This window comes from Mauremys mutica, chromosome 11, assembly GCF_020497125.1.
Source record: "Mauremys mutica isolate MM-2020 ecotype Southern chromosome 11, ASM2049712v1, whole genome shotgun sequence".
NCBI lineage: Eukaryota > Metazoa > Chordata > Testudines > Geoemydidae > Mauremys > Mauremys mutica.
Window position 1 is genome coordinate 25,171,589 of NC_059082.1, and position 144,179 is coordinate 25,315,767.

The 144,179-nt window shown below is 41.9% G+C and overlaps 1 protein-coding gene across 1 annotated transcript; it reads right to left on the bottom strand.

Moving 5' to 3' along the window:
* Positions 1-1,408: 1,408 nt before the first annotated feature.
* Positions 1,409-108,149, bottom strand: RFX7 (regulatory factor X7). Its single transcript, XM_044979079.1, has 9 exons — positions 107,697-108,149; positions 54,683-54,716; positions 42,869-42,951; positions 39,738-39,860; positions 25,698-25,814; positions 22,311-22,395; positions 21,359-21,566; positions 10,726-11,021; positions 1,409-8,645 (listed from the first exon to the last, which is right to left on the bottom strand). The coding sequence occupies exons 1-9, from the start codon at positions 107,852-107,854 to the stop codon at positions 5,334-5,336; spliced, it is 4,416 nt and encodes a 1,471-aa protein (XP_044835014.1). The 5' UTR covers positions 107,855-108,149; the 3' UTR covers positions 1,409-5,333.
* Between the last annotated feature and the right edge of the window lie 36,030 nt (positions 108,150-144,179).

Below are 144,179 nucleotides of genomic sequence, written 5' to 3' on the forward strand. Positions count from 1 at the left end.
CCCCAGGAAAACTTCCTACTAATCCAAGTTAGAGGTTAACTTATGCCCCAAAAGTTGTTGGTTTATAGCCTTTCCAAAGCTATTGTTTAATGTTTATACTGAACATTCTTATTATTCATATACATGTGAAACTCCTTTTTGAAGCCTGCTAAGTTCTTGGCTTCAATACTATGTGGCAATGAGTTACACAGTCTGTGAAATAATGTTTCCTTTTATTAATTTTGAATCCTCCCCCCTTCAATTTCATTTGAAGTCCCCTTGTTCTTGCACTATGAGAAAGGGTGAACAGGAGATTCCCCTTCTACCTTCTCTACACCATTCCTTATTTCGATTACTGTTATGGCTCTTCTTATTCATCTCCAAAGGTCCCAGTCTTTTTCGGTCTCTCCATGTTTTTCTATCACTTCTGTTTTATCTTTTCTGAGACAGAGTGACCAGACCTGGACATTATTCCAGATGAGTGCAAACCACTGATTTCTAGAATGGAACTATAATTCCCAGTATTAGTCTCCATCCCATTCCTTGTACATCCTAATATTTTATTTGCATTTTTTACTGTTGTGGTACATCGAGAAGAGATCTTCAATGAGCTGTTCACAATGATGCCAAGGTCTTTTTCCATAGGCACATCACCTTGCATTTGTTAACATTGAATTTCATCTTTCTTTGTGTTGCCCATTCACCCATTTTATTCAAGTCCCTGACATTTCTCACAATCTTAAAGCAAAATGATCTAGATTTGTCCTCTTCAGATTTTACCATCTCACTGCTTGCCTCCTTCATCACAGCATTAATACAGTGAACTACATTGGTCCCAGTATATAATCTAATTGAACTCCACTGTTAACTTTCTGACATGATGAAAACTGATCATATATTCCTGCTCTTTGTTTTCTGGTTTAGCAAGTTTCCAGTCCATGACAGTACTTTATCTCTCACACCTTGACTACTTAGTTTCTTTAGTAACCTCTTTGGAATTTTGTCAACGGCCTTTTAAAGTCTAACTGAATTGCTGTCCTTTATTCACTGTTTTACTGACATGTTCAGATTAAGGCTTACCTAATCTTTAATTCCCTGGATCGCCTCAGTGTCTTTTAAAAATACAGCAACATTTACTGCCTGCCATTCCTCACATTCAAGAGAACTCATAGTTCAAATTAAGGTCCCAATCCTGCAAGATTTAGGCACATGCTTAATTTTAAGCACATGAGCTAGTCTCATTGATCTCACTGGGACAATTCATGTGTTAAAAGGTAAGACTGTAAACTATAAATCTTTGCAGAATCAGGGCTTTAAGATGTGACTGGATATTTTAGTGACCTGCTTTATACAAATCAGAAAGGTCCTTATTTTGTCAACATCAATGTACATTCCCAAATGATTGCTAAGAAAACACTCAACAAGACAGTTTAATATAAAATGTTTTTATTGTTTTTGAAAACATTTAAAAAACAATTTTGAGCACTTTCAATAAAAAAAAATAACTGAAATGCTACTGCAATATTCAACTACTGTAGTTTCAGCAGTACAATAGACAACAAAACACTGGGGGCGGGGAATCGGATTTCCTGCACTAAATGAAAACGTAGAACAGGGATATTTCTTTCCTTATGGTGCAGTAAAGAAAGCACAGTATAGTACAAGACTATTATATGAACCTCGGATGCACTGCACAAGAAATGCTTTCCTTCTTTTCAGGTCAGAAGTCAGTGCTTATTGCAGTTATTTGCAAATTCTTTACTTCATGAATTCTTATCATGATAAAATGGTACAAAAATGTTTTTCAACACCAGAACAATAAAAAATAATCCAAGAAAGGAACATATTCAACAATAACTAAGCTAAATTAGTAAACATAAAAAAGTAAATTACTTGTGAATAACTATGCTTGCCTGGTTAACACGGAACCAGTTTCAATACAGCAAAAGAATAAAAAAAATAAAGTGGTTACAGGAATATACCTAGTACTGTACAAGATAAGTCAATAACACTCATGCACGTCTTGTGATCATGTATTAACATGGTGAAGCAAACTAAACTTAATTTCTTCCTGCTGTAATATTCTCACGTAAGAGAATAAGAAATAGAAATATCTCATTGAGATCAATGCACATTGCTACATAAGACAACTTCATCTGTCATTTTTATGACATTTTGCCTTTTAATAATGAAACATTAAAAAGTTTTTATCTGTGGGCCGTATTGGTTGCATTTATCCTAAGGAACGTGCCTGCCACAGGTTCAACAGAAATTTAGTGCAATAATATGAACCCCAGAAAGTTTGCTGGACTAACCAACCAAATTTAAAGTGTTTGCTGCAATACTGTACATGGGCTACAAATTCACTAGTCTTTATACTTTAGCAAAATATGCTATCAAAATAATTTCATTATTTTCTCATGTTAGTAGGAAGCCAGTAATGTAAACAAGGGGTCAGAACTGTCTCAAATTATTATTTTTGGAGTATCTGACACAGACAGGCTTCCATTAGTTAGAATCACAGAGTTTTCCTTTGGGTATTGCATACTTTGGTGTGCAGTAGTGCTCTGTCTCAATGTACAGTAAAGAAGTAACTAGCACTAAGAACAGGGATCTAACAGATTATTAATTTTAACAGCAAACACACAAACACCAATAAACTAATACATACCAATGTACAAAGCTGTGAGCTAGCCTAGCACCATTTGTTGACGTGAAAATGTTTTACCCTTATGCCTGGTAATTTAATGAATCCTTATTGAATTAAACACACATTTGCCTTAAATCCACTGATTAAATAGTATTCCTATTTGCCTGCTAATTAAGTGAAAGGAAAACTTTCTGCTAGGCCCCCATGTAGCATTTGATTTAAAAGTGTTTTTTAACACATTTAAAAAATCTTCGGTGATGGCTGCATAATTTTGAAAAAGTCAGTTTTTAAATTTACTTTAGCTTTGCTGAAAAATGTTCTTAAAACACAAAAATTTGGAGGGGACTAGTTGTATTGAGCTATTGTGCAGTGCTAGCAGCACAGAGGCAAGGGAAGAACGCCATGCACATACATAGAACACCATAATACCAGTGCAGATGCTCCCCCATGTATATGCCTTCCTTTGTCATCCCCCCATGTTAGGCCTGCTGGAAGTGCAGGGTTAACATATGCACAGTGGTGCTGGCACTTGATACAGGATCAGATCTGCGAGGCACTGAGCATCTCAAAATACATCAGTTCAAGATCCACCGTGGGCAACTTCTTTTAAAAAGAGAAATGGCTCTAATGTGTATTTATTGGTAGAAATCAACAGAACATGGAAATAATCAAACCCAAAGCTTACCATATAATAATACCTCCCCCACAATCTGGAAAAAATTTGCAAGTGTCTCTTAAGAAAACAGAAGGAGTCTGTCTGAGGTGGGGCATGGAGTCTGTCTGAGGTGGGGCATGAACTCTCTCTATGGTCTGCTGCCTGTGGAATCAGGTGCTGCAGCATGGCACCACTGTTTGTCCTTCATCAGAAGAGCTCATGTGCTGGGGGCTGCCTTAGTTCGGTGCTTTTATCCCAGGGACCAGGAGAAGCAAGGATGTACTAGCATCTGGAGTGCTAGTGCAGAAGCACCATGAAAATGAATGCTGTGAAAATCAAATACTGAAGATTTCAGATCATTAGCAGAAATGCCACAAATTACCAAAATACATTTCAAGAACCAAGAAATTACCAAAATACATTTAAAGAGCTGAAAATCTGGTCCTCTCTTCCTCGTTTGCCAAATCTAGATGGCAGCATTCTGCCTCTCCAACATGAGCTGATGACCTCACAAACCGCTAATGTGACACTCTGCTTTAAGTTCTACTGATGTCATCAGTCCATAGGAGAAATACTAAACCCCTTACAAAGCTACAGGAACAATACTACAAAGTGATTTGCCTGCCTCGCATTTCAGTGACACTCCACATGGGAGTCAGTTTGCCTGTGCAGATCCCCTTTGTAGCATTAGGGCTTCGGCTGGTTAAGTACCTTTCTCTGTTCATCATTAGAGATTTTTACAATACTTGAATTCTTCTTTTACTTTTAATGACAAGGGTTAAAGTTTTCTAAAGCTCTTAAATAACTTAGGAGTCTAAATCTTATTGACTGTCAATGAGATTTAGGATCCTTAGTACCTAAGACAGTTTTGAAAATGGGACATAAGCACTTTGAAAATTTTACCCAAGGACTTCATGTGTCTTGCTGCATGTTTGTAAAGTGCCTGTTAACATTATGGCTCTATAGAAGTTATTTTTAATAGTTATCAGCCAACATCAGAACATTTTTATCATCTTCTTTCTTTTCAGGAGGCACAGAAAGGGGCAGCCTACTGGAAAATACAGAGGAAAAACACCTTCCTCTACCCCCCATTAGGTTAGAACAGATGGGTTTAATAACAAATCTTAAACACAGTAATACTTTAATAAGCTCATGCAGCCATTCTACTGAAAAAAGAAAAATGTCATGTCACCTTCTCTAATTCTGATAAATAATAAAACAGTAACTATCATTTTTTAATATACATATGTCTACTTTTATTAAGCCTCAGTGCTCAGAATCTTTTATCATGCATTTTTACCTCATATTAAAACCCAACATTTAAAGTGAAAACTAAAATAACATTAAGGTGAGGTCATGGATTTCTATGGCTAAAAACACTAAATATATATATTTAAAATAAATTTTTAGTGCATTTTTCTCTTTCCTTGATCGTTCCCATTATTTTCTCCTATCTTAGCCCTTCATCATAGATGTAAATGGTGCCACAGACATTTCTCATGGTTCACCACAGTACTGCAGCTCTGGGTAATGCTCAATGACAACACCACTTGTATGCCCTTCATCAAGCTGTAACCCCTCTCTCTCATCAACTGCCTACTTGTCTACAAGTCCCACACATTTCTGACTTGAATAACACAGGCCAATATCAAACATCTCCTCAGAAGTAGCAGGCAATACAAAGTACTGAATCTCTAGTAACAAGTAAGTTGTATTTAAAACCCTCCAAACACCTCTACTGAAGTTGTGAATGCTGGTTTTCAATCACTTTGTATATATATTTTTGCTACAATAAGAAACGCTATTAAGTGGGAACCCTATAAAATTTAAATTCTAATACTGGCTCTTCAATAGCCTTCAGAAATTTATTTAAAATTGAAAAGACTGCCTATTCCCAGCTGAAGAATAAGTGACTTGTACAGCAAACTTTTTTTAAAAATGCCACAATTCTTAGCAAGTGTTTCTGCTGCAGGAGGCACTTCCATTAAGACAAATACAATACGTCTGTCTTTCAGATACAGTGTGCTACATACATATTATTAAACAAATTTAACCCAACATTTCAACAGCAGGATGATCCTTACTCTCCATCCACTCAAAACCTGATGTAGTCATTGAGTTAATGGATTCATTGCAGATTTGTTGAAACAAGGGGTCATTCTTTAATTCCTCCAGTGTAGCATCGTCGTCTTGTCCCTGCTGACGACCTGGATCAAACAGTAGATTTGTATCTAAAGTATTCAGATCATTAATGCTGCCTGAGAGGTCGGAAGACAACCTGATGTCGCTGGAAAAGACAGATGCAACGTTATTGAGATCTGACACCACCTGATTCACCAGCTGCTGGTTGGTTTGCAGATTGTCCTCCCCTAAAAAGTCTTTTACAGTGCTGCTGAAATCTAATTGCTGTTCTCCAATTTCTGATTGTGCTTGGTTATCTCCAGAAGAAAAACTGATCTGATCGGTGCTGCTGTTTTTTGTGAGGTAACTTGGTGTTTGGAATTCATAAACTGAAGTGCTGGAATTGATTATATTTTGCGGGTTGGCACTAGGAAAAGTGGTGGATGTTTCTAAAATCTGAGTGAGATTCATCCTCGCTGTGTAATTTGAAGGCATGTTGTTCATTCCCAAACCTCTCACTGCATCATCGCCATCAGAATCAAGTTTGCTTAACAACACATTTGTTATTTTTTTAGTGTTTGTTTGTTTCTGAAGAGAAGGGAAGGCCGTCTGCATCATGACAGTCAAAGGGACTGACTGACTCCTTTGAGCTATATTATTGGCACTAGTGTCAGCATGAATATTTGTGAACACATTGTGAACTTCAGGTGTCACTGGACTTCCGAAAGGGGTCAAGTTAGAGCGTGGTATATTAGAAACTGGATAGACAGTGCTTCCACTAAGATTACGTTGGCGATGGACAGCAGGGCTTACACTCCGGCATCTAAAACTGTTATTGATAGAGGAACTTGTTCCTTTGTTGTCAAGAGGAGCAGGAACAGCAAAGCCTTCCTGCTTGTTGGTGCTATTTACAGAGGCTCCCTGATGTGATACAGGTGACACAGGAGTCACACGACCAAAGTGAGTATCATGGTGCCGGGACTGAGACTGATATGACTGGCCAGGAACTGCAAAAGCATGAGGTTTCCTGAAGCGGTCTTCCACTAGCTCCTGATAGCTTGGAAGAATGCCATGATTTGAAACTGATGAATTAGTGACTCCACTGTACCCGTTATTCATCCACTCAAGTTTGGTTTTATCAGGGTGAGTAGCCATAGGTCGCTGCATTGGTTTCACAGGGCTACTCGAAACAATGCTGGCATCATGGTATGCCATACTGGAGCTTATTGGAGTAAATGCAAAAGGATTTCTGCATTCCACAGGACTAGGAGGGACACTGCTGCTGCAGTTTGAATGTGGTGTGCCAATGGGTGTATGCCGGCTACTTCCCAGAGCACTGTCTACAGGAGTAGTCTGAGCCAGTCGTGAGCACGGGCTCTCTCGTGACACACTCTGAGATCCAGCAATCATTTCTGACGTGGGTGTTGGGGTCGGAGTCGGGGTAGGTGTGGGAGTTGGGGTAGGTGTGGGAGTGTGAATTGGAGTGCCATTGTTGTGGATTGAATGGTAGAAGTGCGTATTGCTTGGATGAGATGACATAGGAGCTCCTTGAGCTGCTGTCTGATTCTGCAGTGCCATTCCCAGACAGCTACCATAAGGATGAGAACTGTTCATTGACATTTGCTCCTCCATGAGCACCAGTTCCTCCACAATGCTGTCCTGTGTAAGGTCATCATCAAATGAAAAGAAGTTTTCGTTTGACTGAGGGACTGTATGTTCGAATTCTTTTAGCTCAGACTGCAGAGGTAACGGTAACTGATTTGAGGACTGTGCTTGTATTTGACCCAAAGCTGATTCTTGGATCTGGCTCTGTAACTGCTGGCTGAATGTATCCTGTTGTATTCCTTCACAGTGCACTGGCTCCCATATAGATTCCTGTAAATCATTAGAGTCAGACTGTCCTGCAATAGTCATAACACTGATATCTTGCTGCTGTTCAGAGTTCACAGATGTAAAGTCAGAGGTTTTAGTGATATGCTGCCATGCATTTGGATTAAAGCTGCCATCAGATTTTGAATCATTTTCTAAGATAAACAAATTTCCTTCCAATTTTACTTTTATATCTGGAGATGAGGCTGTGAGCTGCTGTCCCAAAGCGGAATCACTGGTATTTATAACATTGGAATTCAATGGACAGTTTGTCACTAAGTGTGTTGAAGCTGTAGAATTTACTTTTATAGTGACCTTGCTAGGAACTTGAGCAAATGCTGCAGTACTGTCATTTCTAGCTAATGATACAAGCTTCTGAACCTTCTTAACACTGCTTCCTTTTTGACCTTCCATGCTACCTGCTGAAAGCTGCTCCACAAGTGGTTTCTTCACAGGTGGTACCTGGGACTCCTGAAGCGTAGAAGGCAGTCGCTTCCTTGGACTTTTAGTGCATGTTTTATCTTTAATAGTAGAATCACCACTAGGAGGTGAACTGATGCTGGTGTTGGAGAAGTTCTGAGTGGCCACTGAGAGAGTAAGAGTGCTTTGATTATTGCCTGCTGAAGAAACTGGTATGATTTCTTTAGGTCGGGCTTTATATTTGGTCCTTGCTCCTTCAGCTCTCTGATCACAGCCCTTAACTGTTTTCACTTCACTGATGCTCTCAGTTGAAGCTTTCAAGGTTGTACCCTCAAAATGATTCCTCTGAGCAGCAGGCAGGCCCGGTGCTCCTTTTATAGCTTTAGAAACATCAGAATTCTCTTGGCACTGTATTGGGTTCTCATCCAGTACTGCTTCTGGTTCCATTTTGATCTCAACTGCAGGTGTAGCTACAACACTGCTTGTCTTGGATCCTGGAGACTGAAGTGAAACAACAGACCCATTTTTAATCTGAGGAACAGTCCTCGATTCTTCCACTGCTCCTGTACTGCTGTTCAATGAAGTAGTGTGTTTGACGGGTACACTACTGCTGCTAGGGGCAAGAGATATTGCTGTCATTTTTACCACGTTTAAGGAATTTACATGTGGAGCTGGCACAACCGTCTTGATTGGGCTACTGGTGAAAAGCACCGTAGTAGGCGAGCGGATGGTGAGAGCACTGGTGTTTGCTGGCTTAGGTAAGATCTGTGGGTAACGATGCCGGGCGGAACGGTCACCAACTGGACTGGCTGGAACATTCTGAGGAGTCTTTGGTGACTGCTTGACTGACTGCATGTGCTGAGTGACCACCTGAACATTGAGCGGAAGAACCTTGCCATCAGAGGAGCCTATGGGACTTGGAGATGTCACCAGCTGTCTGGTCCTCGGTACCTGCATGTGGAGAAAAAGGACACACAATTTAAACAAAAGTATGCATGCCCTACATAATCTAATGGATAAAGTTAGATTAATGGGCAGTCAGAATGCCACATCCTAAGGATTAAAAGGATGCTGCACTGTTATTTATATATAAAACTGCAAACCGGCACCCATCCTACACTCTAGTTGCTCTTCCAGAATACCAACACTCACATCACCACCATCATGGACAATCCCAAAGAGATATAGCCTCCTTGCAGCCTGTCACAGTAAATACTCAAAACATACAGTAAAGCTGCTCTTCCACCTCAATGGTCAACTGCCCCACAATTTACACATCAGATTACAAGAGGAGGTATAATGACAAAGCAACAAGGCCTCACTATCCCTAGCCCACCTCTTCTCCGAGTTCCTGGGGAAAGGATGAAAGACAATACAGTTGAGTACTAAGGCCAGCAAAAAATCAGAACAGAACAAATTAATCCGTGTTGCCTAACCCAAAGGGACCCTGGTCCATGACTAGGGCTCCTAGGCACTACGGTAATACAAATAATAATCCAGAGAACTAAAATCTGCACCAGATACTTGGGGCTTGATTCTTGTAAAATTGAGGCCCTATTTTAAATGCACTTTTGCAGAATGAAGGGGCATTCATTGAAATGTCCAGGTCCCTTCCAGCCCTACATTTCTATGATTCAGATGCAGGGCCTTGGAGTGTTGATTGAAGATAGACAGAGAGGGGAAGAGATCTTCAAACGTTAATTTTTAAACTTCCACCAGTGAATAAAACACAAATCAAACATTATTCGGGCAGAAACTGACTTAGCTATCAAAATATACAATAAAGACAAAAGTCAGGTTTTGTTCAGCTGAAACGAACAAGTCTGTACTAAAGCATAGATATTCAAATAAAGGTTAACCTGATACCAGTACAAAGCCCTCTGGACTAATGAAGACACATTTACATACCATATGAAGGGCTTAAGCAATGCATAGGGCTTTGTGCAATCTTCAGAACTCAGGTAAATTTTGCCCTAAAGGTATAATGATTCCCATTTAAAACCCAAATTATTCCTCGTTTAAGTGCCACTGTCACCGACTTACACCCAGGATGAACGTGGCCCATGCTGTGTAAGTGTCTGTAGCGGGGTGGTTACCACGCTGCTGCCCTGAAGGGCTTAAAACAGCCCTGGGAGAGGGCTGTGGCAAGGAAAGCAGCTAATAGGCTGATTGGGGAAGCAGCCGCACCTGGGCTATGCCCCAATCAGGCCACAGCAGGTCCTATATAAGAGGCTGGGAGCCAAGAGCTCAGCAGTCTCTCTCTAGCTGTAGAGGGAGATGGACCTGGCTGCAGGGACCCGAGCACAGTACCTGAGTGGAGCAGGGCTGGGGAAAGACAGAGCCGCTGGGGAGCTCCAGCCTGGAAAGCCCCAGGCTGTGGTCTAGCAGAAGGCCAATGGGTACTGGGGGTTACAGAGGACAGCCCAGTGGTAGGCAAAGGCAGCAGGTCCAAACCCAACCATGCCGGTGATGAGTAGGTTGATACTGCAGTCTGCCCCAGGGCATGGGGGCTAGACCATGACTGGCAGTAGCCTTACACTGAGGTGAGGTGGGGATAGTGGGTGGGGGCTTTCCGGGGAGGGGAGACCCTGAGTGAAAGGGGTTACTGCCAGGGGGCAGCACCCCAGATAACGGGGCACCGAGTCTGGGAGGGACATGGGGGCCAAGCGGCAGCAGGACACCAGCCTGCAGAGGGCGCTCTGGAGGCTGGATGAGCTAATTCCCAGAGACAACCAGCAGGAGGTGCCGCAGGGGTGAGTCCCACATGGCAACAGTGTCATTCTACTACATCCACATCAATCAGACAACATTATTACATTTATGGCTTTGTCACTTATTTGGAATAACAGAAAAAGTCTCTGGAACAGGAAAAGAAGGGTCACAGCATCTCTCTCTCAACATTCATATAGCAACAGGAAGCCATTAGTCTGTGATAACTTTCTATTTGCTTAAATATTTCCAGAATAAATATAAAATAGAGAAAAACAGTTTTATAAGGTTGTCTGGGTTGAAAACTGTTGGCGCACATTACCGGTATGGGGCTGGGTACAGCTGCCACTACGATACCAATAGGTTGAGGAGACAAGATTGCAGGACTTCCATTAGAAATACTTGTTACTCCATTGGCTGTAGCTCCTTCTGTTTTCTTTGCTGGAGACTCTCCTGGCAAAGGAGACTGCAGTTTCTGTTCCTGTTGCTTCTTCTGGATCTTACGCTGTAGCTGCTGCTTGGCATCAACTGGTGATGGGAGAGTTTTCACTTGAGGCTGAAAAGAATTACTTTCAGCCGTGGGTATAAAAGCAGAGGGTTGAGGGACCCCTTTTATTCCTGAAAGCGAAAAGAACAAAAGTGACTTATGCCATGTATGTTGTGTGATATTTCTAAACCTATATACATGGCAACATGTGCGAATGTGTGTGTGCATACACATACACAATGAAAACATTCATGAGGGGTTTTGTACTTGGAATAGTTATTCCTGATTACATTTATTTCTAATACTGATGATAAAACCCCTTGGTGCTGGGCAAGCTGGATATGCTTATGCTGTTGCTCAAGTATTTTGCATCAGCATTTTGTATCCGGAAATCCCAATTTGCAGTATCCAAGTTAACACAATACTGACAGTGTGTCCTTCATATAATTGTCAGTAGATGGCAGTGAAAATATTTTTAAGCATCTTCAATCTGTTTTTTGTTAATGTTTATAGCACTTTTAAAAATTACACAAACCAAAACACAAGGTCGTGCCATGGACAATAAGTGCTGAACAGATTATACAGCATTTAAATCCCCTTGGACAGTCTGGGGAGAGTCCAGCAGTATACAGTGTCAAATACCAGTGTGGAAGTGATATTAGCATGTAATAGGTAATGCTAGAAGTGCTTAATAATGCTACTAGTGTATGGAAGGGTGGAAGACACAACACGGAGAAGGTGAAAAACTGAAAAGACAATTGAATGCAGAAGGGGAGATGGAGATACAGAAGACCGAGAAAAGTACTCTCTGGAAACAATGTCCCTGATGTCAGAGACGATGTCAGAGACAAACAGCAAAGCCTCCAGGCAACTGTTTTTACCTGTGTAGTCAGGACTAATCCACATTTTAACCTGTAACCAAATCATGTTACAACACTGATCTTCAGACAGTTTAGTAACAGTTCCAGGACTAGCATGTTCTTAAAATGATGCCTGTGTAAATGGGTTCTAACACTGTTTCCTTTCCACATCACAGGTGTTTAAAAGCTGTACATGAGAAAACTCTTAATTATGGTTCTCTAGATACATCATTTTAGGCCAAATGGTCTGCAATATACAGCATGTGCTCAGAAGGTGCATCCTAGACATCTCACTTTGGAGCAGCAGTCACTAGGTTTGAATAACACTAGGAATGCTGCAGCATGTTACAGCCTTGACATCTCAATTCCTTTTTCACTTAAGAACTGAATTGTCCACATCTTGAGTGACCTGGGCTGAATACTGAAGGGGAAAAACAACTATGGGAATGCATGCAATTGTGCTCTTTCTCCAATCTGCACTATGGACAAACTGTTCTCTGCAAAAAAAAAAAAAGCAAAGGTAGTTTGGTTCCGAAAAGGGAGGAGGAAGAGGTTTGGTGCCCCGACCATGGATAGTGAGGTGTGTGGAGCTATCAGCTTCTAAGGACAGCACAGAGGGAGAGAGCTTCTGGAGTATCCTCATGAACCCTTGCAAGAATGATCCACTCACTCCCTTGGACTACCATCTCATCTAGAAGGGATGGAAAGAAGTTTCCTTGGCTGAAGTACTGGGTGAAGGGTCATTTATGATTTTCTTGTGGTGACACAGCTGCTGAAGCTAAGAGCACATATCTGAGGGGCAGTATGAAGGGGGTGGAGATTTTCACTGCCATGTACCAGTCCTGGAGATGGGCAAGAAACTGATAAGGGCCATCAGGAATAGGAAACTTTAGTTATGAGCTAGGAACTCTAATTATGAACTCCAGATGCCAGTGACTGAAAAGGGGGATGAGCCAGAATTTTGCAGGGGAGGGGAGATTAATCTGTGATCTTCCCCGTTTTATTTATTTAAACAAATGATCATCGTAGTCAACCACCCTTTTTACATTCCGAAGGCTCTCTCTGTAGCCAAGAGGGCTACCTGGGTAGCATGCACAAGTTTACACTGATACTTAATAGAACTATTGAGAACTTCTTAGGCCAGATGTTTTGAGACACAAACACACAGTGAGAGCAAGTTTTGATGTACAAGAAATCATAATTTCCCCCTTATAGCTCAAGAACAGCATTTTGTACTTCAGCAATTTACTTCAAACCTTCCATATCAAACAAGTATTCTCTAATCGCCTGTTAATAATAATGGGAAGTTTAAGACTAAAGGGAGTCTGTGAAAATGATGAAGGAATATGAGATTTTTTTTACACAAATAATTACACATGTTATTAAGCACTGGAACTCACGGCTACAAGATATCGGAGACAAAAAACTCAGTAAGATTCATAAAGGGACTGGACATTTATATGGATAACAAGAATATCTAGAGCTATAATAGTTAGTGCTACTATAAATTTTGGAAGAAATAGTAAACCTCATGCTTCATGCCTTAAGCCAGTCTCGATCTATTAAGGAGTAGGAAGTTTCTTGCACCTTTGTCTAAACCACTGGGTTTTGGCCACTCTCGGAGATAGGATAATGGACTAGATGTATCAAGGGACTATTTCAGTATGGCAATTCCTATGTTTCTACATGTAAATTGTCTTTTAACCTTAACAATGGAGTATTTATTGTAGCTCCTTAATCATAAATGAAAAGCTAAATAAGATAACATGCTTGGGAAAGTTGCACAATGTCACATACTTGCACCAGCAGACGCCCATCCACCTCGCCGCACAAGCTCTATTTTTAGTATGGTTGATGCTGACACCTGCTGACCTACTTGTGTTACCTGAACCAGAGCAAACATTTCAGGACAGTTTGCACCTGACATGCATCAAGATTGCCCCCGAGAACATCAGTTGTTGAAAGAAAATTAAATAAGAGCTGAGATAAATTCACCTAACAGAAAATTCACACTAAATCGATTTATATGCATTTCTGAAATGTTGTCACTGTGCTATACAGCCCTGCTCCAACAAAGTATGTAAGCACATGCCTGAATTTAAGCATATGAATAGTCCCCTTGATTTTAATGTCATTGATCATATGCTTCAAGTTCTGCATGCTCTCAAGTCAGGGTGGATTTGATTTAAATCAAATTTATTTAAATCACTAGTCAGGAAGACTTGATTTAATCATGGATTTCTACATAAAAGTGCATTCTTGTTGGTTGTTATAACCTTAATACACATTCTTCACGACTCAGAGATAGATGTAGGTTTCATTTTAGAAGGTGTACACTGTACATTTTTAAAGTGATTTATTTTGAAAACTTTTCAGATTAGTTTTACAGCTATATCAGAAAATGAATGATTGTTTGGTTATTTCATTTACCAAAGATAATTGAAGCAGATATTTATGAAGTCATTGGGAGGTGAACTATCTCCAATTCAACAGGTTAATCATTAATATTTGGAGGATTTTCTTGCCATGCTGTGTTAGGAGGAGCACATCACCAGACAGACATATAAATTGTTTTATTTAACTAAAACAACAACGTTATGTATTCTGGATTTTTTTTCTTCAACAGCAAACATATAATATTTTAACCAAAAAAGCATATGAATTTTTGAATTTAGTTAAACATTCAAGTTTTTTTAAAATCAGGTTTGTTTTTGTTAAAATTGTTTTTAACTAAAATAGTTAAATGAAATATTAAAAAAAAAATTAAATCGACATGTCAGCCAGGTAAACATGAGAAACTTAAAATACTGGCTTCTGCAGCTAACTCAGTCGTCTTCACCTTCATTTTCCTCTTTGTTCATAATCTGGAAAAGGAAAAAACAAGCTTTCCTGCCTTTTCAGGTCCCAAACGATTTCTCAATTTGGAATGAATTAGTCCCAAGGAAGAAAATATTCTTTCTACACCAGTAGAAGAAGCTACTGCTGTTAAAAGTGAGATGATCACTTCAACAGTCTCTGAATCCAAGTGCTTAAGTGACTTCCACCACCAGTTCAATGGTGTGATTTTCTTTAAAACATCATCAGCAAACATGTATTTCTTGAATGGTTCACACTTAGCTTTGAAGTTTATTATAGTTGGCATTATGGAGGGATGATTGCTGGATGTCCATGTCATAGCCAACTCCTCTTCTTCAGCAGTTAAGGTTTGACCCTGGTACCTGGTAGTATTGAGAATATTTGCAAGAAAATGAGCTGGAGATAGTGCTTGTCCCATTTGTTTTTTTAATGCTTGTCATTTAACTCTGTCACTGCATATTTTCTCTTTTTAAGATCTCACTCAGTTCCTTACAAATTTCAACAGCATCAGCAATAAAACAGCTATTTCCCTGTATTTTGTTCAAGGCTACAAAAAATAGGCTTCAGGGTACATGAACATGTGTTCAACATTTCTCTTAAGCCCAATGCTGAGAACTTTGGCTGTGACAGTGCCATCTATTTTTTCACAATTTTGTTCACAAACTGTCATCAGATTAGGCCAGTTCTTGATGTAGTGCTCAAAACAGTCCACTACTGAGTACCATATCGTGTCTTGTGGGAGAGTTAGCTTGGTTTCTCCCACTTTTTCCAGCTGCTGCAAAGTGCTTGATAGGGAAGTATTTTGCAATTTCAACAACATTAGTTTTTATTTCTGGAACACTGAAGTCTTTGGCTAGGAGGTGCATTAAATGAGCACTGCAACCGTATGTTATTAGCTTGGGACTCTCTTCTAAATAATTTCTTCTCATTGGATACATTTGCAGTATTGTCTGTGACCAAGCTGCATACTAGACATTTGATATTTTTTTTCAGTTTGTTATCGCTTTTACTGCTACGTCTTGTAAGTATTCTGTTGTGTGTGCATTTCCTGATGCACCAATTGTTTCTGTAAGGAAGACATTCCCTTCTTCTGTTGTCACACAAGCACATACAACAGGATCATTGTGGACATTGCTCCACCCATCAAGACTCAAATTGACAATTTCACCCTCTAGACTTTTTGCACACTGCTCAAGTTCTCTGTCATACTCTTTATCCAACAATTTGCCTGCAACATCTGCTCTGTTGAGTGGACTGTATCCTGGTCTTAATGATTGAGCTATGTTAATGAAGTGTAGGTTCTCAATCATACGGAAAGGAGAGTTTGTTGCATAAACAAACCAGGCAATGTTTTCATCAATTACCTCTTTTTGTAATCTGCTGGTTCTTATCACAAATTTATCTATGGCTGCTTCTGGATGATGGAGATTTTTATTCTTCTTGCTACAGGTGATAGCCACAGTATATGTGACATACATGATGTGACTGAAACACTATCATTGGCAGATAACTCTGAAACTATAGAAAATGATGGTGATCTCAAAGGTGGATAGTCTTCAGAATCCTGTATGTTGAGGATGGAGTCTCCTAAACAAAATAAATCAATGCAGTTATTTCATTATTATTACCATACTGCTCGTTTAGTATTACTCATTGAATTCACTGACACTCTATAATACTTTAAAGGTGAAATTGTAAAAGGAAGATCTGCTTATTTCAGCTATTTATTTTTATCACAACTGCATCTAAAATGATAGTACCATAGAGTAACAACTATATTTTTTACTCAAACATGAGAATTCAAGAATAGTCCAGAAGGAAGACAGGCAGTCTTTAAGAAAGAAGTATGAAATAAAAAAAGTTACCAACCTGAAGATCCTGCATGTTCAGACATGTTCCTTTCATCATCTTCAATGCAGCTTCCTCCTGAGAAGGAACACTTCTCATGATGTTGATTTATTCGGGCAACTAGGCCTTGCATTTCTTTGTTGCACTGTTTGCATTTTTCATACATGCCTGTCTTACCCACAGGTAAAGGAACTTCATTAAAATATTCCAAGACTGGGTCTCTTTTACGGCCTGCTGCCATTATAGGTTTTCCCTTCTAGTGAGAGAATGGTATGGTAGATCTCAAATCAATGAAGGCTACACTCAGAAAGACCTCAAGACTTCTGGAATATGATGCTCAACCGGTTTCACTTTTGTTTCTACTGCCTGTCCCTCCTTTCTCATATTTATCTCCATACTTCTTCTCCTTGTCTAGATCTATTCCGTCACCAACAATCTTCTATTCATTGAACTTTTTGAAACTTTGCACTTTTAGAGAGAGGTAAGGGATTGACTCTGTGTACAGAAATTTGCAGAGGGACAATAGGGTTGAGGTCTGTTATTTCTCATTTCTATATATTATTTATTTAAAAACATTTTTGCTGTTAACAAGCATGTTATCTCTGGAGACACAAATCCACAGTTTGAGAACTGCAAAACTAAGCATCTCTGATGGTATCTTCTAGACTAAGCACTGAGTCCCATTGGGTAGATAGATTAATTTAAATAACCTATACAAAAGACCCTGGAACCCCATAAGATTGGGTCCCTAATCCATGAACTATTGGAACTAATTTACAAAACTTTTTTTAAACATTACATGAATATATTGTCTCATACTATAGAATTAGAATTTATAATCCCTATTCCATGATGAGATATCTTTGAGCTATAATGTATCTTAATTAAAACTATCTTTAGATAGGTTTTTTTCCCCTCAAAATCAGATTTAAATAAAAAAATCTGATTTTTTATTGATTTTTATCCACCCTATCACAAGTGCTTTGAGAGCCCATCTGAGGCCAGTCTGGAAGGGACAGTCATTTCACCCTCCAAGTGCTGATACGCAGCAGGGTGCACTTTCAATCAAACTGATTTAAAGCACTGATTTTAATCCTAATTTAAATCAGCAACCAGGAAACCTTTACTGGTTGTAATCTTGTTTTGCATTTGTACTTTTTAGTTATTTTCCTAAAGAATGGTTGATTTCCCTTGGTTGGTATAACCATTAAAACATTGATTTGCAACCAAATATAGCCTTTACATTAAATTTGCACATACACATTTATTTAAGAAATCATATGCCTCAACATACATTTATTCAGACTCTTTTTACTTTTTTTGGTTAGAAAATGGTGAATAAAGTATTTCTTATTTACTAGATAACTTTATACTCAGAATTGGTTTCAAACTGCATTTGGATTGAAGCGGGAATTCAATTAAAAATGTACAAACCAGCATTTTAAAATGGTTTTTATTAGTTAAATTATACTACCTTAAGTGCTGGATACATCAGAAAACAAATTAAGTTGATCAAAACATGTTTTGCATTTAAAACTAACTCTTTATTAAACAAAGGAAATATTAACTGTGTAGTTAGTGAATTGATGGGTTGTTTCTGGTCACCGTGGGTCAGATTTTCACAAGTATTTAGGTACCTAAACAGGGGTAGGCAACCTATGGCACGGGTGCCGAAGGTGGCACGCAAGCGGGGCTCTGCATTTTAATTTAATTTTAAATGAAGCTTCTTAAACATTTTAAAAGCCTTATTTACTTTACATACAACAATAGTTTAGTTATATATTATAGACTTATAGAAAGAGACCTTCTAAAAATGTTAAAATGTATTACTGGCATGTGAAACCTTAAATTAGAGTGTATAAATGAAGACTCGGCACACCACTTCTGAAAGGTTGCTGACCCCTGTGCCTAAAGATACAGATGGTGTCTATGGCCTAAATATCTTTGAAAATCTAGCCCCATTTCTTTCAAGTTTTTAGAATTAGTAGATCTCATCCTGGTTTTTATTCATAATCTGAAAGAGGAACACAACTTTTTCAACTCCCAATTGATTTCTCAAATTTGAATGAACTAGACTTAATGAAAAAAATATTCTCTGTGCACCTACTACTTAAATGAAATGAAAAGTAATTAAGATAAAAGCTTTTTGCACAACAGAAACTGAAAATACTTACATTTGGAAAAATGTAAGTATCGTGCTCCACTGTAAGATTGAAAATAACACAGATACTTAATGCAATGCATGACATTGTGACCTATTTATAAAGCTTGTGTTGATCTTCTGTATACGATTATAAAAAGCAACACCCTTTAATTCATTTGAAGAAGGTTCACTGATGCCTCTTTTTATTTATTTAAATTATTTGAATATATAAATAAATATATTATTTAGGCCTTAACACAGATTATCATGATTTCAAATGCAACTTTTAACATTTTACATTTTAAAGGGAAAATGTATTTAGTTTAAAATTGAAAAATCCTTATTATTTTAGTAACAATTAATGTAGCCAAATATTCCTCACTTCATCTCTTTTCTCTACTGTTCAGATGATTGTGAAATCTGTATCCTTATATTCATCCTTTTTACAAGACTACGATGAATTTTGTACAAAGTATGCCTGTGAGGTATCATTTGAAATCTCACAATCTACTGAACATTATTGTCCTGGTAAAGTATTTTGCATGTAAAGTTAATACTGTATAATACATGTTCCAAGTCTAGGGAAACCGCTTCAAACCAGTTCTCCAGAGACAAAAGGCTAGCCAGGTGTCAGCATAATCAAATGGACTATCACCTGGTTAAGCAGCCATTCTGTGGCAAGTAGAAGGCTGCGAGTGAAAAATTTACATATTGGCAAAGAAACAGCTGGAAGTTCCCGTCCCACAGACTCACTGTCACCTGAACCCCAGCAGAAGATAATTCTCTTCATTGAGAATTGTTACAAAAAAAGGGGAGCAAACTCCTCAGATTCTCTCTCCTCCCTTTCTCTCTGCCTACAACATCCACAATGCCTGAAAGACAAGGAAAGGAGCATTGGATTGGGGGAGGGTTCCTGGCTGAAACACATCCACCCAGTAAGAGCGCAAAATCATGTGGTGAGAGAAATTTTACTTTGAATTAACTTTATCTATTAGTTGCATTTTACCTCTTATTTTCTTGTAACCAAATTCTGACTTTTATGCCTCATTACTTGTAAACACTTAAAATCTATCTTTCTGTAGTTAATTAATTTGTTTTATTATTTTATCTAAGCCAGTATGTTTGGATTGAAATATTTGGGGAATAATGTTGCCAGGTGCCCAGTTTTTGACTGGAAAATCCAGTTAGAAAGGGGGCCTGGCAGTGTCTGGTCAGATGTACTGATTGGACACTAAAAATCCAGTTATTGCGGACGGGTAGGAGGAGGGGGGAGGGATGCGCAGGTCATCAACCCATGCTAGCCACTGCTCAGCTGGGGCCACCTCCTACCGGCATCTCGTGGGAAGGCAGGCAGACCCCATATCAGGCTGCAGCTCCAGAACAGAGGGAGTCCAGCTCAGGGGGGCAGGGATGGAGGTGAAGAGGATCCAGCTACAAAGAAGGGGGAGGGTGAAGAGCAGTGAGCGATGGGGGGCAGGGCCTCAAGTGAAGAGGCAGAGCAAGGGTGGGGCCTTGGAGGAAGAGGTGAAGCAGGTGGTGGGGCTGGGCGGGGGGGTCCAGTTGTCAGCAATTAGAAAGTTGGCAACCCTATTGGGAAACTCTCTTTGAGATAACAAGATTTGTGCCTATCATTGTCTATTAATAAAATGATGGATTTTTTGAGCTTGCATTGTTAAGGAGGGTCCTGGGCAATACAAGATGCACATTTCTGGGGACAAGTCTGGGACTGGGAAGTTGCTGGTGTTGCTCTGCAATATAATTCAGGAGTGGCTGGCTACAGCACTCAGAGGATATGAGCAATTTACATGCTGGAGGCTGCGTGTGGGCAAACCAGAAGCGGTTGCTCTAACAGTGAAGCAGTGTAAAAGGCACCCCAGGTTGAAGAATTGAGGGTACACATTTGTCCATCACTCCAGATTGTACCATGTGTAATGTCACAATTAACATTAATGTAGCCAAATATTCCTCCCTTCACATCCTTTCTCTGTTGTTCAGATGCTGGATTCTGGAGTAGTAGTTCTTTTGGAGCAGCAATCAGGGTTCCACAGTCCCCACGGAATAATCCCAGTGAATGTAAACCATAGTTTATGTAAAGGCTTCTCTCTTTTCCCAGGTAGTCAACTGCTCCAACCAGATGTGACAATATTTTACTCGACATCCCCATTCTCTTTCCTTACAACTAACAAACATAAAAATCCCAACTGCAGCAAAAATAGTCATATTAACTTTCCCCTCTTATAGCACTGGTGAAAGGAGCCAGTTTAACAGCCGGGGAAACTAAAATCACAGAATAGGCACAATATAGGCAATGGCAATTCAAGCTTCCCTTTTCCAGCCCTCCAAGTCCACTGCAGGGCTTTGCAACTTCAAACCCTAGGCCTCCATGCTCAGCCAGCCAAAACGGGAACCAACCAAGTCAGCAATTTAGACTCCGATTCAGTCAAAGCACTTTAATATTTGTTTAAATCCATCCCTATTCTGGACATGCATAAGGTACGGGAGCTTTCTGGAACCAGGATGTTAGTGATGTGGATGCTTACTCATTAGGGGGGACTCACACTACTAACTCATTTCACCTAATGGTCATCAGACTAACATATCTTTCAGCCACTCCTCAACTGGGCCACACTCCAACAGGTGACATCCAACAGATCTTCCTATTTAAATTTAAAAAGTCATCATTACACAAAATGCATTAACTTTCTTCTGAAATAAGAGATCACCCATCCCAGAGGTTCAGATATAAGAGTTAACCCATTACCTGCTGGCGCCCCTGCCATTACTGTTAAAGCTGCCATTGATTTGGTGCCGATGTAGTGACTTTTGACAAGGAAACGAGCTAAATCCAAGACTGAATCAAATGGCTGGCTTAGGACTTTCTGGGCCCATTCGCACACAAGTCGACAGGCGGCCGACACAACTTCCTCATCAGCACTTTGTAGCTGCCCTGATGGATCTGACCCATCCAACTAATGCAAAGAAAAAGCAAAGCTTAGTTATTAAAAAGCAATGACAACCCTAGAGCAAATGATACAGAAATGGAACTCATTTACTTAATTAAAAAAAAATCTATACATTCTACATCTATATCAGCATTATCCAAGATGAAACACATCAATATTTTCCTACCGCTTGTGCACACGCAGGGACATTATGTTACTTTACTATTGCAGTTCTGGAAGAATATTGCATGAGTAATTCTGGTACTTTCACTACCCACAATCCAATGCTCCTTGCATGAAAAGCCAAACTAAAATTAGCAAAGCATTTTTAGTGTTTTTCTACTTTTCTTCTGAGCCTACCGATTTAGCATGCCACCTGTTATCTGGAAGATGCTTGCGTCACTGTGACTCCTGCTCCCTTTCTAACAGTGATCTTTTGGGTTTTTTTATAGTGAAGGCAAAAATACACAGAGAATTATGAATTTAACAAATAATAATTTGTAGGTGGTGACACTGTGAAGAGCTGCTAAATTAGATCATCGTTTTTATTAATAGCATTCCAATTGTTACTTAAGTTTAAAGCAAATCCAACTAGGCTTGTTTTGGGATATGAGAGTTTTGTAAAAAAAAACAAACTATAATTTTTTTACAAACTTCACAGCTCTTTAGTTGCATACTTCTTATGAAATGTTTTTTGTTTCAATAATGTTACATATTAAAAGAAAATATGGTTAAAGTTAGTTTGCACAAATACATATGTAGATACTGTACCCCATCTCCAGTTTTATGGAAGCCAAGGTTGGGCAGTGTTGGCATATGCACAAAAGCTTTCTTCCTCAGTCCACTGTAGCAATATGTGATCATAAATTAAGGTCTAAATATTCTCTGCTCCTTGGTTTGTAACAAAATGGCACACGTTTTCAAACACTCTTCTACTTTCCTAATATGGATTTTATAAGCAAAAGCAAAATGCAGGCTCCACACTTGTTGGCATTACATTAAAAAATCTTTTACATTAAGCCAGGAATCTAAACAGTGTAAATTATGGATCCCAGTCCTACACTGTCATCTGCATGGGTACAGTCCTGTACCCCCATGGAGCCCACTGTGGTTCCATGTGAGCACAGCAGTCTGCCTAAATGCTGTAATTTGCAGGCCCTCGGTATGTTTCATGGATTTAAAGGCCAAAGGGGATCATTAGATCATGTAGTTTGACCCCTTGCATCACAGAGGCCAAAGAATTTCAACCAGTTATCCCTGTACTGAGCCCAAGTACTTGTGTTTGGGTACCCAGTAAGGCATCCAATATGAATCTGAAGACCTCAAGAGATGGAGAATTCACCACTTCCCTGGGTAAGTGGTCCCAATGGTTAATCACCCTCCTTGTTAAAAATGTGTGTCTTGTTTCTAATTCGAATTTGCCTGGTTTTAACTTCCAGACATTGGTTCTTTTTATGCCTCTCTCTGGTAGATTAACAACTCTTTATAAGATAAGGCCATATTTTAATCATCCTGAGTTGATAAGAGAATGATTTGTCTTATTCATAATTTTCCGATTACCTATTACATGAAGCACTGATTCTCTAAACTAGAAGGCATATATAGTTAACTGCTACCAACTAAGCACTGAAGTCTCTCCTTTAACAGATTCACAGATTCCAAGGCCAGAAGGGTCCACTGTGGTAATCTAGTCCAGTGTTTTTCAAAGTTCGGGTCATGACCCGGCATGTAAGGAATTGGGTTGTCTTGCTCAGCACCCAGGGATCCTAGTGGCTCTGGTCAGCAGTGCCAACTGGGATGTTAAAAGTCTCATTGGCGGTGCTGCCCAGCTAAGGCAGGCTAGTGCCTACTTGTTCCAACACCGTGCTGTGCCCCGGGAGCAGCCAGCAACGGGTCTGGCTTCTAGGAAGGGGGGCCAGTGGAGCTGCTTGTGCACCGCCGCCTAGGAGCTGGACCCACTGCTGGCTGCTTCCGGGGTGCAGCCTGGTACGCGATGCCAGGACAGGCGGGAAGCCTGCCTCTGCACCATGGCTGTGCCGCTGACCAGGAGCTGCCAGAGGTAAGTCTGCACTCCAACCCCCTGCCTTGAGACCCCCCGCACCCGAAACCCCTTCCTGCACCCCAAACCCCTCATCTCTGACCCCACCCCTGAGCCTGTACCCCCAACCCAGAGTCCCAACCCCCTCCCACACCTCAAAGCACCCTCCCACATCCTGAACCCCTCATTCCTAACCCCACCCCGCAGTCCTCACCCCCACATCCCAACCCTCTGCCCCAGCCCTGAGACTCTCCCATACCCCAAACTCCTCATCCCCAGCTCTGTTGGGCCACGGGAATCAACAATTTTCTTCAACTGGGTCCCCAGGAAAAAAGTTTAAAAACCACTGATCTAGTCTGACCTGCTGTATAGCACAGGCCCTCAAAATTTTTCAAAATAATTGCTAGAGCAGATCTTGTAGAAAAACATCCAATCTTGATTTTAAAATTGTCAGCAATGGAGAATCCACCATGACCCTTGGTAAATTGTTCCAATTGTTAATTACTCTCACCATTAAAAATTTAAATGCACGTTCCATGAATGTTTGGGGGCTGCGCAGAATTGTTCTACAGGCAGAGCTGGTCCTTGGGCATGCAATGCATGCCTTTCATAGATAGACAATATGCCAGTGCCATCCAGTGTTTCAAGTCATACAGACCTTAAGAGGACAAGAGTCAATCTGTGGTTACAGAAAACTGTAGATCACCAGTGAGGAATGTGAAACGCCATACCCTCCAGAGATCAATCTCCCATGTGACTCAACATTTATGAGGCCTTCTCATGATCTCATTTCTAAAGACATGGGCATGCAAATTATAGTTACATATCTGTTGCCCCATGGAGTCTGAATGCTCAATCTTAGATGTGGAAGAATGATTGGCTGACTTTGCCAGCTGGATGCATCAGAGCCACCCCCTCTTTATTTGAGGTGATTAGCACATCTTTCATCATATGTAAAGATACATAATACACAGACTGATCCTCAGCTTTAGGAAGACAAAATTCTTCCTGACAGATACAAGTTGACTGCCTTCATGTCTCCGCTTGCTGAGTGGACTTGTTCAGAGGTAATGTGCAAGATTAAATAACTTGATGTAGTTTTCAACCAGTTTTTCCAGGAACACCGTACCTTGTTAAAGATGGAATAGAGGTGTTTCTGTTACACAATCTATAAATGCTGCTCCCTTACTTATGTCAGACCAACACATGTCCTCATGGCCTTTAGGTTTAATACTGCAATTCCCTCCTGGCAGGGCTTTTTCATAGCTTGCTCATCATGATAATGCAGCACAATGTTTCCTCACTGGCTTGAGCAAACTTTTTCATATTATCCTTGATCTGAGTTCTTCACACTGCCTGCCTGTTAAGTGATGGGGTGACATAAGGTTGGGCCTATTGGCTTTTTTAATGACTTTAACTGTGCATAGCCCTGTCTATAGTAGAGATACCTATTTGTGCTCTGACATCATCCTTTCAGGTATCCCAAGTTACATCTGAGGTCACCAGTTAATTGTGTTATTGCTTTCGTAGATTCTTGCATGCGGAACTCCTTCCTCACTGACATCAAGTTCATTCCTCTCTGCTTTTAAACAACAATTAACCTTCCTCTCCCCCTCAAAAAAAAAAGTGCTATGTAGCCTGAGCATTTCTGTGGGGTGAGGGGTGGCAATTTTAAACAATTTAATATTGCTTAAGAGGCATCAATGGTTTCATCTTAATTTCTTACATTATTGATTTGCACTGGTACAGGACAAGGAAGTTAAGATCATAATTCTCCTTAATTGTGTTATTATGGCATAAAAGGTATTGCATGGATCTAATGCAAGTTGTTTTATCTAAGACCCATCTTTTTATTTTTCAAGGTAAATAACTACAGGAACAACTAAACATTTAGAATCAGATGAACTCAAACAGATACAAAATTTCTGAAGACTTTTCTTACATCTTAACAACAGAAGATTAACAAATTTCCAAGTATTCTACAAAGCACTTTGGGGAAATTGTTTTCATTTCTTGATTTAATTTTACTTCTAAATTTAGCTGATAGTTGAGCTACAACAACAGATGTTCTTCAAGCAAGCGCAGAAGAGATTACTGAAAAGTATTCTAGCAAAGGATATTTTGATTTGCCTCTTGTGCCCAGACGGCGGGCCTTCATATTTGGAAAGACATTTTTCATGATCTTTCCAAAGTCAGCAGCACTTAATGGATGGTAGCCAAGATTGTCACAATAGCTCCTGAAAGAGAGGGAAAGAAAATGTGAATGAAACTGGTATTAATGCAAAAGGCCATCCTACACATTAGACTTCCATCAAAGGCTTCAAAACAAAAAACCCTCAGACCCATCCATATTTAGAACCACATTTAACATTAATGAATCAATCCACAATGAACTGAATACATTAAAAATGCATAAACAGAGCTATTAATACAGTCGTTTCTGCCTTGTACTCTTTCAGGTTCAAAGGCAAGTCATGAGGAGATTTAATACAGAGTGACATTATTTGGAGAATGGTTAAGATTTGCTATACAATTTGGTTATTATTTCATCATGTTTCATTACATGTATTTCAGACATGGTTTGGATAAAAGAAGAAATCTGACTGGCCAATACATGGGTTAAAATTGCTTGGGTGTAACAAGGTGTGAGGCCACGTATGAATAGTCGAAAAACAGAATTAGAGATTTTGCCAATATGTCAAGAGCGTGGAAGACCCTGCATGTGAACACCTCAAAAAGGTTAGAACTTAATTTAATAAACTCATCTGGGATATTAGCACTAATGGGGAATAGCTAATGAGCCACAGAGCCTGTAGGAGTTTGTCTTCACACAAACTTGCCCTGGTTTAATTAAGCCAGTTTAGTTAAAACTGGTGCAAATCCCTGTGTGGACACATTTCTATATGTTTAAAACTGGTTAAATGGGTTTGGCAGGCCCCTGTTAATCCAGGGCTGGTCTACATAGAGTTTTTGTACTGTTACAATTATTGGTTTAGAAAAAGATAAACAGTGCAATCTCATAATGTGGCCTAGTTATACTGGTTCAAAGATACTTATATCTGTATAGAATATTCCTGTACATTTAGGAAAATAAGCTATATTGATCTAGGCAGGGTTGTATCTTTTCCCCATTCCTCCAATACACAGAAAACAGCAGAAGGAATTTTGCTCTAACATCCATACCTCTCCCCACAAAAATGTGACCCTGAACAAGAACAAGAATGGATCATTTTAATCCAAAATGTGAATTTTCTGGAAAATAAGAAGCATGTTAAAGCAGGGAATAATGGAAGCTATTTTGGAACCATATCCACATAGTAAGTTCTTAAATGATAATGCAGAAATCTGTATGTACTTACAGCACCTTTTCACAAACCACAGTGCCTGGTATTCTAACTAAACAGCACAAAACACATGAACGCTAGCAAAATTCAGCTTTTATGAATCTAACAAAAAGCTTTCTAATTGAAAATAAACAGAGAAAGCACAATGATTCTATAGATTAGAGAAACTAATTTACAGATGCTACAGCACTCCAGAAACTGGAGTTTCATTCCCAGTACCACCTGCTACAGCAAGAATAGTAATGGCACTAATTAGCAGTGATTTTCTGTATATCAATATACCAGTCAAAGGCTCCCTCCTGAAATCATGACTAATGTGGATGGTTGTAGAGGTGTTGGGATACAAGCAAAGCATATTTTCACTGTCAATATAACAGGGTGGCCTGCTCCTTTAAGGCCCAGGAGACCTGGGCCACTCAGATCTGTTGAATTTATGAGACCCAACTGGGAAGGGTGAGCCCTATAAAGGGCTGAGAGAGCTCAGTTGAGAAGGAGTGACAATAGGGAGATGGGAAAGGAGACAGGCCTCTGGGAGCTGCAGCACAGAGTGGGTCGAGGAACTGTTTTTGTGTTTGTTATTTTGTCTAAGTTAGAAGTTTGGAGAACAAAATGGTGCCTGTAAAAAGTTTTTCCTGGACTAGGGAGACAAGCCAGCACCTTACACATGGGGGAGAATGCAGGCAGGTGATCAGTCCATAGAACTGAGAGGATTTTAAAGCACCCCTATGATAGTCAAGGTCCCACATATTATTGAACAAATATCTGCTATTTGTGTTTTTCATCATTATCATTATGAGATCAGAGCATATACAGGGCTGTAGATAATGACCTCCATTTCCATGAGTGGAGGGTATCCAGATCCAGTAATCTGCCCTGGGAGATACAAAGGGAGAAAGGAGCACCAACAGCATTAGCCCCCAGTGAGCGCCTCTGCAGCTGCTGTCACAATCACAGCATGACTTAACCCAAGCCATACAGACATGAGGAGGCAGCCAGCAGAGAAGCTTAGAGGATTCAGTCATCCATCTGGAAGCCTCTGCCACCACATGACTGAGGCGTCCCTCACCAGAGGATCTCCATTTCCCCTTCTACACTCCCCCAAAGTGATGGGATGATTGCAGTAAAATTCAGAGAGGTCAGCCTTGCAGGATTTGCTGGCCCCTTTAGTAGGTTTCTCTTGGGATAAGACCATCTCATGCTTTTTGCTTTATTTAGGTGAAAGAGAATGGTGGAAACATAAAAGACCAGGGTGCTGGGAGTCCAAGAAAATTCTTGTGACTACTCAAAAGCCTGGTCTACACTACAAAGTTAGGCTGACATACGTCACCTTCTGACAACTTATTTGTGCATGTGTCTACACTCAAATTTGTCTCCTGCCAGCTTAAGCAGTGACACAGTAACACCACCTTCCCAAATAGCATTGAAGCATGCTCGACATACTCTAGGGCAAATGTAGATGCTGCCTGACCTATGTTGATCCTAACCGTCACCCAGCAGCTGTCCCACAATGCTTGACGCTGACCGCTCTGGTCACAATTGTGACTTCCACTGTCCAGGGTCACAAAGACTGGAAGCCACCCTCCCCCTTCTATACACTTGCATATTTTTGAAATGGCTTTTCCTGATTGCCCAGCTTGGAGCTCTTCTGTGTTGTGGTCAAAAGCTCAATCAATCATGCTGCCTATGCACTCTAGATGTGCTCCTGCCTGGAGTAGTGTCAGCCGACTGGGACAAAGGCAGTCTACCCTAGTGGTCAGAGTGGGTGACAGGCCTAGTGGTCGGAGCGGGCATCTGTAGTTTGGAACCAAAGTCAAGGGTCAAATGGGAAGGCAGGAAATGGATACCAGAACCAAGGATCAAGCCAGAGTCTGGAGCCAGAGCCTTCCAACTGGAAGAGGAACTGGAGGAAGCAGGGGAGCAGACAAAGGGGGGAGGGTTCCAGGCTGGGGCAGGACAGAGGCAAGGCTGGGTACCAGGCAGGAGCTGCAGGAACAAGGTAACGAAGGAGCAGAGAGATTGGTTGGCAGGAGTGTGGAGAAGCCAGCGAGTTGCTGCTAGTGCTGGCTAAGAACCAGCCTGCTGACCTCTGTAGCCAAGCAGATGATGTGGCTAAGTGGGCAGCCTGCTACAGACCATCCGTACTTATGAGGCTGCCTGGAGACCCTCCCCAGCCAGCCAGCATGCTGTGTGCGCAGCAGTAGCTGGCTGAGAGAGAGCCTGGCTGGGGAGGGGTGGCAGCCCGCTCCCTGCCCAGGCACAGCTTCTGGGGACAGGAGCTGACTCTGAGCATGCTGGAGGGGATGAGGGCTCAGGCTCACTTGGCCGCTGTCCCCAGAAACTGAGACTGGGTTGGGGGGCAGCCTGCTGCTGCCGCAGCCAGGCACTCTCCCAGTCAGCCAGGACACTGCGCTGCACTGGGCAGCGTCCCAGAGCGTGGCTGGAAGAGGCTCTGGCCCTGTCCCTTCCTCTCCCAGCTCAGGCCGGCTGCAGGGGGGCTACAGCGGGGAGGAGAGAGGCACTTGACCTTCCCTCAGCCCGAGCACAGAAGAGCCCAATCCTGGGGGAAGGAACCTCAGGACAGCATGTGCATGTGTTCTACCTTAGAGTGTTTAAATGTGAAGCTAGTGCCTGGCTCAACCTCATAGAATCATAGAACTGGAAGGGACCTCGAGAGGTCATCTAGTCCAGTCCCCTGCACTCAAGGCAAGACTAAGTATTATCTAGACCATCCCTGACAGGCGTTTGTCCAACCTGCTCTTAAAAATCCCCAATGATGGAGATTCCACAACCTCCCTAGGCAATTTATTCCAGTGCTTAACCACTCTGATATGAAGTTTTTCATATTGTCCAACCTAAACTGCTCTTGCTGCAATTTAAGCCCTTTTCCAGTCTTCTGGAATGTCTCCTGTCCTCAGTTAGCAGGACACAGATACCAACTTTTCACTGTTTTACTCATACGAAAAGAGGTAGAGTTATTATCTGCTCTTCATTCCCCTGTAATACTAGGCAATGGGAAAGTGGGGGCATGCAGAGAAGTTTGTTTATGTATACAGGGATGTCCTTGTATCCTCCTGAGAGATTTGGATGTAATTTCCATGGAGATATCTGAAATCCTCTCCTGAAGGTTTCTAGGGGTGGCTTCCTTATTTCTTCCTTCACAGTCGGACACTTTCCCACACCACTCCGTGCAGAGCTGGCCTTAGGGAAAATGGCATTCTGAGTCCAGATGCACGGGGGTTGGGCAAACGGGGGGACAGCTCCTCTTACAGTGACACCCCTGCGTGGTTGGGGAGCAATGGCAGCAGGAAGCTGGGGGTGGGGAAGGGAGGGTGCAGAACTTCCTGCAGCCAGAGGAGGTTCCTGGAGATGGGTCTTATCTGCCCACAGGAGCAGCCCATGCAGAGGAAGAGGAAGTCCCATCCCTCCCCAGCCGGGCCAGGATTAACAGCCGGAGCCCGTCACACAGTAGGAGTCCCCAGTTGGGGTGCCCCCAGCTCTGGCCCTCCCCGGCTCTGGGCCCTGTGCTCGGGGATTAAAGGGGCCTTGGGCTGGCTGTGTGTGTGTTTTGGGGGGGGTAGGGGGTAGGAGGGAAGGGTTGACCATGGCATCCCTCTGACCACAGCACCTTGGGCGGTCATGTATGTCGTCCACCCCTAAGGTGGCTCTGACTCCATGAAGACTTCAGCAGGCAGCATTGCAATAAACAGGCTAGCAGCATAGGGGTCTGGGCAGCTTTGGGATGCCAGCATCTGTGTTCCTCTGGGCCTTTGTGATCCTCAGTCTTTGAGAGATGTCAGCTAAAACCACCACTGCCTGTGAAAAATAGTGCCAGTATTCAGTGACATTGTCCTGTTATTCATACCATGGAAACAGGGGCCGGCATTTCATTGTTGCTTGCAACCAAACAATTCCTTCCTAATTCCTGCCCCTTCTTACCCACGGTGAGCCATACTCACCACGGGTGCAGCTAGAGAGCAGTGCTGTGCAGAGGCATGCCAAAGCTGAAGCATCAATAATATCTTATTTAAATCTCTTATGGGAATAAGGGAAGAGTGTGCAGAAACTTATCTTTTGCTTTCCATTGTGACTGTAAACACAACGTTATGTCTGTCTGTTTTATCAGTAGCTGCTGCCGTTGAGGCCTTGAGGGGTGCCCCCTCCATGCCCGAACCTGATGATGAGGAGAAAGTAGAGGACAAGGGAGTGCATGTTCATCGAGATCCTGCAAGCCAGTGTTGCATCAGGCTGTGAGCAGAAGGCCTGGAGAAGGAAAGAGTGAACAGAAGGCAGGCCCAGGAGTCCCAGGAGGAAAAGGAGAGGGAGGTGCACCAGGACAGAATAGGGCTTCTCAGACAGCAAACACAAATGCTGCAGACAGGGGCAGCAGGTTTGTATAATTTTTGGTGGTGCTCAGAATGGGTCTAAGTCCCCCACCCCCCAGACCCCATCTTGTAAACCGATATACATTTTTTAAAATAATGTAAAAATGGACTGGAAACAGTAAACGTTTAACAGTTTCCCTTTATTGCACAATATCACTATCGTAAGACTTTTTTTTAACTAAGAATATCAACTTTATTAATACTCTTTTGAATACAGAAACAACCAAGCACTCTTGGGTCAATAGCCCTCAAAAGCAAATACTTTCTAAAATTAAAACAGATATAGCTCTTTCTTTTACGATGTTCTTCAGGAGGCAGCAAACACTTTTAGTCATTGTTTGATTCTTGAAATGAGGTCATCCAGGAGACTTGCAATGTCTTGCAATTCAGAGGTAGAGTTTTTAGGAACGTGCAGAAATGCTAAGTGATTTAGACATTCTTGGCCCACTGTCGTTTGCAAATAATTTTTCAGTCGGCACACACAACTGAATGATCGCTCAGTGGTGCAGGTTGTAGTCAGAATTGTGTAGAATAATTTCAGGAGAATTGTAACTTCTGACAACATGTCACTCAAGCCTTCGTTTTGTTTTAAAAATTGCTTCACTTTGCTCACCGAACTAAGCTGGCAATTTCTCGATCTGCAAATATCACTCAACATTTCTAAATGAAAAGAGAGCTCCTCCATGGAAGGGATAGCTCAGTGGTTTGAGCATTGGCCTGCTAAATCCAAGGTTGTGAGTTTAATCCTTGAGGGGGCCATTTAGGGATCTGGGGCAAAAATGTGTCTGGGGATTGGTCCTGCTTTGAGCAGAGGGTCGGACTAGATGACCCCCTGAGGTCCCTTCCAACCTTATGAATTAATGGGGTGGGGAGGGATAGCTTAGTGGTTTGAGCATTGGCCTGCTAAACCCAGGGTTGTGAGTTCAATCCTTGAGGGGGGCCACTTAGGGATCTGCGGCAAAAATCAGCACTTGGTTCTGCTAGTGAAAGCAGGAGGCTGGACTCAATGACCTTTCAGGGTCCCGTCTAGTTCTATGAGATAGGTATATCTCCATATATTTATGGAAAGGTCCATTTCAAGCCATTTGCTGCATCAGTTATAATCTTCTCCACTTTTACTGCAAATGTAAAGCTTTCTGTTGAAAACCTCTGTTCAATAGCAACTTTGCAAGCATCAATGATCCCAACATATATTTGATGAAAATACTCTTTGGGGTCACTGAAGGTGAAGCTATGTGCTTTGAGTAGCACTAGGCATTGTGCAGTATATATGTTATCAAGTATTAAAGATGAATTTATTTCCAAAAAACAAAAAAAATGATTGTGTACCAAAAACAATGCCAAACATTACAGTACTATTAAAAAACAATAAATCTAAAAAAATAAATTAACAGAATAGACTGGTAGCAATCTGTGGTTGCAAGCTTCCACAGTGCAATCACCATTCATTTGTCAACGGTCAGTACAGCTCTCACTCTAGTGCCCCTGCACGGGAGGGGCATGAGTTTGGAACACAAATCCTGGAATGTGGCCTCTCTCTCTCCTCTGAAAGTTCTTCAGCCTCCCCAACCTGCATTACGATGCGATCCCACCAGTCAGTGCTTGTTTCTTGGGCCCAGGCGGCATTCCATCATCTACAGTTGCTCCATGAATGTCATCAACAAATCTGAATTGTTTTTCACTATGTCCCTCAAAGAAATAGTCATGTCCAGTGTTGTTGAGGTACCTCCTGCAGATCTGCAAATACCAGAGGATTGTTGTCTTGTGTTTGCAGCGTTCATGACAATACTGCCTAACTGTGCGGGCTCCATGCTTCTGTGTCAGGGCTGGGAAGTGGGTGGCCTGGCCTAGGAGTTAGATGCAAACAGAGTCCAGGAGCCAATTACAAGGAATCAGCCTAGACTGGAACACCAGGAGATCAGAATCAAGAGACAAACCAGAGGGCAGAGATCAAGAGTCAGTCTGAGTCAGGTTCGGGTGATGGAACTGGAGGGCAGGAACCAGGAGGTAGTTACCAAGAGTCTGGCTGAGTCAGGACACCAGGATGTCAGGATCAGAAGGCAGGAATAGGTAAACAACCAGACCTGTGGTCCATGTCAAGTGAAGCCCAGTTGTAGGAATAACTTCCTGTTTCCTCCCCTGGCTTACATAGGGGCTGAGGCCCAATCAGGAATCTTGGAGCTTTCCCAATCAAGAGCATAAGGATTGGACTTGTGCCCCAGTTGGGCTTCATGATCCCCAGTCCTAGCTGCTGCTTTGGAGCTGCTGGGTGGAAGATTGGAATGTGGTGACTCCCAAGACCCAGGTTCATGACCTGTAGGTCTTGACATTCTGACAGAGATGCTACAGCAAAAAGTGGGATTTAAAAAAAAAAAAAAAGACAGACAAAAATTATGGGATTGGTATGGAATTATAGGATGGAGAAAGTTGCATGATGGAAACTTGACCTTTTGCTCCCAGCACCCCCTTGCACGACTCACATGTGCCCCACGATGTATTCAAAAATTCCCCAAAAAACACTGCACCAGAGGGTGGAGCATGGCACAGTGGGATACCTAACCATGGTGCACCACACTGTGCATCAACAAAAGCTCTCCTTGTGAGTACACGAAGTGCTGACACAAGCAGCCAAGCTTGCATGCGCACGAGCAATATACTAATTGTGATAGCTTTACACTGACATCTTGCATCAACCAAAGTTTGTAGTGTAGACATAGCCTCAGGAGCACCTTTACCTTCTGCTGCAAATTGTCTCTGAACGGATCTTTGCCAGTTTCACCTATCCATTTTCAGATGTCACCAGCCTCCACTGGATTGTGACTTGACTCTAGGGGCTCTCAAAAGGTATGGTAATACAGCTAGCTGATGCCAGTTGTATTCTGGCTTTCAGCTGCAGTACAAAGCATCATCTCCGTAGCATACATCTGGGTGTACTCTACAGTTTCTTTGATGTAGTTAGTGAGAACTGAGAGAGTGAATGTTGAAAATCTTTGTTTGAAGTTGAATGGTACAAGTAAAACCCACTTAAAGTAGCAAGCACAGGGCTTGGGACCTTATCGCTTACTTCTTTTCAAATGAAAATGTTCACTCTAAGGGGAAAAAGAAAAGAAAAATATGCAACCACCAAGAATAGCAGGTCTGTTTCTAACAAGGACTTAGCAGCAGCCACAAATCTACACAGCTGCCTGGGGTTCCCTGGGTCGAGGCTGGAAGCTCCTGCAAGCTTGTGACCTTTTTGAGCGACTACTATTTTATCATGTAATTTAAATTTACAGACAGACCATTCCATGGCATTTGCAACCCCTCCTCCAAGCTCAGCCTGGAAAAGCCTCACATGGTCTCTGTGGTCTCACGCTGACTCAGCGCCATGCACCAAATGCCTTTTCTTAATGGCTCCCCTCTCTGCTTGTTGCCCTCTTGGCATGTTGGTGGGCTTTGATATGCCCAGCTTTTGTGCTTGCATGGAGGACAGGTTGAGTGAAAGCAGACGGGGGTGGGGGTGTCCAAATCAGAAATGGTAAAGATACTGGAGTCTTGAGTACTTTCAAAGGGCCTCCCTGTACTATCCACAGTAAGGTTGACTCAGGGTTTAGCTCCACACTGCCTTAATCGACACCAACAGGGGTGTAAATTCTAACACGCACCATCTGGACCCTGCTGGAGCACACTAAAAGCTCCCTGGTGTGCATTAATGCAGTACTATTTGAAACGGGACTACATGAACACACACTAGAGAACTTTTAGTGCATGCCAGCAGAGTCCATATAGGCCAGTTAGTGTGGGACATTAAGAACCCATTAGAATTTACACCCCATCTGATACAGACTAAGGCACCATGTTGACAAGCCCTCAGAATAAAGCACTTTTTCTGTGAGACCTACAATCTAAATATGCACTTGAGACATAAAATTTAAATTACTTGGAACATAAAATAAATTAATGAAATAAAGGCCAATAAAGACACAAGACTTTACAGAAACATTCCCTGTAAAGGTATGTCCAATTGGTTTCAGTTTTAGGGGACTGCACTATATATTCTTTTGAACTATTTTTTTATTTCCGTAAAGAAAAGTACATGCCTCCTTGTAGCACGGTACAATGGGGCAGTGGCTCTGCCTCGGTTTCCCTCTCGCTCTTCCACTGCTCTACCCAGACTCCAACACCTTCTGGGTTGAGGCAATTTAGCCCTCCAGCTAGGTCATGTAATAGTTCCACCCCTTCCAGGGTACCCAAAGTCCAAAATAAACAGTAAGAAATGTAAAATCTTCCCTTCCCTCAGGGAGGACCCATATGCAACAATCTACTCCAGTTCCTGGCCCAGCCAACCTTCTCTCTCCTAGTGAGAGCTCAAGATTCGCTCTCCTTCCCAAACAGGCATTTCTCTCTTTTTAGCTCCTCTCCCAGCCTGACACCTGCTTAAGTGTCATGGGATGGGGTTGACTGGGCCCCCAGCAGCCCCATAACACCCATCACAGAAAGTATGAGCCAATACTATAGTGTGTATGAAACAAAGAAAATGTGTAACACTTAACACAATTCCCAATCTGCATCAATCTAGCTGAGTTTTCAGCACTCAATCTCTTCTATTCTAGTTCCTGAGTCTTCCTTTTCTAACTCATTGCTTGAGATCTTTAACATTTACAAACACACCATCTAGAGAGCAAGTGGTTGCTCTCTACAGACAGTGAAGTAGTGATTAATAATTTACAGGAAGAAGATGGGAACTAAAGAACTTCTGATCAAAATTTACTAACTATCAGAAACTTAAATGAACAACTAGCTCCATTATCTCAAATATTTGAATGATCTGATACACTTATCTCAGATCATCACAGTGGCAGCAAGACTGCAGCAACAGAAGTCTTACAGCAGAGCCCAGACAGAGCTAGAAATCAGTGCAGCAACATGTACCATCTTTAATTTTCTTCTTGAAAGATTTTCTCATCAGTTGAAGCCATGTAGCCATGACTGCCCATTAAGCCCTTACTCAGGCAGATGGGAGTCTTGCCTGAGTAACGGTTGCAGGATCGTACTCTATGCACTAAATTCGTCTAGGATCTACACTGGTTTCTGATGGCATAGGCCCAGGTAGAAAATCCTTACTGCTGGGAAGAAGTTGCATCAACAAAACTCCTCTTTGCTGGATGGGTGTGTCAAACAGAATGATGAGGGGACTTGATAAGGGGATGCATTTATTTAATAAATATTTATTTAATAAATGCATCCCCAGTGCATACCATGCAGTCCCCAGCACATTTTAAAGCTGCATCTCCCTGACGTAAACCTGAAGGGAGGCTCATAGAGAAAACATCACCTGCCCTCCCTCCCTGGTGCTAAAGCCTTCTAGGGCACAGGGGGCCTTGCTTATGATGGTTGGTGCAAACTGCATCTCCTAATGCCAGTGAGAGTGGATCTGTCCCTGTGAACCACCTCATATCAGGAATTAAACTGCAAGTTCTTAACCTTCCTGGGCTGCTACTATTTTATTTTGTAATTTAATTTTCATTTATTTTACCACTTTAAGGGCAAGATGAGTGTAGTCACTTCTATCTAATCACAAAATACAAATCTCTTCCTAGACATCCAACTTATAAAACCATAAAGAGAAGTAAATGCGTATAGAAAGGAAGAATTAGTATACAGATAAAAGTGCATTGAAACTTGAAGAGGGAGGTAACACAAGTAAAATTTGTCGATGCTGGATTTGGGTAGATTCTGTGTTGCTGCCTTTAACATTTCAAACGCTTGGAATCCAAACTATATTGTAATAAAACAGGATAAAACCACCACATCATAGTTGAAGCAGAAATTCAGTATTTCTTTAAAACTACAAAGAAGAATTTCTGACTGATATTTACAGCAGGAATTTAAGTGTTAGGTTTATGGTGCAACTCCTCAAAAGTCTCATTAGCCTCTGATGGACGTATGACCCCTCCATATTTTATAATATTAATGCATTTTCTTATCTGTGTGTATAAAGTGCTCATTGTGAACTCCAAACAACATCTGTCTTCACAGGTGGAGGATGAAAATAACAATTCATGAGTGACAGACAAAAGTAGGTTTTGAGATGTCTTAATCCCCCCCCAAGAAGGGAGACATGTCTTATCAGAACTAATGCTACTATTTATATGCCATTTCCCACCACCTCCTACCCTGCGTCTATTCTCCTTTTGATGCACGAGGGTAACTAAAAAATATTCATGGAAGCTAAATGTTTTTAAAAGAGAACAGATGCTTTAAAAGGAGAACAGATTACAAATATTTGATATTTTCCCAGATATTTCCTCACCATCCTTATTTTGTGAGGGGAAAAAAACAATACACAAAGGCTTGATGTAGCTACACAGAAAATCTGTTCAAGTTTCACACTACACAATCTGTAGATGATTATTTTTCTGGGCATCTGTAGCTTGGCACAGCATGGAAGCCAAGCAGATTTGTTGCTGAACCAGGCTATAAATTATTTAATAAGAAATATATTTAAGAATAACGCTTACATTTTTTTCTTGTGCAGCAGCTGCTGTTGCCTTTGTTGCTGTGTGTATATGTAACTGACTGCTCTGTGATTGGTTAATTCAACATACTTGCACTATTGGTTATGTTTCTAGCCTACGTCACAACTTGAGTTGATGGTGAGATTTCAGAACTAGGTGTGTGCATGTTCAGCAACTCCAGGCAAGCTAATACCACCACATTTCAACTCAGTTGGAGCAAGTGACTCTGCCAGACAGCATTAATTAAGGTGATGTATATACACACTGCAGAGGAAATCTAGTCATAGCACTGTGCATTGTCTGTGAGCTAAGTACTAAGCACCTTGCAGTTTACTGTAATCATTTGGAAGCTGAAACTGTTAATACCACACCATAATTCTTTATTCAAATTCATCTTCAAGAAATTGGGCCATGTTTTTTTGAACTGATTAATTTTTGGATTTTGGTTTTAAATGCATTCAGAGCCAACTCTTGTCTGACTGCTCCCTTCCTCCAATCCTCATCTCTTTCCTAGCTATATGGTTTCTTTGAGATCTAACTGAACACAAACATGTGTTGGCTTGGTTACCAATTCTATAACCATTATGATATACTGCAACGTCTCGGAAACAGGCTTACTGCATGAGGGCTCATTCTCTGTGACAGACACAATATTTCGTGTATTATTCCAGAGGGGATCATTTAGTGGACTAAATCTTAGTTTTGAAATATCTACAACTACTTGTTCAAACCCCAGTAAGGTCGATTCAGCCCTTCATCCTCCTGATGCAGATAAAGTGACTTTCATGTAGTTGACTTTGTGTGATGTGGTCTTTTGGTTGACCAGTCTTACTCAATGTATTGTCTGGGCTTTAAGATCTCTTAGCACTTTGAAGTTATGGTTTACTCCCATCTGCTTGACCAAAACTCTCCCATTTGCCCTGCTGTGCAATGTGTTGGGCACTGGTTAGTTGCCACCATCTTGCATGTAAGAAATCACTGCCTTTCAGTGGTGATGTATGTACACAGTTTGCAAAAAGTCATTTGGGCCTTTTTTGCATGAAAGGGACAATATAAATTTACTGCAAGATATTATTAGTGTTCTGTGCACAAATCCTCTTTTTCTATCATAATATAAATAATATTCATTTAAGTCCTTATGTTTTAAAAAAAATTTTAACTTTAGATTTATTTAATCTGGAGTTTAAAATTATGATCTTACTTTCAATAGTGCAAATAGTGAATACAGTAGCAGTTGCATCACTGTAGTTAGTGCATCCTCAGACATTATGTTAATGCACAGGAGCTGGTCTTATATGCATTTATTACCAGGAATATGAACTAAGGCACTGAGACATACAAGACAGACATATATGTGTCAATGGAATAATGTCTGACTCGCCCATTCTCTGAGTTAAGTAAACTCTGGTCACTAATTTTGACATTAATTAAACGCATTTTTAGGTCCCAAACCTGTAACTGGCTCCACCTGAACACAGGAGTAGAGTCTCAGGAAGCAGGGCTTTTCTGTGTATACTGTACTCTAATTTCAGCAAGTTTAATATCCAGATTATTAGTTATGTTTCATTTTATAAAAACATTAACAACTTCCTTCCTCAAAGTCTGAAACTGCAGGAAAAAAGATTTCACTTCTTTATTGTGCTGCACAGATGGTGAAATCCTCGGCCTACAAAAGTCAATGGCAAAACTCCCACTGACTTCAGTAGGCCCAGGATTTCATCCACAATTCCTCTCATTTAAACCTCATTGTCAACATAAACAATGTCAGATTTTAAGTTCTAACCCCCACCATATTTAACTATACTTTAGTCAAGGCAGTTCAAGCCTCTGCTTATAAAGTAAGCGATTGTAGCATCTGGTTAAATATCTGTACTGTGTACACTACTCTTTATGCATTGCTACAACTAGATGTATGGATTCAATTCAGCAGCACTCACTTATACTCATCATAAACCTCCTGTTTGGGAAGGGACGTCTCTGGGTGCTCCTCCAAGGTATTCCGAATCCAAGAAAATGCGTGCATTTGCTGCGCACGGCTTGATGACATCGAGATCTGATCGCTAAGTGAAAACAGAAATAGTTCTGATTAAGACAATGTACTCTATAGCTCCTCTTCAATTAGCAGAGCTAAGTGCTCAAATGGGCTGAAAAGATTCACTTGGAAAGAAATCATGGACAAACAGGAGTTTTTGTGCAGGCATCCCGTAAGCGCAATTCTTAAAATTTACTCCATGATGTCTCATCTATGAGCTGTTTTTGCTGAATAACAGTAGGCATAAACAAAACCAGAACTTTGATCATTCCTCACAAAGCCATTCATACAACATCTATTCATGTATGCATCCACAGGACCCCAGTTTCAATATAGAGTAGGGGAGGTGGGAGGCAGAAAGGGCCACTTCAGACAGGTTCAAGTACCATACCTCCTATGTTGTCCCAGCCATTGCACCTCTCCTCCACTATATGTACAATGTCTCCCTGATATCCTAACAGGGCATGAAGGGTTTCTTGTTGGGCTGGTCTTCCCAATGCACCCCCATTTTATATGAGCATAAGGAGCTTTCATGCCCCTTACTATTGTATAAATCAGGGTCAGGATATGACACATAATGAAAACAACATTAAAGAAAGGACAATTTACTGCATTCCTGAAACAGGTTTCTGAGAGTCCAGTGTAGTGGGGAAACTGATGGGAAAGCTGTATGCAAGGTAACCCGTCAGTCAAGCAGAATGGAACCACGGAGTATAAAGAACTGTAGCACCTTCTGGATCTCTAATGTGGTTCCCCTAATTGATGCGTTAGACTTTGTACCGTCTGCACTGGGGACACACAGAATGAAGAACTTCATGTAGCCCATCGTATTTAAAAGGTTCTGGTCATCCCTCCTATCTCCCAAACGCATTTTACAGTTTGCCTCAAACTTCCCAGAAATGTCTGTCCTGGCATAAGTTCCTGCTTAGACACCTTTCATGTGGATTGATTGTTTTGGTGACGTTAAAAGTGGATCACAGTAAGGCCTATAATGGAAGGCAAGATTCTTCCTTAAATTACGGAGACAATGGAGTCTCTTCATAATTAAAAAAACATGAGTACTCAAAATATGGGAAATTTCAATCAGCTCTAATAAAAAAACACTTGTTCTGGATATTGGTATGAGGGGGAAACGATTAATCATTACAAGTGTGAGATATGGAGCAGAGGTGAAAGTAAGCCGGTACGGCCCGGTACGGAGGTCCTGTAAGAAAAGGAGACTGGCTGAGGGAGGGAGAAGCCTGCCCCCTGCATAAGAATAGTTTAAACTCAGCTGTTCCCTGAGTGGTTCAGCCCTTGGGGTTAGGAGTGGTTTCTGGCATCCTTGTTAATTTCACTCACAGTAGCTGGGGGGAGTGGGGAGGGTGTGTTTGACCATGGCAGGGGCAGTCCTTGTTTGCCCCCGGGATGAGGGGATCTTGTCTCCAATACTAATATACACAACAAATACAAGCATTTGGCTGCACAGCTTAAATCCAGAGCTAATAAAAGCAGGTGGAAGGGGAAAACTCACTGTCACATTGGTTTCTCGTCTCCTCCCTCCCCCTCCTCCAGCCAGGCTGCAGACAAGGCTCTGCATTCCTCCCCTCCCCACTTCCCCCACAGCAGGGGTTCTCCTCTAGGCTCTAGCTTGCAGTAAGGACACTGGCTGAGATGCCTGCTGCTGCTGCCTGCATAAGAACAGTTTAAACTCAGCTGTTCCCTGCGCAGTTCAATCCCCAGGGTTAGGAGCCATTTCTGGCATCCTTGTTAATTTCACTCCCAGTTGTTGTTGGGGGAGGGTGGGACGGTGTGAGAGACCATGGCAGGGGCAGTTCTTTTCTGCCCCCCGGGATGAGGGAATCTCGTATACACAAAAAACACAATTAAAATCAGGAACCATTTCCAAGTTCAAATCTATCCCATTCCCTCCCCAGCAGAGGATCATGGTTGTGATGTCCAAACTACTTGCAGATCCTCTTTGAAATGTTACTGAACCGTGCAGGGAACAGCTGAGTTTAAACTGTTCTTATGCAGGAGGCAGGCTTCTCCCTCCCTCAGCCAGTCTCCTTGCTCCCTGCTGAAAGCTAGAGGGTAGCCCCTGCAGCTGCTGCTCAGCGCCAGGCAGGGAGAAAGCACGGAGCCTAGTGTCTGCAGCCTGGCTGGAGGAGGAGGGAAGACACGGAGAAAAATGTGACAGTGAGTGTTCACTTTTTCAGGCTTATTCCAGTAGTAAAGTTTTATTACAGACAGTACTGGTAGTAGTAATAGTAGCTTTATTTTCTCTATCTATGTCATGCAATGGGAGGGATCCATGAAGTACATAGGAGAGGTGGGTTGCTTGCGATTGGACCATATGGGTAAGAAATGTAAATTACTTTCACCCCTGCCCAAATCCCAGGGCTCCCAGCCGCCTCTGCAGCTGGTAGCTCCGGGGGTGATTTAAAGGGCCCAGCTCCTAGCTTCAGCTGAATCCCCTAGCCCTTTAAATCCTGATTTAAAAGCCCCAGGATTTAAAGGCCACACCTCTTCCCATAGAGGCCACACCTCTTCTGGTTGAGGCCCCTCCCCCTCCGCAGGACTCTGGAGTACCGGCAAGTCCTTTAAGTTACTTCCGCCCCTGATATGGAGTGATTTCAGAGATGGCAAGGACCTAAATGAACAAATACTGTCAGACCTACCATGAAGTAATAATCATTCTTTCCTATAGTAATATTTTAAGTGCTATATTATACCTCCATTATATAAAAATTGAGGCAACATTCAGACTTGGTCAATAATCAGACTCCCAACCAAAAGCACTTCCTCATAAATATCCTACCATGCAAAGCTTATATTGTCAGATTTGTTATTATGCATCACGGGTTCCCAAAGTTCAGATTTACTGAAGAACTAGTTCTCTGAAAATATTAAAGACACTTTTCCTAAAAAAAATAAAATAAAAAATAAAGAAATGTTACTGTTTCCAGAAACAGTAGATAAATGTGTGTTTGATGGGGAAAAAAAATCTCATGGGAACTATACCAATATTAATATTAAACACCCACACCCACACACCTTTTCTCTCCATTGCTGGGACCCGAAGGCAGTTGAAGGTAGAGGTAGAGTTTCTCTAGGTCTGTAAACTTCTCAACTTCTTGCTAGAAAACAAGGTTTTTTAAAAAAGCAAATGGTAAATGAACAGCATGATGGGTTGTAAAAAAACCCAAACACACATTTTCAAAATGACCCCAAATAAAACAACACGCAACATTTGGCGATGTGAAAGCATTAGACTGCAAGCTCTTTGGGATAGGGACCACCCTTTTGTTCTGTGTTTGTACACCAAGATCCTGGTCCATAACTTGGACACCTAGAGACATTACGGTCAGGCAAATAATAATAAATATTAATTATGATCACCACTTGAAACAAAAGTGAACATTGGAATATTTGCCCTTTTTAACTGTAAAGGAAAAAGTTAATCTTGATAACCAGAAACAGTTTTCCCAGCCAAAAAACACTGTAATGAAAAGGTGTTTAAATTGAAACCTTTCATTATGATTTCCTAGTCTTGGAGGGCCACATTCAACACCCTAAGACCAAAGCATCAGATAATGGCTCTTCTGTAATAAAGCACGATTGTTGGACTGACCATACAACTGCATCAGTAGTCAAACAGAGCAAGCCCTAAAGAAGGCTTTTTTGAAAGTCAAGTTTCTGTATTCCTTGTAAGTGGCTGTCACAGAGTGATTACATCGATACTGATGGCCAGATCCTCAGCTGCTGTACATCACTGTACCTCCACTGACTTCAACAGAGCTATGCCCATTCCTATCACCAGAGGATCTGGCTCAAAGCCTTGAAATCAGTGGTTCTCAACCTATTTACCACTGTGGGCCACATATGCAGCTCTCTATGTGTTATGTGGGCTGCATCCACACAATCTATATATACTACACCTTTACCTCGATATAACGCTGTCCTTGGGTGCCAAAAAATCTTACTGCGTTATAGGTGAAACCGCATTATATTGAACTTGCTTTGATCCACTGGAGTGGGCAGCCCCGCCCGCCCGGAGCACTGCTTTACCGCATTATATCCAAATTCGTGTTATATCGGGTGGCGTTATATTGAAGTAGCGGTGTGCCTTTATGGCCCTGAGGATGTCACATGGGCCACAGCTGTGTGCTGATTGGGTTGCGAGTTGAGAACCACTGCTTTAAATCAAGGACGGTGGTGAAAAACAAAACAAACACAGCAGGCACATGCACACCCGAGCAGCAGGTGCATGACGCAATGTTATCATGAAGGAACTGGGCTTTGGGTGATCCCAGTGCAGTAAATTGGACTCTGAAATATTAGCAAAGTCAATTTTGGTAACCTGGGTAACATATCCAAGCACAGGGCACAGACAAATAAACTGGACTTCCCACAGCAAGGAGCAAATAGTTTCCTTCAGGAAAGTACCAAAGATAAGGTGAACTTATGTTATTTAAATTATAATGTTTATATAAAAATTTACATTTCATTTGTATTAACACTAATTTGAGACGATTATTGCTAAAGTAAAACTAGTTCATGCATAAGCAACATTGAGTAACTATGAGCAACTATTTTTTAACATAAAACAATGCTATCTGGAATGTGATTAATTCATCTCTCCTTGACCGTTACTTCACTTTTAACATTTTTTCAATTAAAAGAGAAAACCAAGTCTAAGAGTGAATGAAACCAAGGAAGAAAGCAACTAATCAGAATTTTAATTTAATTTCAAAGCAGGGTGTCCCCTAATTCAATCAAGGCTGAGAGGAGTCTTGTCAGGTGGCCAAGAGGTCAACACCTCTGAAAAACTACACTGGGGATGTACTCTAAAGTTAATTATTATGTTAATAGCTATTTTGCTTTGTAATTAGTGTATGACTAGCAGCATCACAGTGTAAAACAAAACAAACAATTCTGAGAATGATACAACAAACAACATATATAAAGTCTCCTGAGAGGACTGAGCCACTAAGTAATGAGAAAATATATTCTGAGGAAATAAAGAACTAGACAAAAATTTGTCTGGGGGAGGTGAGACCAGAGAATCAAAGAGCTTTCTAATCCTAAATGGCTAAAACAGGCTAAGACCACAGGGGGGGGGGGGGGAAGGAGAGGACGGACCAGAGGGAGGGGGAGGAGAGAACTTGTGAGAGCCAACAGTAACATGTTGGGCACAATCCATTCAGATACACCACTTTTATAAACTGCGGCAAATCACAAAATCCGGTATTTTTACTGACACTAACCCCTGAAACTTGCTGACTTCATGATTTCTGTGCAACATTTACTGCAATTCATACAAAGTTTGTGGTACTTAAATTACCTTCTCTATGGACAAGTCTCATGTATTTTTCAATACATACTGTGGGGTCACTGAATTCTCTCTGCCCCATGGTCTCCCACCACTGTGGAAGCATCAGGAAAGAGAACTGATTACCCCCACATCTGCTTTACCTAGGCTTAGGCTAAGCAGGTGGTGCTTCAATAACAGCAGGGTCCTTTTCTCTTAGAGCAGGGAGCAAACTGAAAAGGCACTGCAAAGTGTAAGTGTAAAATGCAGCTGGTCCAAGAAGGAGCCACAGGGAAAACCCCATCCCCACAAGAAGAAAGAGAAAAGAGACTCTCCCACCATCAACCCAGGGTAGAGTTCTGTCTTCTTTAAACATTGCCCACTGCATACTGCTTCACTATATTTTTATAATGGGATTTTAGAAAGAAAGGCCCCAGTTTCTGCACATGACAAACTTGCCATCTTGAGACATAAGCAGAAAATGTAACTGGAGTTGAAAAAAGCCAATTCTTCAGCTGGAAGAAAGGGAGATACAAGAACCAACCGCGTATGGTGAAATGGCCACTTTGGGGTTACAGCTGCTTGTAATTTAAGAGGCACAGGCCAGTATCCAGAAAGGGCATGCTGGGAAAATAGCTCCTATAATAGGGCAGTGGTAAAACCATGCAGTGGTAAGAACTAAGAAAGTCCAGGCAGAGACAAAGAAAAGGGCTCTGGTAAAGAGACAGAAGATGGCTTCTATGTCAGGGTCTAGAATTTTTTCCCCTTGTTCATACAAGTGCCTCCCCAACTATACAGAAGCAGGAAAAATATGCCTGGCAAGCAAATTAAATGGGAGGCTCCAGTATGTATTTGCATAGAGAGTCATCCACCCTGATCTGTTTCTGGGTGGAGCTGTGTTTCGCTCCTTCAGTTTCAGGCAGATCCAGAACTGCACTTGCCTAGGATCATGTTCTCTCTCTCTCTCTCTTTTTTTTTTTGTTCCAACAGCCAATGTAGGTTTGAGCAAAAGTCAATCATGAGTTGTAAGGAGCCAAAAGATGAGAACTGCGGATACAGGCAGGGCTGTAGTTCCTTTAAGGGTTTTTAATGAAATAAAGAGCAGCAAAGCTTGAGTGATTTCCTGTTGCCAGACCTGGAGGTGGAATCATAGCCCTTTTTTTTTCTGGCTTTTTGGTGAGGATGGTTTGAAGGATTTGAGCACTGCAGCAGGCTTTTTAGGATGCTATATGCTTTGGGAGTATACTCAACATTTAGCCTTAAGTTTTGAATATTTTTTTTTTAAATAACTTAGTTCCAGGATCGGGTCATCTCAAATCTGGAAAAAGGAAATATGCTACCAGCAAGCCACCAGAGTGGCCCCGCTGATTTTTTTTTTTAAATTAAAAGAATGTACAGCTGGTAAAAACAGTAATAAAATTTGCATATAATGGCAGATTTGCTTTAAAACGTGTCAGACTTCATTAGAATACGTATTCATTCATTACTGATTGACTCTATAGTTTGCTCTTCTACTCTTGTCATTCAATCTTGGCCAAATTCAGACTGTGGCAGAGTAGATTCATCTGATTTATAATCCTGCTCCTTAGTAACACAACCCTGACAGTGGGGGTGAGGGAGAAGGAAGGATTACTAATAAGGAAGAGTTCATCCAAACAGCAGTTACTATTTTAAAAGTGGATGTTTTTAAAAATAACTAACTGCAAGTAAACAAAACTGACATGCAGCATCTCAGGATGGAAAAGTCACTTGTATAAACTACATTTCTGATGCTATGCATACTAACATGAGCCATGCAAAATTCAGGCAGGAATGAACTTGCCTTGTATTAAGTCGGTAAAACACAAAACTTACTATGACTTATAAAAAGAGCTTTGTGCTTGCATTGAAACATTGCTATTTTTGACTCTTCCTACCAGTTTTCACACCTTATATGCTTCAACAAAAAAGTGTGAGGTTTCTAAAATGTCTCTGCAGCAAAGCTTGAAACACACCTGACATTACCAGTCTAGCTTCCCTTGTCTTAAAAGTCCTTTCTGGAGTAGTGAAAGATCATACAACCTTTCAACATGGTAAAATTATTCATTTTTACTCAGAAGTAATACTTCAAAGCTCTGAACAAACACTAACACACAGATAGATAACTCTTGCAGAATACATCAGGGATACTAAAAATCAACAGCAAATTATATCTGTGAACTGCAAGATAATTCTGTGCCTACAGATTTTCCCCCCATCTACTTTTTCAGTGTCCTTTAACTCCTTTTGTAAAATTATCTGACCAGAAAAGACTCACAATTGTGAAGTATAATACAGAAACAGCATGTCTGACCCACTTCAAGCTCTTAGAATATAGCTGAATGGCTAAAGAGAGGTTTTTAATTTAACTCTTCATATAGTAAATCCTGCAAACAAACAGTTCTAGAATTGCTTGAGTTTTACCCTCTTCTCCAGTCCATGGAGATCATCCAGAAGCAGGTTCAGATTTCATCACATTTATATTACCAATCTGATCAGCATTTTAGCAGGCTTCAGGTGTACATTCAGAGCCAAGATTTCATGACCATTATTAGAACACCTTGAGATCAGTGAAGTTATAGCACAGACGAATTTGCTCTGAACCTACTCAAAACACCACAATAAAGTGGTTTTTACTAAAGCTGTGTTTTCACTAAGAAAAAATTTATCACAAGTTTGCAGTTCAAGATAAAAGCTAGGCTCCCCCATAGCAAAGTAGAGTTAAAGACTATGGGGGAGCCATACCTCACCTTGATCTGCTAATTTGTGTAAAGACAACCAACTGCCCCTTCTTCACTAGGACCTACCATACCTTTTTCCTGCTGAAGAGAAAGCCTTCAGCTACACAAGATTTCCATCTTAAAAACAACTCTCCCTCCTCCCCCAACACAATTTGAATCCACATCAGTACTGACCAAAACTGTTACCATCTGAAGCTGTCTGGTGGCCTCTGGTTAATTTACTGGTAGTCTCAGTCCAACTGCAGATGCCAATATTTGGAGGAGGGTACAGTCACTATCATAATACAGGTTAAGTCCCTTTCTCCCCTACAGGACAATAGCTATGTAGAACAGGACTGAAGCACTTCAGTGGTAGGAGAGGGTTTGTACTGCTGCTGCCCATGCTCAAACTCCTCTGTAGATTAGGGACTTCAGTGATCACTGCCATCAATCCAGCACCTCTCACTAGCACTGAATTCCTTTTAAAAGATAAGGGGCAGGGCCAAGAACCTTAACCTTCTTGCTAACTGATCAAACTGTGAGCCACATAATCAGGTTCAGGAGTTCACTTAGTATGTGGCAACATAAATATAACAAGCAATGTCACACTAAGTGAGCACCTACTTCTAGACATGTTTACTACAGTTTAAAAGATGTTGCAATAAATCTTTAATGGATGTTTATCCCACAATTCTTGCTAATTATCCCTTCTGGTTTGCACAGCACAGAATGATTTTCTTATGATCTTCCAAAATCTGACATAATCTGTCAGGATGCAAACAGTGCAGCAAGACACACACAGACAGACAAAAGGCTAAATAACTATAATACGTTATTACTGTTATCCTCTGTCCTCCTAAATTTAAATTGTTGCATCTTGTCTTAAATTAGGTGGTCCCTGCCCCCAGTAGCTTAGTCTTCCTGCATGTCTGTACAGTGCCCCACACTCTGGGGCTGTGTGTCTGGCTAGGATTAGGTGCTACCATAAAGCAGATGCTGAAAAATAGCAAATAATGTTGAGTCTCTACTTACAATGAAAATGTGTTTGCTAGAAACCTTAAGGCAAAACCTAACTGGACAAGATTAAATAGATATGAAGGTGGCAGTAGCATCTTCTCACAGCATACATGACTAAGGAAGAAAGACTTCTTGTACATTCAGTTACCTGAATTAAGGTAAACTGCTAAAAGGTGGTTTTTCCTCCAAAGGGCTTGTTCTTATGTTCTCTATTGCAGTCAGCAATTGAAGTGCTATGACAAAATGGCACTGCCCTTGAACACTCCTTGGTGTTATTATTAAAGAAACTGAAAAGATAAAGGATGCGGATCTGCCTCCTGGGACTATGCACTCAAATGGTGCCAAGAAGTCTGCAAGTCTCTTGAGGAAGCACAGACCATGAAAACTACATGCAAGGCTGAACACTTAAGTGGACTGGACAGACCTGCCCACAAGCCTGGTTTTAGGCTCTTTGGAAGTAGATGGGGTGTAGGGAAGAAGAGATTTGACAGCGTCTAAATGTCCAGATCGCATGGCGTCAGTTGCTGATAGTCATATAAATCTGTTCATACTAAGGCTCGGTCTACACTTTAAACTGATATTGGCATAGCTACGTCAGTGAGGGGTGTGGAAAAAACATAGCTATGGTGACATAGGCTCCTTAGTGCAGACACAGCTGAAATGTGAGATCAGTAAATACGGCAGACAGCCTTTGTCCCCCCAGAAGGTAGAGAGGAGAATGGGCTTGCAGAGAGAAGTTCCTAACACAAGCTCTTCCATAAGGATTTTTAAAAGGCAACGATGTTCTAAGTTCATTGGGCCTGGGAATTCTCAGACTCTCACACAACAGTTTACAGCTTTCAATAGCAAGAAAAGATCTCCTAGCTGAGTTTCCATGTTGTGGTTGGTGTATTCACCACTTCTATTTCCTGTAACCTATTCCGATTCCAGCCTTCTGAACAATGCTATGCTGTATTTATAACTGACTGCATTACATTAAGTATGTATCCTGTCTCAAAGGTACATTACCCAAGAGAGAACCATTCCATTATGGATGGAGATCTGATCTCTTTAGCAGGACAGACAGGGAAGCATTTGAAATGGAAGGTGAGAGCATAAGGAAACCCTTGTGATAGTCTAAATCAAGTTGTGGAGATTGTTCTTTAGCATTACAGACTAAAGATCTACCTAGGAAAATGGCTAAATTGTCCAGCTGACCAGAATAATTCAAAAACCCATCCAACAAGTGAAGGGAAACATTTAGTGTATGTCCACACTGCCAAAAAAAAACAAACACAAAAGCAAATTTTGGAGTCTGAGTCTACAGACTTGGGCCCTGAGACTTGCTGCCCAGATTTTTATTCCCCCACTCTCCAAATGTTGACTACCCTTGGTGGCTGCTAGACAAGCCGATGATCTGCACTTAAAAATCCTAAATCCAAGACTATTAGTATGAAACCTGTTTCCAGCGCTAACACAATTTTCTTGTAAATGCACAGAATGCGAACAATTTGCTCCTATATTCTTCTTCTGGTGCTGCTCAGGGCCGCCCAGAGGGGGGGGGCAAAGGGGGCAATTTGCCCCGGAGCCCGGGCTCCGCAGGGGCCCCCAAGAGAACAGCAGAGGCTCCCGCCTCCGCCCCTCTCCTGGAGCCTCAGTGCATCAAGCACCGAGTCTCCGCCGGTGCCCCTGAGCCCCGCCCCGCCCCGAGCCGCGTGGTGAGGGGGCGGGGCTGGGAGCACCGGGCTGAGCTCAGCTCCCTCCGCTCAGCGTGGAGCTCCCAGCCCCGCCCCCTCACCACGCGGCTCTGAGCGGGACGGAGCTCAGGCCCCGCCGGCCACACGCTGCGGCTGTTCTGCGAGGCGCTGAGACTCCGGGAGAGGAGTCAGCCGGGGGTAAGAGGCTGGGGCCGGGGCGGGGGGGAAGCGGGACCCGCCGCCGAAGCGCAGCCCGGTCTTCGGTGGCGGGGGGCCCCTTCCTTTGCAGGACCCGCCGCCGAAGTGCCCCGAAGACCTGCGGCGGGGACCCCCCCCCGCCGAATTACCGCCGAAGACCGGGCTGCGCTTCGGCGGCGGGTCCCGCTTCGGCGGTAATTCGGCGGTGGGGGGCTCCCGCCGCGGGTCTTCGGGAAACTTCGGCAGCGGGTCCCGGAACGGAAGGGCCCCCCGCCGCCGAAGACCCCGGGCCCCCGGAATCCTCTGGGCGGCCCTGGTGCTGCTTAAGCAGTTCTGCCCTATATTGCACTGTGAAAAGAGTTAATTATATTTGCTTCTACCTGCTGCAACTTGCCTTTGTGCCACTGACCTCCCCTATCAGGGTCCTCTGCTCAAGGATGAACTTCAACCTACTTTAGAGGCAATACGAGGAGCAACTGCCATTGGTGGCATTAAGGAAGAAGGAGGCAGGAGGCCACTTTCATCCTCAGGCTGAATATCGAATGCACCCAAGAATCCCTTTAAGTGTAGGCAAGACTGGATCAGAAGCTGGTCCTTGAAAGGACATGGATACAAAAATACAGCTTAGTTTAAGGAAATATCATTTAGCTACCATAAATTAGGGTAACTTTATTCTCAGAAAAAACACTTTGGAAATCCAAGTTATCCTTTGACAACTCATCTTTAAAATGTCCCTAGCATGCTCAGCCATATGGCTACACAGATACCATATGAAGGTAGCTAGAGGGCATCTTGAGCCATAACTTTATTAAATACTCATTTCTGGGTGAAATTCCATGACCTCTTATGCAGGAGGTCAGACTAAGTGATCATAATGCTCTTTTTTATCCCTCAAATCTATAAAAATGAATGCTTCCTGGCTTAAACGTAGGTGCAAGATCACAGTATTAAGGGAGTGGGATTTATGCTGATTATAGTATAAACTGTTTCTGATTTAGGGAATGTCTATACAGCAATAAAAGACACAAGGCATAGCCATGGCAAGCCTGGATCAGGTGACACAGGCTCATTGGGGGTGGGGTCGGGGTCTAAAAATTGCAGAGTGGACATTCAGGCTCGGGTAGAACCCAGGCTCCAACCCAAGCATCTACACTGCTAATTTTACCACCCCCACCATCCTAAGCCCTGCCAGCCCGAGTCAATTGACCCTGGCTCTGAGACTTGGTGCCATGGGGTTTTTTTACTGCTGTGTATACATATCCCTAGAGCCCTAAATGGCTTGGCATCTGTCTTCCTAAGATGGCTCTCCCCGTGAAATACTACTTCAATTGCAGTCAGTGCAGGCATTCTAGGCAGAGCTCCTTATGTATGTATGTAAGGGAGGGAGCTGATCAGAGGACATACTTTGAGGACTCTAACTTCAGAAATAAACCCTTCTGCCCAAAGCAGTCAAGACCTATAAGGCATACGGCAAAGCTGGTCTCTGGGCGAATGTTTGGGATCTTGACAATGGTGTGGAATTGTTTACAGAAGGGTATGGATTCGTTTTTTCAGGAGTGACACAGGATGGAGAAGGTCGTATTTATGGATGGGCTATATCTGTGGAGAGAAGCCACTAGCCACTAGCTTGCTATCAGGATGGATAAAAGTCAATGTATTTAAATTAAATTTTTTCATTTAAATTAAATACAGGTTTGTTTATTCAAACTAAACCTATTTAAAATACATTTTAAACTGATAACCTATGTTAAGGCATAAAATTATTGTATCAGAATAATTTAAAGTAAATACACAAAATATTAAGTAGTACATATTTGCTGCCAAGTTTTAAAGAAAGCTAAACCCTGAACTGGTGGATGTCATTGACTAAGCACCTGGAATCAGAGTCTGTTGAAGTGCTAAACCTGCTTTTGATAGCAATAGCCTCCTTCTGCAGGTGCTGAGATTATTTTCTTCATTTCAGTTTATTCAGCTAGCTCAAAGTTAAAAACCATTTGGAAGTTGAAAAAAGCAGGAAAATTTGTTTTCCTCTTCCAAAACTAAGGGCTTGTCTACACTGGCAATTTACAACACTGCAACTTTCTCGCTCATGGGTGTGAAAAAACACCCCCAGAGTGCAGCAAGTTTCAGCACTGTAAAGTGCCAGTGTAGACAGTGCACTAGCGCTGATAGCTACACCCCTCGTGGAGGTTGTTATTTTAGAGTGCTGGGAGAGCTCCCTCTCAGCACTGCGCCACGACCACACAAGGCACATTAAAGCGCTGCCGTGGCAGCGCTTTAGCATTGCCTGTGTAGACTAGCCCTAAGTGTAAGAGTTTGAGAATTTCTAGTTCTAAAATCCTGAAGGACACAGTAGCCAGAAATAATTGATTCAATTCACTAACTACAATTCACTAAATTATTAAACTACTGTTAGTTTTAAATGCAAAACTTGTTCTGGTACATTTTTCTTACATTTCCAGCACATTTAAGGTAGGTTTATATAATTAAAAATATTAATTACATTAATTAAAAACATTTTAATTGCATTTCAATTTCCATCCAGATAGAACTTTACAAAAATCACAAGTAAAAAATATATCATCTAGTAAATAAGAAATGCATCATTCACCATTTTCTAACATAATAAAATGTTAACATTAAGCAACTGATAAATGTAAATTAAGCTTTACAATTGCTTTAGCAAATATGTATAAGATACATAGTGTATACTCCTAGTTACCAAAAAGAAGCACCAATTTAACGCAAAGACTATATTTAGTTGGAAAGCAACACATTTTCACTGTTACTAACCAACGAGTATCAACCCTTTTTTTAGGAAAGTAAGGGAACAGTATAATGGCAATACGCAATTAAAAGTGATGATTTAAAACAATGTTTCCAGTATGCTGATTTAAATCATTAGTAAAATCAGTGATTTAAACTGCTTTGATTTAAATCAATTCACCCTTGCTTGCTATGGCAATTTTTGGATTAGTTTGACTCTTTTACCTTTTAGGGCTCAAAGAACTTGGAACAGGCAATCTTTGTCTATCCTGTAGCTTAAACACGTACAAGAATCTTATAAAATCATACTGTATATTGTGATAGCACTTAGGAGTCCCAGTCCCTATTGTGCTAAGCACTATACAGACACACAACCACAATATAGTATCTGCCCCAAAGACCTTGCAAAGGATGACGTACTGAAATTAATCAAGCCATTGTAATAAATCAAATGTAACTGTACAATCCCTGCTGGTAAAGGGGCCTGATCCTGTGAAGTACATAGTACCTTATGAGGCTAATTGGAGTGGAAGACTCAGCTCCTAGCAGGATCAGGCCTAGAGACAGCAAATGTCCCTGTAAAACACTGAATGCACTGGTGGGGAAAAAATCAATAGCTCCTGTGAAAGCAACAGTGCAAAATATCCCTTATTGCCATGGCAATATACAGTAGTTTTCAATCTGAGGTGCACAGTCCCCTGGCAGTCCACATACTACGTCTAAGATTTCCAAAAGGGTTTGCTAAGATTTCCAAAGAGGTCCACACCTCCATTTAAAATTTTTTAGGGGTCCGCAAATGAAAAAAGTTTGAAAACCACTGATCTAGCCTGACTGACTAGCCCTACAGATGAAATTATTGGACAGTATGGGCATCATCCAGTGATATTACTAGCCAGGGCATCATCAACCTGTACCAATCTTGAAGCTGTCTCCTGTGATGTGGGCACGTGTCCACTGAGAACTGAACTGAGATCACTAAATTCACTTCTCATAGGCCACTGGACAGTTGACAGATGGTAACTACCTTATGTCACTACCCCAGGTTAATTTTTCCAATGGTGCATAGTGATGAAGGGCTCCATAATCACTGCCAATTCCCATCAGCCATCCATAGTGGTCTTAGAACACTTTTTAATATTTGGAAAATCAAAGTTCTACTTACCAAAATGCAGTCCACCTTAGATTGTACAGTTTTGCTGGGGGGGGAAAGAAGAGAGAAGTTTCAGGTTAATCTGTACAGCAATGAAATAAAATGTTACATAGTAGAATTTCCAACTGCTGTTATGCTGAGAAGCTACAAACTTAATTCCTGGCTATTTATGCAAGAATACTCATCCTGTAACTTTCTAGAAGAAACATTTTCCAGAAATAGTTGTTATTTAAAACACATGTTTTTTTTTCTGACAAGGGTTATAAGTTTAATGCAATCTCATGCTGCACTGGGAAACTCTATTCTGAGTTACCGAGTGGCTAACACTTCCACAAAGTGGCATTGACAGATGCTCATTATTTCTTGGGATTGGGCTCTGGGATGGTATTAAGTGTTTTTGCAACTGGTAACTGCTTCAGATTCTTTTGATTTGTCCACCTATAAAAATAATTTAATTAAATCTTATTTGACATATGAATTTCTGGTTGTCTTGAACAGCTTCTACAGTCAACCACAGCTGGTTTTTTACTGACAACTTAGTGTTTCCAATAAATAATCTAATCGATTTAATAGTACTACCTTTCATCTGGTTACAGGAGGATGAGAATGAGTGTACTGCGTACAGATGTGGTCTCCTCATCTCTAAAAAGATAGAACTAGAAAAGGTTCAGAGAAGGGCAACTAAAACGATTAGGGGTTTGGAATGGGTCCCCATATGAGGAGAGATTAAAGAGGCTAGGACTTTTCAGCTTGGAAAAGAGGAGACTAAGGGGGGATATGATAGAGGTGTATAAAATCATGAGTGATGTGGAGAAAGTAGATAAGGAAAAGTTATTTACTTATTCCCATAATACAAGAACTAGGGGCCACCAAATGAAATTAATGGGCAGCAGGTTTAAAACAAATAAAAGGAAGTTCTTCTTCACACAGCACACAGTCAACTTGTGGAACTCCTTGCCTGAGGAGGTTGTGAAGGCTAGGACTATAACAGCATTTAAAAGAGAACTGGATAAATTCATGGAGGTTAAGTCCATTAATGGCTATTAGCCAGGATGGGTAAGGAATGGTGTCCCTAGCCTCTGTTTGTCAGAGGGTGAAGACGGATGGCAGGAGAGAGATCACTTGATCGTTACCTGTTAGGTTCACTCCCCCTGGGGCATCTGGCATTGGCCACTGTCGGCAGACAGGTATACTGGGCTAGATGGACCATTGGTCTGACCCAGTACGGCTATTCTTATGTTCTTATGAAAAAGTAATGAGAGTCACATCACAAGTAATTTCACTTAACACTGAGCGAACCAGTCAATTGACTGCCTATTGTTTGACCAGGGCCAAATACTGTCAAATATTCCAGCGAGAGTGCCCTAGGGTAGGTGGCGGTGATGGTGTGATTGCACCATGGTGCCATTCTTTCATTTTTTTAGAACACTGTTTCACATTTTTCTGAATTAAAATAACATTTTTATTTATTTTTGGTAATTAGGCATAAGTAAGGCTACTTTTAGTCACAGGTATTTTTAGTAAAAGTCATGGACAGGGTCATGGGCAGTAAACAAAAATTCACAGCCCATGACCTGTCCATGACTTTCACTATGTACCCCTAACTAAAACTTGGGCCGGGGGGATGCAGGTGCTTGGGATGGGGATGGTCTAGGGGAACCGCGGGTGTTGGTGGGGGTGGCCTGGGACCTCTGCTGGTGCTGGAGGGGGAGAGTTAGCAGGGCTAGCAGGCTTCCTACCGGGCTCTGACCTGCATGTTTCTGCAGCTCCTAGGGGGAGGGGTGGCCAGGGGGCTACTCCTGCCACAAGTGCCAGCTCCACAGCTCCCATTGGCTGGGAACGGCAGCCAATGGGAGCTGCGGGGGAAGCACGCAGGTGCGGGCGCCACACGGCGCTCCCTGGCCCCTCTGCCCAGGTAAGCGCCGCCCCGCACCCCAACCCTTTGCCCCAGCCCTGAGCCCCCTCCAACATACCCAAACTGCTGCTGCTGCTGGCCCAGGGGCTGCCCGAGCCAGCACTGGCCACTGCAGAAGTCACAGTGGTCACGGAAAGTCATGGAATCGGTGACTTCCATGACAGACACGCAGCCTTAGGCATAAGTGTCTATCTAAGCCTACTGGAGAACATAAAGTCTACAAATTTACATCAGTGCAGCTGCACTGCTGTAGCACGTCTGGTGAAGACACTCTAAGCCAATGGGAGATCTCTCTCCCATTGGCTTAATAACTCCATCCTTGTGAGAGGTAGTAGCTACGTTGGTGGGAGAAGCTCTCCCACCAACATAGCGCTGTCTATACGGGGGTTAAATTTGGTGGATTTTTCACACCACTGAGCGATGTCATGATACCAAATATGTATGTAATATAGACCAAGCCTTATGCTTAATTACTGAATCAGTCTTTTTAAGATATTTGACCATTTTTGACAGTATCTGATGAATATTTGACCTGTCAATTGACTAGTTATTTCTAGAATGATCAAATGCCCAACCCTAAGTAAATATGCCCCAAAAAAATGCACTGTGGGGAATCTAGTCTACTTTATCCTCTAAGTGGCTCTAACACTTCCAAATACAGTGATGTACTTCATGCATTTAGTTACTCTACAGCCTATGGAAGTTAGTGGGATATTTAGCATTGGCATCAATGAAAGCAGGAACAGGCCTCTAAGATATAACACTAGATACTTAATTACTGGAAAACTAATAAACAAGTACTAAACTAAAAGTTTCAAAATTCAGGGGACAACTTTGCTCCAACTGGAGGGCATTAATTAGATCCTAATTCCAAAACTCGTTAGCTCAGCTTGGCAGGAACAAGACCTAATGTGATCAGACTTATTTTCCTCACATGCAGGTGCCAGGGCAGCAAAGAATGGCTAGAGAAGGCAATCATTAGAGATAATTTAAGTCAGCAGTAAGAAATAAGCAAACCAAAAATAGAAAATGGCTCTGTGATGGTGTAGCGGGTCACTCCGCTCAGGTCCAGAGGGATTAAAAACAGCCCTGGGAGGGGGCTGTGGCTGGAGAAAGCAGCTTTTAGGCTGGGCTGATTGGGGGAAGTGGCTGCAGATGAAGCCACACCCCAAACAAACTCAGCTGGTCCTATAAAGGCAGAGAAACCAGGGGCAGACAGGGAGTCTCCCTTTGCTTGTTGAGGGAAAAGGGCCTGGCTGTTTAGAAGCTGGGAAAGGTACCTAGAGTGGAGCAGGGCTGGGGAAAGGCTAGAGGAGCTGGGGATCGGCGAGTAGTGATCCATCTATCAGGGATCGATGTATCGCATCTCGTCTAGACACGATACATTGATCCCTGAACGCGCTCCCCGTCGACTCCGGAACTCCACCAGGGCAAGAGGTGGAAGCGGAGTTAATCGGGGAGTGACGGCGGTCAATCCCACACCACGAGGACGTGAAGTAATTCAATCTAAGTCGATCTAAGATACATCAACTTCAGCTACGCTATTCTCATAGCTGAAGTTGCGTATCTTAGATCGATCCTCCCGCAGTGTAGACATCTGGAGATCAAAAAAACTCTCAGTGAAGTTAAAATGAACTAATCTACTTAATAGGGGAAGTAAACTTCAGATGACTGCTTAAACTAAACTGTCTTAAAATTAATTAAAAGTTAACTAGCCTCATATCTGAAAGCTACAGTCTGTTTTGTGATTGACAAACCGATTCTTCTAACAACTGCATTGGGGTTTAAAACTTTAAAAAGTTTCAGTTTGGTATAAAACTCACAGTTATAAAACTATGAAAATCAAAAATGCCAAGAGGGATACCACCATAATCAATAATACAACTTCCCACAGTAGATACCATTATGTAGATTGCTTACATGAAATCAAAGATACAGAAATTATGTTCACAAACAGATATTCAAGAGGACAGTATACTATCCTCTGTATGAAGAAAATCCCATTTAAATTAGAACTTTGTGCAAAAACAAAAACTCAAGGCTATAATGTGGTCCAAATCAGGTATTAGAAGCCTAAAGCAGTGTCAATAACCATCAATTTAAACACTTGTCAAAAAACAAGAGTCTACCTGCTATACTATGAAGCTTAGAAAAACTTAATTATGTTAAAATAGCATGGAACGTGAGGCTACCGGAATCACTCCAGCAGCCTAAAAAAGGCTGAGGAGTCACAGTGTAAGAAGCCGCTTTTTGGAATAACTCCAAATGACTCATTTTGGAATGAAGTAGGCTTTTAGTTCTGTGTTTTATCCAGAGATAAATGTGTGTGGGGTTTGTTGTTTGTTTGTTTTTTATCATTTTTAACCGTAATAGCTCTGTAGTTCAGGCTGAGAGCCATTTTATTGTAAACCCTTCCAGTCAGTCATAACTGTCTCAATTATTTAACTTTGGAGTTAAAATGTCTCAGGACTAAGGTAAAGTTTTCAGAAAAGACTAAGCAGCCCAATTTTTCAGAAATGACAAGCCCTTAGGAGTATAAATCATGTTGACTTTCAATTAGACAAACTCCTAACTCATTCTTGAAAATGAGACTGCATTTCTAAAAAGCTTTGCCCCTTGTCGCTACCCAAAGTGTTTTTAATGAAGAAGGTGAATGCATAGTTCTTTCAGTGACCTGTTCGTGCTCTGACTCAAATATAACTGAATTTTAATGGATTTGGCATGAACATAATAAAGAATGTGATCTTTGCTAAGTTTGCAGAGGACGATGTAAGGAAACAGTTACAATATTTTTACAAAGTTTTATAGGGTCAGATTCTGCCTCCCTGGCTCAGGTAAAATTGTTACTACTCACTGACCAAGATACTATCATTTTACTACACTGAGTCAGGTGGGAATACTGAGAAGCGGTAGCAGAAACTGGGACATAATGAGCAGTATGTTTCCTTAATACACGGAGTACGCTGCGAATAGCTGAGCCCACCTAGCCACAAGGGATTTGTGAGGACTTCAAGACTTAGGAAGAAAAGAAGGGGAAGTGTTTGGGAAATGGCATTCTCTCCAACTTTACTGGCTATTGCCTAGTATCTTCATCAACCTTCTCAAAACTTGTGCAATCACTGACACTAACCTCTACCAACTCAAACGGCAAAGCAGTTCATAAAAATGTTATAGCTAATGGTGTTACAAATTCAAACTGCAGATATACACAAGCGCACAGGGATCAATAAATACTGAAACACTGGTCTTTGCAACAGAGAATTTCAACTGCTTAATCTTAATGACTCTGTAGACCTACACACTGACTTGGACTATCCCAGGTTGGTACTGGACACTGCAGCACAGAGAGAGAGGACTCATTCATTCCCCCAGACAGCATCTGTACATAGGATAGGGCCAGAGGATGTATATCTACCTCTCACAAACCCAAAGGGGATGCTCCATGGGTTCCCCTCCCCAAGACTTCCTCCTGTGAGAGAGGGAGACTTCCCCTCCCAGAGCAACTTACTGTTCTGTGATAGTCGTGTGTTAATGAATGAGTTGCATTTAATTTGCTTTCTTGCTCAGTAGAAATGCTCTACAAAGTTGCATGGGAGACCTGCACTAGACTCTTAATCCTGTTTCACTCCTTGAGGCCTCTGTATTGATATGAACAACAGAAATCCACTAACTTGCGGCCTATCGTCTTATCAGATCTCTGAAGTTAAACAATATTGAGTGAGATGCAAGACACAGGTATCCTTTCCTGCAGTGCTGGTCGGATTCCTTCTCTCACTGTCAAGTTCTTTGTAAAACTAAATCTTACACAAGTCAGCCAACAGTTAAGATTCCAACAGACTAAGCCTGTTCATAAACTGTACTCTAAAAAACTCCTAATACAAGATTCCTGCACAAAAGAGCTGACAAAATAAGGGCTTGATCCCACAAGGTCTACTCCCATGCCTAATCACCACTGAATTCAATGTATTTGCTCACAAGTAAAGACATGAATAGGGTTTTTCAGGACTGGGCACTAAGTCATAAGTGACATACAGGTCCACAGTTGTGGTGCAAGAAATCTTAACAGATTGCCTCTATTAAGCCTTAGAAAGCCAAATGGGTCACTTTTCATTAGACTCTGGCATGCAGAGGCAACAGTGGTATAGTCTATTAAAGGAACTAGACATCCTGTTATTTAGTCCACTTCTGCAAGCGTTTGCATAAGCACAGAGCACATTTCTGAAACCAGGTTGTGGGCATAGCCATACTCTGCATGCATATAACTCCCACACACTCTCTGTGTCTGATTAATATGGCCCCGAACTACGAACATCTCATCTCTGCTATCTGCTAGTCCCACGCTCCATCCTATCATGAAGACAGGACACAGCTCCTGATCAGATAGCATGGAGTCATCACTGTAGGTCTGCAAAGCAGCACTGATTTCCAACATACCTGTATTTGGCTACATTACACTGCATATACCAATATGCAATAAGAAAAGATGCAAGCTACAAGACGTATCTTTTGCAATAATAACTTATGTGCCTAGCATTGTATAGTGGATATACCAGAGACCCTACCTTGTGCAAGTCAGCCTTCCTTAGTGAATAAAGTTTATAAGTACAATTAATGGGCCTCCAGAGTTCACCCAAGTTAGGCCACCCTACCTAATGAAATAGTAGAATTACCCAACAGCACACAAAGTAAAATCTTTCCCCAAAGTCTCAGACTGATGGTCTCAAACACACTTTCTATTCCATATACTGGCTATCCATTATTCAGTGCCTGAAGGATTCACTTCACAGAAATATACAGAACAGCTTTCCCTGAATGCCTTTACCCATCTTTTACATTGCTAAAAGACATCAACAAAGCAATCTAGGCTGTCCTAAATTTACATGCTTCTAAATTATGGGATGGATACAGAGGTTTGGACTTCCCCCTTTTAATTTACTAAAATTTTAAGGGAAAAATCTAACTTCAAAAAAAAGGATAGAAAAAGTTGAAGAGGTAAGTAGCCTGCTGTTAGGATAAGGATACCTACTCTAGGGAGTCAGACACTGCACAGGCATATGTAAGAAGACAAGGTTCTAAGCATCATGAATGAATAACTAGTCTTATTATTATCTTAAACACTAACCTTTATAGGCCTATGTTTTTTTTAGTGCATGAGAGGTTCTGCAAAATCAAATATGTAAAATTCTAGCACATACATATGTTAATTAGGCTAGTCACCTAAGAGATAAGAATTTGAGCCTCTTCTAACTTCCTTCGGGAGGAAAAAAACCTCAGGGCCAGATTTTGAACTCTCCTGAGAGATGCAGCCCAGAGGAACGCAAGGCAAAGGTACAGCTACACCTTCTTCTACCTCCAACACATGCCCAGCTTCCTATGCCACATGGCCTTTTAAGAATCATTCAGCTATGAAAGAATTCGTCACCTCCTACTGCATCAGGCATTTGTTCCCCTCATGTGATCTCCAAGAGTCACTGTCAAATCATTTAACAGTAGTGTTTGGGAAGTCTTAAAAGGCTGTTTTTTGGGAAGAAGGATGCTAAATGAACACCATCTATAGCCTTTGAACCAATGAGGCTTGTTGTCCAGTAGCCACAGGGACCATTTTAGTGTGGACACACTCTTTCCTCCCCTCTGATCTTGAGCTTTGTTTTCTGTTTGGCTTCCCTATTTCCTTACCTCTTGCTAACTCTTGTCAGTGTTTTCAAACAGAATGGTATACCCATGGAAATTTACCAGACTGATAGAAGCAAACATCAACAATGTTTATCGTTTATAATGAATGTCATGTTGAAAGCCATGCTGAGAAATAGGGACATGTTTATGTGCCATATCTTTAACCTGAGCACACATTGAAACAGCTCCCTTTGGAATAGGCCTAGCGGTTTTCTCTAGAACTCTAACTAGGTTTAACAGCAATCGTTAAACCATTAAAGAGATGCCTATTTATCCTCATCCTGCATGCTCATTCTGCAAACATCTGTAATAGGGGTGTAATGCTTACTACCATAAGTTGTCCTATTAAAGGCAATGGGACTACTCACACTAGGTAAGCAAAAATTCTGAAGCCACTGCCTATATATGTTGATACCCAACTAACAGATGTTCACACAGGGCATGTTGCATTCTCTGGCACAGCTTACACTACTAGTGGTAGTAATATTCAACTGGCTGTAAATTAAAAAAAATCACTTTTTGCTAGTCATTGTTCCAAAACTTTGCCACACATATCTGAAATATTATGTATTGCCCAGCTACTGATCAAGCAATTTTGAGACAATTAAATAATCAGCCTGTGGCAATATTAGTTGTTGCACATGGAAACTACTAGACAATGGAATTCCACACATCATTCTGGCCAATTCAGAACAGATGAGTTAGTCTCCACCCCCAAATTGGTACTTGTGCAAAATATGAATGATCCAATAACCAAGCCTTTTGGTGCCACCTAGAGGCTCTCTCCCTGGCTGCAGCTTTCTTTCCCCAGTGGATACTTCTACAACCTAACTTACTAATGGATATTATAAACCTTACTAATGTGAAACTTTACCACCTGAATTTCAGAAGTGTTGAGCATCTGCAACCCCTACTGATTTCAAGTACAGCATGGGAGTGGGTGCTCAACACTACAACAAGTCAGTCTATTCAAAGAACTTTAAGAAAAAAATGAATCTATGTAGATCTCAGGTACAGTGGCTGAAAATATGTTGTGCTAATTCAATTCCCAAATGATTCATTCCCTGCTGGTGCACAAAGATGCAGAAATCAACTTAAATCAGTGAAACTTCTACCTTTGCATCCTAAATTCACCAACTTGAAACTAATGGGGTCTGACTATTGATCAAACTTTGGCTAATACCAGCAGCTAAGAGAATAAAAGGGCACAATGGGGGGGGGGGATTTCACTTCATTACTATGAGCTGTGAGAGTAGGAGGGGGAGATGTTACTTCAGCACTGCAGGTTCTAGAACCCTGCAAAGAGACAAGTGCATCAGTGACTAAATGGGAGGAGTGTGAACCCCCATGGCCCTGCTGACTGTGGCCACAAGCATCCAACATTGCAGGAACTTTCTGCTCTTCGTGGTTCAGAAAACTAAGTCATTGAAGGGCATAGTGGAGGGGGAGAATAAGGATACTATTTCCCTCTGTCAGTGCAGCTATGCTAAAAACTTGTATCCACTTTTTAGCAACAGCACAGCTGCATCAGTGCAAGGAGCGATGCAAACAGTAGCATAAGTGGGTGTCTTTACCACAGAGTCACAAAAAGCAGAAATGTTCATGATAGTCGTGAAAACACCCATACTTATCTACACTGCTGCTTGACAAACTGATACTAGCTTTCAGAGTAAGGGAAGCTTACATTTTATGTACATGAATGGAAGCCAGCAGAGCGTCTCAGTAGGCAGTCTTAGCCCAAGTGAGCATGGCTCAGTCGATGCGCCATTAGACTGGGACTACAGATGTCTGGGTTCTATCTCTGGCTCTTCCTGTGTGATGTTAGACAAAAACTCACTTTGCTTTTCTGGTCATCTGTTTACCTCTCCACTATTTGTCTTGTCTATTTAAGGCTCATCTACATGAGGAAATTGACTGATCTAACTGTAGTGGTGGAGTAGCATGTAGTGGTGGAGTATATCAATGATGAGGTAGACTGTGAAGAAATAAGAAGTGATGCAATGGATAAGACAGAGTCTGTCTGGGCAAAAATCACATTGGGGAAGAAAGCTACTAGAGCCTCTCCTGGTATTGTGCCTGGGGTGTGCTATAGACCACTGGGATCTGATCTGGATATGGACAGAGATCTCTTTAATGTTTTTAATGAAGTAAATACTAATGGGAATTGTGTGGTCATAGGAGACTTTAACTTCCCAGATACAGACTGGAGGACAAGTGCCAGTAATAACAATAGGGCTCAGATTTTCCTGGATGTGATAGCTGATGGATTCCTTCACCACTTGCTGAACCAACAAGAGGGGATGCCATTTTAGATTTGGTTTTGGTGAGTAGTGAGGACCTCATAGAAGAAATGGTTGTAGGGGACAACCTTCGTTCGAGCGATCATGAGCTAATTCAGTTCAAACTAAATGGAAGGATAAACAAAAATAGATCTGTAACTAGGGTTTTTGATTTCAAAAGGGCTAACTTTAAAAAATTAAGGGAATTTGTTAGGGAAGTGGATTGGACTGAAGAACTTGTCGATCTAAAGGTGGGGGAGGCCTGAAATTACTTCAAGTCAAAGTTGCAGAAACTTTCAGAAGCCTGCATCCTAAGAAAGGAGAAAAAATTCATAGTCAGGAATTGTAGACCAAGCTGGATGAACAAGCATCTCAGAGAGGTGATTAAGAAAAAGCTGAAAGCCTACAAGGAGTGAAAGATGGGAGTGATCAGCAAGGTCAGAAAGCTACCTTACTGAGGTCAGAACATGTAGGGATAAAGTGAGAAAGGCCAAAAGCCATGTAGAGTTGTGCCTTGCAAAGGGAATTAAAACCAATAGTAAAAGGTTCTATAGCCATATAAATAAGAAAACAAAGAAAGAAGAAGTGGGACCGCTAAACACTGAAGATGGAGTGGAGGTTAAGGATAATCTAGGCACAGCCCAATATCTAAACAAATACTTTGCCTCAGTCTTTAATGAGGAGCTTAGGGATAATGGTAGGATGACAAATGGGAATGAGGATATGGAGGTAGATATTACCACATCCGAGGTAGAAGCCAAACTCGAACAGCTTAATGGGACTAAATTGGGGGCCTCAAATAATCTTCATCCAAGAATATTAAAGGAACTGACACATGAAATTACAAGCCCATCAGCAAGAGTTTTTAATGAATCTGTAAACTCAGGGGTTGTACCGTACGACTGGAGAATAGCTAACATAGTTCCTATTTTTAAGGAAGGAAAAAAAGGTGATCCGGATAACTACAGGCCTGTTAGTTTGACATCTGTAGTATAGAAGGTCTTAAAAATTTTTGAAGGAGAAAGTAGTTAAGGACATCAAATGGTAATTGGGACAAAATACAACATGGTTTTACAAAAGGTCGATCGTGCCAAACCAACTTGATCTCCTTCTTTGAGAGGGTAACAGATTTCTTAGACAAAGGAAACGCAGTGGATCTAATTTACCTCGATTTCAGTAAGGAATTTGATATGGTTCCACATGGGGAATTATTAGCTAAATTGGAAAAGATGGGGATCAATATGAAAACTGAAAGATGGATAAGGAACTGGTTAAAGGAGACACTACAATGGGTCATACTGAAAGGTGAACTGTCAGGCTGGAAGGAGGTTACTAGCGGAGTTCCTCAGGGATCGGTTTTGGGACCAATCTTATTTAATCTTTTTATTACTAACCTTGGCACAAAAAGTGGGAATGTGCTAATAAAGTTTGCAGATGACACAAAGCTCGGAGGTATTGCCAATACAGAGAAGGACCGGGATATCATACAGGAAGATCTGGATGACCTTGTAAACTGGAGTAATAGTAATAGGATGAAATTTAATAGTGAAAAGTGCAAGGTCATGCATTTAGGCATTAATAACAAGAATTTTTGTTATAAGCTGGGGATGCATCAGTTGGAAGTAACAGAGGAGAAGGACCTTGAAGTACTGGCTGCTCACAGGATGACTATGAGCCTCCAATGTGATATGGCCGTGAAAAAAGCTAATGCGGTCTTGGGATGCATCAGGTGAGGTATTTCCAGTAGAAATAAGGAGGTGTTAGTACCGTTATACAAGGCACTGGTGAGACCTCATCTGGAATATTGTGTGCTGTTCTGGTCTCCCATGTTTAAGAAGGATGAATTCAAACTGGAACAGGTACAGAGAAGGGCTACTAGGATGATCCAAGGAATGGAAAACCTGTCTTATGAAAGGAGACTCAAAGAGCTCGGCTTATTTAGCCAAACCAAAAGAAGGCTGAGGGGAGATATGATTGCTCTCTATAAATATATCAGAGGGATAAATACCAGGGAGGGAGAGGAATTATTTAAGCTCAGTACCAATGTGGATACAAGAACAAATGGATATAAACTGGCCATCAGGAAGTTTAGACTTGAAATTAGACGAGGGTTACTAACCATTAGAGGAGTGAAGTTCTGAAGCAGCCTTTTAAGGGGAGTAGTGGGGGCAAAAGACATATCTGGCTTTAAGTCTAAGCTTGATAAGTTTATGGAGGGGATGGTATAATGGGATAGCCTAATTCTGGCAATTAATTTGGCAATTGATCTTTGATTATCAGCAGGTAGGTATGCCCAGTGGTCTGTGATGGGATGTTAGATGGGTTGGGATCTGAGTTATTACAGAGAATTCTGTCCTGATTGCTGGCTGGTGAGTCTTGCCCACATGCTCAGGGTTTAACTGATCGCCATATTTGAGGTCGGGAAGGAATTTTCCTCCAGGGCAGATTGGCAGAGGCCCTGGAGGTTTTTTGCCTTCCTCTGCAGCATGGGGCATGGGTCACTTGCTGGAGGATTCTCTGCAGCTTGAGGTCTTCAAACCACAATTTGAGGACTTCAATAACTCAGACATAGGTTAGGGGTTTGTTATAGAAGTGGATGGGTGAGATTCTGTGGCCTGCATTGTGCAGGAGGTCAGACTAGATGATCATAATGGTCCCTTCTGACCTTAAAGTCTATGAGTCTATGAGGACTTCAGTTAAAGTCTATGAGTCTATGAGGACTTCAGTAGCTCAGACTTAGGTTAGGGGTTTGATACAGGAATGGGTGGGTGAGATTCTGTGGCCTGTGTTGTGCAAGAGGTCAGATTAGACTATCATAATGGTCCCTTCTGACCTTAAAGTCTATGATTCTATGATAATAGTATAGTTACACTGCTATATCTATGCCAGTACAACCCTCTATGTGGATACACTATTCTAGAATAAAGATTTTTTGCCCTCTATAGTCACTTATTCCAGAAAGCATGTCCAGACAGGGAGTTATGCTGGCATAGCTACCATGGTATAACTATATTTCTATAGTTCTGTCTATTTAGCCATGTAGATGAGCCCTTAACCTCTGCCCGCAAAGAGCTTACAATCTACTTTCCTAGGTATTTCAGACAGCACCTAGCTCAATGGGGCCCTGACCTCAACTGGAATCTGTAAGCTCTATAGTAATATAAGTGGCAGAGTTTAGGAAGGATTGCAGTGGAGAGTGATAGTAGAGTAACAAGCCCTGGAACTCTAGAGAAGACAAGGGTTAAAGAAGTGCAGGGTGGAGAATATCAAAGTGGGAAGATAAACTGAGCAGATAAACTTAGAGAAAGTAGTATTTTCAATACTACACTACCATACTAAAAGTTATCATGAAAAGCAATCATAGTTTGAGAGGAAAGAATAGGGGTGGGCAAACTTTTTGGCCCAAGGGCCACATCGGGGTTGCAAAACAGTATGGAGGGCCAGGTAGGGAAGACTGTGCCCCCTCCCAAACAGCCTGCCCCCCACCCCTTATCCACTTCCTCCCCCCTGACTGCCCCCCTAAGAACCTCCAAACCCATCCAACCCCTCTGCTCCTTGTCCCCGACCGACCCCGCTCCATCCATCCCCCCGCTCCCTGACCACTTCCTTCCAGGACCCCCTACCCCTGACCGCCCCCTTCCGGGACCCTACCCCTTATCCATCCCCCCCCGCCCCCCGCCCCAGCCCCTTTCGGAATGTGGCCCCACAAACATGGGCGGAGGACTCAACAGGAGCAGGGGCAGCCGCGCAGCCAGAGAGAAGCGGCAGTTTCCCCTTCAAAGGGCCGCTTCTCTCTGGCCGGCTGCGTGGCCTCCCAGTGCTCCCCCTGATCCCTCCGCCTGTGTTCCCTGTGCTCCCGCCATCTGCACCGCCCGCCTGCATATGATTTCAGTGCAGCCAGTGCTGAGTTGCCCGAGTGCCCGGCCCTGGATCCCCCTGTTGTTGGGGGGCCTTTGCCAGGGCACCCTGTGTTCACCTGTAAATCTGCCCCTGCACTGCGCCGCCCAGCCGAAGCCAGCCAGGCCGCCGCGCTGCCAGCACAGCAAGCTGAGGCTGTGGGGGAGGAAGGACAGCCGGGGAGGGGCCGGGGCCAGCCGGGAGCTCAGGGGCCGGGCAGAACGGCCCCGCGGGCCAGATGTGGCTCGCAGTCAGTAATTTGCCCACCTCTGGGAAAGAAGGTTTTATTTCAAAAGACACACGAAGATTACTACCACCAAAATCCGTATTTAGTTCTGACACACGCATTAAGACAGACCCTAGATTAGTGCCTGTGGCTACAAAGAATTAATGTTTGGTATGTATACAGTTATTTATTGCAGTAGTGTCTGGGAGCCCCAGTCACAGACCAAAGCCCCACTGCACAGACTGTTTGCCCCTGCCCTTAAGATCTTATGCCTTACATCAGAGGATCTCAAAGTGCGCTAGAGACACTAATCCTTATTATACCTCAAGGCTTACGCCAGTTTTAAAGATGGGGAAAACTAAGTGATGGAAAGGTTACATGAGTTACCTAGGGCCATATACAGTAATCACATTTAACTTCTTCCATTTTGAAAGATACTGCTAGCTTGAGAGAGAAACTATGCTTCAAATGTGGAATTACCACTAGAACTTTGTAATCCTGATCAAAATGGGAGAATCTTTATGTGCGACCCAGGGCAGTAATCAATGGCAGAGCCAGGAGCAGAGTTCAGGTCTAAGACTGTTCTGTATTCTACCCATGGGACAAGGCACTCCCTTAAGGTATAATCAGTTTAAGAATTAAAACAACAACAAGGATCTAATACTCAAATTATGCCTTGGATCTAAAGGTGCAAGAAAGAATGCCAAAAAGGGAGTATTCGAAGTACAATAATTGTGCTATACTGGTGCCAAATAAATGAAGAGAGTTTTCAGTGTCAATGTCCCAACCCTGCAATTGGGTTTGCCTGCACTGGTCCAACTGAAGGATCAGGTCCTAAAACAAATACCCAGGACAAGGTGCACGGAGACACAATTTTTAAAATCATCCATCTAAGTTTGTTTCAAGGTGATCCAGGGTGAACACGCTCAGTCTTGTAGGAATTAACCACATTAAGTGTTGAGTGGAAAGAGCAGGATCTCTGTGGTCTATCGATCATAAAATTAACATCTCCTTTAGTCTAAGTCAATAACTTTCACCTCAAACCACTGCAGTGAAATTATTAACAATCTAGATTAGTCTATCCAGCTCAAAAATCCTGGATGGCATCTACAGAAGAAACAAATTTTGCAGGACAATGCTACCCTTAAGAGAAAAATATTTCAATTCAATACATGCTGAAATCTTCCGTTGTCACCATTTTCCACTAGTACAAAATGAGTTTACTTTAGCTATCTGCTTCCAAAACAACTGAGACCCAAAACTTAACTTGCCGACCTTGGAAGTGTTCCCCATAAAACACCAGTAAAGTAATGCAGATCCCAAATCTGACTACTTCAGCCAAGCCACTGCTGGCCCTCTATACCAGCTATGCTGATGAATTCTATTAATGCAAAGCTAATGTAATATTTAGTAGTAGAGGTGCTGTATATTCTGATGGACAATACTGGACACATTTAATCTAGCAGTTATGTGGAGTGGAATAGTGTCCAAAGGGCTGCAAGTGTGTGAAGACTCACCACTTTCACTGAAAAGATTTTTCTAAACAAACCTTCTTTCCTAAGATGTACACTAAAGCAGTGTGTTGTGCTTGCCTGTTGTTCCCTGTGCATCAGCAGGTATCTACTGAACACTAGGGAGCTGAGCTCACTCCTGCTGACATTGATGACATACAAATAAGGAAGTAAACAAAAGTGAACCATGTTGTCCTCTGTTCTACATGTTTAAAACAGGAAACAAACCCATCTATGCCAAATAGAAGACAAATCTTGCTGGTAAGGTAGCTGAACATCCTTGCTGAAAAATTCAAAGCCATTAACAGCTAAAGACATTTTTCCACCTGAACTGGTATTACTCGGACATGTATTTCTTCAAAACACTACATCAAACAGCTAAACTGGTCCTTAAAATCAGGTTGACTTTTCATATGCTGTACTAGTTCTGTCAAATATAAGTAAAATGTCATACCTAGTACATGCTGCAACTTTAAGCTACTGAAGACTGAGCACTGTCAGAAGACACAAAGATTACGTTTAAAGACGCTAATGTGTGCTGTCTCATATGTAACTCAGTCTGTCTCTGGTTATACCTGTGCAACCTCAGTAAAGTTCACTGGAACTGCATGGGTATAAATGAGGGCAGAATCTGGCCCCAAGTAGATCCAAAATAATAAAGATACGGCAACTGCTAACAGCTGCAAAAATCATGGTGGGCTTGCCTGCAGCTAACAGACTGAAGCTGATCTAGCTATTTAACAACGATACCAGCTCATTAGTATTAAACTGGGCAAAGATACTGTTACTACAGATAAGCTCTAAAAAGCACAGTGTAAATATGCTTTAGAAGTATGTGAGCTTTTGATTTTTTTTTTAATTATTATTATTTAAGAGCAAGGAAATGGTCCCTGGAGGAGTTTTGAATTGTCCTCTAGATACAGATGTACAAAAGTGTAATATCTTTTACTGGACCCACCTCTGTTGATGAAAGAGACACACTTTCGAGCTACATGGATCTCTTCTTCAGGTCACAGAGCTCTGTGTATCTTAAAAGCTTGTTTCTTTCACCAATAGAAGTTGGTCCAATAAAAGATATTACCTCACTCACCTTGTCTCACTAATATCCAGGGACCAACATGGCTACAACTACATTGCAAACAACACTTGCAACTAAGCATACTACTTACAATATAAGATTTTAAAAATAATAATTTCAACCCCTTCATTACATTTTCTGTTTCTTCTATTACGGGTTTGATGAGGATTTAAGAACAACCAGATGAGTAACTGACTAAAGAAGGAAGTTGTGTCTTCTAATGTAAAACCCAGTTCTCAAACTTGGCCCACAATAATGAAGAGCTGACTTGGAGCAGTTGAGATGTGGTCAACTTACCATGACTGTATCCTTCCTGAGAGGTTAAAGGAATGTTTGCCCAGGTTGGTCAAACTTCAGATCCAGTCACCATGACCGGTGTCAATTTGTATTTTATATTTTTAAAAACTCCTTGTCTTGCAGCTCTTATAAAATGGCTTGAGGAAAATTATACCCACCCACTGATTCTAGGTGCTCTGTTGCAGCAGCAAGACACTCTCATATGGTAACCTTATCCCCCTACGTTCCTGCTTTTTGATATTTTGCCACAAGTTATTTAAACTGGAAGTGGCAAGAAAGCTGCTTAGATACTTGCATCCCTAGATTTTTAAATCACCGAGCTGTGCAGAGTTAAAGCCAAGCAGATTCACTGCTATTCATGGGCTGCGATGCCTTCTGTACATCATAGAGGAAGATAAGATTGCTTCAGAGGAGCCATGTCCTATATTTATTATTGTTAAAAGTCTAGATGAGGCACTGCAGGGTATTCTAAAATCAGGATGGCTCAACCGCCTAGAGAGATTAAATACAGAAAGTGCTGAGTGATCTGGCTAGTATTATAGGAAAAAGAACCTGCTTGTATAGGACAGTTATATCTAAATACCTTCAGCTAGAACAGCAGAATGAATTAACTGATTACCATATGTGGGATCTTACTTAAAGGTCAAAGCATATATCATAGCAAGCACTATGAGTTTAAGATTCCAATCTGTTAAGAAACCTGAACTCTGGTAGCTAGAAAGATGCTGACCTACTTCAGGATACCATTCAATAAACATTTGTACCAAGAATCCCAATGACACAAGCAAGAACAGCTTTGGAAGCATCTGAATCCAGTTTATCAACAGCTAACAACACCGAAGGTGGGATTTTCAATAGCGCTCAGTGTTGTCCTAAACTAGAAAAAGTGTAATCCTTGATGTGATTTCTTGTAGAATTTTAAATCTCCAAAGCTCTGTAAAGAGCAAGCTCAGTGAAACTGAAGGTAATGTTCCCCAATAGTGCTCAGTTACTGCAATAGCTCTGAATTGTTTTAAAGCCAGAAGGCATGAATATGTAACAGCCACATCTCGCTTGTCGTACGTTCAGAACTTGGACTGCTATCTATGTTACCCAGTGTAACACACTATTACTCTAACTCCTTTTTGGTCCTGCCAACTCTACAACTCTTGTGCTACAAGACTGAGCTGCGGCAAGTCTACACTACAAAATTAGTCAACCTACTTTACATCGACATACAGCCACCGCAATAATTTAACTGGTTTTACACTTCCACACTCAGCTCCTTGTGTCAGCAGTGCGCGTCCTCACCAGGAGTGCTCGCACAGATTTAACTGCCACTGTGGGGTCATTGTGGAACAGTTTCTGAAAGGCAGCAACAATCGATGTAAGCAACACGGTGTCTACACTGACACTGCGTTCACTTAACTACGTCAGCTTAAGCACTACACCTATCACGGAGGTGGAGTTATTAAGTCGATGTAGTGGGTGAGTTACATAAGTGGGAGCTATCTTTTAGTGTAGATGCTTATAGAGTTAAGTCAACGTGAGACAGCTTATGTCGACCTAACTCTAGTGTAACCAGGCCGAGGACATCCAATCTCAAACACCTAATTGTCTTCAATTGAATAAGACTGGATTATGTGTTTCCCTCACCCCTCTTTCAGCACTGATCTATTTCCTTTTCTTGGATGCTTATTCTGATAGCAGTTTTAGATAAGCCAGTAACTTTACTGCCTTTGGAGTTCACTCCTAAGGATCATATGGAAAGAACACTGAAACCTTTGACAAAGGCAGCACAGAGCACTCCCACCAGCAACCAAATACCAGAGGTCTGGGCCTAACAGCTGGTCTATCTCCCCAACCCAGCAGAGTATTCCTCACCAGTGGGGTAGGGCAGAAGGGAAGGTTGTCATTCCATATAGCACAAACTCCGGTATAGTGCTGATGGTCTCTTTGGGGTGACAAAGCAGATGATGTTGACTGAGAAAATAAATGGATCCCCAGATTTGCTATCATATAATGAGAGGTGCCTCTGAGAGAGATACGAGTGGCAAGTTTCAATCCTGGTCTTTCCATTCCTTGTCAAAGACAAAAGGAGCATTTTTACTTAATCTGGTCTAGTTTTATGTACAGTTCTACAAAGCTCATGGGCGAATCCATGGGGCAGCAACCTTTCGGAAGTGGTGTGCCAAGTCTTCATTTATTCACTCTAATTTAAGGTTTGACATGCCAGTAATACGTTTAACGTTTTTAGGTCTCTTTCTATAAGTCTATAATATATAACTAAACTATTGTTGTATGTAAAGTTTAAAATGTTTAAGAAGCTTCATTTAAAATTAAATTAAAATGCAGAGCCCCCCGGACTGGTGGCCAGGAACCAGGCAGTGTGAGAGCCACTGAAAATCAGCTCACGTGCTGCCTTTGGCACGCACACCATAGGTTGCCTACTCCTGGGCTAATCCATTGTAAAAGCAAAAACTGATCCTTGATCATTAGCATGATCTAAAGTGTTCCATTTATTTTCTGTTAATGAACAGGTTATTATTAGTTGTGCCTCTTCAGTATTTTGAGGGATAAGCTGTTCAGTAACTTTGGAGACCTTTGGGGTCCAGATAGCATTATTATTAGGGCCCTACCAAATTCATGGCCATGAAAAACACGTCACAGACTATGAAATCTGGTCTCCTGAAGTGAAATCTGGTCTTTTATGAGCTTTTACTCTATACCAGTGTTTCCCACACTTGGGATACTGCTTGTGTAGGGAAAGCCCCTGGCGGGCTGGGCCCGTTTGTTTACCTGATGTGTAAGCAGGTCTGGCCAATCGCGGCTCCCAGTGGCCGTGGTTCACTGCTCCAGGCTAATGGAAGCTGCTGGAAGCGGCGGCCAGCACATTCCTCGGCCCGCGCCGCTTCCCGCCACCTTCATTGGCCTGGAGCAGCGAACCACGGCCAGTGGGAGCCGCAATCGGCCGAACCTGCGGACGCGGCAGGTAAACATACTGGCCCGGCCCGCCAGGGGCTTTTCCTTTACAAGCAGCATCCCAAGTTTGGGAAACACTGCTCTATACTATACAAATTTCACAGGGGAGACCAGCATTTCTCAAATTGAGGGTCCTGACCCAAACGGGGTTTGCACGGGGGTCGCAAGGTTATTTTAGAGGTGGTATTGCCACTTATTTCTGCGCTGCTGCTGGCGTGACACTACCTTCAGAGCTGGGTGGCTGGAGATTGAAGGCTGTTGGCCAGGCACCCAGCTCTGAAGGCTGTGCCGCACCAGCAGCAGCACAGAACTAAGGGTGGCAATACCATACCAAGCCACCCTTATTTCTCCGATGTTGCCTTCAGAGATGGGCAGCCAGAATGTAAGAACAGCCATACTGGGTCAGACCAAAGGTTCATCTAGCCCAGTATTCTGTCTTTTGACAGTGGCCAATGCCAGGTGCCCCAGAAGGAATGAACAGAACAGGTAATCATCAAGTGATCCATCCCCTGTCGTCCATTCCCAACTTCTGGCAAACAAAGGCTAGAGATACCATCTTTGCCCATCCTGGCTAGTAGCCATTGATGGACCTATCCTCCATGAACTTATCTAGTTCTTTTTGAACCCGGTTACAGACTTGGCCTTCACAACATCCTCTAGCAAGGAGTTTCACAGGTTGACTATATGTTGTGTGAAAAAAATACTTGCTTTTGTTTGTTTTAAACCTGCTACCTATTAATTTCATTTGGTGATCCCCAATCCTTGTGTTATGAGAAGGAGTAATAACATTTCCTTATTTACTTTCTCCACACGTGTCACGATTTTATAGACCTCTATCATATCCCCCCTTAGTCGTCTCTTTTCCAAGCTGAAAAGTCCCAGTCTTATAAATCTCTGCTCATATGGAAGCCATTCCGTAGCTCTAATAATTGTTGTTGCCCTTTTCTGAACCTTTTCCAATTCCAATATATCTTTTTTGAGATGGTGCGACCACATCTGCATGCAGTATTCAAGATGTGGGCGTACCATTGACTTACAATATTTTGTGTCTTATTATCTATCCCTTTCTTAACTATTCCTAATATTCTGTTTGCTTTTTTGACTGTTGCTGTACATTGAGTAGATGATTTCAGATAACTATCCACAATGACTCCAAGATCTCTTTCTTGAGCTGTAACAGCTAATATAGACTCCATCATTATTATATGTATAGTTGGGATTACAATGTGCATTACTTTGCATTTATCAACAGTGAATTTCGTCTGCCATTTTGTTGCCCAGTCACCCAGTTTTGTGAGATCCTTCTGTAGCTCTTTGCAGTCTGCTTTGGACTTAACTATCTTGAGTAGTTTTGTATCATTTGAAAATGTTACCACCTCACTGTTTACCCCCCTTTCCAGATCATTTATGAATATGATGAACAGTACTGGTCCCAGTACAGACCCCTGGGGACACCACTCTTTACCTCTCTCCATTCTGAAAACTGACCATTTATTCCTACTCTTTGTTTCCTACCATTTAACCAGTTACCAATCCATGAGAGGACCTTCCTTCTTATCCCATGACAGCTTACTTTACTTAAGAGCCTTTGGTGAGGGACTTTGTCAAAGGCTTTCTGAGAATCTAAGAACAATGTATTCACTGGATCCCCACTGTCCACATGCTTGTTGACCTCCCTCAAAGAATTCTAGTAGATTGGTGAGGCATGATTTTCCTTTACAAAAACCATGTTGACTCTTTCCCAACAACTTATGTTCATCTATGTGTCTGATAATTTTGTTCTTTACTATAGTTTCAACCAGTTTGCCCGGTACTGAAGTCTGTAATTTGGCCTGTAATTGCAGGGATCACATCTGGAGCCCTTTTTAAAAATTGGCATCACATTAGCTATCCTCCAGTCATTTGATACAGAAACTGGTTTAAATGATAGGTTACAAACTATAGTTAGTAGTTCTGCAATTTCACATTTGAGTTCTTTTCAGATTTGTCACCTAAAAAGAATGGCTCAGGTTTCGGAATCTTCCTCACATCCTCAGCTGTGAAGACTGATGCAAAGAATTCATTTAGTTTCTCTGCAATGGCCTTATCGTCCTTGAGTGCTCCTTTAGCATCTCAATCGTCCGGTGGCCCCACTGGTTGTTTAGCAGGCTTCCTGCTTCTGATGTACTTAAAAAAATTTTTGCTATTACTTTTTGAGTCTTTGGCTAGCTGTTTTTCAAATTCTTTTTTGGCCTTCCTAATCATATTTTTACACTTCATTTGCCAGAGTTTATGCTCCTTTCTATTTTTGCTCACTAGGATTTAACTTCCACTTTTTAAAGGATGCCTTTTTGTCTCTCTCTGCTTCTTTTACTTTGTTGTTTAGCCATGGTGGCTCTTTTTTGCTTCTCTTACCATGTTTCTTAATTTGGGGTATACATCTAAGTTGAGCCTCTATTATGGTGTCTTTAAAAAGTTTCCATGCAGCTTGCAGGGATTTCATTTTTGGTACTGTACTTTTTAATTTCTGTTTAACTAACTTCCTCATTTTTGTGCAGTTCCCCCTTTCTGAAATTAAATGCTACAGTGTTGGGCTGCTGTGGTGTTTTCCCTGCCACATGGGATGTTAAATTTAATTATATTATGGTCACTATTGCCAAGCGGTCCAGCTATATTCACCTCTTGGACCAGATCCTGAGCTCCACTTAGGACTAAATCAAGAACTGCCTCTCCTCTTGTGGGTTCCAGGAGCAGCTGCTCCAAGAAGCAGTCATTTAAGGTGTCAAGAAACTTTATCTCTGCATCCCGTCCCGAGGTGACATGTACCCAGTCAATATAGGGATAGTTGAAATCCCCCATTATTGTTGAGTTTTTTATTTTTATAGCCTCTCTAAGCTCCCTGACCATTTCACAGTCACTATCATCATCCTGATCAGGTGATCGGTAATATAGCCCTCCTGCTATATTCTTATTATTAGAGCACGGAATTACTATCCATAGAGATTCTATGGTACAGTTTGGTTCATTTAAGATTTTTGCTTCATTTGATTCTATGCTTTCTTTCACATATAGTACCACTCCCCCACCAGCACGACCTGTTCCGTCCTTCCAATATATTTTGTACCCTGGTAGTACATTGATTATCCTGAGAGAGTGGCGGCTGCTGACTAAGCGCCCAGCTCTGAAGGCAGCAGCGCAGAAGTAAGAGTGGCAATACCATATCATGCCATCCTTTCTTCTGCGCTGCTGCTGGCAGTGGCTCTGCCTTCAGAGCTGGACTCCTGGCCAGCAGCTGCCCCTCTCCAGCCACCCAGCTCTGAAGACAGCACTCCCACTAGCAACAGTACAGAAATAAGGATAGCAATACTGCAACACCCCCCTATAATATCTTTGCGGACCCTCCTCTTTTTGGGGGGGTCAGGACCCCCACTATTACAACACTGTGAAACTTCAGATTTAAATATCTGAAATCATGAAATTTATTATTTTAAAAATTCTATGACTATGAAATTGACCAAAATGGACCGTGAATTTGGTAGGCCCCTAATTATTATACAGTGGATATCGCTAACCACACCAAATTGATCTTTTTGTGCTTTTACACTGCAGCTGTACTAGCCCACAGAGTGGAGAGATTCTTGCAGTACTCCACAGGGCAGGGCCTTCGGTGCTGATATAACTGTCCATCATCACTGAATGACAACCTCAAAAGGAATCAACTAGTTGTCTTCAGCTAGTCTGTGCAGCTGGCCTCCCCTCACAAATGAAAGAGTAAAAATTCATAGCCATTATCAATTTGGAGAGGAGTCACAATTCCAACACTGGATGGAAATTATCCATGATGCACACCGATGTCATTTTAGTGCTGTTTGGGGCCTGAAACAAGCCTGGGAGCTAGCAAAACATCTGTCCAGATCCTTCTGGAGTTGCTCAGCAACCGCGCTGAGAAGCAGCGAGGACAACACTGATTCAGTGGGGAAAGTACTTCATCACTGGTGTCGTCATGGTTTGTACACTAATCTCAAATACTTGGTATCTATGCCACAATGCCCGCCCATTTCCATGCCAGGTGCTTCGTGCTTTAAATAACCCTTCCATTAACTAGGAGAAAATGCAGGCAGAAGCCCAGCTGCAGAGTGGGGCCTATCCAGTTTATTGCGCTGAGTGGGGCATGTATGATTACCTGCCCTGTGGGCAGGTGGCGTATGTGTGCAGTCGGTGCAAGGAGCTCCTGGCCCTCAGAGACCACGTACAGACTTTGGAGGCCAGGGTGGCGGAACTGGAGGAACTAAGAGAGGCAGAGAGGTATGTTGATGAGGCTTTCCGGGACACTGGAGAATTGTCCCACCTCCGGTCAGACAGCCCCTGTGCTGTTGAGGAGGATGAAAGGCCCAGGGAAGCAGAGCAGTCAATGGGAGCAGAGGGAAACCTTCCCATAGCTGGGACCCTCCTTCCAGATGGTGCTGGTGTTGCCTCTCGCACTGAGGTTACCTCTCCGGGGGAGGGAACTCCAGTTGCTAGGAAAAGGCAGGTGTTAGTAATGGGAGATTTGATCATTAGAAACATAGATAGCTGGGTTTGTGATGACCGGGAGAACCGAATGGTGACTTGCCTGCCTGGTGCGAAGGTTGCGGATCTCTCGAGGCACCTAGACAGACTTATGTGTAGTGCTGGGGAGGAGCCGGTGGTCGTGGTACATGTAGGTACCAATGACATAGGGAAGGGTAGGAGAGATGTCCTGGAAGCCAAATTTAGGCTGCTAGGGAAGAGACTGAAATCCAGGACCTCTATGGTGGCATTCTCAGAAATGCTCCCAGTGCCACCAGGGCCAGGTAGGCAGGCAGAGCTTCAGAGTCTCAATGCGTGGATGAGATGATGGTGTAGAGAGGAGGGGTTTACGTTCATTAGGAACTGGGGAAACTTTTGGGATGGGGGGAGCCTATACAGGAAAGATGGGCTCCACCTAAACCAAAGTGGAATCAGACTGCTGGCACTAAACATTAAAAAGGTTGTAGAGCAGTTTTTAAACTAGGAGATGGGGGAAAACCGACCGCTGCAGAGGAGCATGTGGATCGGACACAGACTTCTCTTAGGGAGAGTCTAATGATAGAGAATCTCCAGGTTATAGTCAAGAGCAGAGGATGGAAGAGGATAATGTAAGGGCCAGATCAGATGATAAACAGTCACATAAAAAAGAATCTGACACATCAGAAAAGGACAGACAAATAAACAGGGACAAGTTTTTAAAGTGCTTGTAAACAAATGCTAGAAGTCTAAATAATAAGATGGGTGAACTAGAGTGCCTTGTGATAAAGGAGGATAGTGATATAATAGGCATCACAGAAACCTGGTTGACTGAGAGCAATCAATGGGACACAATCATTCCGGGGTACAAAATATACCGGAAGGACAGAACAGGTCATGCGGGGGGGGGGGGGGGTGGCACTATATGTGAAAGAAAATGTAGATTCAAATGAAGTAAAAATCTTAAGCAAATCCACATGTTCCATAGAGTCTCTATGGATAGAAATTTCATGCTCTAATAAAAATATAACATTAGGGATCTATTATCGACCACCTGACCAGGACAATAATAGTGATGATGAAATGCTAAGAGAAATTAGAGAAGCTATCAAAATTAAGAACCCAATAATAGTGGGGGATTTCAATTATCCCCATATTGACTGGGAACATTTCACTTCAGGACGCAATGCAGAGATAAAATTTCTCGATACTTTAAATGACTGCTTCATGGAGCAGCTGGTACGGGAACCCACAAGGGGAGAGGCAACTCTAGATTTAATCCTGAGTGGAACGCAGGAGCTGGTCTGAGAGGTAACTATAGCAGGACCACTTGGAAATAGTGACCATAATACAATAGCATTCAACATCCCTGTGGTGGGAAGAACATCTCAACAGCCCAACATTATGGAATTTAATTTCAAAAGGGGGAACTATGCAAAAATGAGGGGGTTAGTTAAACAGAAGTTAAAAGGTACAGTGACTAAAGTGAAATCCCTGCAAGCTGCAAGGGCACTTTTAAAAGACACCATAATAGAGGCCCAACTTCAATGTATACCCCAAATTAAGAAACACAGTAAAAGAACTAAAAAAGAGCCACCGTGGCTTAACAACCATGTAAAAGAAGCAGTGAGAGATAAAAAGACTTCCTTTAAAAAGTGGAAGTCAAATCCTAGTGAGGCAAATAGAAAGGAGCATAAACACTGCCAAATTAAGTGCAAGAGTATAATAAGAAAAGCCAAAGAGGAGTTTGAAGAAAGGCTAGCCAAAAACTCCAAAGGTAATAACAAAATGTTTTTTTAAGTACATCAGAAGCAGGAAGCCTGCTAAACAACCAGTGGGGCCCCTTGATGATCGAGATACAAAAGGAGCGCTTAAAGATGATAAAGTCATTGCGGAGAAACTAAATGGATTCTTTGCTTCAGTCTTCATGGCTGAGGATGTTAGGGAGATTCCCAAACCTGAGCCGGCTTTTGTAGGTGACAAATCTGAGGAACTGTCACAGATTGAAGTGTCACTAAAGGAGGTTTTGGAATTAATTGATAAACTCAACATTAACAAGTCACCGGGACCAGATGGCATTCACCCAAGAGTTCTGAAAGAACTCAAATGTGAAGTTGCGGAACTATTAATTAAGATTTGTAACCTGTCCTTTAAATCGGCTTCGGTACCCAATGACTGGAAGTTAGCTAATGTAACGCCAATATTTAAAAAGGGCTCTAGAGGTGATCCCGGCAATTACAGACCGGTAAGTCTAATGTCAGTACCGAGCAAATTAGTCGAAACAATAGTTAAGAATAAAATTGTCAGACACATAGAAAAACAAACTGTTGAGCAATAGTCAACATGGTTTCTGTAAAGGGAAATCGTGTCTTACTAATCTATTAGAGTTCTTTGAAGGGGTCAACAAAAATGTGGACAAGGGGGATCCGGTGGACATAGTGTACTTAGATTTCCAGAAAGTCTTTAACAAGGTCCCTCACCAAAGGCTGTTACGTAAATTAAGCTGTCATGGGATAAAAGGGAAGGTCGTTTCATAGATTGAGAACTGGTTAAAAGACAGTGAACAAAGGGTAGGAATTAATGGTAAATTCTCAGAATGGAGAGGGGTAACTAGTGGTGTTGCCCAAGGGTCAGTCCTAGGACCAATACTATTAAATTTATTCATAAATGATCTGGAGAAAGGGGTAAACAGTGAGGTGGCAAAGTTTGCAGATGATACTAAACTGCTCAAGATAGTTAAGATCAAAGCAGACTGTGAAGAACTTAAAAAAGATCTCACAAACCTAAGTGATTGGGCAACAAAATGGCAAATGAAATTTAATGTGGATAAATGTAAAGTAATGCACATTGGAAAAAATAACCCCAACTATACATACAATATGATGGGGGCTAATTTAGCTACAACGAGTCAGGAAAAAGATCTTGGAGTCATCGTGGATAGTTCTCTGAAGATGTCCACGCAGTGTGCAGAGGTGGTCAAAAAAGCAAACAGGATGTTAGGAATCATTAAAAAGGGGATAGAGAATAAGACTGAGAATATATTATTGCCCTTATATAAATCCATGGTACGCCCACATCTCGAATACTGTGTACAGATGTGGTCTCCTCACCTCAAAAAAGATATACTGGCACTAGAAAAGGTTCAGAAAAGGGTAACTAAAATAATTAGGGGTTTGGAGAGGGTCCCATATGAGGAAAGATTAAAGAGGCTAGGACTCTTCAGCTTGGAAAAGAGGAGACTAGGGGGGGATATGATAGAGGTATATAAAATCATGAGTGATGTGGAGAAAGTGGATAAGGAATAGTTATTTACTTATTCCCATAATACAAGAACTAGGGGTCACCAAATGGAATTAATAGGCAGCAGGTTTAAAACAAATAAAAGGAAATTCTTCTTCACGCAGCGCACAGTCAACTTGTGGAACTCCTTACCTGAGGAGGTTGTGAAGGCTAGGACTATAACAGCGTTTAAAAGAGAACTGGATAAATTAATGGTGGTTAAGTCCATAAATGGCTATTAGCCAGAATGGGTAAGAATGGTGTCCCTAGCCTCTGTTTGTCAGAGGATGGAGATGGATGGCAGGAGAGAGATCACTTGATCATTGCCTGTTAGGTTCACTCCCTCTGGGGCACCTGGCATTGGCCACTGTCGGCAGACAGATACTGGGCTAGATGGACCTTTGGTCTGACCCAGTATGGCCGTTCTTATGTTAGACTAATCTAGCCTAGTATCTTATCTTCTGACAGTGGCTAATGCCAAATGCTTCAGAGGGAATGAACAGAACAGGGCAATTACTGAGTGAATCATCCCCAGTTGTCCACTCCCAGCTTCTGGCAGTTAGAGGCTGAGGGACACCCAGAGGATAGGGTTGCATCCTTGATCATCCTGGCTAACAGCCATTGATGGACCTATCCTCCATGAACTTATGTAATTCTTTTTGAACCCAATATAGTTTTGGCCTTCACAATATCCCCTGGCAATGAGTTCCACAGGTTGACTGTGCATTGTGTGAGGAAGTATTTCCTTTTGTTTGTTTTAAATCTGCTGCCTATGAATTATGTTGGGTTACCCTTGGTTCTTGTGTTATGTTAAGGGGTAAATAACATTTCCTTATTCATTTTCTCCACACCATTCATGATTTTATAGACCTGTATCATATCCCCCCTTAGTCGTCTCTTTTCCAAGCTGAAAAGTCCAAGTCTTTTTAATCTCTCCTCAGATGGAAGCTGTTCCATACCCCTAAGCATTTTTGTTGCCCTTTTCTGTATCTTTTCCAATTCCAATATATCTTTTTTGTGATGTGGCAACCAGAACCGCATGAGGTATTCAAAGTATGCGCGTACAATGACTTTCCATAGCGGCACTATGATATTTTCTGTCTTATTATATCTATCCCTTTCCTAATGGTTCCTAACACGGTTAGCTTTTTTTTTTTTTTCTTTTTTATACAAATAGCTTATCAGAGTTAGGTTTCCAACTAGAGTCCAGTTATAGGGCAACTCCCAGCCTGCTTTTTTTTTTTTTCCAATTAAGCCTTGTTAACCAATTTTTAAAGGTTCAGTCTCTATATGCAATAGCAGCAAATGAGGTGGAGGCTTCACTGCAAGCTCTGTTGAAGCTAGGGCCTGGCTACCCCTCTGTACACCCTTAAAAGGAACTCCGGATAGCCACTGTTACTGCATTCCCCTGACACGTCACATCCAACACTTGGTTGCCCAAAGCGTCATCTTCCCCATACCACACCAATTCATTCGTTTTCCTGTGCTCCATATTAACACTACCATCCACACTGGATCCCTCTAACAATCCACCTCCTTCCAGGCCCCTCATAGCCTGACTTCCCACATGCAATACCTCACCGTTCTTTCTCTTCCAGCACCATGGTCTCCCGTCTCCCTTCATGCTTCCACAAATTACCTGCCTCCTTCCAAACCCCACTCCTTTCATGGTGTTCCCTCACACCACCTCTTTCTGTCCTGTTTCCCATCTAAAGAAGGAACTGGTACGACTCAGCCTGAGCAGAGTGTCTGGACTTGAGCCCTGGCTCATAGACTCAACCAAGGAACCCACCTTTCCCCCAACCACTAGTTGAGCTTCCCCATGCTGAGTAACTCCCAAAATATGAACTAGTCCTCTCTAAACAAAGGGACATCTTGCCCACTGAGAGCTGAGGTTTCTGTGCTGGACGTCTCCACACCAGTCAGGCAGGGATTCACCAGCACAGGGACACTGAGCATGAGGAAGGAACTTCCTGTCCCATCCTAACCGTTGCTCCCTAGACCCCAAACTGGTATCCTCGTTGCCTGTTCTTCACTCTTGTAAGGTCAATGTTGCACATGCAAATGACTCACAAAGCACGCCCACCTCAAGTTCAACAGCCCCAATACCTCCCAGCCTACACAGACCCCTTCTCTGCTCAACACCCGAAGGTCCCTCATGCCTCCTGAATTTGCCATCCCTCATGTTCTCCATTCCAGAGTCACGTCCTGGCATCCTGTGACCTCCTTGCTAGCCGGCTTCCTCCACTCCCAGACTTCTCTACAGTACAAATAGAGTATTGCCTGGTACCTGCAAACAAATAGTGGCAGGTAGCCAGGGGAGACGTTTGTCTGCCTCAAAGCATTGTACCTAGGGATGTAAATGGCGGTTAAAAAAGGTAACTGTGTAACGGATTAAAATTTTATCAGTTACACGGTTAAATGTTTAACCAGGGAACTAGAGGGGCGGGGGGGGGGGTGCTGCAGCACCCCAGCATTTTACACAGGGCTCTGCTGCTGGCCACGCCTGGGATCCAGCCCACCGCCAAAGCTGGAGACTCCCCTACCTGCCGCCATGTCCAGGGTCCCGGATGCCGCACAGGAGGATTCCACCACCAACTGCTGGCCCTCAATGCTTGCCCCTGCACCAGGGGACTCTGCTGCCTGCCCGTGGCTTGCCGCTGCACCCGGGGACTCCACTGCCTGCTGCTGCGCCCGGGGTGGCAGCCAGAGTCCTGGGCTTTGGGGTGCAGTGCAGTTTAATCGTTAACCAAAACCCATCAGACTGATGCTTATTGGTTAACCAGTTAAACTTTTACATCCCTAATTGTATCCCATATCAATCTTCGACTTCCTGTTGCTGTAAAGGAAAGAGGCATTTTTCAAATATGGCACGCTTAAAGAGCTTTAGGAAAAATGTTATTACATTAACTGTCCCAGTCTTTAAGGATTTTGTTTATAAAGCTTGAGTCGCCTTGGCTGAATTGTAGCTTACTCATGGAATCTAGGGTTTGTCTAGGGCTGACACACTTACATCTGTTGCAGCTTGTGCCTGTAAAGCAGGCTTAAACAGCTACGAGTGTCCACTCAAAGTTGTACCAGTTTGACTAAGTTGGTACAAAAATCACGTCTTTAGCTATTCAGTACAACTTTGTGTAGAACATGCCTAACACTATATTTGGAGGCCTTTTTTGTCTTGCCTATACTCCAAGAGCCTGTGCTGTTTTATGGATTCCCAAACAAGGAAGAGGACTGGAAGAACTTCATGGTAGGTTTGCCAGGGAGAACACATGATGCCAGATAACTTCCTATACATACACACCACACATGTGGAGATGACAGCCATGTCATCTGCACTTTTGACCACCTCATCTGCCTACAAATCTACCTTTGTAAAGACTAATTCCAACATGGAGCAGCCAAGCAGCTAACATTAAAGTCCACCAGATGTTTTCCTCCTCTAAAATATAACTCGTCAGAAAAATTCATGCTACCCATACAAGACCTCTAGTCAAGTTAAGGTTCAATGTTTCATCTTTTCGGGACTATTATGACAGGCATTTAAACAACTAGGCATGGGGTCAATCCCAGCTTTACATGGGGCACACAACACATGAAAGGCCCTGACATTTTAAGTGTACATGAGCTATTTTAGATCACTTTTTCCATTTCAAATCTCTCCCCCTAACTTAATAATAACTAATGCACAGGGTTCGCAGGCACAGGATTACAAAAGGGACCTTGATACATTTTTTAAAACCTCTAAACTTCAAGTTTTCTCTGCAACACATGTAGCAGAATAAATACTAGCATAACATGAGAGGTGGTAGCGAGGTTGATGGCAGAATTCTTCCATCAATCATCTATATTGGGGAGTTAGGTTGGCTTAACTACATTGCTCAGGGGTGTGGATTTTTCACACTCGTGAGTGATGTAGCTGGATCAACTAAACTTTAAGTGAAGACCTATACTACGTTTACATGAAAAAATTAAGAGAAACATAAAACAAAAAGACTGCTCTTCATCAAAGACCCAAGACAGGTCTCCTAAAAAAAAAAACGTACAGTAAAAGCTGAAATTTCTTATGTGAAGTGCCACTTGTTTGCACAGCACAAGGAGTTCAACTCAGGACAGGATTACAGACACAAAAATACCAATCAAGGAAAAGACAATATTTACCTAGATGAACTTGAAAGTCACCTGCTCAGTCTGGTACATGACTTGCTATCGCTTCATCTTCAAACAACTAACAATTTTTCTGAACTGTTTGCATAAGTACTATACTGAGGTGGACAGTAATCTCTGTTTGACCATTAATTCCGAAAAGAGGGCTCCTCTAAAAGAGGGCTATGTAAATGATTATACTGGATTTTCACATCACTGAATCCTCTCACAAATGTAATGGAGAACAGACTTCGGCATCAAGGGGATTGACTCTCTCTTGTGTACATGACAATGTCTTTCCCTGGCAGTTACAAATAAGTTTTTGATTTCATGGCTGTATGCCTATTTTTGAGTGTAAACTATTTAGGATATTAAAGGAATTGTTTCTATTTATTAAAAAAAGAGAAGAGAATTCAAACCATTAATATTCCAGCTTGTCTTCTGGGACTGGCAGGGAGTTGAGGAGAGAGCTTTTTTCCTGAATAGGAATCTGATAGGATGTATGTATTCTACCCCTCAGAAGAAGGTGAAAGAGGCTAATACACTTGCTTAGGAAGCAGTGCAGTTAAAAAACTCATTTTAAAAAAGGATTTAGACTCATTTACATATTGCTAGTTCTTTATTTCCCCCTTTAGTCTTAAATTGCTAATGTGGACATTTATTATTGTAAGTTTATTAATGGTTAGAAATTCAGATTTTACATAGTTTTTTTATGTGTTTCACATTTTCAGATTACGACTATTTTAAAAGACAAATCCATGACTACCGTAACATCCTTACTTGTGAGAAAACCTGAAACACAAGACTGATAAGCAAATAGCTTGTACTATACTTAAACAACACTATCTTCTGATGTACTGAATTTCAACACCTTATAGCCATTATGCTCCAAATAGCCCACATTCCTCAGATTCTGCAGTATGAAGTCAGTAAGGCTTTTGCTCCTAAGTCATTTAGGTGCTTTTGAAAATTCCACATTTAGAATTCTAACTTATCGGGGTCCTATTTGTGAAAACTTTGGCTGGTGTATAAATTTCACAACAGCTATGATGTGTTGAAAGTGTAAGTCTTATTTGTTAACTCTAAAGCAATTTTGTTTTGAAGTGGCAAAGATTGCTACTAAAAAGTTGTTAAAATATAATTTTAGTCCCTTGTGCTGCAAATACTTACACATGCTTTAAGGACATAAATAGTCCCTCTGAACTCAAGAGGACTAGTGTGTACGGTTACATATTGTTTAAATATATCTGCACATAAGTGTTTTTTTCCTATAGCAGTTTTATGAAATTCTAAGATGATATATCCTGCTACTACTGACATTAAAATAATAGTTTACTTATACACTGAAGTAATAGCACACATTTTCAAGTTAGATATATGTACAAAGCTTCAACCTGACAAATCAAAAATTTGTGTTTTTTTTAAATCAAGTTAATTCTCCTGGATATGAATAACTACACCTTGCCATTAAGGGAGGAATACCCCATGCTGTCAATCCGCTTTAAGTAGTCTTCCTCCAAAAAACAGGTTGGGCCATAGACAAGACCCCTGCAATGTAAAGAACACGCTACTCTACCAGAGCCCTAAGAAGAGAGGACCCTGTCTACACCGTGTTAACACTTCCAAACTGTAACATGATTCTGGGCCTTTCTGCAAGTAGTCTCACCATAATACAAAATTGGAGCTTTTGTATGAGTTTGGGAAAGCAGACACACACAACGCCCATCTGGCTAGGGAAAGGTTAACTGAATTGCAAGCACAGAAACAATGAGGTTCTAACCACAGCTCTTCCCCTGACTTACTATTCCTTTGCCCTTCACAACCCTTACTATGAGTCAAGGCTTCATACTGCTATCTTGATGTACTATCATTCACCCATTTCACAGATAAAAGAAGAACTTGCATAAGATCACTTGTGGCAGGGCTAGGAACAGAACACAGCTCGCCAGTACACCAGTGCTGAGTCTTTTTCACTTTGCTATCGTTTTCAGAAGGAATATGCTAAATCAAATGCTTCTGTAACCCATGCTAATAATGTGGCTCTGCTACCCTCTAGCTACTAGACCACATAGCTGTTTGACTCTGCTACTGCTTCCATGCCAGGAGATCTGGTTCTGTCCTCTCAGACAACCTAATCAGACGCATCATTACATTTGGTTATACTATCTCTAGCGATTAGACCACAATTTGCTCCCTGAGGAAGAGAAAACAAGAATCCTGATACTCAGGATTCAACTGCTCTAACCCATGGCCAAAATATGGTCTTATTTTCCTTCATGGATTCATCCACAGAGGATAACAGCATGCCTTCACCGTTCCAATTACTCTGATAACAGAAGAAGAAATGGTGTGTGCTGTGGCTCAAACACCACTGATGACTTGTGAGGATGAAGAAAAATATCCATATGCTAGTATACAGGCCATTAAGTAATAATCTTATATTGAAAAACTTATTTAAAGGTTTATTTGGATTTGTGGTAATGGGAGTGTACTTTAGGAACAGGATGTGGCACTTTAGAATGTTTGAGGCTGAGCAAAGCCTGAGAGATTTTGCTTGGATGAAAAAGGAGTGGAAGACCTTGCCTGTGTAAGAGCCAAAAAGTTCAGAACTAGATTAAGGCCTTGTTTACACTACACAGTTTTGTCGATGCAAGTTAAGCCGACAATCCGAAACCAGTATAATTACATTGCTTGTGCACATTCACACAATGCTCCTTCTGTTGATGGAGCTCTAGCATCAACAGTGAGAGCAGTGCACTGTGGATAGCTTCCCACTGTGCTACTCTCCAGCTTCTACAGCTAGGAGTTGTGGGAAGACAAAATGGATCACAGTGCATCATGGGTTCAGGCTCAACATCCTATTATGCAGTTTTTTCCGTCCCAGCATTCCACAGGCTTCCAAATGCGTTTTGTGGCATTTTTCGACAGCCCCTACTTACTGTGCACCTGCTATCTGTCTGAAAGGATGGATCCTACACTGCTCTCTACTGTTGTGGTCACTGTTATGAACACACTGCGGATGGTCATATGTTATATCATGAACTCCCAATCTGAACAGAAATCAGAGTTGCCTGACCTGCTGTGTGCCATGGAAAGAAAAAATGCCACATTACTTTTGGCATTTACAGAGCAGTGAATATGGTGGACCATTGCTTTTGGGCTCAGGAAACAAGCACTGAGTGGTGGGATGATGAGCACTGGCTGCAGAACTTTTGGATACAGAAAGTCACCTTCCTGGAACTGTGTGCGGAGCTCGCCCCAGCACTGCGGCACAAGGACACCAAAATGAGAGCTGCCCTCTCGGTGGAGAAGCATGTGTCAATCGCTGTGTGGAAGCTGGAGCCTCCAGACTGCTACCAGTCAGTTACAAATCAGTTTGGAATCAGGAAGTTGACCATTGGGGCTGCAGTAATGCAAGTGTACAGGGCCATTAATCACATTCTCCTATGAAGGACTGTGACTCTTGGCAATGTGCATGAAATATTGGATGGCTTTGCAGCAATGGGATTCCCTAATTGCAGTGGGATGATAGAGGGCACCATATTCCAATTTTGGACCCAGACCATCTTGCGACAGAGTAGCTCAATAGAAAGGGGAACTTCTCTATAGTATTGCAGGCGCTTGTGGATTACAATGGGCATTTCACTGACATCAACGCGGAGTGGTCCAGGAAGATGGATGACACATGCATCTTCAGGAACACCGGCCTATACAGAAAGCTGCAACCAAGATCTTTCTTTCCAGACAAGAAGATATTGCGGGGGGGGGGGGGGGGAAGAGGAGGATGTTGAAATACCCACAGTGATCCTGGGAGACCCAGTGTACCCCTTACTTCCATGGCTCATGAAGCCTTACACGAGAAACCTGAACAGCAGCAAGGAGCACTTAACCAATAGGCTGAGCAGGTGCAGAATGACCACAGAATGTGCCTTTGGCAGATTAAAAGTGTGCTGGTGCTACCTTTGTGGCAAGTTAGACCTAAATGAGGAAAATATTCCCAGGTCATAGCAACCTGCTATGTGCTCCATAATATTTGTGAGGCTAAGGGTGAAAAATTTCCCCTGGAGTGGAGCACAAAGGCAGATCACCTGGCTGCTGAATTTGAGCCGCCAGATACCACGGCTATTAGAGGGGCACAATGGGGGGATATTCGAATCAGGAAGGCTTTGAGGCAACATTCTGACAATGAGCACCAGTAATATGTCTTTCTATACAGCACTCTACCATGCTTTGGATAAAAATTGTGATGATTCCTGACCGGGATTTGTAGTCAGTAAATGATCAAATTGTCACTATGTATTAGTACCAGCAGCAACCACCATGTGTAGGACACAAATAAAGATTGCTTATTTTTAACAGAGTTTGTTTTTATTAAATACCAATTAACACCACACACAAAAAGCTTGGTGGGAAGGGAGATAAGAGTGCAGGGCAGTGCACGCTGTCATAGCTGTAAGTCCAGCTATCATTTTGGAAACTGTCCAAAGGGATGGAGTAAACAGGGGACCAAACCGTTCCAGGAAGTTGTGGGAGGAATCTAGGGAGGGCATGAAAAGCAGTTCTGTACCAGCTGCAGGGCGGGGTCAAGCATGCATATGTCCTGCCTGGAGCGTGATTAGGGACTTCAACATCTCTGTTTGCTCCTCCATCACTTTTATCCGTTCCTGGCTCTTTAGAATGTGCTCCTTGCTCTCCTTTCAGTCCTGCTTTTCTATTTTAAATTTTTACTTCAGGGTCTCTCTCCATTCCCTGCGTTCTCTTTTTTTGGCCTCTGAGGACTGCAGCACCTCTCGGAACATGTCCTCCTTGCTTCATTCACCTTAGTCATTTCCTTATCTGAGGGAGGCACTCTGCCAGCATGTAGGGCATTCCCCTGAAGGCCACATCTGCAGAAGCACAAGAAACAATTCACAGAAGCATGATTGTTAGTTCACACACAGCATTGAATCATTATACTAAAATACACCTCTTTTTACATACGAATCACTTTCTCACTGTCCCTTGGCAAGCACACATCTCGGCAAACACCCTAAACATGGTGAGTTTGGTCAGGGTAGGGGGCTTCAAGATGGGGCAAAGGGTCTAGGTGTGGCTTTTTTTTAAGCAGATTACTGCAGGCAACTAAGGACAATATTGTAAATTCGGCCACCATTTTCCACAGGCGAGGTCAATGAAGCCGATATCTCACTCTTGAGGGTAAGCAAGGATGCAAGGGTGCATCTCCTGCACATGTGCGGCTTCAGACCCGGTCTCTATGCTGCTCGCCTGTGTGCCACTTTGGTCCCTGCACCAGTGATTGCCAATTGGTGCAGGAAAGTTTCCTACAAAAGGGGAAGGAACAAAGCAGCTCTGCCAAAGAACCTTCAGCAAAAGATTGGCGAATACCTCCAGGAAAGACTCCTAAAGATCTCTCTGGAGAATTCCTGTGAAATCTTGGTGTGCATTAACACATTGTTCCACCACAGTGCTTAGCTGCGCAAGGGAATGTGGAGCACACTGAAACACAACTAGTCTTGTACATTTCCATCCCTTCACCCACTGAAGTAAATAGTAAATGCAAAGTACTCCACTTAGGAGGGAACAATCAATTGCACACATACAAAATGGGAAATGGCTGCATAGGAAGGAGTACTGTCGAAAAGGGATCTGGGGGTCATAGTGGACTACAAGCTAAATATGAGTCAACAGTGTAATACTGTTGCAAAAAAAGTCAACATCATTCTGGAATTTATTAGCAGGAGTATTGTAAGCAAGAAACAAGAAGTAATTCTTCCACTCTACTCCACACTGATTAGGCCTCAGCTGGAGTATCATGTCCAGTTCTGGGTGCCACATTTCAGGCAAGATGTGGACATATTGGAGAAAGTGCAGAGAAGAGCAACAAAAATTATTAAAGGACTAGAAAACATGACCTATGAGGGAAGACTGAAAAAAGTAGGTTTGTTTAGTCTGGAAAAGAGAAAACTGAGAGGGGACATGATAACAATATTCAAGTACATAAAAAGTTGTTACAAGGGGGAGGGAGAAAAATTGTTGTTCTTAACCTCTGAAGATAGGAGGAGAAGCAATAGGCTTAAATTGCAGCAAGGGAGGTTTAGGTTAGACTCTAGGAAAAACTTCCTAATTGTCAGGGTGGTTAAGCACTGGAATAAATTGCCTTGGGAGGTTGCGGAATCTCCATCATTTAAGAGCAGGTTAGACAAACACCTGTCAGGGATGGTCTAGATAATATTTAGTCCTGCCATGAGTGCAGGGGACTGGACTAGATGACCTCTCGAGGTCCCTTACAGTCCTATGATTCTAGAATATAACCGAGCAGCAGCAACTAAAAAAGATCACTTACCCAAGGCTCTCCTCTCCTGCATCGTGCGCACCAAAGACCGACTGGCTAGACCCCTCCAGAGTGGAAATGAGGTCCCGACTTGCTGCGCCACCAGATGACCCTGCCACGGGCTCCACACTGTCTTCCAACTCAACTTCATCATCCATGACTTTGTCCTCGGGATTCAGTCAACTGTCCACCGCCTCCAGCCCTGCCGATGTAGCCACAGGGCACTTGGCAGTGGAGTTGACACCAAGGATAGCGTCCAGCTCCTTATAGAAACAGCAGGTCTTTGGCACAGCACCAAAGCAATGGTTGGCCTCCCTTGCCTTCTGGTATGCCTGCCTCAGCAACTTTATCTTCACATGGCACTGATGCATGTCCCGTTTCTAGCCCTTATCCAACAAGCCACAAGAAATCTGACCATAGGTATCCAAGTTCCTATGGCTAGAGTGGAGCTGGGACTGCACAGCCTCCTTTCCCCACAGTGCTAGCAGATCCAACAACTTAGGTGTGCTCCAAGCAGGAGAGCGTTTGCCATATGGAGTTGCCATGGTCAGCTGGGAAGATGCGATGTGACCACTCTACACAGAGCAAACAGGAAATGGAATTTCAAAAATTCCTGGGCCTTCAGAGTGGGAGGGGCAGATGCCTGTGTACCTGGGTGCAGGGCAGCAGAGTTCAAACTGTTGACCAGAGCGGTCAGGATGGGCATTGTGGGACACCTTCTGGAGGCCATTTACAGCGACATAACCAAGCGCGGTGTCCACACTGACACTTCGTTGATATAACTTTGCCATAAAAACCTCTACGCCTCTCATCGAGGTGGTTTTATTTTGTCGGCAAAGCAGGAGAGTTTTGTCCGCAGAAGGAGCATTGCAGTGTATACAAACTGTGTAGTGTGGACAAGGCCATAGTAAAGTTACCTTTCCAGAAAGCCAGCCTTATTCTCAAGGTGCAACATTAGCACCTACAGGGACTAAATGCCTTAGGGCATTGCAAATGAGATACAGGGTACGTCTACACTACGGGACTATTCCGAATTTGCATAAACCGGTTTTGTAAAACAGATTTTATAAAATCGAGTGCGCGCGGCCACACTAAACACATTAATTCGGTGGTGTGCGTCCGCGGTCCGAGGCTAGCGTCGGATTCTGGAGCGTTGCACTGTGGGTAGCTATTCCCTAGCTATCCCATAGTTCCCGCAGCTTCCCCCGCCCCTTGGAACTTCCGGGTTGAGATCCCAGTGCCTGATGGGGCAAAAATCATTGTCGCGGGTGGTTCTGGGTAAATGTCGTTAGTCACTCCTTCCTCTGGGAAAGCAACGGCAGACAAGCATTTCGCGCCTTTTTCCCCTGGCAGATGCCATAGCATGGCAATCATGGAGCTTGTTTTGCCTTTTGTGACTCTCACCGTATGTGTACTAGATGCCGCTCACAGAGGCGATTCAGCAGCGCTACACAGAAGCATGCTTTTGCTTTTGCATGACAGCAGAGATGGTTACCAGTCATACTGCACCATCCAAACCCTTCCATAAATTGGAACTGGTGAGGATGATTATGGCTACCAGTCCTTTTGTACCATTTGCTGCTGTCATAAGTGCCCCTGGCTGCTCTTAGCCAGGGGCGCAAAAGCCAAAATTGGGAATGACTCCCTGAGTCAATCCCTCCTTTTTGGTATCTAAAAATAGAATCAGTCCTGCCTAGAATATAGGTAAGTGTACTAGATAACCACTGTATCATAGAACCAGAGAGCACAGCTGCTCTGTGTCAGATCCTGCAGAAACTTGATATGTATGCTATTCACAGGGGGTGCTCCTGTAAGAACCCCACCTGTTGATTCTGTTCTTCCCCCAGCCTTTCTGGGCTACCGTAGCATTGTCCCCCCACTTGTGTGATGAAGTAATAAAGAATGCAGGAATAAAAAGACATGGTGACTTGTTAGTGAGAAATGAGTGGAAGGCAGCCTCCAGCTGCTATGATAGTCCAGACAGGACATTAAGCAGTGTGGAGAGAAGCCCAGCATCCCTCTGCTAGTCCAGGGGCAACTGAATCTGTTCTTTACACATGAAGGGTGGGGGCTGATGGAGCTCAGCCCCCTGTTGCTATGATGACGATGGTTACCAGCCATACTGCACCATCCACCATCCACCAGAAAAAATTAGAGCCAGGAGCCCTTGATCGACCTGACGGATGCTAGTCAGCATGGTTACTGCCCCATGTGCCAATAGGCTGATGACGAGGACGGTTACCAGTCCTTTTGTACCATCAGCCACCCATGGCAGGGGGGGAGTGATGATGTTGGTGTTGACGGCTGCAGCATCGTGTCTATCTGCAGCATTCAGTAAAGATAGGGTGACATGTAAAAGAGTCAGAGGATTGTTTTCCCTTTCGCTTCTGGGGGTGGGTGGGGGGGTGAGTAGATTGCCAAGCTATGCCCTGACCCACCGCGGACACTGTGTTTGACCCTAGAAGCATTTGGAGCTCAGCCAAGAATGCAAATACTTTTCGGAGGCTGCAGGAACTGTGGGATAGCTTCAGTCCTCCAGTCCATGAGTGTCCATTTGATTCTTTGGCTTTCCGTTACGCTTGTCACGCTGCAGTGCGCTGAGTCCCTGCTATGGCGTCTGTCTGGAGATTTTTAAAAAAGATTCTGAATTTCATCTTCTGTAACGGAGCGCTGATAGAACGGATTTGCCTGCCCTTACAGCGATCACATCCGCATGGTCCGTGCTGGAGCTCTTTCTTTATTTTGATTTCGGACTGCATCGCCACCCGTGCTGATCGGAGCTCCACGCTGGGCAAACAGGAAATATTCAAAAGTTCGCGGGGCTTTACCTGTCTACCTGACCACTGCATCCGAGTTCAGATTGCGGTCCAGAGCGGTCACTGCTGCACTGTGGGATACCTCCCGGAGGCCAATACCGTCGCTCAGCGTCCACACTAACCCTAATCCGATATGTTAATACCGATACTAGCGTTACTCCTCTCGTTAGGGAGGAGTACAGAAACCGGTTTAAAGAGCCATTAAAATCGATATATGGTGCCTCCTAGTGTGGACGGTTGTGGCGTTAAATCGGTTTTACGCTCCTAAAACCGGTTTAAACGCCTAGTGTAGACCAGGCTACAGTCTTTCACTTGTAAAGTCACCAGTGTGAATCCTGTCCAGCTCAGCAGGGACAAAAACCCTGTTCAACTCTAAGGCATGTTTGGCTTCCATATGAGCTTGGTAGTCCCAGTTCCAGCTCCCATATCGCAATCTTACCATCATGGTCTACACTAGCTTGTAAACTCTCTGGGGCAGGGATTCGCTCTTACTATGTATTTATCCAATGTCTAGCACAATAGGACCCTGATCTGATAGTCTTCCAGTGAGAGTTCCAGCCCTACCTGCCACAAACATCCTTTTATTCAAAGTCTCACAAGTACTGGTGGCTCAAACCATTTCAGTGAAAAAAAGCTCATCATGCTAGAGCCAATCTCATTTGGGGGAGGGGGGGTCTGGCTCATGATTTTTTTTAATTTCTGGGACTGGCAGTACATTACAGCAGAGTTCTGAACAGCAATGAGGGTGAGGCAATCTGTTTCTCTGACCATGGTTGCAGCATTCTCTGGAGAACAAGAACTGTTCTATGGTAAGGTAACCCCCTTCTGGGGATTGGAATAAAACTGCTTAACACTTACAGTGGTGGCATGCCTCAAGGTTGATCCTAAAGCTGGTAACATCATTGAGGCTGTCATACAGAAAAGAGGCAATTTTCAGATTTTACATCAGAAGTTTATCCCTTGGTAGTAGGGATCCCCATTTTTTAAATACGAGTATTGGCAATGCTTTTATACACACCTTCCTTAATAAAGATATCACCATTCAACTGCAACACGTAGTGTCATCCACAGTACTGAAAGTTTAAAATGTTTTACTTCTTTGTTATTAAACACATCAGGGCTCTTTGAGTCAGCTTGGGATATTTATTCAAAAGAAACAGAACCAGACACTGAATCCTAAAACATTGTCTTGTTCTGGGGAAAAGGGAGTTAACAATATCATTACCAATATAACAATATAACCAAAGCAGATTTTTTTTAAAGGGTGCTTACAGTCTGATCCACAGAACACTTTACCCGAGATAAAGTTTAGAGACTGCAAGTTCTGGACCTCATGTGCCTTTAACCTCACTAAGTTATTACTTATTTCTATACTGTTCCCCCCCCAAAATGCTGCATAAAGTAATTCAGGTTTTGGTCTCTATTTTAATATGGTACCAATTTTTTAAGAAGGAAAGCTGAAGGCCTGCAGAGGGGGTGCCAAATTAAAACAGAAAAAAATGCTGAAGTAGTGTTTTCAGATGACTTTTGAACACAGGCAAGGAGCAGCTGTGGAAGATGCTCAGTAGGAACAAGTTACAGACACTAGGAACCACTGCACAAACTCCTGCCAACCCAAAGCAGGTGCTGCTGGATCACAGGCTTCCTGCCGGATGTAGTACTAGGTGGTGCTCTCAAATGTACCTAAGCAATTGCTGGCTTTAAATTAAAAAAAATATATAGTCACTGTTATAAGCAACCAGTGTAATGTAACTGGGATGGTCAGCAGTAGTGCTGCTACTTTTTGCATTAGCAGGGAGGTAGTGCCACCTCGTAGTGGAAACTGCACATGCTGCTGGTACAATGTCACTGGAGTATGGATGCAGCCCATATATATTTCTCATCTGAAAATGAACATTTTGTTCCATGTCTGAACCATAGGGCTGACCATCAAAAAGATGTGTTAAAAAAATAATGACAAAGTTTATAACTACTTTCAAGCTTTCCCTTAAATGAAGATATGAACCCTAGCCAGCAACCAGACTTCTCTTTTTGGAAATGAGGAATCTTGACAAGGAGCAGGAATATCAACCAAGCACAACTCCAGGGGGAAAACTGGGCTTGAAAGGTCTATCAGGCAAGATAATTGTGAAACACCACATTGATACTCTATTCCACAATAAGAAAATCAGTTACCCATTGCGATGCTGACAACGTGTAAGTAGCTTTAAAAATTTGGTCCTAATGCAACAGCTCCAGTCACTTACATGAAGCCTTAATGGGAAGTTCAGTAAGGCCAAAATGGCCACCTAACCCTTTTCTGAAGCCAGCACAACATCATTTTACTGCAACGATCATAGTTTTAACTCTGTATGGATACCTGAATCCAGATGAGACACATCTATCGTAGTGCAAATGAATCTGAAAAGCATTAAAGTAGTATTTCAAACTAAATAAGCAAGATACTCAGAGTGATACAGCTGTAAGAAATGTAAGAAGTTTGTACAAAACCGCAGTTTAACTATGTAGACTGCACACTTGCTGTGTACTATATTATCCAACTGAAACCACAGTGATCAAACAGAATACAACCCATTTTTGCTTAAAGAATAACTGAGTGGAGGAAATCAAGCTTTAATTTTCTACAGTTATTGTATGTAACAAATGACATGATTTTAATAAATACAAGAGAACTAGTTCAGATGTATATGGATTTTTGTAGTCAAATGTTTTCAAAATTATTTTCATTTAATTTCTCAGTTATAGTTTCAGACACTCATTATTATCTTATTCTCTTTCCTATATTGTGCTTTTCTTCCCAGTTCTTTGTTTTTGCTGGTTCAGGGAATTTTGGCTCAAACCAATACAGGAGAAACAAAGCACTGACTTCTGTGCTTACCTGAGGAAAGAAAATAATCCCTGTATAACTCTGAAAGCAAAGTATTTAGTACATATACTGAAAAACTGAAGATAGTTACCTTTAAAACTATCCTCCTGGTAACATCATTACCATTAAAGACAGATGCACATCATAAAGAAGGGGTTGTTCAACCAGTTTTTTCCCCTAGTTTACTTCACACATTACCACTAGAAACAACCTTACAGTAGTCTGGCATGAACAGTCACTGTTGACCACAAAGGGGAAAACCCGCAACTGACCTATTTCATACCTACGGTATGTAAACAATTTTTATCCAGAAAAAAATCTCTGCAGTTGATAGGAATATACTAAACAGAATTTTAGTATTCAGAATTGTTAAAATTACACAAAGTTTACACTACCTGCAAAAATGTTGTTTGTGTACACAGAGTTTATTCTTGCAATACTAAATTCAAGAATTAGCCAATCTGAATAATTAAATAGCTCCAGCTTCAGAAAGTCGGCAATGAAATTTGTGCTTCACAGCAAGGGATAGGCCTACTCAGAAGCAGGGGCCATATCTTAGATCTACTCATGGACCTCCTCCCTCCCATCTGAAACTGCACAGACCACCTCCTCATCCTGTTTCACTTGTATAACATCCCTATGGCAATTATAGCAAATAATGACATGGAAATAGTATCTGACAGCTTTGAATTAATTTTTAGCTGTCTTAATGATTTAGCAGGTAGAAAGTGGAGCTCTTGTTGGTAATCAATGAAAGCTTACTGATAATCTGATGGCTGGCAACTAGCTTCCTATTTGCTTATAGGTAAATTCAAAGTTTTCCTATTAACCAATAAAGGTCTATAAGGGTTGGAACCTAGAACCTGAGAAATGGCTTCTCTCCCTACATTCTTCCACAACGAAGATCTGTTGAGGGACTAGAGCAAGAAATTCCAACACTCAAAAGTATGGAGGCTGGTAGCAAGGTATTTCTGGAAAACTCCATAATTCACTTCTCTTGTAAGTCTGGAACAGCTCCTTTCTGTTGACCTTCGGGGTAGAATTTTGTCAGTAGGAATGGCAGGACTGATGCATTTTTATTTATTCCTTTGATTTATGCTGAATGTGGTCATCTAAAATTTGCCACTGTTGTGAGACTTTTTGCACCAGGCGCCCTGAGATATTCCAATGGGTGCCTTTTTGTAAAGTCAAAGTATGTATTTGTATCTATCTATTTTGCAGCTGTATCAGCTTCTTAGAACTATTTTAAATAAACTAATTAACACGAGGGATGGACTGAACAAAAAACCCAGATTTGGATCCTGATTTGAATTTTGCTGCTCTACCCCAATTCCAAATACTTCTGTTTGGCAAAATGTGAAGAATTAGGGTAAGAAGAGAAAGCAACATACATTAGTCATGGAAGCTGCAATCCCCTCTTTCAGGTCGACAAAAATATTTCAGTGCTTTCCATGCAATTCTGGTCAGACCAATTTAAAATTAAACAGTACAATCTCCAGTAGCAGTATATTTTTTTATTAAATTATACAGCAGCTGGGAACAAGACTGGGAATATTTTTAAAAACTTATATCAAGATTTGGGGTCAGACTTCCCACTAGCATACAGACAGGTGCAACTCCAATGAAATCAATGGAATTGTACCAGTTTACAGGGTATTTGGCCTTTAGGGCTCAGGGGAGGGTAGATTATCAGATGAGATGAGAGTCCAGACAATTCTTTGCTTATTAAAAATGAATTAGAAATGTATTCTGTATTACAATGTTGCACCGTCTGACTTGCTGCAACAAAGAGAAAAAGAAAACACCTGTGGTGGAAAGTGAAATGTTTATGAAAAAAGGAAATGATATATGTTTATGCTGTGAGGTCAACAATTTAATGCTCTCCTATATATTTTAAATGAAGTTAACAGTAGTGCCTCTTTGCCAAATCTATTATGATTTGAATATGTTTTTTCAATACATTTCATTAGCTCACAGTGTTTAAAAATAAATGTGAAAAAGGCTGGGTCTGATTCTCCTACAGGCAGCTTTGCAATGGCTCACTTCTGCAAAGTTATTTCTGCCATACTCAGAAAGTCAGGATCTTTTATAAAACCTCAACTCGCTCTCAAAGGTTACATAAAGGTCAGTTTTCATTTTATTCAGATTATCTTCTAACCTCGTAAAAAAATGCCCCCAGACTTAGAGAGACTCCCCTGTCCTGGTGGGTACTCCCTATTTTGAAAAGTTGCTTCTCCTTTACTCCACTCTCCCCGCCCCCACCTTTCCAGTCGCTGCCAAATGCCATTTATGCAGCTAAGTTTGCCCATTCCCTAAGGATAGGGTCGCAGGCTGCACCTGTTGATGGGAGTGATGTTGAGGATGCAGAGTTTGCCAAGAGCAGCTCCTTGCCATTGTAAGAGGCAGAGCAAGCGCTTTCTTAACCAGCTAAATGAGGGAAGACATTTTAGATGAGCAGGTGTCCTGAAGAGGAAGTCTCCCTGAGGAAGAAGGTATTCCCTTCTCCACCTCCTCCCCCTTCACATGACAGAGGTGGGACTAGCCAGCTCTCAGGGTCAAGGGGCAGGCTACCACCATTCACTGATCAAGAATGGAACACCCATTTCCACACCCAACTAAGGTGAAAGGGTGACAGGCAGATGGTGCCTACCCAATCTGGAGAGAACAAGCAGTTACACCCAGATAACTCCAGCCAGAGAGGACTGATCAGGCTGACCCACATTGCAGCCAGCATGCACTGACCTAAAAAGTACACAGTCTACAATTCATTATGTATACAGTAACAGCAATACGTTCTGGACAGGAAAGTCTCCCTACACAGTCTATGACAGTAGAGTCACAAAGCCAAGAAAAACTGAGTTAGCTACAATAACACTTGGCAATTTTACAGTACCTCTTATTTGAGGATCTCAAAAGTACTTTACAAAGGTGAGTAAACATCTCCATTTTATATATAGGAAAACTGAGGCACAACCATTGGCATGACTTGTTCAAGGTCACATAAGCAAAGGACTATAGGAACAGTGACAGAGTTAGGAGCATAACCAAAGGTTTGGTCTACACTTAAAAATTAGGTTGATGCAGCTACATTTGCCAGGGTCTGAAAAAAACCCACAACCCTGACCAAAACAGCTGTGCCAACCTAGCTCCCTGTGTAGACGTAGCTATATTGACAGAAGAATGCTTCCATCAACATAGCTAATTTTGTATGGGAAGGTGATCCTACACCAATGGAAAAACCCATTCCAGTGGTATAGACTGCATGTACTCTACAGGGTTATGCCAGCACAACTATGGGAACACAGCTATGCTGGCATGGGCTGTGGCTACACAACAGAGGCTAAGTAACCTACTTTCCAGTCCCCTACTCTAGTCATTAGAGAATCCCTTTCACTTAATTCTTTCTTTGTCCCATAGTGGCTAGGTATTACAAGGGCCTCAGTCTACGTTGCATTGCACAGAGCTCAGACAAAAATAATACATAGATACATACAATATTACAAGTCATGGAAGTCTTCAGATACTGTCTGTACAGACACTGTCACCGTTTCGAAGTATTCTGTTTGTTACACCTATCTCCTTCCAGATGCAGAGGATATGCACTCTGGCTGGGATTGTTGGAGGACCCTAAGGGAGTTAGGTATCCAAATATAATTGAAATTTAATGCGCTGCTCCTAACTCCACAGAGTCCTTTGAAAATCCCAATCTGCACCTTTATCAATAGTCTGGTTAGGAAGCAAAACTCAAACAGATAAGTCTTCTTACTCATTAGCCAAGTACACATTTTAATGTATGCTGTAGCCCCTTGTATTTACAGGGCATCTGTGAACTGTACTGCTTCAATGCTGTTGAGGACTCATGTCGTTAGCAGCATGTCAATATCTTAACAGCAAGACTAATGCAACCTAGATACTGAGCCAAATTCATCCCCAATATAACTCCACTGACTTACACCAGGGATAAACTTGGCCTGCTGTGTTGGTAGATTCAACGTGGTGGTAGATTTAACAATTAAATATACAAAAAGTCACCATGACTACAAAATTCCAATAAATATGAGAATTCCCCTCAGCACTGAAATACCAAGTTTAGTGGATGGGGGAAATTAAGAGTATCTTGTTGATAAAGTTTATTTCTATACTAATTTTTTTCCTCCTTTGGATTAAAACAATTTAGTTTTGGGACTTTTATATAGTAAAAAACAATATTTCCCAAATTATGGCAGATTCTCCTTGAGGAGGCATGAAGGAGTAGCTGGATGTGGAAGGACCTGCAGACAAACTCCTAAACTGTTCTCCAAAGTTTCAGCATTTCTCCCCCTGCCCCCAATAGTTTTTAGCCACCATGATTGCAGAAGAAATCTGTCAAACATGTTTGAGCCTGAGTTTGCAGAGAGTCTGAAATAATAACTCTGAGGCCTGCCCCATTCATTTCAATAGTGATTCTTTAAATGTCAACACTTAACTATTTCACTGCTCATCAAAGCATGCAAAAAAGGAGAGATTCAAATAATGAAGGCCCACACCAGTGTCTTCCAAAGCACGGGGCATGAAGAGTTATCTGCAATGTATGAGCAGAAGACATATTAATTAAGAGAGGTGTGACTGCAGGGGATGCATGACTTGTTTCATTCTCCAGAAGAGGGGCTGCGCCTTCAAGAGATTAGGAACAACTGATATAAAATCCAGCCTAGTTTCTTGGAACAAAAACAAGAGTCTAAAATGAACAAGGGCCCAATTCAACTCCCACTGGCTTCACTGGGACTTAGGCCCTACCACACATTGGAGTTTGCCACTGAGCAGCCCAGCTCATGCAGTCTTGGCATAGTGCACCATATTACTAACTAAAAGACAGATCTGAGAACAAAATTATGATCAGAAGCCCACATCCAGTGCTGCTTAGACAGACTGCGAATGCTTTGTGTTCTAAACTCCACATTAGTCCTCAGTGCGGTTTTCATGTTTGACATGGGGAAAAAAGCCTTCACCTCTCATGCAGAATTAATAAATCCAAATCATAGCAGATGCCTTAAGGACAAAAATGAACTGCTGGGATCTAGGCTAGGTAAGCAAACCCAGGGCCTGACTACATGTGCGGATGTAAACAATAGAAGACAATTTACAGCAACAGTAAAAAAGTATTTAATTTAATAATTTTTGCCAAACAATCAAAATAAGGATAAAAAAAACAAAACAATCTCCACTAGCTATAGGATGTGAGCTGTACCTTGTGAATTGGGAAGTAAGAGAGGGTTGAAATTGCCTAAAATCATTGGGGCTACTGTTTACTGCACATAGTGCAGAATGTCAGCAAATACTTTTCTTTGTTTGCAATCCAAATTTCTTAATCTCTATCCACATCATTTTTATGCATGTCCAGTACTGTCTGATTTTTTCCACCAATAGGATATTCTCTAGCAATCTAATGGAATTATGAGTAGACTCAAAATCCATAGCAGTATATTTGTGTACACAGGCTCCATATATAAATAAAATTTATTTGATAATACTATATTGTCACTCCAAAAAATAATTGAAATTCCATTAGTCTATATGCACAGACAGCTAAACAGGGTAAGGTTTTCTCTCCTCAGGCTTTAGTGTCTGGACAAAAAGCTATTAATATAAAAGCTTTAATGAATCTGCAGTGAAATTCAAATAAGCATATTGGGGCCCAATGTCCAGGGTAGACTAAGGCAATTTACAAACCCTGATATTAATCAGAGAGTCTAGACTCTGTAAAGACAGGTTCTTTCTAGTCTAAACTTCTAAGCTGTCATTGGGAAAATAAGTCTAATATTTTTTCTGTCCTTTTCATCCGCACTGTCAGAACATATCCAATTGTCAGAGCAAGTTATATATGTGATACAAAAAATAAAAATGGACAACACTTCATTGGGCCCATTCAAGCCGGTCAGCTGAAAAGAACAAGTCTGTGGACAGACAATACAGAATCCTTAATCTTTTAATCAGGCAAGAGTTAATAAGCCATAACTATCCAACATACCTGTACACAAACATGATTGTAATGCTAATGCTTCCTGATCATTTTAAAAACATCTGAGAAATTCTCCATTTCTCCCCTTCCAATGGGCACTTAAAGTGCAAATAAAAATATTAACTTAAAATGCTGCTAAATACTTTTGAAAGTCTTCAATATGCATGCCAACCATGCCGTGAACCTTAAACACTAAAACTTAATCCAGTGTTTAGTTTTAAAGAGATACTAGATACAGAAGAGTTACTTCTTTTGTCAAACTGCATTTTAATTTAATAAACAGAACAAATTAACTATGAGCTAAGATAATGAATAACTCATTGTCCTGCTAGAGGCCTACATCACATACTATATTTATATTTGTCTGTACAGTGGAAGGACAGGCACAGACTTGTTTGTGATCAGCAAGTCCAGTATTTCAGTAGCTGCTATATCCTGCTATACTATTTTGATTGAAAATATGTTTTGCATACTAGAAACACATCTTTTAAACTAAAAATGTCCATCCACTATACTCGCAAATGGGGGATAGGGGAGAGAGATAAAGCAATGAAGACAATGCTGAAAGGTACTCATTTAAATGTGTTAAATCCTTCAGGAGTTAAAAAACACTGACCTCCTAAAACAAAAAACCTAGGAGAAAATACTCTTCTCAGTAAGTGATAAGTTAAAGCTACCCATAAAGATGGAATCTGGTCATTTTAGTATTATTCTCAAGAATAGCTTGTAAAATACATTAACTACCAGTACACTCCACCTACTGTAAACAGTACTAATTCTTGGGTTGGGAGCAAGGAAGAAGTGAGTTTCCAATGCACGATATAAGTACTGTATGTATATTACTTTTCTTTTGCAAAATTACCTTAATTTCTGGTTAATAAGAATAACTAAATCTGCACTAACATAGTATATAGGACACTAGTAAATATTAACAACAACAACAAAAATCAGACATTCAGGTGAAGACTGCTTGCTAGAAGTACAGTACTAAGAGAATACAAGGATTTCTAATGTTAGCTCTCCACAGTCAGAAAAACAAAATTTAAAGTAAGGTTGAAAATTAAGTGAAATTTAATATAAATAAGTTGTTTCACATATTATATGTTTACAGTATAATATGCAAGTAGTGATACTGTCTGGAAGTGCTGCAGAAGTTTTAGACCTGTCAAGAAAGCTGTCAGGGCAGTCAAGAAGTAAAGGTCATTGGTATGTGAAGGATGGCTAATCAACTATCTACTAATTCTACAAGCCATATTGGGAGAGGAGACAATCACAATGTACTGGCAAAACCACTGATGGTTTCAGATACCTTGTACTAGCTTATGCATCACCATTTGGTGAAGCTAATAAAGTTCTTTTGTACTGAAAGTGAAGAAAAGTTATTTACTCAAACACGTTACATATTTAAATCAAGCTATCTTTGAATGTAATGTTATAATACCAAAGTCTCTTTTTAAAAAGCAAGTTCTTATTAAAGGATAGGTTTTACTTAGTAGCCATTTTGTCTTCAACTTGGACATGATACCTAATCTGAATGCAATGTAAACATGCTGTCTGAGAAGCTGATTTCCAAATACCATGTTGATGGGAAGAGAAGGGGTAAAACATAAAATATGTACCACAAAAACCTATTATAAATCAGAATAATCTGAAGGTAACACAATCAGAACATCCAGGAAATACATCAGTTAATATTGTCTCCTTAAGTCACCTCATTGCACACAAAAACTAAACAAAAGGCTGTGTGTGTGCATTAAGGACAGAGAATGTGATTTACTGTTTAATTTTAATTTCCTAGGGTTTTTTTTAATATCAGTTTAAATACATAACAACCCCCCTAATAATATTTTTAATATTTTGGACTTCCTTTTAAAATCCATATTAATTCAATATACCATAAAAGCTAACTATAGTATGAAGCACTATAAACACTGGATCAGTACACTGGCTATTAGGCATCCATAATATGGATACTGCAAAAGGCAAAAATTATTGTACATATGCAATTCCCAATTTTCAAAATGTACCCAAAGGGCTTAATCCACATATTGCAGGTGCCAGGCCCTTGCAATACTTCACTCTCAAAACAACGTTTTTATTTGGAGGACAAACTAAACTCAATAAACTTTTTTTAAACTAGTTTTTAAAAACTAATATTAAATTCAGCAGAACGTGGGTTTACTGTAAGTTGATTTTGTTTAAAATTTGTAACAAAAATTGGATTCTTAGAAATGCCACCATGCCAAGTTTTAGCCCAAACCACATTTAATTGCAAACCCATGGAAATAGAGGTTTATAATAGGAACACTGATACAATCTTTACTATGACATTTGCATTAATATTTTGTATTATTGGGGGATGAGACGAATTCATATATCAAAAAGAGACTATTAATAAGCAGAAAACAATATTCAATTATTAAGATACCTTAAATAGGTGAGGCTATATTCATTATCTTAACACAAACCTACCATAATTACCATTATCTCTGGATACAATGAATGTAAACATAGCCAATCAAAGCCTTGAGTACATTTGACTGTATATAATTCCTGGGAAAAAATGCTGGTATCCTCTAAATAAAAGAGATACACATGTATGTGTGTAGTATAATATATTGAATACACACAGGTGTGTGTATATTATATATTTCCAAAAGATGCGTTCTTCCCAGGAAATGCAGAACCACCACCTCTCCTAAATGGTTTATAATCTTGAATAACACTGCAAAAACATGTAGGGACGGTAACTAATCCTACAGATGAACAGGTTTTGCGTTGCCTATTAATATTCTTATGGACAATGGTCCGTCTGGCTGAAATTCACAATAAGCTTCTTCCTCTGTATGTTGGGGGGGGGGTCTCTCTCCCTCTGCAGAGCCAAGTAAACACATTTTCCGTTCCCCATCCCCCACCCCTCAGATACACACCACCATCATGCAGTGCAAGTTATCTCCCAACCTCCTTTCTTTTAAATGCACCGAGTGTTTCGATCCCTATAGATTTTAAGCAACTTGTTTTTCTGCAGCTCTAAAAAAAACATTTAGCATTTATTTTCGGGGGGGGAGGGGTTTCAGAGGTGCACGTTAAGGAACAATTTACCCCAAAATAACCCCCCCCCAAACAATGTCAAGGGCCCTATTAGCGTGCACCGGGCTCTGGCAATGCACATGCAGAGCCTGCACGAACAAATCTCCGGCTCAGCGCTAAGCCAGCGTGCCATGGAGGCTGCTGCTGCTGCTGCTGCTCTTACCAGATGGAGTTCTTGATTTTGTGTTGCAGCGCGTTGGCTTCCGTCCCTTGCAGCCCGGGCACCAGGGCTGGCAAAGCCCCCCCTGGCGCGGGGGTGCCGGGGAGCTGCTGCGGCGGCGGCGGCGGCTGGGGATCAGGTTGCTGTTCTTCTGCCATCATCGCCGGCGGAGGGGTGCGGGAGAGGGAGCGGGCGCGAGCGGCGCTGGAGACACTAGGCCTTCACCCCAGCACTCGAGTGAGTCGCCTTTCCCTGCTGCCTGGGGGACATCACGGAGGAGAAGCCGCGCCGGGTCCAGCCGCTGCTACGCCAGAGGCTGGGGAGCCTTCCCGGGGGGAAGGCGCATCGCGGCGCTGCCCCGCGCTGTGGGGTCGCTGCGGGCTCGCCGCCGCCGCCGCCCCCCAGCACCTGGTCCCGCGGCAGCCCCAAAGCAGCCCGCACAGCGCTGCCTGCCGCCTGTCCTGCTGCTGCTCTGCCAGGCAAAGGCAGCCCGTGCGCGCAGGCTCACTGCCGCCCTGTGCAGACAGCAACAACACGGCTCAGACACAGGGGGGGCGAGGGAAGGAATAAGCAGGGCAGGAACCCAGCCCGCGGTAGCCGGGCGGAGGGTGGGGGGGAAGTTGACTCCCGCAGCAGCGTGCCTCAGGCTCCAGGCAGCACTGCAGACTGAGGGGGGAACGGAGCGCCCTGCCCTTGATTCCGGCTGGCTGTGTCAGTGGGTGTCCATGCTGTTTGTGCAGGATTATGCAGTGTTGCCAAGTGGCCATGCGAAGGAGTAGGCTGGGCAAGGCACTCCCTGCACTAGACACCCAGCAACAGATCCAGATACAGTGGCATGGAGGCGGCCCTCCGCCTCCGAGACCCAGGGCAGCCTCTCACCTGCTACCCAGGAGTCGCAGGATGCATCACGCCGCTGGGAAGGGTCTGGGGGAAGGGAGCTGCAGTAGCCCCCTCAGAAGAGCACTGGTAACATGTGCCCCTAAACTGTACATCCTTGATTGGCCAAATGCATAGATTACATTTTTTTGTGACTCGGTTGTTGCTTTTGTTAGTCATACGTACAGGGCCATAGGTCTGCATGGCCATTCTACGGATAAACACATCACAAGAAGGGTCCCTTGGAATGCCACATAGGTGCAGGGGTCTGCAAACATGGATCAGATTGCTGGGTTAGGGCCCAGAGCCCAATCTGTAAATACATACAGTATTACCTCACATTGTGTTTACTCACATGAACAGCCCCATTTCATTAAAAACTATTCACTGTAGTAGGCAAAACACCTGTTGGTTAGAATTCACACACACAATATTTAAGAATAACTGAGGTTGTATTGTGCCTGCATACATAAATATGTAATTTAAATTTACACTCTGCCATACCAATTATCTAAACATGTCCTCCGTGATATTCTGTTATCAGCATTCTACTACATATACAGAGATTCTCCAAATTCAGGCAATATGGATTAATGTTTGTGAAACAACATTTACAAATACTATTGTTTATTATTTTAAAGTGCTCTGTGTTTCCTAGAAACCTCACAATACAGATAAAACAGTGAATGATAGACTTGATTCTCTCTTGCCCTACAACTATTTATGCATCCCAGTGGCATAAAGGTACCTTAAAGGCAGTAATATCCCTTCCCTACTTGGGTCTTACCCCTAGTGTAGGGGCCTCCCTTTCTGGCTTAGAGCCAATTAAATGGTTTTGTGGCGGTCCCTTTAAAGCTCTCAGCATATGGGGCATTCCGGATGAAAACTAGAGCAATGCTGCACTCTGCTTACTCTTGGCCTCCTATGGCTTCTATGGAGCTGTGGGCAGTGCAAACTCAGAGCAGCCTTGAGGCTGATCTAACATACAACAGCAGCTGGACTTGCTTCTGGCAGGATGGAAAACACAAGAGGCACAAAGGGAGATTAGATGTACCTTTCACTCTCTCAGCATTCCTGTATTTATTGCCTCTTGAAGTGGAGAATCAAGCCGTATGGTTCCCACCCCAAAGAGCTTACAAACCAAGGGCCCAATTTTGCAACTGGATCAACACATGTAGTATCTTAGACCTAAGCAGAGTCCTTTGAAAGCAGTGGGGCTTCACCTAAGTCTACCTGCATGCAGCCCCATTGGATTCCATGAGATTTTATGCAGACATGGAGTCCAGACATGCAGCTCTGATTCAGCATCAGAATCTAATTTCAGACAGGATGCAACAAAGTGACGGCAGCAAAACTGTCAAGGGAGGTTAAGGGAGGAAGGAGACGGATAACAGTAACACTACAATGTAGTTATTCAGCACAGGCTTCCCTACCTCACAGGTGAGTTGCAGATATAAATATATTAAAGATTGTAAGGTGCTCAGATACTACACTGATGGGTGCCAGAGAAGTACATTAGATAGATCAACGAGGAGTCCGGTGGCACCTTAAAGACTAACAGATTTATTTGGGCATAAGCTTTTGTGGGTAAAAAACCCACTTCTTCAGGTCCATGGCATTGACACCTCCTCATCAATTATTGGGAGTGGACCACATCCACCCTGATTGAATTGGCCTTCAACATTTGTTCTCCATTTGTAAGGTAACTCCCTTTTCTTCGTGTGCCAATATATATTTATGCCTGTACACCGGACCCTCACTAGAACGCATATCTATATAGCGCAAATTCACAGAAAATGCAGTTGCGGCCCTGGATCCCAAATTTAATTACTCTAATTGCAATTCATTTTAACGTGCTCCCAGCTATAACATAATCCCCGCATTAACACGGTACCATGCATGGATCCCAAATCCCGCGTTCTAGCAAGGGTCCGGTGTATCAGTAATTTTCACTCCATGCATCTGAAGAAGTGGGTTTCTTACCCATGAAAGCTTATGCCCAAATAAATGTTAGTCTTTAAGGTGCCACCGGACTCCTCCTTGTTTTTGTGGATACAGACTAACACAGCTACCCCTCTGATATTAGATAGATCAGTACAACCTCAGTTATGCATAAATATTATCCGTGTATTCTAACTAATAAGTTTTGTGCCTACTACTTTGAGTAGTTTTTAAGGGAATGTTTATGTTAGTAAACACAATGCTAGGTAATAAGCATTTAAATTGGAAAATATTTTGCAGGAAGACAATGAAAGTGTGAGGTGGGCGGGGGCAGTCACTATCAAAAGGGACAGAAGTTCAAGTACCTAGATTTCATAGTACAGAATAATGGTGAACTCAACAATTAACTTATAAGCAGGACAGGAAAGGCATGGACTAAAGGGAAAGAAGTGAGTGGACTGATCTGCAATAGAAGAATGCCAATGAAACTGAAAAGGAAGATGTATAAGATGGGTATCAGACCTACACTTTCTTATTCCTCTGAATGCTGAGCACTGAGACAGGCACAGATCTTGAATACAGTGGAAATTAAAATGTGAAGATGGATGCATGAGAGTTACAAAGATGGACCATGTTTGGAAGTATGAAGATGGAACCAATTATAGAAAAGATGAAGGGGCCCAGGCTTAAGTGGTATGGGCACGTGAAAAGAAGTCTGTAAGAATATATAGGAAACAGGGTGTTAAACTTAGAAGTGGAGAGTAAGAGAAAAGTTGGAAGATCCAAAACTGGATTGATGTTATACCAAAGGATTTGATTAACTGTGGAGTTTCCAAAGAACTGCGTCAAGACAGGCTGGAATGGAGAAGAAGGACTTGAAGAGCCATAAACATAAACAAACCAGGGAAATACAACCTGGATGGAATTACTATAAAGTGGGGCATAACTGGTTGGAAAACCATTCCCAGAGAGTAGCTATCAGCAGTTCGCAGTCAAGCTGGAAGGGCATATCAAATGGGATCCTGCAGGGATCAGTTCTAAGTCTGGTTTTGTTCAGTATCTTCATCAATTATTTAGATAATGGCAGAGAGAGTACACCTATTAAGTTTGCAGATGATACCAAGCTGGAAGGGGTTGCAAATGCTTTGGAGGATAGGATTAAAATTCAGATGATTTGGACAAACGAGAGAAATGGTCTGAAGTAAACAGGATGAAATTCAAAGTACTCCACTTAGGAAGGAACAATCAGCTATACACATACAAAATGGGAAATGACTGTCTAGGAAGGAGTACTGCATAAAGGCATCTGGGGGTCATACTGGACCATAAGCTAAATATGAGTCAACAGTGTAACACTGTTGCAAAAAAAAAAAAAGCAAACTTTGTTCTGGCATGTATTAGCGTGAGTGTTGTAAGCAAGACACAAGAAGTAATTCTTCTACTCTACTCCATGATGGAGTAGGCCTCAACTGGAGTAGTGTGTCCAGTTCTGGGTGCCACATTTCAGGAAAGATGTGGACAAATTTGAGAAAGTCCAGAAAAGAGCAACAAAAATTATTAAAGGTCTACTAACATGACCTATGAGGGAAGATTGAAAAAATTGGGTTTGTTAATCTGGAGAAGAGAAGACTGAGAGGGGACATGATAACAGTTTTCAAGTACATAAAAGGTTGTTACAAGAAGGAAAGAGAAAAATTGTTCTTAACCTCTGAGGATAGGACAAGAAGAGATGGCCTTGAATTGCAGCAAAGCAATTTAGGTTGGACATCTGGAGAAACTTCCTGCCAGGGTGGTTAAGCACTGGAATAAATTGCCTAGGGATGTTGTGGAATCTCCATCATTGGAGATTTTTAGGAGCAGGTTAGACAAACACCCGTCAGGGATGGTCTAGATAATACTTAGTCCTGCCATGAGTGCAGGGGACTGGACTTGATGACCTCTCAAGGTCCCTTCCAGTCCTATGATTCTATGAAAAAGAAGATAGATGATACATAGCTGAGGGAGTTCTTTTTTTCTTTTTTTTTTCTTTGTACATAAGTAGTAAGTGATTTTAGTTGACTAATTTCTTGACAGCATCATGGAAATTGGGGGCCTAAAGAAGAGGGACTAAAATTTTATATTACACGCACACAGACTCTCTCTCTGTGTCTCTTTCTTGCTTTCTCTTCCACCCCCATCCCTCTCCGCTAGCTTTTGGAGATGAACGTTTATAAGCTACTGCATTACCAACCAAAACAAGACTTAAAAAAAAAAGCTCCTCACTCTCTGTCATATTTCCTCTGCTCCTATGCATCAGTTTTGTTTACCTTATAAAATATTCTGTTCAAAATTAGAGAAGCTAAGTTCTCTCATTCTTGCCTTTTATTTACAAAACAAAACAAAACTGTTCTTTTTTAGTCTGGAATTGAAAATTTCTAAAGGGACAGCTTCCAAAAGAAATTCAGGAAAGGGAAAGAAGAATGTAAGAAGCTCCTGCAAACAGGAGCAGTTGAACAAATAGGTCATTTGCTTAATCCTAAAAGTGCTACATTGAAAGTCCCTAAGTACCAAGCCTTTTTTGCAGCAAGACAATATTAACATGCTTGAAATGTTATAGTATTTGTAAGACCAAGGTTCATGTACCTAGCAAAATTTTCTAGCTTTGTAGCAATTTTCATTTTGAAACAAACAAGGCAAGGTCTGCCCTCAGTCAGTGAGAGTGCTTGCGCATGCCTGAGAGCAGAATGTGACCCATGTATGATCAAATGAACATATAAATCCTGAGTGGTCAGAATTTACCTCACTAGGGCCTCAAATCTTAAAACATTCATGATGCATTTAGCTTTACCACCTTGAGTAGTCCCCCTGAAACAGATGGGACTACTCACAGTAGTAGTGATAAGCACACACACATAAGCATTTGCAGGATCACTGTCTGCCATAGTAAACTGGAAAAAATCCAAGCACTATTTCAACTTTTAAAAAAAAAAGGTAATATTACTTTCAGTCTAAACGAAAACATACAGAGCAAGTCTGTTTCTGACATTATAGTAAATGAACTCAAATACTATGAAAAAATGTAAATGCTATTTTTGGACGTTTAGAAAACATAGGTAATGTTCATCCCTGGTGAATTTAATTCCCTCTAGTATTGCTCCAGTGATTATACTGTAACCTCACATGCCTGCACACATATTAGCATCACTTGGCCAAAAGAAGACATCTAGCAACAAAAATGGAACTAGGTCCCATCTATTCTGTAAAAGCTATCACGCTGGGGGGCTCAGGTATAACACTATGTTTCCCCTATATAGTTAAAACATGGCTCAGGATAAAGTTAGGTGGCAACAAGCCCTCTTCTAACTATTTCCAAGCTTTGGTTAAGTTCAAGGCTTTAATATGCTCCAGGAACATGATTATATCATGTTTTAGTCCCATTTACAACACAAGACCTTACTATATTTAAATTCTGCTAGGGGACCACTGTGTTGTAGCCATGTACCACTCCCCTCCCCGGTATCACAGTTTTATTTATTTTTAGAGTGGGTAGTATAAGGACTTGGGAATTGGGCTGGACATTCAGACCCTATTTAATTCACAGAACTGGTCTGTGTGACCTAAAAGCCAATGGCTGCACTCTTGCATCTCAGGATTAAACTCACCTTTTCTTGTCTTTCTGTAGTAAGTTTCTAGCCTTGTTCATTGTGAAGAAAGTCTTGACATTGTAAAGCGACTGTTAATGATTATATGTAATGTATAGTGATTATAATGATTATATGTTAATGTATAGTGTTAATGTATAGTGTTAATGCCTAGAGGCCCAAGCAGAGAGCAGGGCCTGTGGCCCCATGCCCTCTCTGCACATCCCCTTACAGTATGGCATAGTACAAAAGCGGCTCTGCCTCTATTTCACTCCTGCTGTGATGGTGCTCTCCCCACTCTATATCACCTCCCAGGCTGAGGTGACTTGGCCCTGCATCTAAGTCATGTAGCAATTCCATCCCCTTCAGGGTACCCAAAGTCCAAAAGAAGCAAACTCTTCCCTTACCTTAGGGTGGGAGGGATAGCTCAGTGGTTTGAGCAGGGGCCTGCTAAACCCAGGGTTGTAAGTTCAATCTTTGAGGGGGCCACTTAGGGATCTGGGGCAAAAATTGGTCCTGCTAGTGAAGGCAGGGGGCTGGACTCAATGACCTTTCAAGGTCCCTTCCAGCTCTAGGAGATTGCTATATCTCCAATTATTACCTTATTACCTCAAGGAGGCCTTGATGCGCAGCAGTCTTCCCTGGTTTTTGGCGCAACCAACCATCTCTCCCACAATGAGAGTTCCAGGTCTGCTCTCCCACACAGCCAGGCACCAACTAAGCTGGGCTCTCCCTTTTCAGCTTCTCTCTCAAAGTCTGACACCAGCTTCAGGTGCCAGTGCTGACTGAGCTCCCAGCAACCCATCACAGTAAACCCTATCACGGTTCCATTGTTCTGGGCATTCTATAAACATAGGAAAAGACAATCCCTGTTCAGTCTTTCCAAAAATGAGAACATAAAGTTTTTTCAACCTGATCCTGAGAGGTCCTGGGCATCCTCAACTCCTACGGAAGCCATTGGTAGTTGAGGATATCCAGCACCTTGCAGGATCAGGCCATTTGTAAAGGAAATCATGTGGGCAATTGGATTGGCAATGTTACTATAGGATGTGGTACCATAGGCCTATTCCAGACTGTCTGACCAAGATGCAGAAGTTGTGAACTGATTCAACAAACTATTTTTATGAGACATCAGGAAACACTCAATAAGCACACAGCAGAACTTAAAAGTAAATCACTGGATACTCAGTAATATAGTAGTCTAATTTAGGCTTACATATTGATGGCTCAAACAAATGAATAAGCAGTATCTGAAAGACTGAAGAAGCTTGGGGTTCTGGAATAGTACTTTAAATGCACTCCAGACAAAATGATAGGTTTGTTGCAGGATGGGAAACCAGCAAGTAACAGTATTTACCTGCTGTAAACCCTTCAGACCACAGGAAAGCAGAAGTCAAAAGATAAGCAGTAAACACCACATTTATACATCATGCTAGCTCAGAGGGTTGAAGAGTGTTCTGTTTAAGAGTGGTGTGCAGCAAGACCACTATTTTAGAACTTGGTTGCCTAGAGCTAGGCATCTAAATTCATATTGAGACACTTAAATTAGTAGCCTGATTTTCAGAGGTGGTGAGCACCCATAATTTCCTTTGTAATGAGTGAAAACTGCACATACTCAACACCTTTGAAAAATAAGGCTATATTTATTTATGAGCCAAAGTAATATCAAGTTCAGGTCTGAAAATGTTAGTCCAGGTAAATACAATTGCTGGTGAATATTTAAATTGCAAATATGTTTTAGGAGGACCCATGCTGTACAAAATTACAGAGCAAAGGGCCAAATTCTACTCTCAGTTACGCCTGTGCAAATTAGGAATAATTCCATTTATGTGGAAGAAGTAGAAACCTGTAAATAAAGATCAGTCATGCTGACTAATACATGACAAAGACACTGGGCTTGATTTCCCACTGCCTTTCATCTGGTGTATTCATTTACATTTGTGTAAAATTAGTGTAAAACCATAGCAGACCGGTAGCTTTTTATATGCACTTTGCCCAAATGTAAATGACTCATGGCAACATCTACTTGAGGAAGGCTATCACTATCCGTCACAGCTTTTATACTTAAAGGCATCTACTTTCCTTGTCTGATGCATATACCAAGGTTTCTCGTATGCACGGAATAAAAAAAATGTGGAAATATATTTCAAACCAAATAACCTCAGAGGGGTTCACTGGTTAGAACCAAACTGTTCAATTTTAGATCCCAGTCCTACAAACGCTTTTAAATAAGAAAAAACATAAATGGAGATATACCTATCTCATAGAACTGGAAGGGACCCTGAAAGGTCATTGAGTCTGCCTTCACTAGCAGGACCAACTACTGATTTTGCCCCAGATTCCTAAGTTTCCCTCTTAAGGATTGAACTCACAATCCTGGGTTTAACAGACCAATGCACAAACCACTGAGGTATCCTGCCTCCCTATACATGAACTTAACTTTAAGCATGTGAGTAGTTCCATAGGAATATTTGCAGGGGTGAGGTCTTAAACTTTTCTACTCTGTACATATTATTTTAATCTTATATTTTGTAATACACCTCTACCCCGATGTAACGCTGTCCCCGGGAGCCAAAAAATCTTACCGTGTTATAGGTGAAACCCCGTTATATCGGACTTGCTTTGATCCACTGGAGTGCGCAGCCCCACCCCTCCGGAGCACTGCTTTACCACGTTATATCCAAATTTGTGTTATATCGGGTCATGTTATAGCGGGGTAGAGGTGTATTATGAGTTACAAATGAAATAAAGAACTGACAAACTTGATTCCTTTATGAATCTGAAAGAAAAATCCCTTTTTTTCTTTCACTGTAGTTCAGCCATTCTCCCAAGTGTTCTGAGGTGAACACTAATGCCAAATTTGGAGAAAGCAAGAGCTTGACTTAGGCCTTGTCTACACTGGGGTTCTCCGCACTGGTGTACTAGAGCAGTGGTTCCCAAACTTGTTCCGATGCGGCAGGTACACAAACCGGCCCAGCCCGCCAGGGGTTTTCCCTGCACAGGCAGTGGAACAAGTTTGGGAACCACTGAGCTAGAGTAATGCACTCTCCTAATGTAGCTGTGCAATACCAGCATACACATGAGTGTAGCTGCACAGGTGCTAAAAACCTCATTGTAGACAAAGCATTATAACAGTGGTTCCAAAACTTTAACAGCCCACGAACCCCTTTCAGTACATTGTGAAATCTCATGAACCCCCTCCTAAAAAATGAATATTTCCAGGGATTTAAGTTTAAATTTCCTCAGTGTCATAGATGCGCTTGCTTTTCTGTGCTTAGCTCTTGGAATCCCGGAACCACTGCTGGCTCCCCCGCTGACAGGCAGGGCTCGGGCTGCCAGCCCCAACTGCCCGGCCCCACTCTTCTTGGGGCTTGGGCTGCCAGCCTCGCGCGGAGTGCTGGGGTTCGGGTTGCTAGCTCCCCCGCTGACAGGGGCAGGGCTCAGGCTGCCAGCCCCAACTGCCCTGGCCCCGCTCTCCCTGGGGCTCAGGCTGTCCCACCTGCTGCCTCCAATGCCCAGGGTCCTCTGGCCACCATTCATTAAATTTTTCTGGCAACCCCCCTGTAATGTTCTGTGAACCCCCAGGGGTTTGTGAACCCCACTTTGGGAACCACTGTCTTATAAGAACATAAAAACAGTCATGTGCTGGAACCCTGCAGGACAGGACAGCTGTCTGCACTAGTGGGTGAACTTCAAAGGTAGTGAGGAGGGAGCAGAAAGTCAGAAATCTTTTGGAGGGAGAGAAGACCAGCTGCCTTTGAAAAGGCAGCCTCCACTGAGAGCTCTAGATGGTGGGTAAGAGCTGCCCCTCAGCATTGCCTGGTTGATTCCAAAAGCCCTGAATTATGTCCCCCGCCCCCATTTTCTGTAGTTCAAATACCACACAAACCACACAAAAGTTTTGGTGTTTAAAGACCACTAACCTATCTTCCAGGATTTTCTCCTCTGTGCCTTAACACCATTTTGTGATTTGCTTGTTTTTTTCTTCTAATCTGAATGGCCTCTGACAATTAAATTGGGGAATACACCGTCTGATGCTTTCAAAGAAAAATTTATCCCTGTCCTTCTTACAAGTAGACAGATAACGCAGAGCGATGTGGGAGTATATGTGCATTCATTGTGGCCACAGAGAGAGCTGTGGTCTCTCCTCTTGTGCAGGCCAAAGAAAGACTTAGATGGACACAAGGCTTACAAATAAAGATATTTTGCTGTCTTATCTCCAGACCAGGAACAAGACAAGGGCTGTCTAGAAACTTGGCTTTCATAGAACCATAGAATATTAGGGTTGGAAGAGACCTTAGGAGGTCATCTAGTCCAATCCCCTTCTCAAAGCAGGACCAACACCAACTAAATCATCAAACCTGTCTAGAAAAAGCCCCTTCAAAAACCTTTAAATACTACTTTAGCAAACTCAGTTTTGGTCCCCTTTTAGTGTGTCCATCTGGGGATGACTCTCTTCATGCATACCAGCATTATCCCCAAGGCATCTTCCAGGCAGTTCTCTTTGTTTAATTGTTATAATTCACATGAAGCACTCAGGAAAATGGGATGCAATTGTTGATAATTAACCTGACCAATTTTAATTGATATCTCAGTACTTATGCTTTCAATAAGGCCTGGAATGATTAAAAGGTCTGGCTTACCTGGAAAACTTTCAGGGTCACATGTCAAGAATTGGAAAAAACTGCAGGACACTCAAATCAATTAGTGTCATGGGACTACTTGAATTCTAATGGCTCATAGCATTACTGTATGACCAATACTCCCCTTCTCTGGTTCCATTCTCCAGTACAGGGGGTGGCATTGCTACCTGACCTGGCAGTTGGTAGCCAACCTTGAACATACTGAAAAGGTCTGATGAGGTTAACATGATGGTTGGATTCAGTGATGGATCTGGTCTCATCTCTTCTCTCTAGCAAAGGAGAAGTGTTTTCCATCACTCTATATAGTTATGGCAAATGTTCTCAAGACACCATACTTTCTGGCCTTGATTGTTTGCTGCCTTTAAATTTGTATAGTCATTTAAACTTCTGAGAGGTGGGTGTAAGATGCTACCAAATCAGAATTTTACACTCACTTTGCACAGGTGTAAATGACTGTTACCAGAGGCAAGGCAGTGAGGAGCCAGGCTCATTCAAGCCTAGTGTTAGCCTGCCATGGGACCTAGGTGGTAGGTAGATAGGAAGCTTTAATCCTCTCAGAGTAACTCATAGATCATGTAATTTCTGTAAGGAAGATAAGATTAGATTAGCTTCACCAGACCTGACTAGGTTCTAGAGCAGGGGTGGGCAAACTTTTTGGCCTGAGGGCCACATCTCAGTATAGAAATTGTATGGAGGGCCGGTTGGGGCAGGGGATTGGGGCACACACGGAGGATGAGGGTTCCAGGTGGGGATGCAGACTCTGGGGTGGGGCTGGGGATGAGGAGTTTGGGGTGCAGGAGGGTGCTCCAGTCTGGGATCAAAAGGTTTGGAGGGCGATCAAGGCTGGGGCAGGCAATTGGGGCATTGGGGGGAGCTCGGGGTGCAGGATCTGGGCAGCCTTTACCTGAAGTGGCTTCTGGAAACAGCGTCCTGTCCCACCTCCAGCTCCCATGTGGAGGCGGGGCCATGCCACTCTGCGCGCTGCCCCATCCACAGGCACCACCCCCGCAGCTCCCATTTGCCGCAGTTCCCAGCCAATGGGAGCTGTAGAGCCAGCAGTTGGGGCAGGGGCAGCGTGTGGAGCCCCCTGGATTCCCCTGCTTCTGGGAGCCGTGCAGAGTGGAGCAAGGCAAGCCCCCGACCCCACTCCCCAGCTGGAACATTGGAGCGGGGGAAGCTCCCAACCCCGCTCCCCAGCGGGAGCTCGAGGGCTGGATTAAAAGGTCCGATGGGCTGGATGCGGCCCATGGGCCATAGTTTGCCCACCCCTGTTCTAGAATGTTGCAATTAGCTTTAAACCCTTTCATTCTATAGGCTCTCTTTCAGCACTACTGAACAATAAATCTCTTGCACTGTATAATTTGAACTTGGCTTGACTGTTCCATCTGAGAAACTTCTAGCTGTAGTGTTCTTAGAGCTCTACTTACCTGTCTTCACAGCCAAAAGAAGGTAATAGAGGGAAAAGATATTAACTACTATAATAAAATACTTCCCAAAAGTGCAGAGTGGATCATGAGGACATATTCCAAACATCTCCTTGTACCAGCCTTAGGATAGGGAGTCACTAGAAGAACGGAGCAGATATTACAAGCTGATGCTGATATTGGAGTGAATCAGGGTTTAACATGAGAGGTGTCTCTCTGTTTTCAGTATTGTTTAATATTTCCTATTTATGCCCATGTTGGTGGATGATGAAGCACTAGCTAGTCCGTCAAAGAGCTCCCTGTGATCAGAGCCCTGCACAAAGCCCTGTTTCCTTCAGCGGTGCTCCACGCTGGTGCAGAGGCCTGCCTGTTCAGAGCTCCTTGCAGAATCAGAGCCTGAGATGGAGCAACAAACACAGGTATCATGCGTGGCAGCTCAGTCTTTTCCTTCTTTCTCCCGTCCCCTTCCTGAGCCCCAGCAGTGGACTGCTGGCAAGGGCCTGCAAGGAGAGATGTGAAGAAGTGTTTCTAACACATTGTGTCTACCATCCACGGTCAATAGTGCACAGAGGGAGGCAGATGACCTTTTATCTCTTCAAATAAAGGGTTTCCAACTGTGCTGCAATTTAGCATGGCATGATGACACCTCAAATCAAGCCTCAGTACACAACATGGTAACATACTAAATTCAAACAAGCAGCAGCAGAGGGCTACTAGGGCCAGTCCCACCCTTACTTGAATCCCCAAATTCTGTGCCTCCCAGCCCTACTATTCCCCAGTGGTAGGAACCTCCAAGCTGGATCTACGGATTTAAATTCTGTTGGACCCACAGACCCCTGGACTTGGATACACAAATGAATGGGATGTATCCTTGATCTTACACTGCTTAAAGGCATCTTGGAGGCCTTCCAATTCCTGGAGTCTCATGAGAAATTTCCTTGTGTTCCCTTTGATACATAAAAGGGCTGTCAATGGCAGCACTTGGCCCGTGATGTCTACTCTTGCGAGCAGGCAAGAGAATGAATTTTTCAAGATACCTGTTCTCAAAGAGGTTGCTCCCCAGAGTGGATGGAAAGAAAAACGCTACCCGCATGTTTGTGTTTTTCTTGTTTTGTGTCTCAAAAACATGACTTTTGTAAAACAACAGTGCGTTGCCAGGCCTCAGAATTGTTTGTACTGTCCCTATATGGCAGCCCTTTATCCCCAGTGCACCAATGAAACGGCGTGTCACAAACAGGCCAGCTAAGATCAAACCAATCATTCAACACCGCTACCATTCTGTAACCATCTCTTCACAGGTCCAGCCCTCCTTGGCTAGCTCTTCAGCTCCTCTCCCTTCCTCACATTCACCTTTAACCCCCCTACACCCACACCCACACCCACACCAGTCCTTCACAGTGTACTTCCTCTGGTCAGTGTGCTCCGTCCTGAGGACCCCTTGCTCACATAGCCTCCTTGCTGCTATGGCTGCCTCACATGACTGACTCTTCAGTCTTCCCAAAAGCCCACTGCACCTTAGATGCAGGTTTGTTGATTGCAACGGCCCTGTTTGCTTGCAAGAATGGCTCTATAGATGCCTAGTCGGTCCACAGCAGGCAATGTCTGGCTTCTACTCTATGACCATCTGCTAAAACCAGGCTTCCTTTGGCTAAAGTCCAACACAAAGTAAATAGATTTTCACAGCCAGATTTCAAATAACATAACTGAGCAACATGGTTCTTTCCAATCCTGGTCTTTACATTAACAAAATGAGACTTCCTTGTGGCTGGAATCCTTAAGGGAGAGCAAGGCTTGTCTGAAGACAGTGGGGCTCATTTTGATTTCCAGTTGGGTGTATAGAGTCTTTACTATTCTCCTAGTGTGGGAGAAAGTCCAGTGTTTATAGCATATTGATTTCCTATTTCTAATTAGACCCCTTCATCCAGTTAGTTATTTTAAAAATTATTTTTCTTTGTTGATATCAATGAGGAGGAAAAATGAAATAGCCATTACTCTAGGATACCTGCAATTTACAATATCCGTGGAAAAACTGATGTGGCGGTGGGTCAATTGTAAACGTTACTATTATTGTCTGATTTTTAGATCGTATAAAAGAGAGATTCAGTGAAGTGTGAATGATATTTATAAAGAACAGATTGCGCTGTCTTTTAAAATAGGTCAAGTTTTTGGCCTAGTTTCCTTGGAAGTGTCCCTTTAAGCTATGGGGTTTGACTGTCCATGATGGTGCCTTTGCTTTTTTCCTTAGCCACCTCTTTACATGGCTCTAGCTGTGAGGGAGAGATGTTTGAATATAAAAACACCATGGAAAAGAGCAGGGATACCCTTCAGAAATTCTTAACTGGTTCCTATGAACAATAAAATCCTGGAGACATCCATGCTTTCCCATTACTTATAGTCCAGTTCTTAAACAGATGTGATTCTCAATTATATCTTTGCCATCTTAAAAATAAGATATTATGTCAGTAAAGTTAACAACTCTGGAAATGAGGCTTAAGTTTTGTGGACCTTTACCTGTTAATTCTTGATGAAGAGGGTCAATGAGACTTAGATATGTAAAGATCTAGAAGCGGCCAAGGTTGTGTGTTTTCAATATTTACATTAATAAAAAAAAAGCATATATAGTTTTAAAAAAAGAATTATACAAAAAAAAAAAGTTCCTAACTGTAAATGTAGTTAAGCACTGGAAGAAATTACCTAGGAAGGTTGTGGGATTGTAGATTTTTAAGAATAGGTTGGACAAACACCTGTCAGGGATGGTCTACATAATACTTAGTTCTTCCTCAGTACAGGGGACTGGACTAGATGACCTATCAAGGTCCCTTCCAGTCCTACATTTCTATGATGCTGAAAATAAGATTCAGCATAAACAATACAGTACTTTTATGATCAAATACATGTCACCTATCCTGCATTAGGCTAAAATGCAGCTGGCACCTGTCAAAGCAAAATGAATCGTTATGTCTACATTTGTTATACTAAGGATAGATGTTCAGGATATATAAATGGACAGGAGGTGATCCCAGCATCCAATATTAATGAATATAGAATAAATACCATCTGTTTGTGCATGTAGATAGCAGTCTGGCGCATAATAAATTTATGGATATAACCTAACTCTGAAAGAGTAACTTACAGTATAACATAAGGCTCATCCTAGAAAATAGAAACATACAGGGCTCGATTGTGCCTGGCCTGAATGCAGGTATAGAATGGGGATGTGGAGGGCAAGGAGCCTTTCCCCAACATTGCAGCCCCTGGAAAAAGGCAAGCACAATCACTGGCCTTATGCCTGGAGAGGTACAAGGACTGCTCCCTCCTAGCATCCGCAGGGACGCAAGACACTCCCCTCCATTCTTACCTGGGGCGGATAGGGGAGCATTTCTCACTGCAGCCTCCTAAGGTATGTATGGGCTATGGTGCAAGTTTTTCCCCCCTGCCAGGCTGTTCCAAAGAGATTGTGCCTCTTGAGACAAAACCCCTCCCAAATCTACACATGGGCATGGAGGATCTCCACAGTATCCAAAGCAGAGCTGTTGATAAGTAGCACAATCTTTAAGTTTAAGTGTTATTTATATTAACATACTGAAGAGCTTTGTATTTCCTGCCATTGCTAGCTACATGTTTTCTGGCAGTATATATATATATATATATATATATATATATATATATATATATGCTACTGCTCCGACAGTTAGATTACTTACCAATTGCAGACTGTGGTCCCAATGGTGCAGACCCATTTAAATTCACATTAAAATCAATGGAAAGACTGACTATCTCATTGATGTCAGTACGAGTTGGATTGGGCCCTGTGCATAGAACAGCTACAGTATCAGGCTCTGACTGACTGTGACAGTGTTGGGAATATGTCTGTGTCAAATTGTGATTTTCATTTAGTGCTGTATCATTTATGATTGTAACCTGCACTGTAGACTAGAACTCAAATTTTGTATTGATCATACTTTGTGTCCTGTGTTGAGGGCCATTTGATTTGGTATACACATATCCTGTTTGTTATTAATAAAAAGGCTGGATAGGAGGAGGGGTTGTATCTCACCTTCTGAGCGGCTAACATAGGAAGAGTCATCCAGACAGCTCCCATGGACTTGTGGCTTTCTACATAGTCATTACCTCCCTACGAAACAAGGGTCTTGTGCATGTGAACCCAGCCTGATTGGAGCATGGGTTTTTACAATGGAAGCTCCTGACCAAGACTGTTTACAAGCAGGAGGTATCCTGGGGGGGGGGGGGCGGGGAGCATTTAGTTACCAGAAAAGAGAGGGGGCAGAAGCTGCAGACAAGGTCGGTAAAGTCTGTGCAAATAAAGTGAAAAGGGAGGGGTTGGAGCTGCAACAAATTTGATGTGCCAGGGCCCCACATTTCTCTCAATGGATCTGCTTCAGATTGTTCCCCAGACACAGGAGTGGGGGTGTTTGGGTAAACTAAGCCTACCTAGGTTTTAAGTAAGGCAGGTTCATGTAGACCAGTGGGTCTCAACCTGCAGCCCACTTGCTGCCCAATCAGCAGACAGCTGTGGCCCATGTGATATCCTAACGGCCATAAAGGCAGTGTATATATATTGTGTGGGTGTGGCCCACGTAATGCATAGAGCGCTGCATATGCGGCCCACAATGGTAAGTAGCTCGAGAACCACTGATGTAGACTTTTGTGTTAAAAATCCTTTTCTTGTTATGATTTGATTCCTACTACTGCTCTGAGGTGCTCAACCTGAGACACGTTGGCCTTATTTGCTGAGGTCTTGATCATCTGCAGCTCCCATTGACTTAAACGGGAGCTGTGGGTGCTCAGCACTTCTGAAAGGCAGGTCCAAGATGTTTTAAGTTGGTTATCCAAAAGTGGAGGCACCTAAAATCAGAGGTCATTAAGTCCTGCATTTTATTGACCCCGAACTGCCATTAAACTCAATGGGAATTTTGGGTATGCAAGAAATGCAGGACTGAGCCCTAATTGATACCTTAGTTATAATTTTACTAATACCGAGAAACATTATCAACATTTTGTTTGTATTGTATTGATATAAAGCCTGGTTGAATAAGAGTGTCTCCAATGAAAATGTCTGTATTTCATTAAGCCATTTTGGTGAATGAAAATTTAAAATAAAATAATATACATCTGTAGTCCATTTTGTTGTTCAGGATTTTAAAGTTCTTTACAAACATTACCATCTGGCTAGACATTTACATGGTTTCATTATCATGGTTTATAGTCACACAAATCTATCAAAATCACTTCACACACCAATAAAATCCAGTAACTTCTGGCTCATCTTAAAGGAACAGATCACAGTAAGATGAAGAGGTTTTTAAGGGCTGACTCACTCTGCTTTCCCTTGGTGTTCTTAAAAGTCTTGAGTAAAAATTTGTAAGGATGAACTAAAAATTGAGGGTGCAATTCAGACATCTTTAATTATGCCTGTCTGTAATTATGTCTGTGAGTAGTCCAACTGAAAGGTGCTACTCAATATGAATGTGAGGTTGCAGAATCACAGACGGGAAGGACCTCAGGATTCAGCCTCATTTGTTTTTAGTTTGGGTCTAGCTGAAGAACTGAAGATTTCTATTTGCTGAGGTTAAATTCAGACACAATTTATGATTAGTACATCTGGTTTGCAAGCCTGCTAGGAATTTCCCCTAACACAGAGTTCAGAGAAGAATGAACATTACTTATATCTTACCAGAGTAAAATGCATCAAATCTGGGCCTGCTCATTGCTGTTGCTTTCTGCTACCACACAGAGGATTTGAATTCAAGTCCTGAACTTGGTGCTCTGTTTTCCAGACATGCAGGAGTTGAGTGCTTCATGGTCATGAATTAATCAACAGAAGGAAAGGGAGGCTCAGGATGGAGTATCTCTCCTATCTGCTAGACTGAGGGCACAGGACCATTGGGGACTGGACTAGATGACTTCTTGAGGTCCCTTCCAATCCTATGATTCTATGACTGTTTAGCCTGCAAGATGTGGTTCATTATCCATGGGGCTGAAGTCTTGTCCTCCTCCCATCTAGGCACTGGATCCAGTTCAAAGCCAAAATTAGGCTTCCAAGAAAAAAAAAACAAGGTAATGGGGATCAATCTAGATGACAGTTGTGGGGAGTTGGCCTTCACTGACATGCTTGGGTTGGATTCTGATCCTACTGAAGTCACTTCCAAAACTCCCATCAGCTTCAATAGGAGCAGGATGATGGCCTTTATCCGAGACATTCCCAATGCATTCGTGGTTTATAGCAAATCCCACTAATCAACACAAAAGTGACCACAAGTTATAATATAACAGAGCCAACAAGCAGGCTGCTATCCTATACTGAGGCCTCTTATTCTCTTCTTCAATGCTTAGCCAAACAATTGGCCGTAGCAATTGTTCACCATTTGGTCCATTCCTGTGCGGCCCAAGAGTCCAACATTGTAAGAGACAGAATGAACCCATGTAATAGGGATCTGCCTCTGAGCTGCATCCACCACTCGGTTGGTGGAATTTTATCCAGGATGTTACAAGCCACCCAGAGAATGCTGTTCACTGGAATGTCTTGTGGCATTTTCACGACATGTCTGAAAAATGTAAGATGCCATCTGCGGACAATGGCCCCAGTAAACATCTGCATTATAAATGAAGTCATTCCACTTTATGCCCAATATACGACATTGGCATTTTGTGTGGAAAGCCTCCAGCTTTGCCCAGTCTGAGCGGCATAGCGTCCATGTTTCACAACTGTACAACAGTATGGAGAGGATACAGCTCAAATCGATCCTGCACTTGGTTGTCATGCTGAGATGATGTTGACTCCATGTTGTAAATGACCCATAGCTGATGCTGCGATGCCAATCTAATGGAGAACCTCCATGTGAGAGTTGGAGGAACTGGTGAGTATAGAACCCAAATAGCAAAAGCTGGAGACTGCTTTGACAGTTTAATTATTCAAGAGATTGGAGTCACAGGTGGACCCGGTCACAGATTTTGTAGCTTTGTCTTTGCAACCATAGCTGATTCCTCCTCCATTTCCTGGAGTGCCTCCCAAAAGCTGTTGGGGCTCTGTACTAAAAGAGCAACATCCTCAGCATAGTCAAGGTCTGAGAGCGAGAGATCACTGATCTTAATGCTTGGATACCTGATGGAATGCTGCATTATGAAATCCATAGCCTGACAAAAAAATCGCAGGGGCTAAGTCACAGCCCTGCCTGACACCAGATACTGATGTAAAAGGTGCCGACATCTGATTCTCAAGACGTCCATGGGCAGTGGTTCCATTATGCAGCTCACAAATCAAGTCCAGCAGAGTGGTTGAGACACCTATGCCCTTTAAGGACTTCCATAGCATGACTCAGCCAGTTGAATCAAACGCAGCCTTAAGATCAACATACACCATGTGCAGAGGCTTCTTGAACTCACAGTGTATCTCTGCCAACAAGCAAAGGGACAAAATGGCATCTAATGTGAAACTGTTCCTCGTAAAACCTGACTGTTGGGGGTGATGCTTCTGATGTAGCAGGGGCTCCAAATGCACCACCAGAACTTGCACACACACCTTCCCTGTCATGGACAACAAGCCTGTAGCTCTTACATTCATTGTGCAGACCATTGCCTTTGTAAAGTGAGATCACAATACTGTCCTTCCAGGCAGTTGGCAAGGTTCTAGTTCTCCACATCAGATGGCCAGAAGTGATTCTGTTATAGCAGGGGTGGGCAAACCACAGCCTGTGGGCCAGATCCAGCCCACAAGCCATTTTAAGCCGGCCTGTGAGCTTGGTTGGGGGCTCGGCCCCACTCTGGCAAGGGCCAGACCATGTGGCTCATGGGTCAAGGGCCAGACCATGTGGCTCAGCCCCGCTCTGGCGCACCCCCTGAGCCTCTCCCCAAGCCCCAACCCCCGCCTCAGCCTCCATCCCCCTCCTGCTCTCCAAACCCCTCCATCCTAGCCCAGAACACCCTCCTACGCCTCAAACTCCTCATCCCCAGCCCCATCCCAGAACCCGCACCCCCTCCCGCACCCCAACCCCAATTTTGTGAGCATTCATGGCCCGCCATACAATTTCTATTCCCCAATGTGGCCCTCAGGCCAAAAAGTTTGCCCATCCCTGCGTTATAGGATCAATAGCACATTTACCAGCTCGGGGGGATGCCGTCAGCAGTGGCTGCACAGCCATTTTTCAGTTTGCAGATGGCGCACTTCACTTAATCTAATGTTGGTGCATCAGTACAAGTGTCTGGGTCTGAAACCACAGTGGCTGCCAAATCATCCAGCTCTGAACAAGCGGCAGCTGAAGGGTGGTTCAGGGTGCCTTTAACTGAGGCCTCTAACTTTCCTTAAACAGCTGAGAAAGAAATTCAGCTATCAATCTCTACACTAGTCACCACGTTATGTTCTTCATTGTTTTGTGCCTAGTGCATTTTCAACTGAATTGTTTTTTTCATTAAATATTACATAGAAAATTCAGGTAAGAGAATAACAGATAGCAGTTTATGACCAAGATGTGTTCTGAGTATAGGAGAGAACAGGGTAGAGTATAATGATATTGGCCTTTGCTCTGTGTGGTTTGAAATGAGCTTTACTGTAGCAGTTCAGTTCATATCATAAAAACAATTACATGGTAGAATAATTTGATGCATTATGCCATCTCAGAAGAGTCAAAGATAATACTAAGTTCAAGGCAATTTTGGTTTTTTTTTAATATATTACAGCAAGAAATATCATTCCAATCCATTCTACAGACATAAGGATTACACCTGGCATTATTAGAGTTGTGTGGGGCCAGTGAATAAAGCAGATAAAGGTAGGAGGGGAGCTCACCAGTTTTGGTGACTGTCATCACAGGGCTCAATGTTATATGCTGATGCGAATTGCATCATCTTCATAGAATCATAGGACTGGAAGAGACCTCGAGAGATCATCTAGTCCAGTCCCCTGCACTCATGGCAGGACTAAGTATTATCTAGATCATTCCTGACAGGTGTTTGTCTTACTTGCTCTTATACCTTGCCAAACTAAGGGCAGGACAGAGTAGCAAGACTCTATGTATAAGAACACATGTTCAGCAAGCAACAGTAGTATAAGAAAAGAAGAGAGTGGATTCAAACAACTTGTTCAACTCTGAAAAATAACTGTGCAAATGGCAACTTCTCATATAACAAATCTGCTTCCTGTATGTATTTAGAGTTAGAACAACTTACTAGTTTGATTTCTATTAGCACTATAGATCTAACACAGGTGTGGGAGAGGGAGTTGGATCTTATTTGGTCGCACACAGCACTGGCAGAATTTTTCACTAAATTCCAATTGTAGGCCCAAATTCTGCCTCATTTGTATCTGTGCAACCCAATGGCAGATGATACGGTTGCACAAGGATAGCTGAGGGCAAACTCTGGAGTGGAATAGTTGCAGAATTTTAACTGGTGATGTACAAGCCAGAAAGAAAACTGAGTCTCAGATGCCAAGGTGAATTTGCAGAGCAAGCAGTTAGAAAAAAAAATCCTTTTACATATATACAGAGCATATGTGAGCTCAAGACATAGATGCAAACAGAGAACTCCATTATATTAATTTTTTAGAGCTAGTGAGCCTGTTCTACTGACTTGTAATTGCTGCATTTATTTCAGATCTTCATGATATTCTGCTAATTTTTTGTTCCCTATGGATTTTTTTCTTTTTATGTATATATGTTTCTGGAAAAGTACACTCTACACTCATAATACATAGTTGTCTCTTGCTGGAGAATATTGCTATGTCAATATCCTCTGACTATGCTTACAGCTACACAATTATGTATTGTAACATTAGTGACTGATGTGAAGTATTGCCAAAATGCTTCTCTGCCCATCCCCCACCTCCAAAAAAATTGTGGACCCGTTTACATAGTTCAATTTCTGAAAGTGTAGGTGAATTCATGAAGAACTACCAGTCTAATAGCATCATGAAAAACAGTCCTCCCAATATTTGCATTATGCTGTTTCAACTGGTGGTTTTGCTTTGCGAACATGGACCCATTCGTAGTGCAACTAATACCCTGAAGGTGAAATCATGGCCCCATTGAAGTCAATGAAAGTTTTGCCATTGACTTCAGTAGGGCCAGGACTTTACCCTCAGTGTTTAGGCAGGTGATCATACATACTGTATGTCAAAGAGGTTATTACATTACCATTTGTTTGAAAGTCAAAACAGGGGTCAGGGAAAAGACAGGGGAATCATGCTGAAACCTGTGATAGATGTTGTTGGATCGGAGATCAGAACAGAATGGCAGGCAGACCAAGTAGTGAGCCAACCAAGTAAGCACGTGTAGACATGAGCAAAGGGTTTGTGAACTGAAACAGATGTTTATTGTGTGCATTTTGTTATGCAAACAAAAGTAAACCACAAATAAAAGAGAAACATTTTAAATTGCTTAATGCATTTATTTTCAAAAAATAGTACCTCTCTGCTTACGACAATTAAATCAGGTCCAGTTTTTAACCTCTTTTACTATAAACTAATCTTTATTCCTTTGAGGTCACCTTTTTTAATGGAAATCCTATTGGAAAGGAGCAGAATAAGGGTGTGATCTTAACAGGTCCTGAATACCCATGACTGCAATTTAAATCAATAGCACTATGTGGTGTTCCATACAGCTTGCACCAGAAACGGGGGTGGGTGGAGGACGAGGAGTGAAATAAGGATGGCTATTGGGTTGTATCTCAAACATGTGATATTGAGTTACACTGCAATCCCACTTTCATATCATCTAAGGCCCAAAAGGATCACCGTGATCATCTAGTCTGACCTCCTGTATAGCACAGGCCATCAAACTTCCCCAAAATAATTCCTAGAGCAGATCTTTTAGCAAAACATCCAATCTTGATTTAAAAATTTTCAGTGATGGAGAATCCACCATCATCAATGGTTAATTACTCCCAATGTTCAAAATTTATGGCTTATTTCCAGTTTAAATTTGTCTAGCTTCAACTTCCAGCCATTGGATCATATTTTACCTTTCTCTGCTAGATTAAAGAGCCCACTATTAAATATTTGTTACCTATGTGGGTACTTACAGAATGTAATCAAGTCACCTCTTAACCTTCTCTTTGGCAAGCTAAATAGACTCAAGAAGTTCAGTCTACCAAGTCATGTTTTCTGATCCTTCAATCATTCTTGTGGATCTTTTCTGAATCCTCTCCAATTTATTAACATCCTTCTTGAATTATGAGCACCAGAACTGGGCACAGTTTTCCAGCAGCAGTCACACCAGTGCTAAATACAGCAGTAAAATCATCTTTCTCCTACTCGAGATTCCCGTTTATTAATTTCAGGATCGCATTAGCTCTTTTGGGAATTAATATTTAGCAGATTATTCACTATCATCCCCAAATCTTTTTCAGATCTCAACATGACTTAAGGTCAAACTCAACTTCAAAACTTCAAACACTTATTACCAACCTAATATTTTAATGCTAATAGAATTATCTTCTTATTGGGGGAGGGGCAGGCAATGTGGCTTTAATATGGGTGATAGACCAAGGAGGTAAGTCAGGTTCTAGTTTCTTCAGTGCAAGCACATAACTGCTGCAACATTTGAAACCAAACCAGCATTTTCTTTACTGCAAAGGATGGTTCAGAACAAGTATGAAACCAAAAGTGACTGCCACGTACGGGATGCTCGCGGGTTTCTGAGCAGAAACTTTGTCATAGTTGCTAGCCATGGAAAAGTATCTCAAAAAAACCCCACACATAACACAACAGTAATCTCTTAAAGAAGAGATTTGTAGCAGTTGCAGGCCCTGAAACATTAACACCTAATTTTCACATCTCTGCTTGGCTGGCATCACTAAATCCTTTGTCAGCTGGTGAAATAATTGAAAGCATCAGACCAAATTCTGCTTTTATTTACTTCAGTGTAAATCTTGATACCCACTTTGAGTTCAAAGGCAAAAATTCCATGGTTTTCTGTGGTTCAGGACTAAAAGACAAGTTTAATGGTATAAGCCCAAGCTATTTTTGAGTTTTAAAAGGATAAACTGAAAAAGTAGCCATGGGATTTTTTCCGCCATGCTTGCAAACCCAGACACAGCTGAACTGTCTTTTTTCAAATTATCCAAAAAGATTAATTTTGGGCTGAGATTGAACAAAAGATAAACAGGTGGATAAACACCTAATAGGAATTTTGACAGTATTATAAAGGGAGTGAAAACCATGTTTTCTAGGTGAATAACCACTTCTGACACTAGCGTGATAAGGTAGCAGACACCTCAGACATGATCATTGTTTAGACTATTAATTTCTTAGTGTATTTCTTGTTGGCTTCAAGAAATTCAGATGCCTTTTAAAAAGGACAACAATTAGTTAATACTTTGTGTTTATATTATAATCTTGGAAAATTATACATATTATAATTCACACAAAAATAGTAATCTTGTCCCACTTCTCAGCAAAGATCTGAATAGCAGATCCTTGTAGTGAGATCCCATACTAGTAGAACTCATTATTCCTACAGAATATTCAATAGTACGTTTACCTGTGAAATCATAAAAATCTACAATTTTCAAAAAAGGAGGGGATTCCTGAAAATCTGTTTGTTCACTCACTCGCTAATTTGCAAAATGTCCTAATTTTCAGTGGGTCCCTGTAGCAGGATTTCACCTTATCCAGCATTGGACCCTGCCACTGTCTGAGTCGACCCTGTCACAGTTTGCATTGGCTCAGTCACTTTAGCGCAAGCTGCAATGATGAAATTCCCCAGTACAGAAACAGCTTTTTGGCCTGGTCTCCAACACGCTTTTCCCGTAATGTCTCTCACTGCTTCAGCTCCACAAATGGTAATAAGTGTGGGAGTGCTAGTATGGACCAATCACCAAAATTTCTACCACAATATCTGGATCCTGTTACACCATTGCTACCACAGTTGGTGCTACTCTAAAGAGAGATTTTATGAAAATGCTTGTGGATTCAAGACTTTGGAGATCCATGGCCTGTTTTACTGGAAAGAACCTACAAGCAGCAAAACCAGCAGCCAGTTGAGTAATCCTGAACTCTTCATGCCTCATCTTCCCCTGCAGAGTGGCTCACTTCTGGGATCCCCACTGTTTCCCTCTTTCTCACCAAGAATACATTTGCAGTTAATTTTAACATATGACAAAGGGTCTCCCAACATGCTTGGTGCACAGCGTCCTAGGACTTGCTGCAACTTCATTTCATACAAAAAATTCCCATTTTTCTAGAAATTACAGGGAGAGGGAGGTTGGGAGTTGCATTGAAGGGGCTTGTTGGAGTGAAGGAAATTTGCTGACAATAATAAAAGTTCTAATTAACATGAATTAGTTAAGTAGTTTAACTTTTCTTTCAGATATGTTACAAGTAATGGAGGTAAACAGTCTTTAAATTCTCCTCAGTTGCTACTGTAGAACTATATATTACATTCACTTAACTATAGACACTGTATACTGTTGTGTGTTGTGCAGTCAAATAACTGGAATCCATTAAAACTATGCTCCAGCTGTGCAATCACTGCCCCCGCAAAAATACAGTTTTACATGTGGTTAATGCCAAGAACAATCCACAGCTTCAATTATCAGAGCATCAAAATATGTTGTTTATTGCAGAAAAAAGCATTTGCAGCAGTTTAAAATATCCAGTCAACAACACGTAGCTAAATCTAGATAATAGAAATCCTGGAGAAATTTGAGCTAAATCTGTCTGGATTATAGTTGTGGGATTATCTGAATGCTGAATTACTGTATATGTTTTACTCACAAACATGAAACAAGATAGTACAGGAAGATGAATGACTATGCAGATCATAATAAAACCCACCCCCAACAGATTTCTTTACACACTGGGTAAACAATTCCTCTCAATTTATCAAGCATTCTGGATTGAATTAATGTTGTCGTTTATTTTGTTGTTGTTCTGCTGAGGAATATGTTTTAGCTTGAATAGCTTTGCTAGTACCAGAAAAGCAGCGAGGGCTTTGTTTGTGTGTTGTTGTTTACAATACACACAGACAACAGCATTAATTGGCTGCTTTATTAGTGTTACTGAATTAAAGAAAAATAACTATAGTTTTGTTTGTAATCAGAAAAACATATTACACATATTTCAATAAAAGATTAACTGTGACTGTCCCATTAAACATTCTTCTTCCCCTCCCCCCTTTATTTACACACATTTTTTTCTGGCTTTCTAAGGATATACAGTGAATGAACCTGGATTGACCTGACACAAAGCATCTCTCAAACTTTCCCCTGGAATGATTCACAGATGTGTGAGCTGTGACTAAAAAAGCAAAAAGAGAAAATGCAGGGTACTGTAGAGACTGACAGTGAATTTTAAAGAGGTGATATTATCCGAATAAGTGTATCATTGCTAATGCGTCCTTTCTCTGCCAGTGCATTGTTGTTACTTATTAGTATACATTTCTTTTTTGTTAGTTTATTTTTCTTTTAAAATTATTGAGTAAGTGGTGTTGATAAAGGAATTACTTCCATTACTGGGCAATTTATTTGGACACTACATTTATTCCCTTTTTAAAAAAAAAATGCTGGCGAATTCAGCTATAAAGCAGTTTGTGTTCATCAGGAAGAAAGATGCAGGATATGAGGCTGATATCAGGATCATGAGCTCTTATTTTTTAATGTAAATAGCATATGTAAGTCTACATGCAAATTAAGGATGACCTTCAGGCTCCTGGCAAGTTGCCAATGCACAAGCTTTGGGCACCTCAGCCTCAGCTAAAGTGTTTAGATGTGCCTGACTTTATAAGAAGTTTGTAGCAAAAAACAAGTGGAGAATGGATGCAGAAACATTGCTTTTTAATAAAAAAAATTGAGCCATGTATGAACAGATGTCATGGGAGATTTTTACTTGTATTTTTTTCTAAAAGAGTGGTTCTCAAGCTATGATTACAGACCACCAGTGGTTTGCAGAGAAAGCCTTTTGTGGTGTTCTGTAGAAAGAAAGTTTGGCTCTATCTACACCAGCCTTTTTCCCTTTCCACGTTGCTACTGCCAGTTTACCTCTACTGTAGTAGATGGGAGTGCTAGCATGGACACAGCTTATTGGCATTTTAATCACGATATTTTCTTATCCTTCTCACAGTTGGTCGTAGATGACCCACTCCTTAAAATGCTGGTAGCTGCCTGAACCTTTTGTACACTAGAAACACAGTTGCCAACAGAGATAGTGATGGTAGGAAATTTTAGGGATTAAAAGGTAGTGAAATCAAGGCTGTAGAGAAAAAAGTAGTAAAGAGTTGAGAGGAGAGGTGAGTTCATGAGACCAGTCACGTTGTATGTTGATGCCTCCTGCAATAGATTTTGAGAGAACTCAGTACCTTTTAGGATCAGGCCCAAAGAAAGGCTCTGACAAAATTACATACAGAATGGAAAATCACATAAGGTAGATGGATGAGTGTTTGTTCACTAGCTGAATAGGGTGGATTGTTGTGGTCCCTTGTTTAATTTTTGCAATGCTTTCCAATTTCATGACTCAAATTCACTTATGGGAGATAAGGGAGAAGTTACAAAATAGGAGAGAATTCTGAATCTAAGTCCTTCCTGTGCTGTCAGACATTGCATAGGGCAAAACAAGGCTCACTCATTCCTGTCTATCCTCTTTGCATGTCTTTTGTGTTAAATCCCATAAATTTTCCCTCTCTGAGTACTGTTTGATGCAGGGATTTTTTCAGTGTGTCCCTTTTGTGTGGCCCTCCGGCTGCCCAATGGCACACCTGCTATGACAGATGCTCTGGTTTCATTCCTAACACATCCCAGATATTTCCATCTTCTTTTCTGGATAACTTTAGAAGTAAGGAGGGTGTTGAATTCTCTGAAGAATCTCAGCATTTGTAATAAATTATTCCATTTAATATTAGGGCAGCAGTATAAAAACTAACATTTAAAAAAGTAAATCAATTCAAAAGAGCACAGGGGGAGGCAGCGTGGCCTGATACCTCATTACTGATGTAAAGGATGGATACTTTTGGGAGTAAAAATGTCATATGAAAACTCCAAGGAATTAGCATGAGGAAAGAAGAACTTGTCAACCTCTAACAGTATAGCATAGATACAGATTAAACTAATGTGATGTTTCGTATTACTCATAAGAATGCCAAAAATGTTTTCCCTCCCTATTTATTACTTATGGAATCTACTCCATTGCATCCCTTCTTGTCTGTAGATAATTTAAATAATTTAAATTATTCCCTCTGCAAAAGAAACAATCTTAAGCGAAAAAAGTAAAACCAACTAGCAACTCTTTTTTGGAAACAAAGGTATGTGATGGCTGGCATGAGCAATATCTCAGAAGCTGGAGTAGTACTTTGCCAAAAAGAAAATTAAATAAAATCAAACCAGATTCAGCAAAGAACCTAAGCACAAGCTTAACTTTAAGCATATCATTAGTCCAATTGAATTACTCATGTGTTTTAAATTAAGCATGTGCTTAAGTATCTTGCTGAATTAGGAGCTCAGCTGCACTATGAATCTTTCAACAAAAATCAGATTCCTCACTCAGATCTTTGTAAAGCAATTCACATGGAAAGCATCTTGCAGAGAGAGTAGCAAGGGCTCACATTGTATACATAGCTGCTGCTTGCTTTTGTGTAGGCCTGGGATATTTTTACAGGAATATCAACAGTTGTTGCTGTCATAGAGGTAGATTTGTACATCTTTATTGGTATGAATTCAAATATTCCATAAAAAGTTCAGCGCTCAAACCCTAGCTAGGTTGGTAGTTATCCTCCGGAGGCTCTTCATTATGGTTGACTGAAATGGTGGTTTCATTTCAGTTCCTCTTGGACAACAAGCACATAACAAAAAACACAATCCTAAATGGCACTAACTAGCTTTAATTTGCAGCCTTGTTGCTAATGTAAAACAGTGTAAAGGCTGAATGTAAAATGAACTATCAACTCCTCATTAGAGGCAGGCCTGGATTAACCTTTTGTGGGCCCAGCACCAAACATATCTCTGGGCCCCCATTGGTTGGGCCCTATCAAATTCGTGGCCATGAAAAATGTGTCACGGACTGTAAAATCTGTTCTCCCCCTGTGAAATCTGGTCTTTTGTGTGATTTTACCCTATATATACAGATTTCATGGGCCCAGACCCGCGTTTCTCAAATTGGGGGTCCTGACCCAAAAGGGAGTTGCGGGGTGTGTGTGTGCGTGCGTGTCGCAGTATTGCCACCCTTACTTCTGCGCTGCCTTCAGAGCTGGTCGGTCGGAGAGCAGCAGCTGTTGGCCAGGCACCCAGCTCTGAAGGCAGCTCCCCACCAGCAGCAGTGCAGAAGTAAGGGTGGCAATACCATACCATGCCACTCTTACTTCTGCACTTCTGCTTTCAGGGCTGAGCGGCCAGAGAGTGGCAGCTGCTGACTGAGGGCTCAGCGCTGAAGTAAGGGTAGCAATACCATTCCATGCCATCCTTACTTCTGTGCTGCTGCTGGCGGCAGCTCTGCCTTCACAGCTGGGATCCTGGTCAGCAGCCGCTGCTCTCCAGCTGCCCAGTTCTGAAGGCAGTGCCATCACCAGCAACAGCACAGAAGTAAGGGTAGCAGTACCACAACCCTCCCTACAATAACCTTGCAACCCCCCCATAACTCCTTTTTGGGTCAGGACCCCTACAATTACAATACCATGAAATTTCAGATTTAAATAGCTGAAATCATGAAATTTATGATTTTTAAAACCCTATGACCGTGAAATTGACCAAAATGGACTGTGAATTTGGTAGGGCCCTACCCATGGGACACTACAGCAGGAGTTCCAGAACCTCCCCCCACCCTGCCTCTTTCTCCAGAGACTCCACTCCTGCCCCGCCTCTTCCCCCCACAGCCCTGCCACTCACTGATCTCCCTCCGCTTCCCCCTCCCCCTCCCCGGGTTTAAGCAAAGTGAATGAAGTAATTGTATGCTTTGCCTTTATATGTCCATATACTTCCTTTCTGACAAACAAGCAAAGTTGGTCATGTGGACCAACTATCCACTTCCAAGAAATGCAGGCACAAACATGAATGAAACTTTTCCCCATAAATGAGCTTAGTTTGGTCATTCATAACTCCATATAATTTTTGACTGCTCAGTGCATGGCACTTTCTAAAGCCAGACCTTAATTACAATTATTATTAAATGTCTTAATCTGATAAAAAAGAGTTGTGTTTAATTTCTTTGGCATCCAAAAATCAAAGATGTCTGGACATGGTAACAAACTCTACATAATAGTCAAATAAAACAAATATACCAGAGCAGGATTAGAATTAAAATCCTTGAGTTTTCAATATCTGCACAGGACAGTAACAACAATAGAAAAGTAATGTCTAATGCTCATCTCACTGTGCTGAAGAGGGTGCTGTGGGTTTTTTTTTATTTTTGTTTTTTGTTTTTTTTTTGCCTTCATCTATCACTATTCCTTAATTTCTGGGGGACAGCCCAGGACTGGGCTGGCAGGAAGCTGTGGGTCAGGAGTGATGGGCACCAGCAGAGCTGGAGGGGAGCCCAAGGTTGGGCTATAAGGGAGCTGCGTAGGCCAATCCCTGGAGCAAGACATGGACCGGAGATAAGCACAGTGAGGTCGGGGGATGCAGATAGGATCTTCCCGGGGCTGCGCGGAGCTGGTACCTCACCGCCGTAGCCGACTCCTTGGGAGCCAGTCTCTCTTGCCAGCCGAGCTGCAGCTCCTCCAGCTCTTCCTACCTAGTGGGGAGGCTTCCTGCAGTTACTCCTCTAACCGGACTCTTACTGTCCGATCAGCACTCCTGTCCGATCAGCACTCCTGATTGGACACTGCCGGTATTGGACCAAATACCTGGTAACAGGGGCACTGGAACAGGGGCAACTGAGGGGCCATGGCCCCATCATTTTTTTCCCTGCTTTAAGCGATGGGGTTTGAAGGGGGTGGAGAGGAGTAAGCAGTGGGCGGGGGAGACAGAGAGGAGCAAGCAGTGGATGGGGCCTCAGGGGAAGAAGCGGAGTAGGGGCAGGGCCATGGTCCAGGCACCAGTATGAGCCCTTTCTGAGTGTGGGCCTGGTGCCACGGAGCCATTGTAAACCAGATACTGAATGGAGGTAGTTTCCCCCATCCAGGCTACTATTGCCCATTCTATTCTGACTTCAACGATAAATAGAAGAGTGAGTTTTCCAATGCAATTAACTTTTTAATCCTCCACAAACATAATTTTACAAGAATCTTTCCTATACTGAATATGCCATCACATGCCGGATATCTGATAATGGTAAAGCAAAATCATAGTGCAGCAGAGGACAGGAAAACAGAAATGTTTGTGAGCAAAATTCCTATATTTGATATTATCTGAGTAGGCTACAAACCTCTACCAAGGATTATGTTTTAAGACAGAGATGTTTAAAGTACTTTTACTGTATTTAATATTGATTTAATATGATTACATTTTCAAACTATAAGTTACTCTTTTGATTATTAAACTATAATTAATTTACAGCCTAACACAGCTCTCCATGGCCAATGTAACACATATTATGTAACTTTTCCGCAAGATGGACACTAAACAGCAAGTCTCAGGTGTATTAATTGTGGTTAAATACAATAAAACATTTAAGAATCAGAGCTGAGCGAATAAAATTCAAGAACAATTTCTACAGTGAATGTAGCATCTTTTCTGGTTGTACAGTACCATTTCTGATTTTTCAGTTATTTTGTTTCAGTGTATGTTTGTAACCTCTAAATATCATATTTGATTTAGCTGTTCTTATGGTCTTTTGGGGAAGATAGGTAGGTGGGCGATCACACATATCACATCATAAAGGTCTGAGTTCCATTTCCTAGATGTAATGAGGAGGAATTAAGGACTTTATGACAGCCTCAGCCCAGAGTTTCTTTGCTGTGAGTCTCAACCTCAATTTTACATTAATAAAAATTGTAAATTAAATATTCAATGAATGAATCAAGTGAAACATTACAAAATATGTTTTTTATTAACCAGAGCAACTATAGTGCAATTGTTTACTATACTTATTTTCACATTTAAAGGGATGCATGTAAACTTTTTTTATATTTCCTTAGTTGTGACTAGCAAACTCTTTAAATTATTAAACAGAGAAGAAATTTTACAATGAACCTAATGTGCTTTTCGCTACTCAAGTAGTGAACTTCACTTTGATAATGAATGTTCATTTTTGTCTCTGCATTTCACTTTCTCCTTCTCATGCAGTAACAAGATCTTGTAATGTTTTGGTTGCAGATACCATAGGGAACTGTTCAACTCTAAATAAACAGAATACCTCCCTCCTCTCTCTCTCCCCATGAACACATTTATTATCATAAGATATTTTTTGCAGGGGATGTGGGAAATTAAGTACAACCTCCACTTTCAATTTAAACTTTTTGGGAATGCCCCTTTTATTCAGGATGGCCAAAAGCATAAAAACTGATTTATTCGTATTTCACATTAGATGTTTTTCTGTTCTCCACACTTTGTTAACCAAAGGTTTAGGGCCTTATAATTCACAAGTTTAATTTAAAAGCACTGTTACATAAATTGTCTGACACTGCCTTAAAAATGACCGTAGAGTTTTTTTACCTGCCAATACACTGGTCCACTGTTTGTCCCATAACAACTGATGCAAGGAGTTCAGCTTGGGTGGTGTGTGTGTGTGGAAAGAAGAGCAATAAGGCAGAAGGAAGTGGATTTTCAATTATTTTGTATGAAAATGCAACTATTTAATATCTTGATAGCTACACTTTTTTTACAATGATTTGAGATCTTAAGTGTTACTTATTTTTCAAAAAGGCTATTCAGCTCATCTTTTGTTATCTGCTGTAGTTGGTTTAAGATAGCTACTGAGTTACTAGAAGGGCAATGGCTGATTTTTATAGGTGAGGGGATTAATTTTCATAGGGGGGGCTGCGTAGGGCACCAAAATAGCTAGGGACGGCCCTGGCTTCCCAGGCCAGAGGGTGGGGGCGCAAGGTGGAAATTTCGTCTAGGGCGCAAAATATCCTTGAACCAGCCCTGCCAAAGACCAAATGGATGACGCAGACTGAATTGTCCTCTCCCTTCTAGAGACTGGCTGAGTCTCTCATTGAGGAGCATATGATGGGTAATGTGTGAAAAAGCCGATGTGTATCTGTGTTAGGGCTATATTGAGGACTTCAGTCTCCAGCGCTATCAAACCAGCATCTTTCAAAATAAAAAAAAAAGTTACTAAGAACTGGTTTGTGTTATGTGATGTTAGTTTGCTCAATTTTGGGTAATAATTCATCTGGGTAATAATTCAGGACCAATATATATCCTACTTTGTAATGAGGGAAAAATGAACAAAATATGCCAGTAGATGGTAAATGTTCAGATCTATTTTGGTGTTGGCGATAAACAGCAAAGTATTTTTAAAGATCCTATTTGTCACATACATTCATGTTTGAAATATATCTTCAAATATACACTACAGCAAATCCCACACAGTATAAAAGTGTGTTTTTCAGAGAATCTGTTTGATAAACAGCATGTACAGAACACGCTCTTCTAGAAGCAAGGAAGAATTGCATACAAATCATATACCGGTACCTGTGCAAGTAAAATATTGATGAATAGGACCCGAAGGCTTTTTGGCTCTTTCCTTTTAGACTTTGGGAGTGTTTTTGGTACTGAATACATGACCAGTTTTCAAACTGCTATCTGTATTGATTATGAAGATAAATGTGAGCCAATAACTAAGGATGTGGGGGAGGAGGAAAATTGTGGATAAATCAACATTGCAAATTTTATGTCTGGGCTCATGTTATAATGGTAGAGGCTGACCAAGTTTGCTTGACAATTCCATCCTATTAGTAGGAAAGGATACTGGTGGAAACTGTCAAGTGAATTTTGCTGGCTTGCTGTTATAGGTGGATCATTAACTCACCTTGATTTAAGGGATGTGGGAGAGACTCTTTCTCTATAAAAAAAGATCTAGGGCTGTGGGCTAAGTAGTTTTCAGGAGAACTCTACTAGCCAAGCCTAGGGAAAAGGCTGGGCCTCCTGGATTTTGTATTGTTTTATTTGCAGTGCTGTTATGAACAAAATGGAACCCCAGAAAGGGGATAGGTTTTGACTTGTTACAACTTGTGTGGACTATGCTTGGAGCAGGATGGGGAAGCCATCTACTCATATACCTGAACTACTTTATAACAAATGGAGCTACAGGGGATTACATGTCCAAAAGAGAAAACTGGCTGTCAAACAGACTGATTAGTGATTATGCACCCAAAATGACAGGCTTAATTTTGCTTTTAAAAAGATATATCCCCTGGAGTGTCCATTTCTGAAATATTATTCAGACACAAGTTAGTACAGGGAGATTCCTCCTTTCAATAAAATTGAGTATCACTTTATAATTTTGGTGATAGGCTGGAAATATAATGGCATAAGCCAGAACAAGAACTCAAGTGTAATCTAAGCTATAAAAACATTATACACTTCATATATTTGGGAAGAGATTTTCATCTTTATGAAGGAGATCCCCCCACTTTGACATTGCCCTACTTTGAAATTCCTAACCATACGGTATTATAGGAATATACATGACAATGTTTTTATTAGATTTGCACTGAAGTGGGTTGTAGTTCTGATATTTTACTTTCCCCTTCTAATTTTCTAAAACTACCAGACATCAGAACAACTGATAACCATGTAGTTTTCACAATAACCTGATAATATTACAATGGCCACTTTCAGAAGTGATCTGAAAAGTATTTGCCAAACCTTCTGATCCTTAGTAATCAGAACAGAAGTGCCCAAAATCCTGAGATTAAAGGATTATGCCTCAAGGAAGACTTGTGGTATTTCAAGAAAATGTGACTGATGCTCACCACTTATTTTTTAGTGCTGATGAGATTTAATGTTTAAGGTCCTTTTCTGTGCAGACATAAAAGCTGCTGTAATCAGAGTATTACTAGGGAAAACTACTCTGGTTGCGGGATTCAATATGTTTAAATTGTTGAGCCAAGGTTATTGTTTGGATTAGGTTAGAAAGGATGACACTGAAATAAGTAAGCTCAGATAGTGAAACAAAAACAGAAAAACAAAGTGTTATGATTTTTAGTATATTACAGTTATATATGTATTTTGACAATTGATGAAAAATAGAAAAACCTGGAAACTAGGTATACTGCATGTCTACATAGTTATTGTAAAACTGTATAAATATTTCATTTGAACAATAAAAAAAATCCATATGATAACAGAACTATAGAAATTAGAGATGGAAGAGACTTATTAGGGGATCTTGCCCATCCCCCCACAAATATTGTTTTCCAAAATATAAGTGCTTTGGCCAGTTTAGTTTTAACCACACTTTTACCCATATATACTGTACTGCACATATATATGTACGGTATCTTTACAAACAGAAAACTTGTCACAGAAGCAGCTAACATTGATCACATATTCTACACAACAACAAATATAAGACAGCGGGATATATTGATGGTGAACCATTTTTAGTACATTGTACCTAAAGGACTAAAGAGATCTTGCGGACTGTGTTATGCACACAGCAGGCAGCTGTTTTACAAAGAAATGAATCAAGTATCAGAGGGGTAGCCATGTTAGTCTGGATCTGTAAAAGCAGCAAAGAGTCCTGTGGCACCTTATAGACTAACAGAAGTTTTGGAGCATGAGCTTTCATGGGTGAATACCACTGCATCCGACGAAGTGGGTATTCACCCACGAAAGCTCATGGTCCAAAACTTCTGTTAGGCTATAAGGTGCCACAGGACTCTTTGCTGCTTTTAAAGAAATGAATGCCTATTATTTGATTTTCTTAATATTTTCAGAGACATTGTTATATGAAAAAAATACCAGAACAAAATAGATGCTAGTGTAACCCATGTACGTAAGAGGGAAATATCTCTTTTTGAGATCTGTTGGGGGTGGGTAGGAAAGACTTGGGTCTGGTTCATTGTTGCTAGGCAGATGCACAATTAGCTATCCACACTCAGAAGTTTCTGGAATTGGGTGTGATAGTTTGGGGTATGCTCAACAGGTTCCCTGTTG

What these genes read in the sequence shown, in the direction of transcription:
- RFX7 (XM_044979079.1), bottom strand. Translation starts at nt 107,854, where the DNA reads ATGATGGCAGAAGAACAGCAACCTGATCCCCAGCCGCCGCCGCCGCCG. An exon ending in AAAATCAAGAACTCCATCTG is followed by an intron (nt 54,717 to 107,696) that starts GTAAGAGCAGCA and finishes TTCCCCCCCCAG; the next exon opens with CAAAACTGTACAATCTAAGG. An exon ending in AATGGCAGGGGCGCCAGCAG is followed by an intron (nt 11,022 to 21,358) that starts GTAATGGGTTAA and finishes TTTCGCTTTCAG; the next exon opens with GAATAAAAGGGGTCCCTCAA.